The sequence below is a fragment of the Cyprinodon tularosa genome, unplaced genomic scaffold, assembly GCF_016077235.1.
Source record: "Cyprinodon tularosa strain WSP-4 unplaced genomic scaffold, ASM1607723v1 ctg76, whole genome shotgun sequence".
Taxonomy (NCBI): domain Eukaryota; kingdom Metazoa; phylum Chordata; class Actinopteri; order Cyprinodontiformes; family Cyprinodontidae; genus Cyprinodon; species Cyprinodon tularosa.
Window position 1 is genome coordinate 2,166,945 of NW_024039518.1, and position 113,631 is coordinate 2,280,575.

The following is a 113,631-nucleotide window of genomic DNA, read 5'->3' on the forward strand; positions in this document are numbered from 1 at the left end:
AGAGATGGATAGTTTGATTAGCCAGGCAGTCAGATGGTTTGTCGAGTGAGTTAATTCTGAAAATACCTTGAAGAGGTTCTGACAGATCCTTTGTGAGGGAGGGAACCGGTTGGGTCCAGAGACTGTAGATTCAGCAGAGAGCTCAGCAGCAGCAGCGTCTAGCTTCTGGCTTTTGAGTTTCAGACCTTTACTTGAGTTTATAGCTCTCCCTTGAGAGCCGTTGGTGAAGTCCAGACCGAAATCTTCAGGCAGGTTTACAGGCAAAGCTCATCCAGAGCTTCAGACTTCAGTCGGGTTTTCTGTGAGCAAGAAGACAGAGGCAGGTTGGAATCAAGTTTCTCTCTAGAGGCAACTAAGATTCTTAAGATTAAGAGAGGCTCAGGTTCACTAACCAAACTTGGTCAACACTGCGGCGTTGAAGGAAGGTCTGACTGCTGCTTATGAAGGAGGTCTCCTGATGGGCTGATGATCCTCAGGTGTGCTGAGGGCTCCAGCCCAGGAGACCCACAGCGCTCTCTGCTGGAGAAAGGTGGTAGATCTCCAGATCCCAAAAGTATCCCCCCCTCAACGACCGCCTCTTGGCGGTCCCGAGGACGTGGACGGGAGGGACTTCTCATAATCCTCGATGAGAGACGGATCGAGGATAAAAGAGCCAGGAACCCAGGTGCGGTCCTCCGGACCGTAGCCCTCCCAGTCGATGAGGTACTGCCAGCCGCGACCTCGCCGACGGGAGTCCACGATCTGGCGAACAGTGAAGGCCGGATGGCCATCAATGTCCAGGGCGGGTGGAGGGGAGTCGGAAGGTGGGCACAAAGAGCTGGTAATGACCGGTTTGACCTGTGAGACGTGGAAAGTTGGGTGGATGCGTAGGGACGGTGGCAGGTGCAGGCGGACAGCAGAGGGATTAATGATCTGGGCTATTTTGTACGGATTGATGAATCGTGGCGAGAGTTTTTTTGACATGGCCTTGAGTGGAATGTCACGTGTCGACAACCATACCTCTTGCCCAGGGGTATAGTCAGGAGCAGGGCGTCGTTTGGAGTCGGCGAATCTCTTAGAAGAGGCAGATGAACGGTTGAGGGTGGTGATGATGTCGTTCCAAATGCGATGACAGCGGCGGATGTGGTGGTGGACTGACCTAACTGTTATCTCTCTCTCGTCTGCGGGGAAAAGTGGAGGCTGATAACCTATGGAGACTTGAAAAGGAGATAAACCGGTTGAAGCTGATCTTTGTGAATTGTGTGCGTATTCGATCCATGTCAGAAACTGACTCCAGTCAGTCGGATTATTTGAGGTTAGGCAGCGGAGAGTGGACTCAAGCTGTTGATTCACCTCTCCGTCTGCCCATTTGTCTCTGGATGGTAACCAGAGGTGAGGGAGGACTTGCAATTGAGAGCAGAACAAAAGGCTTTCCAGACCTGTGAGATGAACTGGGGACCACGATCTGAGAGGATCTCTTGGGGTATGCCATGAAGACGGAAGACATGTTTCACAAGGAGTTGGGCGGTCTGGAATGCAGTGGGTAGTTTCCTGAGGGGAATCAAATGACAGGCCTTGGAGAAACGATCAACAATGTTTAGGATAGTGGACATACCTCTGGAAATTGGAAGACCGGTAACAAAATCGACAGCGATGTGGGACCATGGACGAGTTGGAACAGGTAGAGGACGCAACAGCTCAGAAGGTGGTTGGTGAGTGGTTTTGTTTCTGGCACAGATGGGACAAGCCAGCACGTACTCCTTCACGTCCTTGTAAAGGGACGGCCACCAAAAGCGTCTTGTAATGAGTGTGATTGTTCTGCTCACACCAGGATGGGCTGAGAACTTTGCTGCGTGCATCCAATGGATGAGGCGGGATCTAACAGAAGATGGAACATAGGTTTTGTTTGGAGGTCCGTTACCTGGGTCAGGTTCAGAGGCCAGGGCTAAGTTGATGAAATCAGTGATCTCCCAGGAAACGGCTCCAACCGTGCATGAGGCAGGGAGAACAGGCTCGGGTGTCTCAGGTTGATCAGAGGAGTGCAGACGAGAGAGAGAGTCAGGCTTGACGTTTTTGGAACCGGGTCTGTAAGAGATGATGAGATTGAAGCGAGAAAAGAACAGAGACCATCTAGAGTGACGTGAGTTGGATCTCTTTGCTGATTGGAGATAAGCCAGGTTTTTGTGGTCTGTCCAAACCAATACTGGATGCTCGGCGCCCTCGAGCCAATGTCTCCATTCTTCCAAGGCGAGTTTAATGGCAAGAAGTTCTCTGTCTCCGACATCATAATTTTGTTCTGCCGGAGATAGTCTGCGTGAAAAGAATGCACAGGGGTGAGTTTTCTGGTCGGAGTCTGATTGCTGCGATAATACAGCTCCTACACCGGAGTCAGATGCATCCACCTCTAAGACAAACTGCTTAGAGGGGTCGGGCTGGATCAGGATGGGTGCGCTGGAAAACAGAGTCACATGCTACGTTCAGACCGGACGCTGCAAAAGCAGCAAAATCGCGTCTGCTGCTTCATTTTTGCTGCTTGTACCAGTGAGTTCTGACGCGCGGCCGAAGCAGCTTTGCTGCTCTGGCTGCACGGTGCAAAAGTGGCTCTGACGCGCGTTGGGCGGAGCTTCACTATCCTTTCTCTGCCTTGCAGCTATATTTGCTGTGATCAGTGGGAATAAAGTAGTTTTATTATGTTTTTAAGTGAGAAAATACACCTGAAAACTTAATCAGTGCAGTCAGTTCATCCAGATTACAATCCTGTCTCCCAATGTTATTTCTGTCGGAGCCGCTCAGACCCCCACATACCGACGGTGTGCCGACAGAAAGAATCCCTTCAACAGTAGCCTCTGGACGGGTCGCCTCCTTGCGGTTTACCGCGGCGGCGGGTAGGTGTTTTTCATCTAAATAATCCGATCTGCAGGCACCAGAATAATAAAAGCCAACATATTCTGCCGGCAGATGTATATATTTTAAGTTAATTATGCGTTAATAAACTGTTTAAGAGGAGTAATCAGAGCGGTCTGTGTCATCAGCGCTGTGTCTCTCTCCCAGCCAGCTCCCAGATCAGCTTTTCTATGCCTTGTCCTTTCTGCTCTTGTCTCTATATTCGTAACTTGATTGATCATAAATTACTGGATGAGAGCAAACAGCAATGATCAATTTTTCTTCCATTTTCGCAAATTCCCGGGTTTTCTCCGTCTTTCCCTCCAGTCTGAAAACACAGCTACGTCATTTGGCGGAGCTTCTCTCTGATTGGTTGACGCGGCGCGTCGAGCAGCAAAAATTCAATTTTTCCATCTCGAGCAGCAGCGCGTTTGCGGCGCATCACGCGTGTCAGATGCCAAAACGCGCCCGACGCGCTGCTTCAGCTGCTCAGACGCGCTGCGCTTGCTGCTCGAAACGCGCCGCGGGACCTTTTGCTGCGCCTTGACGCGCGTCAACCATTGACTTTGCATGTAAACTCGCTGCTTCTGTCGCGCCAGCTGCCCCCGGTGTGAACGCAGCATTAAGTTAAAAGCAGTTTTGGCTTCAGGTGTCCATTGAAAAGTCTTCTTCACAGAAGTCAGGGCTGTGAGGGGTAGAGCTGTCTGACTATAATTTTTGATGAAGCGTCTGTAGAAATTTGCAAACCCCAGGAACCTTTGAAGCTGCTTACGGTTTTCAGTTGTCGGCCAGTCCAGAACTGCCTTTATTTTGTCTTCGGATGGATTCACCTGCCCGCCCTCGAGCACAAACCCTAGAAATGTGACAGATGGTTGGTGAAATTCACATTTTTCAGCCTTTACAAAGAGTTTGTTTTCCAGTAGTCTCTGAAGGACCAGACGAACATGTCTCTTGTGATCAGAGAGGTTCTTAGAGTAGATCAAAATATCATCAATGTATACGAAAACAAAAACATTCAAAAAGTCTGACTAGAGCTTGGAAACAGGCAGGAGCGTTAGTAAGACCAAAAGGCATGACCAAGTACTCAAATTGGCCTATGGGGGTCTTAAAAGCTGTTTTCCATTCATCTCCCTCCCTTATTCTAAGGAGATGATAGGCGTTTCTTAAATCGAGTTTGGTCAACACTGTCGCACCTTGTACAGGGTCAAAAGCTGATGCCAGTAGTGGTAGGGGATACTTATTTTTGACAGTTATCTGATTCAAACCTCTGTAGTCAATACAGGGTCGGAGGGAACCGTCCTTCTTTCCCACAATAAAGAAACCAGCACCGAGAGGAGATGAAGATGGACGAATAATTCCAGCAGCTAGAGACTCATTGATATAATTCTCCATTGTTTCACGTTCAGGTTTGGAGATGTTAAATAATCTGCTGCTGGGGAGGGGGCCTCCTGGTAATAAGTCAATGGCGCAGTCGTATGGTCTGTGAGGTGGAAGAGACATCGCACTGACCTTACTGAAGACTGGTGCCAGATCATGATGCTCGAAGGGAACAGAAGTAAGGTCAGGAGAGTCCATCTCCCCCCTACCTCTAAGGGACTGAATAGCAGGAGCCGCACAACGAAGACATGACACATGACAGGAAGTAGACCAAGACTCAATGTGGCGTTCAGCCCAGTTGATATGGGGGTTGTGACGTTCCAGCCACTCAAATCCAAGCACCAGGGGAGAGCATGCTGAGGGAAAAACAAAAAATGTTAGGGTCTCACGATGGTTTCCAGAGATAAGAAGCTCTAATGGTTGAGTCTGATGAGTGACTTGGTGTAGCTTTTCTCCATCAATAGCAGAAACTCTGAGAGGTTTTTTCAATGGAATAGTCTCAATTCTCAGCTGCTGAACCAGATCTGAATCAATGAGGTTTCTCTCACAACCAGAGTCGATGAAGGCTGACAATGTGAGAGTCTGGTTAGAAAAAAATAAAGTTGCAGGTAACAATAAATATGGAGATTTCTCAGTTCTTAGATGGCCCGTCAGACTCCTCACATCCTCTGATGGACCCTGGCTTTTGATTTAGCCGGGCATGAAGCAATGAAATGGCCAGTCTCACCACAGTACAGACACAGATTTCCCTTGAATCTTCGTTGTCTTTCTTCAGGCGACAGCCTTGTGTGTCCAATCTGCATGGGTTCGACCTCCGTTCCTTCTGAGGAAGAAAAATGAGAGGTTTGGACAGGAGCTGGAGGTGTTTGATTCTTAGTTCTTGGCCTGGTACTGGGCTCTGGGGATCCAGAAAAAACAGAAGCATTGTTAAATGCAGAAACAGCAACAGAAAAATTTAGGCTTCTTTGCCTAGAGTTGTTTCTAGTTTGGAGTCTATTATCCAATCTAATGGTTAACCGGATTAGATCCTCCAAACTAGCAGGTTCGTCGATTGTGGCGAGTTCGTCTTTGATGTTATCATTTAAAGCCTTAAAATAAGCACTCTTAAGTGCGCACTCATTCCAGCCTGAGGCTGTGGCTTTAACCCGGAAGTCAATGGAGAACTCTGCCACCGTCAAATTTCCCTGCTTTAAACTTAGCAAGGCTCGAGAGTCAATAGTTTTGTCTGAGTCTCGGTTGAAAACTTGAGAAAACTCAGTTAGAAATTCAGAAAAGGTACATGAAAAGCTGGACTCAGAAGAAAACCTTGCCTCCGCCCATTCAAGAGCTCGTCCAGAGGGTTGAGAGAGAATGAAGGAGATTTTCTTCCTATCATTAGGAAAACTGACGGGAGAGTGTTCAAAAAGCAAACGACACTGGAACAAAAATCCTTTACAATCTTTTTGGTTACCAGAAAATCTTTCAGGAGGACTCGGACGGAATTCCGGAAATGACGTGACTGTCTCTGACCTTTGAGGCGGAAGTGGCTCCGGAACAGGAAGTACAGCTGGCACGGCATTAGCATTTCTCATGTAACCAGCGTATTCCTGTAAAACCTGGTTCTGTTGTTCGATATGAGTGTTTAACTCATGGAGGGTGTGCGCATGTCCTTGGATTTGTGCAGCTTGCTCCTCAAGCCTCCTCCGGAGGTGATCTGCTGGGTTTTGTGTTTGGCTGCAGTGTTCTGTCATGATTGGCTTAAGACACTTAACCCACATGCAGAACACCACTGGAAGCAGAGTAAAAGTTTAACAGAGTTTATTGAAAGGTTCACAGAGAAATCATGAACTGGTTCTGGCACAGGTCCGGGACTGGAATCACTGATGTCTGCAGAGATGGATAGTTTGATTAGCCAGGCAGTCAGATGGTTTGTCGAGTGAGTTAATTCTAAATATACCTTGAAGAGGTCCAGACAGATCTTTGTGAGAGAGGGAACCGGTTGGGTCCAGAGACTGTAGATTCAGCAGAGAGCTCAGCAGCAGCAGCGTCTAGCTTCTGGCTTTTGAGTTTCAGACCTTTACTTGAGTTTATAGCTCTCCCTTGAGAGCCGTTGGTGAAGTCCAGACCGAAATCTTCAGGTTTGGCTTCCTAGGGCAGGCAGGCAGGTTTACAGGCAAAGCTCATCCAGAGCTTCAGACTTCAGTCGGGTTTTCTGTGAGCAAGAAGACAGAGGCAGGTTAGAATCAAGTTTCTCTCTAGAGGCAAATAAGATTCTTAAGATTAACAGAGGCTCAGGTTCACTAACCAAACTTGGTCAACACTGCGGCGTTGAAGGAAGGTCTGACTGCTGCTTATGAAGGAGGTCTCCTGATGGGCTGATGATCCTCAGGTGTGCTGAGGGCTCCAGCCCAGGAGACCCACAGCACTCTCTGCTGGAGAAAGGTGGTAGATCTCCAGATCCCAACAATTTTAGAAATACAAATTTCTGCAAAGGCTGCTACAAAAATCGGAATAACATTATATGTTTTGTAGAATGATAATGAGGCTTTTTGTCTAATTCCTAAGTTTAAAGTTGACCTGTAGTTAACTTACCAGTAATCAGGGCTTTGAACTGGAAGCGGCCTACTGGTTAGCGAGCAGAGCATTTGATTGTTGGAGGAACTGCATAAGCTGGTTGCTCAACAGTCAGACTGTTTCTGTCTGTGAGTGTGATAAAAATGGAAATGAGAAAATTTCCCCGCCAAGGAAAAATAAGCTCTAAACAGAGAGTATGCTTCTAAAGTAATAAATTCCAGATTTTCTATTTAATCATCAACTTTTCTAAACCACCAATACTTTCACATAAGTTGGAAAAATAACTGTATTTAAAGTTACAGCAGCTTAAAATTCAAAGTTTGGTAAACTTACAAGTAAACCTTAAATGAACTTAAGTTAAAATTGTAAACTTAAAAATGTACTGAAGTTTGTTAACTTAAAATTTTGAACTACGCTATCTAGAAATAAGTAGAATTTTTTTTTTTTGTTAAGTGTATTTACCCTTAATTTGAGTAGGTAAATAATATGATTTGCCAATGGAATGAGTATTATCACTCTTAAAATAAGATAATTAGTTAATATATAGTAATAAAATACAATTGTTTTTTTTCTTATTTTAAATGTAAAATGTCTTGTTTCATTGGCAAAGTTTCTTACCTCTTCAATTAAAGAAAAACGCCTTATTGTAGAAAAACAAATCTCTTATTTAGATTTTAAGTTTTTTCCATTGCAACTTTTTTTTTTTTTTTTTTTTTTTTTTTTTATAGTGTGAGGCGCTTCAAGGCCATCTGAGATACCTAATCCCTCCACCATGTCCTGGGCTTTTCTCCTTGCAATAGAAAATGACCGAGGGCTCATAGGTATATCGCCCGGAAGGAAATCTTCAATTCCCCCCCACTGCTTTAAACTCAGCTGTGGACCGCCTCAGCACATGTTGTCGGTCTTCACCAGAGCTCTTCTCCATCCTTTGACTTTGTAATGGGATCCTTGAGCCAATCAATTATCACTTTTACCTTTAGTCTAGTCCAATAATAAATAACAACCGGTCAATCCCCACATCCTGCACTCTGGGTCCTTGAGCAAGACCCTTAACCCCACACTGCTCCCTGGGTGCTGCACAATGGCAGCCCACTGCTCCCCAAGGGGATTAGTTAAATGCAGAGAGTTAATTTCTCCATTGTGAGATTAAAAAAATAAATAAATTACAAGGGAGTAGCAGCCTAGTGGTTAGGGCATATCCTGAGGTTCTGAGTTCCAGCCCCACTCCCACAGACTGCCACTCTGGGTCCCTGAGCAAGAGTCCACACTGCTCCCTGGGCGCCCTGTGATGGAAGCCCACTGCTCCCCAAGGGGATGGGTTAAATGCAGAGAGTTCATTTCATTCCTCTTTAACTTTGACCGTTTAATGACAGTAAAACACTGGAAAAACAAAACAAAAAAACAGGGCCATTGACATTAGTTATTCAACATGGAGCTTCTCAACATATAGTAGCAACGGTTGCCACAGCTGTTCAAATCTTCTTTCCGAGCCTTGAGCTATATATCTTAATTGTTTCACTTTAAGATAAGCCACTATGTCCATCACTCACTGAATCTTCCACCTTAGTAAAATAGTCTGTTGTGCAAGAAGTGTAGCAAAGGCCATCCCACAGTCCGGTGGAACCACACCTAATAAGGCTGTGACAGGGTTTGGTTGAATTGTTATTTTCCACTCTGCAGTGATTTTTTTCAAAAATCCCCTCCCAAAGACTTTCAGCCTTGGACAGCCCCAAAACATATGGCTGAGGGTACCAGGTCACATTTACGCCAAGGACAGTTTTCTGCATATTGACTTAGAAATGGGATTCCTGGATGGCTGTTGTCTCTTTCAGTAGAGTGATGCTTCCTGCAACAGACCAGAACGCACCCAGAAATGTTTTAAGGAGCAGAATATCTTTGAAGAGTTTAATCTGACCTTTACTATCCAGATATCAATCAAAACTTCAGTTTTGTGAAGATCTTTTTTTGTTTTGCTTCTGTGTTACATTGACATCAATGCAAAACATTTCACATCCTCCTATCTGAAGTGTTCCTCTATACCCATACTTATATCTGTCCTCTCCTGCTTTAACCAGGACAGGTCTCATAGAGACACCCAGATTTGACTCTGCCTAGACCTCTTCCAGCTCCTCTGGGGAAACTGTAAGAAAATAACTTAGTGTTAATATGGCAATAATTTAAAAACAAGGTAGTTGAGTTGCCAGGACTTATTCCTTCAAGTTGATTATTGTAAAAGGTGAAAGTTCAGCTAAATTTTGTATTTTTTTTTTTTGTATAATGCAGGAAAACCAACTATTGGAGTTAGACTTTGAGTTAGAGACTTAGTGTTATTTTAATAATCAGTTTTTGTCATGATTGGCTTAAGAGACTTAACCCACATGCAGAACACCACTGGAAGCAGAGTAAAAGTTTAACAGAGTTTATTGAAAGGTTCACAGAGAAATCATGAACTGGTTCTGGCACAGGTCCGGGACTGGAATCACTGATGTCTGCAGAGATGGATAGTTTGATTAGCCAGGCAGTCAGATGGTTTGTCGAGTGAGTTAATTCTAAATATACCTTGAAGAGGTTCTGACAGATCCTTTGTGAGGGAGGGAACCGGTTGGGTCCAGAGACTGTAGATTCAGCAGAGAGCTCAGCAGCAGCAGCGTCTAGCTTCTGGCTTTTGAGTTTCAGACCTTTACTTGAGTTTATAGCTCTCCCTTGAGAGCCGTTGGTGAAGTCCAGACCGAAATCTTCAGGTTTGGCTTCCTAGGGCAGGCAGGCAGGTTTACAGGCAAAACTCATCCAGAGCTTCAGACTTCAGTCGGGTTTTCTGTGAGCAAGAAGACAGAGGCAGGTTGGAATCAAGTTTCTCTCTAGAGGCAAATAAGATTCTTAAGATTAACAGAGGCTCAGGTTCGCTAACCAAACTTGGTCAACACTGCGGCGTTGAAGGAAGGTCTGACTGCTGCTTATGAAGGAGGTCTCCTGATGGGCTGATGATCCTCAGGTGTGCTGAGGGCTCCAGCCCAGGAGACCCACAGAGCTCTCTGCTGGAGAAAGGTGGTAGATCTCCAGATCCCAACAATTTTAGAAATACAAATTTCTGCAAAGGCTGCTACAAAAATCGGAATAGCATTATATGTTTTGTAGAATGACAATGAGGCTTTTTGTCTAATTCCTAAGTTTAAAGTTGACCTGTAGTTAACTTACCAGTAATCAGGGCTTTGAACTGGAAGCGGCCTACTGGTTAGCGAGCAGAGCATTTGATTGTTGGAGGAACTGCATAAGCTGGTTGCTCAGCAGTCAGACTGTTTCTGTCTGTGGGTGTGATAAAAATGGAAATGAGAAAATTTCCCCATTAAGGAAAAATAAGCTCTAAACAGAGAGTATGCTTCTAAAGTAATAAATTCCAGATTTTCTATTTAATCATCAACTTTTCTAAACCACCAATACTTTCACATAAGTTGGAAAAATAACTGTATTTAAAGTTACAGCAGCTTAAAATTCAAAGTTTGGTAAACTTACAAGTAAACCTTAAATGAACTTAAGTTAAAATTGTAAACTTAAAAATGTACTGAAGTTTGTTAACTTAAAATTTTGAACTACGCTATCTAGAAATAAGTAGAATTTTTTTTTTTTGTTAAGTGTATTTACCCTTAATTTGAGTAGGTAAATAATATGATTTGCCAATGGAATGAGTATTATCACTCTTAAAATAAGATAATTAGTTAATATGAAATAATAAAATACAATTGTTTTTTTGTCTTATTTTAAATGTAAAATGTCTTGTTTCATTGGCAAAGTTTCTCGCTTACCTCTTCAATTCAAGACAAAAAGCCTTATTATAGAAAAACAAATCTCTTATTTAGATTTTAAGTTATCGCATTGCAACTTTTTTTTTTTTTTTTTTTATAGTGTGAGGCGCTTCAAGGCCATCTGAGATACCTAATCCCTCCACCATGTCCTGGGCTTTTCTCCTTGCAATAGAAAATGGCCGAGGGCTCATAGGTATATCGACCGGAAGGAAATCTTCAATTCCCCCCCACTGCTTTAAACTCAGCTGTGGACCGCCTCAGCACATGTTGTCGGTCTTCACCAGAGCTCTTCTCCATCCTTGGACTTTGTAATGGGATCCTTGAGCCAATCAATTATCACTTTTACCTTAAGTCTAGTCCAATAATAAATAACTCCCGGTTCAATCCCCACATCCTGCACTCTGGGTCTTGAGCAAGACCCTTAACCCCACACTGCTCCCTGGGTGCTGCACAATGGCAGCCAACTGCTCCCCAAGGGGATGAGTTAAATGCAGAGAGTGAATTTCTCCATTGTGAGATTAAAGAAATAAATAAACTACAAGGGAGTAGCAGCCTAGTGGTTAGGGCGTATCCTGAGGTTCTGAGTTCCAGCCCCACTCCCACAGACTGCCACTCTGGGTCCCTGAGCAAGAGTCCACACTGCTCCCTGGGCGCCCTGTGATGGAAGCCCACTGCTCCCCAAGGGGATGGGTTAAATGCAGAGAGTTCATTTCATTCCTCTTTAACTTTGACCGTTTAATGACAGTAAAACACTGGAAAAACAAAACAAAAAAACAGGTCCATTGACATTAATTATTCAACATGGAGCTTCTCAACATATAGTAGGAATGGTTGCCACAGCTGTTTAAATCTTCTTTCCGAGCCTTGAGCTACATATCTTAGTTGTTTCACTTTAAGATAAGCCACTATGTCCATCACTCACTGAATCTTCCACCTTAGTAAACTAGTCTGTTGTGCAAGAAGTGTAGCAAAGGCCATCCAACAGTCCGGTGGAACCACACCTAATAAGGCTGTGACAGGGTTTGGTTGAATTGTTATTTTCCACTCTGCAGTGATTTTTTTCAAAAATCCCCTCCCAAAGACTTTCAGCCTTGGACAGCCCCAAAACATATGGCTGAGGGTACCAGGTCACATTTACGCCAAGGACAGTTTTCTGCATATTGACTTAGAAATGGGATTCCTTGATGGCTGTTTTCTCTTTCAGTAGAGTGATGCTTCCTGCAACAGACCAGAACGCACCCAGAAATGTTTTAAGGAGCAGAATATCTTTGAAGAGTTTAATCTGACCTTTACTATCCAGATATCAATCAAAACTTCAGTTTTGTGAAGATCTTTTTTTGTTGTGCTTCTGTGTTACATTGACATCAATGCAAAACATTTACCATCCTCCTATCTGAAGTGTTCCTCTATACCCATACTTATATCTGTCCTCTCCTGCTTTAACCAGGACAGGTCTCATAGAGACACCCAGATTTGACTCTGCCTAGACCTCCTCCAGCTCCTCTGGGGAAACTGTAAGAAAATAACTTAGTGTTAATAGATATATGGCAATAATTTAAAAACAAGGCAGTTGAGTTGCCAGGACTTCTTCCTTCAAGTTGATTATTGTAAAAGGTGAAAGTTCAGCTAAATTTTGTATTTTTTTTTTTTGTAGAATGCAGGAAAACCAACTATTGAAGTTGGACTTCGAGTTAGAGACTTAGTGTTATTTTAATAATCAATTTTAGAAATACAAATTTCTGCAAAGGCTGCTACAAAAATCGGAATAACATTATATGTTTTGTAGAATGATAATGAGGCTTTTTGTCTCATTCCTAAGTTTAAAGTTGACCTGTAGTTAACTTACCAGTAATCAGGGCTTTGAACTGGAAGCGGCCTACTGGTTAGCGAGCAGAGCATTTGATTGTTGGAGGAACTGCATAAGCTGGTTGCTCAGCAGTCAGACTGTTTCTGTCTGTGGGTGTGATAAAAATGGAAATGAGAAAATTTCCCCGCTAAGAAAAAATAAGCTCTAAACAGAGAGTATGCTTCTAAAGTAATAAATTCCATATTTTCTATTTAATCATTAACTTTTCTAAACCACCAATACTTTCACATAATTTGGAAAAGTAACTGTATTTAAAGTTACAGCAGCATAAAATTCAAAGTTTGGTAAACTTACAAGTAAACCTTAAATGAACTTAAGTTAAATTTGTAAACTTAAAAATGTACTGTACTTTGTTTACGTAAAATTTTGAACTACGCTATCTAGAAATAAGTAGAATTTTTTTTTTAATTAAGTGTATTTACCCTTAATTTGAGTAGGTAAATAATATGATTTGCCAATAGAATGAGTATTATCACTCTTAAAATAAGATAATTAGTTAATATGAAATAATAAAATACAATTGTTTTTTTTCTTATTTTAAATGTAAAATGTCTTGTTTCATTGGCAATGTTTCTTCCCTCTTCAATTCAAGACAAAAAGCCTTATTATAGAAAAACAAATCTCTTATTTAGATTTTAAGTTTTCCCATTGCAATTTTTTTTTTTTTTTTTTTTTTTTTTTATAGTGTGAGGCGCTTCAAGGCCATCTGAGATACCTAATCCCTCCACCATGTCCTGGGCTTTTCTCCTTGCAATAGAAAATGGCCGAGGGCTCATAGGTATATCGTCCGGAAGGAAATCTTCAATTCCCCCCCACTGCTTTAAACTCAGCTGTGGACCGCCTCAGCACATGTTGTCGGTATTCACCAGAGCTCTTGTCCATCCTTGGACTTTGTAATGGGATCCTTGAGCCAATCAATTATCACTTTTACCTTTAGTCTAGTCCACTAATAAATAACTCCTGGATTGTTGGACAATATCGTTCTAGGAGGATTTTTTGATCTTGCTATTTAATGATGTCACCATTTTAGTGCATGCCTGTAAATGAGCTGACCCTAAAAATGACTTATCCTAAGTAACGAATGGTGTCATGCTGCTTTACTATCAGTATGATCCTGGACCAGACATGTTTAAAAAGCTGGTTTTGTTTCCAAACCTTCTTATTGGTCAGTGGCTCATCATAGAAACACATTTTATGCCATTCCTTTGCAGTCCACTCCTGGCTTTTCCTCCAGAATGGGAGTCTTTATCTGATCATTTGAAGCATAGCTACTTTTTTAAGGTTTTAAACACCAAACTCCTTTGCTTGAAACTCCTATAGAAGATGGATCTTATGCTGGAATTCTTTGGGATGGCCTTATATAGCTTTTTTTTTTCTTTCTTTTTTTTTTTTACTGTGAAATTATTTCCCTCCTAATCTAATCTTAAGTGCAACAAACATGTCAGCAACGGTTAGCAAGAAAAGGAAAGATTACAAACACCAATTCCCTTTAAAGCACCATTTCTTCTCTTCTAAGGGACATCTAAGGTAACATTAAGATCACTGGAATGATGCTAGCAGGTTATTGTGCGGAAGGTTTGGAAACAGTTTTCAATTTTTGCATGATTTGTGTCTATATTTAGTAATACTCGAACCATGGCTGCTAACCATCATGGTTTCCTTTATGCCTTATGATGGACCGAACCAAGGCCAAGCCTACATGTAACTGAGATTATGACTTTTTTAGCTGCATAGTTGAGAAACCCCAGTGGAGACACCAAAGGCCTGCGCTTTTACTGCAGTTAAATGTGGCTGCACAAAACCTTATCTCAAAAGGAAGAAATAGAAATGCATGCCACACTTTTGAGATTAAGAAAAACATGAGTGCAACCCTTCATGTCGGGGTTTACCATGTAATTCCTATAGCATGCATTCTAACTGTGTGATGAGATGATAATTTCAAAGGGATACAAATAATGTTTGTAATTATATAACAAGCAATGTAAAAAGAAAATAGATGTTAAATCTGATCATCAAATGCCATCTACATTTGGTAGCAAGGACTCGCCTGTTAGGAATAGAGGATGATCTGCCTGTTGGTTTTCAACACAGAGACCTTTTACACATTCTGCAGCATTATGCCCGGAAATGTATCTTGGCCTTCTGGATCACTGACAAAACTCCCACTCTCAATCAGTGAAAACAAACAATGACTGGTATTGTTCCATTTGAGGCTTTTTCTATGGCATTAAAGGATAAACCCTTTGTGTTCTATTGGTCCTGGGACCCATTTCTTAACTACTTACACAGTAAATGTTGCAGTGTTAAAGTCACACTCAAGAGTACATTTAGTCCCACTCTGAATTTGCAATGTGCTCTCAAAGTGTTACTTTAACACTGCAACATTTACTGTGTAGCTGTTGTCTAGGTCAGGGGTCTTCAACGTTTTCCAGGCTAAGGACCCCAAAACTGATGGAGAGATGGAGCGGGGACCCCCTAATTTTATATATTTTATGAAATTGTGTTATATTAAACTGGTCCTATAGTCACTCTATTACATATGCAGTAATGTAACTAAGGTTATTTCTCCCTGGGATTATGAAAGTATTTCTGATTCTGATTCCTTGTTGATGGGACAGGTGTTGTGAATGAAACGGTGCCCAGCTTGAAAGAGCTCCTTTGTGTCGCAGAATGTGTGCATTGATGACTGAAAGACATCTTCTGCCTCCATTTATCTGTTTACTACTGTGTGTTGAATTCATGTTAATGTGGATTTGAAGATATTTCAATTAGTGGAAAAAATTGCAGGGGGAATATAAAAAAAAAAAAAAAGGTTTAGGTTACAGCTATCCTATACTTGTTTCACCTCTTTTCTCTGGTTCATTTGTCATTTATGTTGAAGACTATCTAAAAATATAAGTCATGTTTTTAGATATTTTATGCGTCAAATCTTAATATTCTTTCTCTGACTTTTTGAAGAATTAAAATAATCTAGAGTCTATGTTTCTGTTCTTACTAATAAACTTATTTTAACAACAATAACAAAACATTTTTTATATAATCTTATAATTTCAACTCTTTTGTCAGATATTTGACTTATTTTTACTCAGAAACGCAGATCTGCATTGATGACTGAAAGACATCTTCTGCCTTCATTTATCTGTTTACTACAATGTGTTGAATTCATGTTAATGTGGATTTAAAGACATCTCAATTAGTGGAAAATATTGCGGGGGGGAATATAAGTCCATCCATTCATCTATCCATCCATCTTCCTCCACTTATCCGGGGTCGGGTCGCGAGGGCAGCAGCCTAAGAAGGGAGACCCAGACCTCCCTCTCCCCTGCCACTTCTTCTAGCCCCTCAGGAGGAACCCCAAGGCGTTCCAAGGCCAGCCGAGAAACATAGTCTCTCAGGGTTCCTCCTGAGGGGCTAGAAGAAGTGGCTGGGGAGAGGGAAGTCTGGGAATATAAGTCTAATTAACCAAAACTTTGCGACCCCCATGCAGTACCTCTGCGGACCCCCTAGGGGTCACGGACCCCCTGTTGAAGACCTCTGAGCTAAACCATAAGTGATATTGAAAAAAATTCCTTCCATGTGAGTGCTACAAGGGTCTGAAGATGTAGTATACATAATTTTATGTTTGTACGTCAAATGGTTGACATGGGTCGTTTTGGATATTCATCTGTGATTTTTGGAAAGTCTCTCATTGGATTTCTATTGGGGGAGCGTGACTTATTCGCGGTCTGGGCCAAACTGTAGAAAAAATGTAAATCGACATCTAGCAGGATGAGGTCAGGGCTTATGGACCTGTCCTGGGAAAAAGATGCAGAGTTACACTCTGGTAAGCTATCAAGCTTGGGTATGTATTTTCTTTTCCTTGTTGCCACTGATTACTTGATTGTTTTTTTGTTGATGTTTGTTTTATTTTATTTATTCTTCTTTGTTTTGTGATTGTTGTTTATTATGCCAGGTTTGAATGTCTGTGTTTTTGTGCATTTTCAGGGCTTTGCTTTCTGTTGTCCCTGTTGTTTCTGCTTTGCAAAAAAAAAAACTTTAATAAAATGAGTTTTAAAAGAAAAGGAAAACAGACTTTTTTTTTACTGTTTAATTTAAGTAAAACCCAAGAAAGGCTAGATTTATGTAACACATAACAATTAGAAAACAAAAGTTACCATTTAACCAAAGTTCAAGGTGTCATTAAATCATTTTTTAAGCATCCATAAGCATATTTCCTTTGTATTTATACATAAACAAACTACAGTACAGACTTCCTGTAGTATACCTGTAGAAATGCAGTGGAGCTGTGTGTTTAAACAAACCTAGGCGTCAAACTGCCTGAATCTGAGACCCCTAGAGAGAGAGAGAGTGTTTGAGGAGCCAATGCCATAGTGACACCAACACATAAAGACAAGCAGCATTATCACTAATGAAATTCAAGCTTGCAGTCCTTTTTCTGAGCAAACAAAAGGCAGCAGTTGACAACAAAAGCCTTTGGCTGCTCATGTTAATATTCCTGTCTATGACAGCTTGTTACCTCAGCTTAGACACTGGAAGAAGGAATTGAACACGTTAAACAAAACTGCTGAAAACATGTATTTTTATTTTTGTTATCAATACAAAGGTTTATGGTAAAAACATAGTGCTTAATTAACCTTTCAATGCAGCAACATTAGAGACACCGCCCATAAGAAAATACCTGATTATAGTGATGATGATAAAGAACACTCAGAATAATTTTTTCTTCATCTTTATTAATAACTAATGAATTTATATTTATAATCATTCTAGTTTAAGTATAATTATAAAAAAAACGATCAATGCTCTATCTTCAGGGAGTGTTTGTGAGTAAGGTGACTCTTTGTTGAGGCATCAGACAGTGATGATCGCCTTGCCGATGTTTTCTCCCTGCAGCATCCCCATGAAAGCAGTTGGCATGTTTTCAAAGCCTTTGGTGACGTGCTCCCGACACTTCAGTTTCCCCTTTAAAGGCACAATGCACACATTAAACTCAGGCGGAAGGACATAATATTTGATCAGTGATAACCTGCACAACAAAAGGTTAAATACCTCTTTATACCACCCCATTAGTTTCTTGAGGCCTTGGGGATGGTCATTCTGCCATCTGCTCTGCATGAAGCCTTCTATCTTAACCTGCTTCCAGTTTATGGTGGTTAGAGGGTATGGACCTGGGGAAGATATATACAACATTATAAATCTGAAACAACCTCTTCTTAAAAGCTATTCTGCTTTTTTTGAATTTCAGCAGGACAAGTCTGCCCTCTAGTGTTCGAACACATGTACACATTTATAAGAGAATACATAGTGCAATACTGCTTTAACTTTGTCACATTTAATTGAATAGAAGAAAACTTTCACAAGTTTTGTTGGACACAAATCTAGTATCAAATTTTGAGGTACATGGAAATAGTTATGGTTTAAAAATATATAAGAACAAAAATAAACTTAAATTGCATCACTACTGTATCTGTACAGGTCTTTCCAGGGATAAATTATCCTAAAACTAATTTCGAATGATATTTTTCAGCTGATTTCATCAAGCTCAGTGAGACCTGATGGGGAATAACTGAAACACTTACCTTCTGCCCTTTAATTATAGCCAAATGTGGACAGTTAATATATAAACAGTTAATAGACACAGAAAATGCCCTGATATTCAACATCTTTGTTGAGGTGAATTTAGAATGAAACCTTGGAAAAATAAAAGCTGCATTTCTTAACAATTTTTTATTTTGTTTTGGTCAATGCTGTGTATTTTGCTGCACTTATTTACCAGACCGCTCTGACCAGCTTCCCTGCTTTTTGCTGAAGAAAAGTATTTCTTCAGCATGATCCTGCCACCACCATGCTTCACTGATGGGGTGGTGAGTTTACTGTGATGTGCAGTACTACTTCTCCCCCACACCTAGCATGTTGCATACAAGTTTTACAGGTATTGTGGGATGGATAGGTTTATCAGCACCTCATGGCAGTGTTCTATGAAAAAAGAAAAGAGTGTGGAAGAACAGACCTGTCTGGTATTCAGCATCATGATAGGTGGAGATGCCTCCGCACACAGCAACTCTACCAAACTCCTTCATCTGCTGTAGCGCAATAGTTGAAAATTGACCTCCGACCTAAAAAGACAAAATACATATATATATATATATATATATATATATATATATATATATATATATATATATATATATATATAACAAACAGGAGGAGTATGTAATGTAAGGACAAGCTTACATTTTCAAAGAAGCAGTCATATCCTTCAGGAGCCGCCTTCTTCAGAGCCTCCTCCAGGGAGGGAACTGTTTTGTAGTTGAAAGCTTCATCAAATCCCAGCTCCTTCAGGTAAGCTACCTTTGCGTCCGTCCCGGCTGAACCCACCACCTTACAGCCCTTGATCTTTGCAATCTGTCCCACCACGGTTCCCACAGCCCCGGCCGCAGCGTTCACCAGCAGGGTCTCACCTTTTTGCGCTTGCAAAACCGCTTCCACCCCGTACAGAGCTGTCAGTCTGCAAACAGGGAGGAAAGGAAAACATTTAGTCAAATTTGGACTAATTTCATAATTATGGAAGCTCTGTCTTAAACAACCTACGTAAATTAAAATTGAGATATATTGCTATTTTTTTTAAGCAGAATTACCTGTTACACAACATATCTGTTTTACAGTCTCTGTTACGACGCTGCTTTCAACAACTTAAGGTTATGAGCTTGATCTTGTACTCCTTGATCAAGCCCCCAAACTTAATAATTAGGTGCATTTAATATTCATTTGAGAAACCATTTCATATCTTATCAGAGCTAAACCCTTTGCTAAATTTAAGTATCAAACATGCAAAAATAAAACAGATCTGAACTTTTGCTCAAATGGTATCATTAAACAGTAAACAAAGAATTACCACCGTTTTGAGAACAGGCATTACTCAACCAACAGTAGGTGCTTTGATTTTTAGGTAGAAAAATATGATTTAGGTCAAGGACACATTTTTTGTGTCCTTTTTTGACACATAAAAATGGGTAGTCTTGTTATATCTTGATTTTCTTTTGGAGTAAATCTTTCGAAATCTATCAAACTGTCTTATTTACCTCTTTGTTTAAATGGTTTATTAAATTAATGCTGTCCAGAAAAGTATAATCCTGGCTACCAGAGACGAAAGCAGGGAATCTAAAACTTGTATTACCCTGGCATGCCGATGGCACCCACAGCCAGCGACATTGGCACATTTTTGGGCCAGTCAGCCATGAGGAGAGTCAGGTCCTTCCCATCACTGACAGCGTGACTTCTCCAACCACAACCACTCACAACGTGACTTCCAACAGGAAATGCTGAGTTTTTACTTTGGACCACCCTATGAAAAAAAACAAGCAATCATACTTTAACAGAAGCCATTTTTCTAGGAAGCTTCCATCTATTGTAACATAACTCAATGCACATTTTAAATATGACAATTTGACAGACTCTAAAATACTTGTTATCCAATCAATTGTACAAAGTTAATAAGCAGTAACCAGATCAATTAAAATCAACAATGTAATGTATTTTAGAAGTTTTTTGGTGTTAATCAATGTTGATCATAACTTAATACATAAATACTTTATCACGGCATCCTTGTGGTCACACTTGGCTTTTTCACAGGGAGGAACACACGTTTTAATATCACTGCTGTAACAAAGGAACCATAACAAACTGAGAAGTGAGGGATTTCCTTTGAGTCAATGACTCAATGCAATCAGTTGGTTTTCCTTAGATAGAAAAATTTGAATCAGTTTGACTGTATGATCTGGTCGAATTGCTCTCATACAGTTGTGATGACATGTGTTGTGAAATGGTGCTTTATAAATGAACTAAAATGAAATGAGCATTTCCAAAGTGGAAGAGAGCAACTACTAAGTGCTGATCTAATCAACGCCGGTATAAAAGGTCAATATTGTCTTATGACAGATGGATCAGATTGTCAGATATGCTCTTCAGAGTGAGTAGTTATTGTTTAACAGATTTAAGGCCGGGTAGAGATAAACTAAAAGGCAAATTATAAATACAACACTGTCAGACAGAGGTGTGGCCATCTTTTTAAATCTATTCATTGAAAGCTGAGAATATGTTATCCAGATCACTAGCACTTTTAAATCTAACTAGCAAACTTTGTATATATATGTATATATGTGAGTGTGTGTGTTTGTGTATAAAGTAAATTTAGATACTAAATGAAATGTCATAGAAATGTCTTCTTGAAATAAAAAATAATAATATTTTTGTTTAGGTCATTTTTGTTTAGGATGGATGAATACATCTCTATCTATTGGACTAACCCTGCAGCAAGGTTGTTTCCTTTCTATGAGGCAATCTTCTATTGCATAAATCTAGCTACTACACTAAACGGCTTGTAAACAAATGCTTCCACTAAGACTGGCTCCTTCTCAATCTGCTGATAAAACTTTCACTACGAGTGGAAAGTTTCAAACAGCCATTAAAGACGGGAATTACTGATAAAAATATTTTTAAGACAGAAATATTAATTTGCTAAACAGCAAATCACTTATTGTATGATAATAGTGGTCGTTTCCTGAGGTTAATAAAATATGTGTATACTAGATTGGAGGCTATATATGTTTTTTATTTTTTAATGGGAATCATGTATGAAATGTCCACTTCATCACGTGGTATAAATTTAAGATTCTTTTTTCTGTTTCTTATAAATGTTTCCTTACTTTGCCACTTGAGTACCGATCATTACATCCCCTTCCTTCATGTATAGTTTGCTGAAAGGCCTGATAAAAAAAATACAAATAATGCATGATCAGTAAAGGATTCAGAGATGATTTGGTAAAGACTGACCATGTTTTTCAAATTTGCATCCATGCTTTACACCTACCTCATGTATGGATCCACACTGAGGAAAACTGCTTCCAGAAGCACCTCTGTAAGAGAACCAATGTGGATCACACTTTTAAAACAATGCATACAGTTAGAAACAAACAGATGTGGCCTTTATGCAACCAAGACCAGAGAGAATGAGGGATCTATCCTTGCCTCCATCTTTAGGCTCTGGCAGCTCCTCCACCTTGAGCTTGAAGTCGCTGTCTTTTGGGAAGCCATCAAAGTGTTTGGCCAGAATCCATGACTTAGACTGAACCATGGTGACTGCTAGAGAGAAAGAGCCGCCAGATGATGAATAAAACAGGCAGGATCATCAATGCAGACATTTATGTCACCTGGTTAAAAATTAACAAGTCAATAAATCATTTGCAAACAACAGAAGAAAAACTGAGTAAAATGTATTTTTTAAAAATCATATAAAACATATTCTTTTATTTTACATTTTCTGAGTCAAAGCATTGATTTTGAATCACCTTTTGTAGGTCTATCTTAATGCAATAGCTTAAGTAAAAAAAAAAATACACGAGTAACAGGCTTCAAATATGTAGTTTTGTGTTTAAACGACTTACCAGAAGTATCAGTAGTAAAGAAGCTAAGCAGAGATTGACTGCTGTCACATCAGGAGTTGTATTTATTTATTTGGAGCAGTGGGCGGGACCTGCAAGCGTTCATTTTTTTCTCCTCAATTATGATTGGTTGAATAAGTTGGTCCGCCGCTTACGTGTGACGTAGGACGTTCCCAACGCATTTTGGAAAGTTGGCGCGGGGCGAAGCTAATCGGTCAAACCTTTTCCCGGATGAATTTAATTGGTTTTGAATCGAGCTGTAAGTATTGAGTTCCGCCATAAAACTTAAAAAAAGATTCAACTCCTCAATAATTTTTTAAGCTAGCAGTCAGACCGCTAACACTATACCGTAACCGTTATTCGTAGCTAGCAAGCTAGTTACGAATTTTCAGCAGAATATTTTCCTATAAAAGGTTTCATTTCAATTTTTATGTTGCTAGTTTATAATTTGAATTGTAGGATAAGATATGTACGTCTTGACACCTCTGCTAACGTCATGTGTACAGCAGGACTGGAGCGTTTTTGCGTTAAATGGACGATGATTCAGTATTCCTTCATTAAAAACATGTAGACCCATCGCTTTGATACAGATATGAGAACAAACAACGACATGTTAACTAGGCACCCATCTTCGTTAGTACGTTTCTTTGGCTTACATTAAAGTATTTGTTTAACAACTAAGTAGTGGCTTTATGACATGTTTTTCTCATAAAAGGGAGGGGGAGTGAAGGGGATTGTTAGCCAAGTGGTTAGATCCTGTTTTGATCCCCACATCCTCTACTATGGGTCCCTGAGCAAGACCCTTAACTCGACACTGCTCCCTGGACGCCCCACAGTGGCAGCCCACTGCTCACCAAGGAGATGGGTTAAATGCAGAGGTACATTTCTCCAGTATGACATCAATAAATTTCAATTATTATTGGATCAAATTGGCTTTTTTGACAAGAAAAAACATATAAATTTCGAATGACCCAATGTAATTTCTATTTATTAATATTTAATTTATTATAAACTGTGTTTATATTTTTTTGGTGGCTTGATTAAGCTCTAGTAGCCATTATTCTGCAGTGGAAAGAGTCTAAACATTTAGCATGCCATCTACTAATGATACATTAATCTGATATGAATAAATCAGAATAGGTCTGACTGGGATTGGCCAAAGTTTACACTAAAAGCTCAAAATAACCATTGATTAGTAACATCTGCATGGATATAGCAAGTACTTAATCTGAATTCACAATATCACATGTTTCTGACTATTTTTGTCATTATTCTTGTTATGCATTGTGCTGCTGGATGACCGAGCAGCACAGTGTAAGGTTAAACATGTTAGATGGTGCCCAGTTCGTGGAGGCTCTATGCCGTCTGGGTTATCCTGGCGCAGCTTCGCTTAAGGCTTCGGAGTTCGATTGGCTGTTTGACTGCGCCCCGGAGAACCTTCATTTCTTGCGCTTTGTCTGCCGCACCCTCAACCAAAGCAACGTTCTTACCACAGAGGAGGCCGCTGCTTTTCAGGAACTGCAGAAGTCCGGCAAGCCAATTCTGGATGAAACGTCCCTGGCGGAGGTTCTCAAAACTGTAGGGCCTTCGGATGGCAGCAGTTCTAATCTCTTCGGTCAACTTTCCTCATCCTTTGTGTTTGCGACAGAAGGGGATTTGACCATAACAGAGCTGGAGGAAGAACTCCAAGCGCTGCGTAAGGAGAAAGAGTTAAAGCAGCGGCGCTATAACAAACTGCAGGTAGCAGCCACGTCCCATGCAGATGTTGACCTGCAGCTCGGCACTGAGCTGGAGCGTTCTGCCTGCAGGCTTAAAGAAGCCATTGCATTGGTTGGAGGAGAGAATGCCGATACCAACTCTGTGTTACAAAGCCTAATGGATGAGGTCAGCAGGCTTGGATCTTACCTTCCTCAGTCAGAAGCTCAACAAAAACCAGATCAGTCAAAGCCATTTGTTTCCCAAAAACCCACAGTCCTGCTCTCTCAGCTGTCTTTGGATCCATACCTGCATCAAGAGGAGCTCAACACAAAAACACTTGCTGCCCTCACTCAGAAGCATTTCTTTCATGGCATTTCTGACATCACCATCGAGACCTCTTGCTCTGAGCGCCTCCAAGTCCTCGACCTCAGCTCCTATCAGGATGAAGAGGACACGGGTAGTGACTGTAAAGATGGAACGGTTGAGCACAGGAGGGCGGAAATGGCCCGACTTCAATGGTCGCACATCGTGGCTCAGCACCAACTGATGCAGGCTACGGCAGAAGAGAAGGCAGTCAAGGCCGGATTAGACTGGCTCTCAGAAAAGGCCCGGCAGACTAAGGTAGAACAAGTAAATCCATATGCTGTGACCAAATCCATACTTAAGCTTTGTTTATCTTGACCACCCCACTAAAACAAACTCTTGTATCTGTTATGTCGCCCGGATAGAGCATTTCCACCTCATCTTCACTGCCTGTACGCAAAGCTGTCACTAGGAAGGAGCTGCAAGCTGTCGAGGCTGAGCTGGAAGCTCTGCTTCATGGACCAGTACCTTCTGCTCTCAGAGAGTCGGCCAGGCTGCTTAATGTTCCTGTAGTCCGGGGAGACCTAGCCCTGCAGCTCACCAGACAAAACTACTACACCTCAAGGCAGGACCAGGTGAGTGGCTTTATAAATGTTCAACCCAAGGCCATTAGTGCAATAAATATACTGCTCTTATGTCAGTCTCTATAATTATAAAGAAACTGTAATTTCATATAATATAGTCAGAAGAACCGGAAAGGAGGAAGCTATTCCCACAGGAGGAATCATACACATTATTGACAATACATCAAGGATGTTTATCTTATTGTGTTTTAGCAGTGCATGCAGGTGGTTAAGAATTTTACCAGAAGAAGCGCTCTGAAGGGGAGCTTGTCTTTGTCCACCAAGTCATATTTTCCATCGCCATTTGTTGGATTGAAAAATATCGGTTGGAAATTTTTTACATATCGCTCAACCTGTGTTTTTTTTTTTTTTTTTGAGTAACTAGTGGCTCGTTTTTTCGACAGTATGCTGACAGGAAAGGGGGTATAAGGGAGGGGGGAGACATGCGGCAAAGGACCACAGGTTGGATTCGAACCCGGGTCGGCCGCGTCAAGGACTAAGGCCTCCGTACATGGATGGTGCTCACTAACCACTGCGCCACCTGCACTCCCATATCGCCCAACCTTAATTTATACTATCCTTTCTGCTTTGTGCCAAAATTATTTTCTGTTGGGTTTGAACAGGGCTTCATGGGATGCTGTGGAGAGATGACGCTTGTGCAATTTTTATGTTTTCAACTTATCATGGTGCTGCTTGTTAAAAACACCATAAAATGTTAGAATTGCACAAAGATGGGCTCTGATAACTATTTTTCTTTATGGAAGAAGCTAATTTAACTTTTTTATTTAGGGGTATAAGCATAAAGGGGACTGTGTTATGAATATATTTACAACTCTATAAATTCCTGTCGTAGCTCTCTTGAATAAAAAAACAACCTTTATTTTGTAGAAATGATACATTGGTTCTTTAATAAGTGTGACACTGGAAATGTACATTTAATAATCCTGCACCAATCTCAACACGTAGGTACGGGATTACTTACTTCGGCAGAAAGCGTCCTTCGACTTGCTCCTCCTGGCTCATGAGATGGAACTGAGAAGGTGGAAGTCCTGTCAGAGTCACCTGGTGGAAGTCGATAGGCGGCTTTCTGAGGAAAACAGAGCAGCATCACTGAGGATAGAGTCTCTGGGTCATCCAGACCTGGCTGTCAACCCGAGGCCTAACCCCATCATCAGCTCCAAGGATGCAGCGTTCAGCAGGTGAGAAGAGGGTTGTTAAAAGTCTGCAAATAATGCTGCTGAACTTGCCATGTTTACTGGTGTTTCAGTGTTTTTTTTTTTTTTTTTTTTTTTTTATGGGGCCAAAATGGTAGCTTTAAAATTTGCAAATGTGTGTGGAGAGTTGTGTGTCTGTATCTCGATTTGTGTGTGTGCAGTGGGATTTGAAAATGTGTAAATAAATCTGTAAATGTGTGAGGAGATTTGTGTGACTGTACAACAATCTGTAAATGTGTAAAACTACTTGTGTGTAATCCGTTTTGCAAATGTGTAAAAAATCCACAAATCTGTATTCAGATCTGCAAATGTGTACTGAGATTTGCAAATGTGTAAAAAATCCACAAATCTGTATTCAGATCTGCAAATGTGTACTGAGACTTGCAAATGTGTAGATCAATCTATAAGCACACACAGAGACACTTGTGTCTGAAGTATTTTCGCTTCAAGACCCAGAAATACAGACAAATCATTGGTTACAAGTCAAGCGGTTTTTCAGTTGGCTCTCTTTACACACGTGATTTTTGCTACTCTTCTGCCGCGTGAGATGCACGAATGCATAGAAGGATTTGTATGTGTATTTTCGCGATTTGTAACCCCTTGCGCAAGCTCGCAGGCTCACATGCTGCCCTGACCGCAGGCTTGCAGGCTCACAGACAGCCTCTCTCTGCTGCGACATTTCAGCACAACTTGCTTCACATACAGCCACATACCACCAGTTGGCGGTATTGTACAGTACGTGACGTTACTGGGGTCCTAGGGGTTGTACCTGCTAAGTTGAGAGCAATGGAATCCCGTCAGCTTTCTGTAAGTATATTTCTTTAATTTTTTCTATAGTTTGCATTAGTAAAACTGTTTCTTCTTCTTCTGCTTCTGTTTTATGGCGGTTGGCAAGCAACTTTATGATGTGCATTACCACCATCTACTTCAGTAGAGTGTGGATCGGGATGCTATGTATTTTCCCACTGAAAAATAAAAATAAATATTAACAATATTTACATAAATAAACTTATATCCTTTCTACCAATTTCGTTTTTTCAAGATTGTTTATCAAATTACAAAAATAATCATAAGTAGATTTTTTCCCCCAAAATATCTTGTATATTTAACTGTCATTTATTTTCTTGTAACCCTTCTCTCCATAGAATATTTATAACAAAACAACAAAACATGCTCCACCGTCTCCCCTTGATAACAAAAACCACAACCTCCTGTTCCCATTCTAAATAAGTTTCCATTTAACCCCGTGTTTCCGAAACTTAATCTAGATATAACCTCTTTTTTATTCCTTTCCGTTCTCCTCATTTCACCAATTTTCCTTTGAATACTATAAAGCCAACTTCCAGTTCTATGCTCTTCCCACAGCTTCTGCCATCTTTCCGTAACCTTTTGTTTAATATTAGATTAAATTTTTTCCTTACTGAATGGTATCAATATATCATCCTTGTCACGTCAACTCCCGCAGCGGAGGAAAAAAAAAAGGTAGAGGCTGTCTGTGAGCCTGTGAGCCTGCGGTCAGGGCAGCATGTGAGCCTGCGAGCCTGCGCAAGGGGTTACAAATCGCGAAAATACACATACAAATCCTTCTACGCATTTGTGCATCTCACGCGGCAGAAGAGTAGCAAAAATCACGTGTGTAAAGAGAGCCAACTGAAAAACCGCTTGACTTGTAACCAATGATTTGTCTGTATTTCTGGGTCTTGAAGCGAAAATACTTCAGACACAAGTGTCTCTGTGTGTGCTTATAGATTGATCTACACATTTGCAAATCTCAGTACACATTTTCAGATCTGAATACAGATTTGTGGATTTTTTACACATTTGCAAAACGGATTACACACAAGTAGTTTTACACATTTGCAGATTGTTGTACAGACACACAAATCTCCTCACACATTTACAGATTTATTTACACATTTTCAAATCCCACTGCACACACACAAATCGAGATACAGACACACAACTCTCCACACACATTTGCAAATATTAAAGCTACCATTTTGCCCCATATTTTTTTTTTTTTTTAATCAAAGTTAAATCCGACTTAGGGCAGACAATTGATGTAATTAATCTAATGTTGGGTGGATGTTAATCTTCAATGTCAAGGAACATGTTTTTTACTTGTTTTTTTTTTTTTTTTTTGCACTCACTGGCTAAATTGGACGGACCTTAAACAACATGGCTGTGCAAAAATAAGCCAGAAAGTATATTTTGTTTTACTTCCCAACTAGGATTATCCTGTTTTTACCAGGATCCTCAACAAATGTCAGCCCCTTCTACTAATAAAAGGTTTGGATCAGGGGTCTGCAACCTTCACAACCCAAAGAGCTGTTTTTTTTTTTTTGGTTTTTTTTTGCTCTTGTCCAGCTTACAAAAACCTGCCACAAATGTTGTGAGTTTCTGTATAAAAGAAATAACTTTTGAAAAATTTCTATGGAAGAAACTTATTTCTTTGTTTTGTTTAATAAAGGGAAACATTTTAGCAAAAAATGTATTATGTTCTATAGGATGTATATATTTATGGGAAGTAGTGGATATTGATCTCTAGGAAATATATGTCCACACCAATGGATTGTTTGGCTGATTATGAGAAAGCTGCAAACTGCACTCCCTGAAAAACATCAGTAGTACCTTTATAGGCTGGGCAGCTGGACTGAATTACACAAAGCTTAATTCAATCTCGTAAACAGTTGTTGACTCGAGCCAGATCTGGCCAGACCAATCACAATGCAGGAGGCATAACTTTATGATTCATGACTTTCGGCACCAGAATTGCCCATAATGCAGTCATGCATTTCTGCTAGGATAACGATAGGCTGGCATCCGCAACAGAGCAATGTTGAAATGAAAATTAAAGACGTAATGGGGAGCATGCCTCATATCCTCTGATATATATATTTTTTTTATTTAGGCAATCCGGCAGAAATCATTCACTGGTGTGTTTCTACAACATTTTGAAATGTTTCATGGACTACAAAAGTAAAAAAACAGATCGCTTTGCTTAGTGTTTTTGCTTCTCCATAGGTATGATTGAATTTAACTAGTCCTGCCTTTGAAATCCAACTGTAAAAGCCCCTTACGGACTGACTCGTCGAATCAGCCTGGCTGATCAGGCTAGTAACTTTAGAGTCATTGTCACATACAGATTCAGAGCAGTTATTCAGTTTAAATGGAAAAAGTGCTTAAAACCCTCAATATTTGTCAAAACATGAATAGGGGTTAGTATTGGCATGGGTGTTGCGACATGATACGTTTCACGATACAATATTTATCATGATATTGCATTATAGTTATATATATTGCTTTATTTTTCCCCAAGCTTTTAAAATTAGATGTATAGATAAAAAAAGGAAGTGCTGTATATGTTCATCAGAAGATATTGATCATTTAGTTATTTTAGTATCCATGTTATTTGGGGTTTGAGTCGGTCAATGTCTTCCACTGTGACTGTCTCAACTAGAGATGGTACTGCGCTGCACAGCAGAAGGGCTCCACTCGGCTATCTACCAGAGTGGCGATGCAGAGGTAGCCCTTTTCCCCTCAATGTTTTAGGTAAAAATGTTTTGTTTTTTTAAATTCGATATTAGGAAATGAAAAATCGATATTATATAAAAAAATCACATTAATATCACTAAATTGGTTGTTTTTTTTCCACACCCCTAAACATGAACTGGTTTGAAGTTATCAATAGCCACAGCTGAAGGCCCAAAGAGCCTGCACCAGGTTGCAGACCCCTGTTTTAGATGGAAACATAACCATCACTTAGCTTTCTGTATTCTTGGAGGCAGTTTGGTCTTATTACTCAGAATTTCTCCTGCTTTTGAAGTTCTATGCTGCTACAGCTGAAGTTTTTGCTTTTTACAGCTTGCCTTTAAACAAACAGTCCATCTCAGTCTGATATTCTTGTTTTTCTCAGGCTTCTGAAGATCCTTGACTATGATTCGGACCATGGTCGATCAGAGCCTTTCCGAACATATGAGGCTTTGGACCAAGCAGCTCGTAGCCTGAGGACCAACATCCAGCTAGCTCGCGACTCATTAGCCGGCGCCTGCCGTGAGCAGCGCTATGTGGCCGGCCGTCTGTATAGTGACTGTGAAGCGCTGCACAGGGCCACGTATACAGAGCTGCAGCAGTTGGTCTTAGGCCCCCAGGTATGTCCAACTGCCAGTGCCGACCAGGACCCTCTTTGCCCCAATGCACAGGTGGGTGTATTTCTTTTCACTCTCTTGGGCAGCCATACATCTACTCTGCTTTTAACGTGAGTGTTAAGTTTATAGGCATTGGTCACTCTGGGTGAGGGAAGCTGGAAGCGCACTTATTTGCACATTCATGCAGAGTCACAGAGTTGTAAAGTATCTTGAAGGGGTCTCTAAGAGGAAAAGTTTTACCTGAATGTACAACCTTTACAATCCAAAGAGCCATTTTCCTCACTATTTAACAAAAAATAATAACTTTTTAGATCAGAAAATGAATAAATTAATAACGTTTTGACAACAGATGACTCATGTTATTTTAGGTCAACTGCAACTTTTAGAGAGCTGTCATTTTAGTTTTAACTAAGCTTTTCAAAGCTTTGCTAAAGGTAAATGGATACCATTTTTTTTAACCTAATGACAAATTACTTTTGGTATCTTTCTGTTGCTGATTTTAGATACAATTTTTCCATTGTAAAAACTGCCAAAGTCTGCATTCTTATTATATATTTATTTACAAATGTTTTTTTTTATTAATTTTTTTTATTAGCTATAGCTAATAAAAAATATATAGCTATATTAGCTATGCCATTAGCTATTATATAGCTATATTAGCTATAGAGCCAGTCTATATTGTGTAAACCTTCTCCCTGCATATAAAGCCATTGTGCATTGCCAAATTTATCTCACAGTGGATTGTTTGGAGCGCATTAATTCTTAACTAGAATATTCCAAGTGATCAGAATGAGCATTTTTACATGCTAATGTATATTTAGATGGTGGGATAGTTTGAGGTGCTGCACCCGACACAGAGCACATTATTTTAAATGCTAAATGTCAGAGAGGGATGGAGACAGAGATGATAAAGAGAGCAAACAAGAAAATGGATCTTTATGTCACCATCATTTATCTGTTTTTTTTTTTTTTTTCATTTCATCTATCTGATCTGTCCATTAATGTATCTTCCAATGCGTCTGTCTGTTCATCCATCGTTCTCTACACATCAGTTCATTTCTCTGTTAGCTTCTTCCTAACTATTTCTAAGTTGCTCAGCTTGTCTAACTCGGATGTGATACAAATACATCTTGCCGGTTAATCCAATACATTTAGCAATAAAAAAAACTTATTGTTAACCTTTTTAAAAGAGATTCTGATTGGATTTTTTTTATTATCGGGAAATCACTTTATATCCCTCTATTAATGCGTTTGATTCATTTTTAAAGGCTTGCAGTGTTTTATTTCTGTTAAACATTTCACCAAATTGTCTAAATCATCGCCTGATTAATCAGATTATAAATTTGTAATTTTATTTAAAAAACAAGGAAATGCTTGTCTTTTGTCTAAATTCTATGTATTTAGTTCCAAGTTTACAAAAAATAATACATATTACAGCCTTAATGCTGATATTATGCTAATAGACATTAGTAGAAAGGAGTAGTTATAGCTTGTATAAGTAATATTAAATTGGACAGAGGGGGAATATTGCAGATCTAGATTAAAAATGATTTACATTTTTTCCTCTGAGGCACCAAGCTTTACTTTCTAGGTTTAGATAACAAGTAGCCTTGAAACTTGCACATTATATTGCTTAGTAATGATGAGTAATCAGTTTAGGTTTCACGTGTCTCTAAGCTGTAGCCAGGTTATTTTGTGCTAAGTCATGATGACCAGTTTACTCTCAGGTTATCCTCTGGATGAGTAGCAAACAGGAAGTCATTTGTTTTACATATTTGCATGTTGAAGCACTTTTTTTCACTACATTTTTATGAAGTCAGTTGTCTGAACGACTAGTGAAAAAACGGAATTAAACTGATTATATGGATCCTAATTCAGCTGAATGTGTACCTTCAGTTTGTTAGATGACTTCCCTCTCTTGACAGGAGCTGACGCTGAAACTTGCAGAAGCAGATTCTCAGTTGCAGAATCTCCAGCAAGTGATGCAAGAAATCCTGGGAGAAGTCAAAGCTAAGCGCTCTCAGCTAGAACGCAATCCCCTGCTCCGGCGGGAAAGGGAACTGTACATATTCTTCCACTTGGATGCACGGCTTCTGCAGAAAGTCGTGGAAGATCTGGAGAGCAGGATGACTAAGAAAGAGGAGCAGTGAAAACCACGAGGAGATCGTTCAGACATCTCAGCTCCTGTTCCTGCTCTGATAATGCGGACTGTTATTACCATCTTTTTTTCCCCTTTTACTATAGATGTTTCTGTATCGTTATAGGTTTGATCCACTCTTTGGTTCCTTTGTAAAAGTGATAATCAAATAGAAAACTGGTTGTGATTATTTGAATTACATAATGCATTTAAAATGAATTTCCTACTCTTTTATTCTAAAATATGATCTTTATCTGCTGAATAAAATTCTATTAACCGTACATGGTGTTCAGTTTTATTTGCAGATTTCTGATTAATTTAAAGTTTAATCCAAATCTGTGCAGCTCTTCAACCTCTTACTTGTCATTTTTAAATGCTAGAGTCAGAGGATGGAGATAAAGGAGCAGTCAGGCAGCAGGATGTACACGGCTCCGCTCTCTGAGGCGGCTCTTAGGGTCCTGGCTGCTCTACGGGCCCAGCATCAGGACCAGGGCAGTCTCAACCAACGCTTCAACACTCGCAGGCAAAGTCAGTCAGAGTAGAAGCTTTAGGAATACAAACCAATAACATTCATAGTTGAAGAATGACTCATTTGTAATTTTTTATGTATTTGGATTTTTCTTTTCCCCCAATGTTTTCTATTTGTTAGTGGAAAGCTGTAATTACAGCCGTGTAGAGCTGTGGACTGCAAGCAGCTGCAGTCAGATGGAGGCTAAAGACAGTTTCTCCTGTCGGTAAGTCAGAAGATCTCAGGTTTCTAGACAGTTATATGCAATTCTTTGCACCTATTTAGAAAAATGCAGGGTAATAATCTGCTAGCAGAAGCTCTATATAAAGGTGGCCTTTGGGTAACCTGGCATTACTCAGCAAATCAGAGCCTGAGTAATATGAGCTGTTAGATTACTCCTCATCAGTCATAAAGAACCGAGTTTGACCAAAGTTCAGCAATATCTGTTAACCTCGTTCAAACCATGCCCACTGTAAATGTCGTCTAGGTAATTGCAAAGTCATGGTCGCTGTAGATTTTACTCAATAGTCCGTCATAAAATAATGTGATTGTGAAGTGGAAGGAAAGTAATGCATGGATAGTAAAAGATAATTTAGTTTTACTAGAATTGGCTTTTTAAACGTATATTGGTATGTGTTACTGAAGTATGTTTAGTCGTAGAGACCAGTTATATATTTAGTGATTTGGAAGGGAAGACTCACATCATTCTGCCATTGTCACATTACACAGTAGCTGTGGTGGATTTTGTTAAAAGATCTGTATATGTCTTATCGGTAGGTTTGCACTTTGGCCACACACTTTCCATTGTCAGATAGTTGGGGGAACCATGCTCTGAGTCATGTTATTTGACATTTTGGAGCCTTACAAACATGTATGTATGCTGTGGTCAGAGCGCACAGTGATGGGCTCTACTGACTGGAATTTATTTAGAGACATCAAATCAAAGGCGGAATGGATAGGAAGATGGGTGGATTTGGGCCTCATCTCGTGTACAGTGTTATTTTTGCAGTGATAAATAGCTTAGTCAAAAAAACGCAGCTTTTATTAGTCATATGCTAAAGAAAGAGGATCCTCTCAGACAGGAGTGCCCTAGTTTAGTCCTTCAGAGCTACAATCCTTTATCTTTACAGGGAATCCTTCAACAAACCACTGAAGACACGTGGATATATATAGAGATTTATTAATTTTTTTTTATCTGTGTGGTATTCAGGTCTGGTAATAATTTGTCTGATTCATGTCTGTTGGAGAATGGCTGCATCTAAAACCTGGGAGAGCAGCTCTCATGGACTGGAATCTGCTCAGAATTGAACCACATCAAATGGAGGGAGTTAAATTTTGCATCTGATATGGATGCCTCCTTTTTTTCAACCCTGGCCTCACTAAAGGGAGACTTTTGTTTTTATAACATCTAAATGTAACCTTTTTCTTTCCTTTGCCAACATGCACAACTTTGAATTATTTAGGGGGGGGGTACACCCCGTTTTTATGTTTTAACGATAAAGATTTAACGGATCCATAATATTCTATATATCAAATTGGAAAGACTTTGAAATGCTGTAGTTATGCTGTAATTTGCATTTCCAAAAGTAGACAGCTGACGGAATGTCAACAAATTTGAGATAAAAAAAAAGCAATATATTTTGAAAGCTAAACATTTTGGAACCCCCGATTAACCAATTAAATCAGTTTCTAACATCTTAATGGAGGGTAATGTTTACATGGTTTAAACATGTTTTATACACATTAGTTTTAATTGTAGTTTTGATTTTTAATTCTGTTAAATTTTCATTCATCTTTGTATGTGTTTGCTACTTTGGTTAATGTTTTTTTATTTTTCAAAAAATGCTCAGTTTTAGTCTTTTTTTGTTTCAGTTATATTATGAGTCTTTTATGTATAGAAAGTCTAACATGCAAGACAAAAAAAAAATAAAATCTAGGTAGCAGCAAAAAAAAAAAAAAGCAGCAACTTAAGATTTAAGCTCATATTAATGTACTATGATAAAGACAAAGAGAACCTGAGCACACCCCCTCTGAATAGTCAGTTTATTTTAATTTGTTTTCTAAACTCTTATTACAGTTTCATTTAGTTTTAATTTTTTGTTTTTGTCAGTTAATGAAAATGTTTTTTTATTCTAGTTTTTCTTAGTTGTAACTGCAATTTCTTTCTTGAATTTAAGAGTTAAGTGAGACATTGCCAATGGAACATTTACATTTAAAATAAACTACTGCACTTATTTCAAGCGCATATTATCTAATTATTCTATTTTAAGAGTAAAACATCTAATTCCATTTGCAAATCAGCTTATTTACCTGCTCAAATTAAGGATAAATAAATTTGATTTAACACATTTTACTTATTTCTAGATTGTTTTTGTAGAGAAGTGGCAGTGAGAGCTGCGTAAACAGTTGTGATTGTTTTTGGCCAGTATTAATGCAAAGCCTCACTTTGCACCACTGGCACATGATTGACGTTTGTCCATTCTGGCTCTTCCAGCATCGGCTTTTACTGACAGAATAGAAAGGTACCCTATCCTATCATCACATATATCATCCAGGGGGCTGGAGATTTTTGGATGCCTGATGTTGTTGCCAGGTTTTCTGATCATGTGGAGGGGCGTCCTCACTCAGAAACTCTGAGAGTAATCAGGGTGTTTTATATTCCTAACAGGGTAACATATCCGCTAGGATACAGACACTTAATGCCTCATTATCTGAACTGATTAAATTTCATACGTTTTTGACAGAGATATATGACTCTTAAAGAACAGTACTTTAATAAATTAAATCATCTGATATCAGTTTAAGAATAAAAAGCAACTCTAACCTAACGATGCGAGTCTGTTTAAGCAGGCTGCCATTGTGTCTTAAATAAAAGTCAGATTTTTAATGCTGGTATAAGGTCTCATGACCTCAGATTTCTCCTCTTCCCCCACTTAAACATCTCCATTGATGTTAAGTGCAGGTGATTGCCCCTATGCTACGCTGGCAAGCTCTGAGTGGCAGCTGTTCACGTGTGCACGTATGTTTGTATGCACATTCGGCAAGCCTGGCTATGAGAGATGGTGTGTGACGTTTTACCATAGTCTGTCTGGAAAAAAAAAACTTTTTGTCAAAAAACTATTTCTTCACTTCTTTTTAGTTCAAATAATGAAAGGTTATATTATGTAGCATTGCAATATAGTAAATATTACAGCTTCTAAACTTCTTCCTTATTGCTATGATTCAAGGTCCCAAGTGTTGTTTTCCATCTCTGATCATCACTCTACCGATGAGACACTGAGTCATCAGAATGCTGCAGACAGTCAGGCCTCCTCCTCCTGCAGGAATCCCCCCCTCCAACAGAAGCCCCCTCAGACCCTCCCAGATCCTCCTCCTTACTTGTTCTCTCAGGAGACTGAAGAATCCCTCTGCCAGCAATACTCATCTCCCTATTTTCCCCATCCACCAAACAGTCTTCCTGCTCATCAAACTGCACGTTGCAGCAGGTAAGATGCAAAGCACTGAACTGTAAAACTGATTTTAAATGAAAGTGTTAATTGTTGTTTTCCTCTTAAAGTTCCACAGGAATATTAAAGCCAGCGTTTAAGCTCAGTGAATTCACAGATCATAGCGGCCCTGATGAATTATCTGCCTTTACCTCAGAGCAGTCTCATTCTTTAGCGTGTCATCCGCCATTACCCTGCTCTGATAAACCTAAAAAGACAGTAAACCTATCAGGTCCACACAATGAAGATGAAGCTACCTGGGATATTGGTTCCAGTGAAGCAGAGTGTCATGAACCTCCAGGCAGTGGAGCAAAGTGGAGACATTGTGTGTCTAATCCCTCAGAAGAGGGACTTCAGCCCTTAAAGCTGAACACAACCGGAACCAGAGGAGGACACCTGCCTTCCATGTTCCAGACAGCAGAGAGGGAACCCTCAGGGGGACCAATAGTTCAGTCAGAAGACACCAAAGTCATCCTGGAGTACAACTGCACCAGCAGCCTGACCAGATGTGGCTTGATGGCTACAGCAATGGAAAGAAAAACAGATACAGATGTTGAAGAATACAATGAAACTGATGAGATGCCAAAACAGCAGAATTCTGACTCTGGAGATGCTGATTTACACAGATCAAACTCAGTTACACAAAAGATAGAAGAAATCAGACTTTTATCTAATTCTGCTGGTGAGTTTTTTTTTATATTATTCACTTTAAAATACAATATTGTAATTATTCCCTGCATTGTATATTTTAGATTCAGCATGAACTCCCTTTATTACTGATTTATAAAAACTAACTTGTGCATACCACCAGAGGGTGCTACAATCCTTTAACTAAAAGCTTTAATGAGTGAAAGGTTAATCACACAGTACATTGCTGTGGAAATTAAGTTCACAGCTGAATATTTTTGGCTCTATGAATTTAAAATTATGATGCAGAAACCAGAAAAATGTAAAAGCTCTATCCCAGTCTATTGGAAAAGTTCAGACTTGGATTAGCAGAGGGCTCAGTGTATTCTGTAGTCTCTGATTCCATTAGTGTTTTCTAATCCTGGATAGACACTGTATGTAGTAGCAGAATTTCTATACTACGTCTCTGTCCATTTAAAGATCCAGCTGTCGACTTGGGATGGTCATTTATCGTAATATCATCTTGGTATGTTTCTAGTCAAGAATTAGATGAATCTAATTCTAATTAGTCTAAATGATAAAATTGGAAACAAATAAATTCATTTTTTGGAATTTTTTTTTTTTACAAATTTTTTTCCTTTAATTTTTTTTTCCATTGGGGCTTTGATAAATTTGAAGAAATTATTAAATGTTTACTGCTAAAAAAGATACTTCTTAATGTAACTGGTCTCCTGAAGAAGCCGTATTTTCTTAGGTACATTCTTCAAGAGTATTATTTGTGATTGTGGGGCTGTAATCACTATAGTAAGCACTCAGAGCATTAAGGTATCTCACTGTTATCACAATATTCTCACCCAATATAGTGATAAGATTTAAGCCCTACTGTCCATCTATATATTTTTTTCTTTTCTCCATCTGATCTTTTACCTGACCATCCATATCTGATGTTAATAAAATGATCTATCAATAAAAGTGATTTTGGATTTATTGGTACTATTTTTTAACTGGCTTCAAGTAAAAGATGTAACATGGGAAATCTGTAGTACCCCTTGGAAAAGTAAACGTGTTTACTTTGGTCCGTTAAACATATCACTTTTCAAATTAAACATTTTCAAAATAAGTCTTATCCAGAGAATAACTGAATTATACTACAAACACATTGTTGTTTTTTTTGCCCTTCGTTTAAAACTAAGCCAGGAAATAGTGATTTAGTATATAAAGGAGCACTATTTAACTTTTTCCTACTCATCCTGGGGTTTAAACTAGCGATGCACCGATCCAATACCTGGATTGGATATCGGTTCCGATATTGACTAATCGGCTGAATCAGATATCGGTGATTTGATAACTATATAGGAGATCTAATCCAGGGCATTTTACATGAAACTGTTATATGTTGCTTTTTGCTGCTTATTTGTCAAAATGAGTATAAGGTGAATGTAATTCTCTGTTAATTTGTTCCCATTTTCTAACAATGTTTATGTCAAGGCTAAGGCCTTGACTCACATGGCAAGTTGTATGGTTCATTCAGCAGTTGAATCGGATCGGTATCGGAATTGACCAATATGCTCAGCCCAGGTATCTATATATGTGTGCATCTCTATTTTAAAGCAACCATTCAGTTATATCCCACACTTGCATGGGGCAAACATGCAAACTCCATGCAGAAAGAGGCCTGGATTCTAACCCCTTTTTCTTGAAAATAACATGAATTCTAACAGCGCTTCAGTGCTGCCATAGCGTCATAATGTAACTACTTGTTAGGGAAGCTGAGACACGTCAAATCAAACAGTAGTGGCACTCGCCTATCTTTTTAATTCTGCTGAGTGGCAGTGATGCCATGTCATAGTGTCACGTTTCAGCTGAATGAAGGAGTTAGTCTGAAATGTGCAAAGACGGTGCTGAATCAACTGACCCGCATGCATTCCTCCTCAGCAGCATTGACTTCTAGGAGAAGGGTCATGTAATCTTGGCAGACCTCGCTGTGCCGCACCGTGCTGATGCATGCTGATGCCTTTATGGCCTTGTGCATGCCTACTCGGAAACATGCTTACAGGACAGAATAGATTTATTGATTCAGGATGGAGAAGAAGAGTGATGATCAGATTTGAAAAATAAAATGCTGCCACCTGCCTTTTTCTAGGGGCCTCGAATGGAGAACGATGTACCGTGCCAACGCTTACCCCTGGGTACGGGCTGCCTAGGTCAGGGTTCAGACCTCCTTATCGCCCTGGCAACCAGCAACATATTCTGCAGGTTAGTCTTTATGGAACAAAGAGGCTTAAGATGATGCAATAAAAGATATTTGTGAGTTGAGCTGCTAAATTTGTAGAAAGGAAAATGTTCTATCTGTAAAGGACTTGCAGAGTTTATTTGAAGCTTTTTCTCTATTTTCATACAGACTTATTAAACCACTGCCTCTTAATCCCTCCTTCTGGAGACACCGGTTACTATTATTGCAGGCTTCCAAAGAGTCCTAAAATTTCGATGGCTGCTTTTTAGCAGGGGATTAGGTCTCCATGTCTTCACACACTGACTAATTAATCTGTCTTGCATGAAATTGGGAAGTTTGGGGAAGTTTTCCAGCACGCAGACAACTGATGGCTCATTACTTAGCTGTAAAGTTCACAGTAAGTTCTTGCAGAGTCATCCTGATTTTTGTTGTAAGAGCTGCAAAGTAATAAAAAGGGGTTTATGGATCTGCAGATGAATAACCAGATCAAAGATCCTCATGGAAAAGATGGAGCAGAGAAGATTACAGAAAGAGGCGCAGGGCTATGCTGTATTGCTACAATCAGCAGCAGATGTCCTCTCTCACCCTTCTCATTCAGCCTCTCACAGTTTCCTTTGCCTGGCGCTCGGCTACGGGCCACGGCCTGCCTCGCTTTTCTATCTATATCCTGTAGCACAGCACCCGGGGGAGGTTCATGACTTTGTCAGCAGGAAAACGGGTTGTGTTTACAGGGAAATGAAGAAGATTCTCCTCAGGGAGCTGATTCACAGGAATGCCTATCCAGTGAACGCCTCGCTGACAGACACACAGAGTTCTGCGCCTGCATAAAGTCGCCAATTATTATTTATCTAAAATCATCACAATAAATGTATCTTCACATCTCTTGCCTGTGCCCTAAACTCAGCTTAAAGATTGATTGTTTGTGATAATAAGTTGATTAAGTCATATTTTCTAATTTTATTTATATATATATATATATATATATATATATATATATATGATGCTTTTATTTAAATCTCTGTTCACTATTTCAATGATTAGCATAAAGTTAAATAATTGAAATAACCAAAAAAGTAAAAGCTAGGGTTGTCAAAAGTATCGATACTCAAAAAAGTATCGATACTGAAATGTTGTATCCGGATACAATACTCATTTTCAAAAGTATCGAGTACCAGTCGCACCTAAACAGTCATTCATCTAAAGTGCAGAATAGAGGAAAATGCACTTTCTGAACACTGTGTGATTGAATAATTCTGTGCACTTTTCAGTTTCAGACTTTTTTTGTAACAGGTGCAGCTGCTGAGAATTATTTTTGTTTCTTAACCGGTTTGGCTAGTGTCATTGTTATGTGTGCAAAGCATAGCCAAGTAAGGAAAACTTAATTTTAATTTTGTAAGTTTTTTATCAAGCTTGCTAAATACTGTGCACAGCAAACAACCTCAAAATGTTGTTCTTATTGTTTATTGTATTTATTTATTTATTGTATTTTAATTATTAATCAAAATATTTCGGTTGAAATTTTATCCTTATGGTATCGAAAATGGTATCGAGTATCGAATATTTTCCTTAGTATCGGTATCGAGTTGAAAAGTTTAGTATCGTGACAACCCTAGTAAAAGCATAATATTATTTCTATGGAAAAAAAATGGAGGGAACAGATGGGGTGATGTTCAGTGTGTGTGACCCTGTCCCTGCTTCAGGCAGACTTCTCAGACAAACTGCATCTTCTCTGTCTGTCCTCTTGTCTGGGAAACAGTGCTGAGGGCTGAATCCCTCTTCATCCTCTCTAGTTTCCTTTTTTGGTCTTTTTACAGCGAATCCACCTGCTGTTTTTGTTTGTTTTTTGTTTAACTTCCACATTGTGCTAAAAGAAAAGTTTAGTTTCTAGCAAATGAATTCACACTGTAAACTATTTCATAATTTGCTATGTTACAACTACAAACTGCATTGTGTTTTTGTAAAATTTGATGGGATAGATAAACAGGAAGTAGTGGATAAGTGAAACTTAATAAACGTGGTTTTGACTTAGTGAAAATGAGATTTGTGCTTGTATCCACCACCTCTGAGCCACGTCTCATTGCAAATAAAGCTAACAGTTTTATTTTTTTAGAGCATGTTTCAAGCTTTGCACAACTAGATGCACGATGCAGCCACCAATATATTGACTAAAGTGATGATGTGGCCAGAGGCGGACGTATTGTTAGCTTTTAGCTTTAAGCACCAAAATGGTAAGAACACCTTTCTTTATTTGTCCTACAATTCTCTTATTGGGAGTCGACCATAAACGGCAGATTTCTGTGAAACATATAGATAAATGGTTTTCCTCAATACATCTACTTTACAATTCTGCACATTCTTGACTCCTTGTATCATTTCAGTAACATCTTAATCCTATATATGCCTGCTTTATTTTACCACAGTAATGGAAGGTTAAATACATATGCACAGCTTTTACATATTTATACGTAGCAAAAAACTGGGGAACCATAAATTATTTTCCTTTTGCTTCTGATTGTGGGCGAAACTTCATAAAATGAGAAAAAGTTGACAGTTTTTTTTTTTATATTGTCTTGTATATGAATGTGAAAACGTTCTATTTAAGTCACCATTTGTGGATACTTCTGTACATTATATAAGATCTTCTCGATAGCAGCGGCCTATTTTAAGTCATATTTAGATGTTTTAAACAGATCATTTAATTTTATTTTGAAATATGCATGTATATTTTTATTGTTTACTTTCTTTTTTCAGACCAGCACAAATTCAGGCCTGGTACTCATTCCACAAGGCGGATGGAAATTTCCCTTACAGCAGGAGTTGACCATAACAGAAGCTGTTAATGAAGACCTATATACAAGAAAAATAGCCTCTGAGCTGAATTTGCACCGTCCTCCCCTCACATTATCCTCTCCTCTGAAGAGGAGGTGGGATTTATTTCAACATGTACATCCGTCACTCAAGCAGAACAAAACAAGTCGCCATCCAAAGTGGGAGCCGCCTCAAGTGACGGTGATGGAAGAAGGAGTGCGTGCTTTGAAGAAAGTCAGACTTCAACCGTCCATTTCTGGAGGTCCATTATCCTCAGAACAGCAGCAACAAAGTCAGATTAAAATCGCTCCCTGCGAGAAGAACCCTGTGTTTAAAACCCACCCAGAATTTCTTGTTCTGAAGGAAACTCAGCCTGTCAGTCAAAGCAAAGTGAAAAAATCCACCCACGAAATGGAAAGGAAGGCACCTGAGCAAAAAACCTTCGACAAACTATGCAAACATCAGTTGGCCAAAATGAGGTTCAATCCAGCAAAAGATGTTTCAAAAGGTTTTCATGAGGTCATTACCACGACTGAGCTACAAATTCATCCCAGAAGCAGCCTACCACCTGCAGCCCGGCCATCCGATGCCAGGATAAAGGACTCTGGGACGCTGAATCAGGAGGAGAGAGAGCAGATGCTAGAGGAGGTGTCCCGTGCTGAGGTGGTGGTGCTAACACTGATGTTTCAGGATGGAACAACTCAGTTGGATCCTGAACAGGTGAGTGGACCCCAGTGGTAAGCAGACTGAAGACAACAAACTGGTTAAAGCTGTAGAGGGAACAAGCCAGGTCACTGGTGATGAACATTGCCATTAACTAGTGTTGGGAATGGATGGATCAATCCATCAGAACCAGTTGTAACCTTTCAATTCTCCTGGAATCACTCAATTATTTATTATTAATTCCTAGTTTCAAAGCCCAGTCTGCTAATAGGGAATAGAAGCTGCTCAATATCAGAAATAAAGAATCACAGGCATGTGAGCACAACCACCTGTTTGTGTTGCAGCATTCAAAATTGTATCTTAAATTTAATTAAGGAAATAAAATAAGGTCGACCACGTGCAACAGTTGTGATGATACTTGTTTCCTAGACGTTTTGGATAGAATGTAAAGCCCTTTAACATAGAGCTGCCGTAGATCATTCCTGAAGCTCATTAGTTCATAGGTTTGATATTTAGACACTGGATGAAATTATTTGATCATTTATAGTAATGTTTACACAAAGCTAGATGTTATAGGGATACAATTTCATTTACAGGTGCTGGTCATAAAATTAGAATATCATGAAAAAGTAGATTGATTTCAGTAATTCCATTTAAAAAGTGAAACTTGTATATTATATTCATACATTACATACAAACTCATATATTTCAGATGTTTATTTTGTTTAATTTTGATGATTACAAATGACAACAAATGAAAATCCCAAATTCATCATATCAGAAAATTAGAATATTACTGAAGACCAATAAAAACAAAGGATTTATAGAAATGTTGGCCAACTGAAAAGTATGAACATGAAAAGTATGAGCATGTACAGCACTCAGTATTTAGTTGGGCCTCCTTTGGCCTGTATTACTGCAGCAATGCGGCGTGGCATGGAATCGATCAGTCTGTGGCACTGCTCAGGTGTTATGATAGCCCAGGTTGCTCTAATAGTGGCTTTTAGCTCTTCTGAATTGTTGGGTCTGGTGTATTGCATCTTCTTCACAATACCCCATAGATTTTCTATGGGGTTAAGGTCAGGAGAGTTTGCTGGCCAATTAAGAACAGGGATACCATGGTCCTTCAACCAGGTACTGGTAGCTTTGGCACTGTGTGCAGGTGCCAAGTCCTGTTGGAAAATGAAATCTGCATCTCCAAAAAGTTGGTCAGCTGCAGGAAGCATGAAGTGCTCTAAAACTTCCTGGTATGTGGCTGCGTTGACCCTGGACCTCAGAAAACACAATGGACCAACACCACCAGATGACATGGCACCCCAAACCATCACTGACTGTGGAAACTTTACACTGGACTTCAAGCAACGTGGATGAAGTGCCTCTCTTCTTTTCCTCCAGACTCTGGGACCTTGATTTCCAAAGGAAATGCAAAATTTACTTTCATCAGAGAACATGACTTTGGACCACTCACCAGCAGTCCAGTCCTGTTTCTCTTTAGCCCAGGCAAGACGCTTCTGACGCTGTCTGTGGTTCAAGAGTGGCTTGACACAAGGAATGCGACAGCAGAAACCCATGTCTTTCATACGTCTGTGTGTGGTGGTTCTTGAAGCACTCACTCCAGCTGCAGTCCACTCTTTGTGAATCTCCCCCACATTTTTGAATGGGTTTTGTTTCACAATCCTCTCCAGGGTGCGGTTATCTCTCTTGCTTGTACACTTTTTTCGACCACATCTTTTCCTTCCCTTCGCCTCTCTATTAATGTGCTTGGACACTGAGCTCTGTGAACAGCCAGCCTCTTTAGCGATGACCTTTTGTGTCTTGCCCTCCTTGTGCAAGGTGTCGATGGTCGTCTTTTGGACAACTGTCAAGTCAGCAGTCTTCCCCATGATTGTGTAGCCTATAGAACTAGACTGAAAGACCATTTAAAGGCTTTTGCAGGTGGTTTGAGTTAATTAGCTGATTAGAGTGTGGCACCAGGGGCCATCAATTTTGAACCTTTTCACAATATTCTAATTTTCTGATATGATGAATTTGAGATTTTCATTTGTTGTCATTTGTAATCATCAAAATTAAACAAAATAAACATCTGAAATATATGAGTTTGTATGTAATGTATGAATATAATATACAAGTTTCACTTTTTAAATGGAATTACTGAAATCAATCTACTTTTTCATGATATTCTAATTTTATGACCAGCACCTGTAAAGTTCAGACTATTTCATCCAGACAGAACTCAGTCAGCTAATGTAAGCTTTTATGATTCTTCTTAAAAGAATGAATTAAATAATCAATAGCAACCAAATTAAAACAAGGAATTTTCCATCCATTTTCTGTCACGCTAATTATTTTTGCACCGATGCCATTCCTTGGCCCAGATACCCGATACCTGGCTTTGCAGTATTGGCCGATACAGATACCATCTGTTTGAAATTGATGGGTGTGTGTATATATGAAGAACCACATACTTGGATGTAAAATAATTGCCATCATGGCTTTGTCAAGCTCCTCGTAAAGCAGGAAAAAGACTAATACAAAGTGAATCCAGTAGAACTTTTTATTGGCTACCTGGTATGGGTAATAATAGTTGAATAAGTTTTTGGCTTTCAAAATGGTATTGGTGCCCTATTTGTCGGTATTCGACGCTACCACCATATTTGGTGCTGGATCGGGGTCCTGTCTGATACTGTTATCGGTATCAGCGCAACACTTATGCTTATCCCAAGCGGGGTTGCGAGGGGTGCTGGTGCCTATCTCCAGCTGTCTACGGGCGAGAGGCGGGACACACCGTGGACAGGTTGCCAGTACATCGCAGAGCAACACAGAGACACACAGGACAAACAACCATTCACTGACACCTAAAGAGAATATAGAGAGGCCAATTAACCTAACAGTCATGTTGTTGGGAGAAAGATGAGTAGCCGGAGGGAACCCACGCATGCTCAGGGAGAACATGAAAACTCCATGAGGAAAGACCCCGGGCCGGGTATGGAATCCAGAATCTTCTTGATGCAAGGCAGCAGTGCTACCCACTGTGCCACTGAGCAGCCCAACAATGAATCAGAACAGTTTAAATTCATTGTCATGGCCAACCCTAAACGTCCAGAAAGCTTTAGTTTGTTGTTTGATTTTGGTCATTTGATATTTTCTAAAGCAAGGCAAAAAAAAATTTATAGCACCATTCAGTACAAACACAATTCAATTTGCTTCACATGAATTAAACAGTATATTAGAAGGAAAATAAAAGCACAATTAAAAACAGGTAGTAAAGCAAATAATAGCAAATACAGAGTGGGCATGTTTGTTGTCACTTTCCTTTTCTGTGTCGCATTCTTATATTCAGAATGGTGATGGGGACGTTTGGATTTCTGGCATTTTGCGCCTCTAAACTTGAATTCCCTCACTCTGAACCTGTCTGAAGCACTCAACTCTGACAACGTTTCTGCAACTGCTGTCTTGTTTACATCCTTTTTCCCCCGTGCTCAGCTTAAATGACCGCTAATGTGAAATATGAGGAAGTTCTGTTAATACATCACCTTCCCAGGATTCATTTGGTTGAAAGTGAGAAGAATTCACACTTTATTTCATTTATTTATGAAATGGATACATCCACAAGACTGCACAAAAACCTACCTATTTTCCCTCAAAATGTTCAGAAGCAGTCTGAAGCATTCTAAGTCACCTCATCTTTTTAAAGATACACAGTGTGAAGTCCTTAGTCTGTTTCTAACAATGCACACCTTAACCAACCTTCTGATATCATCACAAGTATCCTGGAGCCAGAGGGAGAATGTTATCATTCTCGGCCTGCAGCTGCGAACAACAGTAGCTGACTATGCAGTTACTTTCAAGGCCAACGCTTCCCCTCAGATTGGTAACAAACTTGGTGCAGTCTTAAAGTTCATAGTTCTTCAAACAATGGAACATCTGAAATCTTAATATAATGCATTGTAACACACAGTCATGATAGCAGATTTGTGAACCATCAGCTTACACTTTTTCAAAAATGTCTATCAGCCAAAAACCGAAGATGCACTGTTCGGCCATTTTCTGTGGCCAAATTTTCGGTGCATCCCAGGAGAAAATGATGGTGCATCCTCATATTGATCAGTTCAAAGCATCAAGCCAATGCTCTGTTGGTTTCAGAGTCATGTGATGAAATTATGATGTAAAGCTGTTTGTCGTCGGCATACCTATAGTAGCTGATAGTGTTTGATATAATCTGAGCTACCGGTAAATAAGCATGTCTTACTCTGATGATTTGTCATTGTATTTTATTTTAAATCCTTTGAAACAAGGTTTCTCAAACTGTTTTTTCTTTTTCTGATGGCGGACACAGAAGGTGGCTCCAGTAGTGTGTGGCCTCCTTGTTTTGATGAAGACTGATCTTCGCTGCACCACACCTTGTTGTTCTCTTGGTTTGAATGACAGCTTGGTCTACTTTAAACTAGAGCGCAACCCTCCATGGGCACAGCAGAGGATTCAGCTCGCTCAGCAGCTCTTTACCAGGTCTGACTGTTCATATGGAGAAATATTGGTACAATAAAGAGTTTGACAGTAAAACCTAGAGACTTTTACAGATGTAGAATTCCTAACATGTGTGTTTCTGATTATATACCACAGGGCTATGCTTCTACGGGTATTGTCAAGGTCTGGACTTGTGATTTGTTATAAAGCCAAGGATTTCCTTCGAACAGTTTTGCTGTTTTACAAACATGATCTCAGCTGGAAGGAAGGTAGGACTCTTCAGATGATGAATTTTCCGTCACCAATAGCCTGGGTCTGTTGTTGGCTTCAGATTTCATCAAAGATAAACTAAACTAATGAGCGACAGGTTGTCATTATTGAGAGGTTTGAGCCACAGTTGAAGCTGTGATTACCTGAACTAATTGTACAATTCATTTTAATGAATAAAGGAATTAAAATACAAAAGTGTTGAAGTTGCTGAAGATATGTGTTTTGTTTTTCCAGTCAGTTACTCCTATTAAAGCTAGTTTTTAAATTCTAAGTTTGTTTCTTTGTACAGTTCTGTTCTTTTAATTTATTTTTCACTTACCTCTTTTCTAATTATAATCACTTTTAAATGACTGTTTTTAAGAGACGTTCACAAGTTAAAATATGATTTTATGATTTTATGATCAATCTCTGGTTCTAGACCAGTTGTAGTAAATTATTAGTACCAGTCTCTTTACATATTGGGTTCCTCTGTCAGATGATGCTCTTATGTTTTTGAGGTTTTTACTGTTTGCAGTGGCAGGCTGTCAGATCCAGGATCCACAGGTTTCTGGTTGGTTGCTGGATCCTTCTGATCCCTCCTCCTGCTTCAATGATCTGCTACTTAGACACTGCAAAAACCCTTGTGCAACATCCCCGGGGTCTGACAAGGTTAGCAAAATGCAGTTCATTAAATATGGCATTGCTCCAATTTTCCAGAAATGTCAAAGACTTCTTGTTTTTGAATCTATTTGGAATATCTTTCAAGCACAGCATGTAATATAAATGAGCGCTTTAAAGGTATATGGAATTATGTTGACTTTTTTTTTTACTATTTGCTTTTTTCTGAATTAGTTGCAGTATATAATAGAGTTTCTGCAGTGAATCTGGAGATAGATGTGTCTCAACATGCAATGCTCCCATCAGGCTGGGGAGTTTCATTTCTAGAAATCAATATTCACTTGGGTTCAAAATACTTTTATTCTGGAAGGAGAATGAAACACTTCAATTGATGTATCTCTGTGAATAAAATGCCTGAATTTCAATGAACAATCTTGTCAAACATTTAAGACATTGTTGTATACATTGAGGTTGTTTCGTTTGTGTTTAGTTTTGGTTTAATTATCCTAAAGCTTATTTGATTTAGAGGATATTTAAGCTGGTAATTACAGCCATAATGACTTTTTCATCAGAATGATAAACAAACTAATCAGGGTTAAACTCACTTAAAGACGGATAGAATGAATGCATGTGTTGCTTTTGAATTGAGTCTTTGTGGTTATTTAATTAACATGGGCAAAATGAAGTCAAGTTGCTGAATTCATCAATGTTTGTAGAACTAGAGCAGACTGTACCAGAAAAAAAACATGAGAGATTTTTTGTAGGATTCTAACCAGGACTAATAAGTCACATTTTAAACCTTTCTGCAAAAAAAGTTGTTGAACCTCTGGTTAGCAATTCTTATTGGTAATTTTATTTCATTTCACATTTATTTGTAGAGGTTATAGAGGTTGGTATTGTTGTTTACAAGAGACACAGGTTTTGATAAAAACAAAAAAAAATTGCACAGCAACAAAACAAGCAATTAAACATTTTGATCCTGTTTAAATAAGCTAATAAACTGAGTCAAACCTTTTCATTGCTTCTTGTGCTGGAAACAAATTAGACACACTGGTTTTAGGTTTTGAATAGAAATGTGTTGTATGAAGCTCTTGTCTCACTTTTCTTTCTAAGTCGAAGGTAGTAAGACATTTTTCAAAGAATTATGTTTTTCAGTAGGAAAAAAACAACATGATTTCACTTCTTAAAGAAGTGTTTGTTTGTTTTTATCAAAACTGGTCTCTCTCGTTAAGCAGGTTACCAATGAGATAACCTCTACAAATAAGTGTGAAATGAAATAAAAATGACAAATTTCACTTCTTAAAGAAGTGAAATCACCCATCCATCCATCCATCTCCAACTCTTTCATAGCAACACATTCCCATAGAGCTGGTTCTTTATTTCCTATGAAGGGAGCCAACCACCTTTAACCAAGATTTCCGTCCTGATCCATATTTCTTGACCATAGATGTAGTAAAGCAGATTGGGTTTCATCTGCAGTGTGTGAGTGTCATCATCCCTTAAGAAGACACCAAGATAAAGTCCCCGACTTTGGACAGAGAGGAAGTAGTTGACTCCTTCAGCCCTCTGACATCTTTCATCCTACCTAACATATTTCATCTAAGGAGCCCCAGAACAAAGACCCAGATGAAAAAGATGGATACATCAGAATTACAAATAACCTTATGCTGTAGCGCAAAAGCTTAATGTTTATAAATTAACTGTGCAGATTAGAATATCTTTTAGCTCCTTGGTCAATTTTAAACAAGTGTTGCTTTGTTAAGAATAATGACTGGTGATCCTTGAAACAGCGACTTTTAAAACCTCTATATACCTTCATACTGACATTTAGACCATATCTACTTCGTCATAAAAAAATAATCTAATATAGAGAACTAGACAAACTTAGAATGTTTCTTTTCTCTGCTCCCTCATTCACCTGCCTGCTATCTTTTGTTTAGGTTTCTCAAATCATCTCAAGTCTCTGTTGGCTTTTTGAGCTTAATCTAACATTATGCTCTAAACTTCAGGTTGGTTGGAAACACTCGTAATTAACTAAATGTGATAAAACACAAAAATAACTTGCCTGTTGACATTTTCAGAGCCAAGGCTTGTGGGAACTTTACTCAGAAATGGAGGTGAAAATGATCACCATTCTTGGAGGTAAACAGCTTTTTTCAGTAAAATGACATTTAGGACATTTCTTATAAAATTCTATTAGATCTGTTAGATATATTTAAGATTAAAAATAAATCCCAACCTTGTTATCTTATTGTTTTAACCTTACTATCTAACTACTGTCAGCATCTACAACAACCAATTGTGAAAACTCTTATGAGTTACAGCATTACGAAACATTTTAAATTGTATTGAATAACTCTTATTCTTTCTTCTTATTATTATTATTCATTATTTTTAACTTCCTTTCCAGAAAAAAATAAGAACACAATGATAGAATACTGACTCTTTCAACTTTCAAAAGTTAGAAAACATGTGTTGCATTTCAGTCATGGAAAGCCATTCCATCTGTGTGGACAAAGGAGCACTTAAGAGAACGTCAGACCTACTTGGGGTAAGGTCGCATTGCTTAGCAGCTTTTATATGGTTGGATACATGTTGAGGAAACTCACTTCCTACTGCCAACGTGTTTAAGGATGTTTTAGATGTATCCCACAACAGCAGTGCAGTAGATTAAGTTGCACAAATGCAGGCTAGCTAAAATACACTCCTTTAATCATTTAGCTCATGCATTGAAGAAAACAACAACAACAACTGTAGCATCTTATTATTGTGGGTGCAAAGGCACCGTATTGGATTGGGAATCTTTAATCTCTTAGAAAATTCATTTGTTTTTAAATTCAGAGGGTTAAGATGGGATTATAAATTAATTGACTGATTAGCTGTAACAGATCATTCTATAGGTAGTGGGCTAAATGATGCAACCAACCATTTAAAGTCAGGTGACTACTTCCTGATGTTCATGAAGAGAATGCCAAGAATGTGCAAAGCAGTATGCAAAACAAAGAGGCTGTTTTAAAGTTATTTCAAATTTTTAATTTGCTAATTAACGCTTTATGGTTTGCTTTAAAGCTTTGATGTCCTCGCACTACGTACCTATTTATCAGGAACTAGAAGAGTAAATCTTTAATGCTAACAAGAATTTGATTTCTTATTTTTATATATATTTTTTTGGCTTTGAGCTGGTGGCTATTTCCTTTTCAAGGTGTTTTTGTGGAGATTTTTGCTCCATCATTCTTCCTGGGTGAAATGTTGCCTACAGGAGCCCAGGGTGGGGCATTTTTTATGCTTCAAAGGAAGGTTTAGCAGTGAGACTCTTTTGTGGTTGAGGAGGGGATGAAAGAGATTTGTCTTTTTTTCCCCCTCCATTTGATACGGACATCTTCTGGGATTACATTGAGATAAAAAAGATGTATTGAGACTATATGCCAGAGTTATCACTTAGTCACAGAGAGTATGATTTATGTTGTAGGCATTGATCCCTGCTGTTTTATTTCAGGCACAGAATCAAACATATGCTCTTAAACATCTGTTGGAAACACCAGCAGGGGAGTTGTTGTGGAGACAGTCTTGGTATCTTGTCTGGTGTTACTATAAATAGACTACATAGTCAGATTTTTTATTTTTTTTTAAGAGGCTAGCTGCATGACAGAACTTCACACTCCGGAGGAGACGCTGATGCTCACAGTTGTGTGTACTTTTTTCTTTTTGCAATATTCAGTAACAGTGAATGCCTCGAGGTGTGTCCCCACTCTGTCGTTTTGGGTTTCAGACAGGTGAACCTGTCAGGTTCTCCTGCCTGAACATTAAGTCTCTGTTCTGTTAGACTGTGTCTCACAAGCATGCTCACATGGTGCTTTGTTTTTCTAGACAGCATCACATAACTCAGCAAGACAGAACTCACTAAAATAACACGTCATTGTTTGTCTAGGCTGTTTAGATCACATTAAAAAAATCCTTTTAATATTAAGCTAATCATGATCAAAAAGAAAGAAGAAAAAAAACGCAGGAACAAACTGCACCCATTCAGGGAGTTGGCACACAGATGTCCTCCAAGTCTGCACCAACTAAAGGGCTAGCATGTAATATAAATGAGGCAGTCTGGAACCTGCTGCAGGGGACGAGGAAAACTGGAAGAAAAGTCCAGTTTGGAGAAATCTGGTGGATGTATTCCAGCTAGCCTATTTTTGCCCTTTTGCTGTCTGTCTCTTCGTGTTTGCTTCCCCTATTGCCACCTTCAGGGTTCCTACAGTCGACTAATATTAGTTTATAATCAAAATTTTGTATTGTCCATTAATTAAAACTGAAGGAAAAACAATATATTTATTTTATTAGATTTTCTTCAGTGTATAATTTTCTCAAAGATCCATTCGTCCATCCATCCACATTATGATTTTCCCTGTGTCTTATGTTTCCTCCCTTTGTCGTTTTCTCTAGCATCCTCCAACCTCTCTGTTTGTATCTTACTTCTTCAAATAGGATTTTAAATATGTGCAGAAACCATCACTCATTCTCCTATTTCTGTTCTTTTTTGTTAAGATAAATTCTCACTCATTTTTTTTATATTCTGTTACAACACAGACAGTTCATCTTTGCCTTCGACACTCACTGATCTGATGACTTTTCTTTGTTGTCTAGTTTTCCATGTCATCATTTCCTTTTTTTAGTCTCTTTTTTTGCCTTCAAAGAGCTTAAAGAGCTCCCATCTGTTACCGCCACTCAAATAAAGGAGGAATACTATTTAAACAAAATTTTATATACACTATATTGCCAAAAGTATTTGCTCACCCATCCAAATTATTGGAATCAGGTGTTCCAATCACTTCCATGGCCACAGGTGTATAAATTCAAGCACCTAGGCATGCAGACTGTTTTTACAAACATTTGTGAAAGAATGGGTCGCTCTCAGGAGCTCAGTGAATTCCAGCGTGGAACTGTGATAGGATGCCACCTGTGCAACAAATCCAGTCGTGAAATTTCCTCGCTCCTAAATATTCCACAGTCAACTGTCAGCTGTATTATAAGAAAATGGAAGTGTTTGGGAACGACAGCAACTCAGCCACGAAGTGGTAGGCCACGTAAACTGACGGAGCGGGGTCAGCGGATGCTGACGCGCATAGTGCGAAGAGGTCGCCAACTTTCTGCAGAGTCAATCACTACAGACCTCCAAACTTCATGTGGCCTTCAGATTAGCTCAAGAACAGTGCGCAGAGAGCTTCATGGAATGGGTTTCCATGGTCGAGCAGCTGCATCCAAGCCATACATCACCAAGTGCAATGCAAAGCGTCGGATGCGGTGGTGTAAAGCACGCCGCCACTGGACTCTAGAGCAGTGGAGACGCGTTCTCTGGAGTGACGAATCGCGCTTCTCCATCTGGCAATCTGATGGACGGGTCTGGGTTTGGCGGTTGCCAGGAGAACGGTACTTGTCTGACTGCATTGTGCCAAGTGTAAAGTTTGGTGGAGGGGGGATTATGGTGTGGGGTTGTTTTTCAGGAGCTGGGCTTGGCCCCTTAGTTCCAGTGAAAGGAACTCTGAATGCTTCAGCATACCAAGACATTTTGGACAATTCCATGCTCCCAACTTTGTGGGAACAGTTTGGAGCTGGCCCCTTCCTCTTCCAACATGACTGTGCACCAGTGCACAAAGCAAGGTCCATAAAGACATGGATGACAGAGTCTGGTGTGGATGAACTTGACTGGCCTGCACAGAGTCCTGACCTCAACCCGATAGAACACCTTTGGGATGAATTAGAGCGGAGACTGAGAGCCAGGCCTTCTCGTCCAACATCAGTGTGCGACCTCACAAATGCGCTTCTGGAAGAATGGTCAAAAATTCCCATAAACACACTCCTAAACCTTGTGGACAGCCTTCCCAGAAGAGTTGAAGCTGTTCTAGCTGCAAAGGGTGGACCGACGTCATATTGAACCCTATGGATTAGGAACGGGATGTCACTTAAGCTCAGTCAAGGCAGGTGAGCAAATACTTTTGGCAATATAGTGTATATATATATATATATATATTTTTTTTTTATTTTTTTTTTCATATCATATGAAAATGAATTCATTCAACATTTTTTTTACATTCATTCCTGCCTGCTATGATTAGACGTCCTCATAGATTTATCTCCATGATGTTTTTTTTTCTTTTACAATATCGTTTCATTTCATATTTCATATCTCATACCCTGACCTTCATTCCCTATCATACCCATTTCTGGCTCCATCATGTTGCATTTATTACAGGTACATATGCATCATCTTGGATTTTCTGTGAAAGTTTCTGTAGTTTTGTTTTTAGTTGCTATCCATCTGCAGTATAAGCAAGAGTTTTGAAATCTTCATGCAGTATTTGTTGTTGCTTTACTTTGTGTACTTTGTTGGATTGAAGTGTGTAGTAGTATGACCAGCTTCTTTCTTTTTGATTCTGACGAAACAAAAGGTCAAAATAAGTCAACTTACATATGAAATAACCTCTAAAGCTTCACTGTTGGGGCCTATCCTCTGGCCAAGTCAAAATAGGGTTCTCACTCTTTGTATGACTTTGAAATGCCTTTGGCATTTTTAATGAGTCCCTGTGTATAGAAAAGTGTATGGCAACTTTTAAATGACTTGTCAGGGAGTGTTGAAACTTCGCTTTTAGGAATATGAATAGTTAAAACTAAAAAGATAGAAATCTGGGTTATCCTCATCTATTTCTTTTAGATAACCAGCAGTGTGCTTTTATGACATAACAGTATTCATGTCATTATGCCTACTATAGACTTAACAGGCAAATTATTATGAAGTTTCCTACAGTAAACTTGTGTGTATTTATGTTGCACAGATTTATAACAAATACATTCTAATGGCACTCTGACTAATGAAAACAACACATTTCTAGTTATTTCACAGAGTCGTTGACTTTGCAGCCCTTGGCATGAGCCTGCATGTAGAGACAAGAAGACACAACACATTTAACACACATTTAACTTCAATTAAATTTATATAGTGCCAATTCACAACACATGTCGTCTCAAGGCATTCAAAGTTTTCTATCTAAGGAAAACAAGTTGATGGCATCGACTCCTTGATTGCAGCAGCACAGCTGATATTTCTCTCCAGGATGGCGTCACAGACAAACAGGAACGGACGAGGCAAAGCTACTCCGAGGAAATACAGAGAGAGCATAATATCAGAGATTGAACTAACAGATTCTGCAGATTGCGAGAATAGAGACAGAATGAAGCATAATGATGAAAAAGGGTCCCTATGTCCTCCAGAAGTCTAAGCCTATAGCAGCATAACTATAGAGATAGCTCAGGATAACCTGAGCCCCTCTAACTATAAGCTTTATCAAAAAGGAAAGTTTTAAGCCTAGCCTTAAAAGTAGACAGGGTGTCTGCCTCACGGATTAAAACTGGTAGTTGGTTCCACAGGAGAGGAGCCTGATAACTAAAAGATCTGCCTCCTATTCTACTTTTAGAAATTCTAGAAACCACTAGTAAACCTGCAGATTGAGTTCTCTGTTAGGAACATAAGAAACAATCATGTCTCTGATATAAGATGGAGCTTGGCCATTTAAGGCTTTATATGTGAGAAGGAGGATTTTAAATACTATTCTGGATTTAACAGGAAGCCAATGAAGAGAAGCCAGGATAGGAGAGATGTGATCTCTCTTTTTAATTTTTATCAGAACTCTGGCTGCAGCATTTTGGATCAGCTGAAGGCTTTTAAGTACAGTTTGTGGACTTCCTGATAGTAAAGAATTACAATAGTCCAGCCTTGAAGTAACAAATGCATGGACTAGTTTCTCAGCATCACCCCTGGACAGGAGATTTCTAATTTTTGCAATATACCTCAAATGAAAGAAGGAAATTCTAGAAACCTCTTTGATATGGGATTTAAATGACAGGTCCTGATCAAAAACATCACCAAGATTTTTTACTTTATTATCTGAAATCGGTTTAATCCCATCCAAATGAAGTGACTGACTTAAGAGACAAATACACTGGGCTTAGTGTAGAAAAATATGGAGAAACAAAATAATGATGCCAGTAATTACTAAGAATGTTTACAATAGAGCACATGTGGTCAATCAGTGTGTCCAATATAAAGCATGTGATAGTTTGATTCAGTCCCAGTAAGGGGTAACAGAGTTTTGATGCAGTAATTTGCTGCAGCTAGATTACATGGGTGTTTTGTGCTTTGTTTTTACTAGAGGTGATTATCTTTCATGCAGACTAAAATGAAACAGCTGGAGCAGGAGGCCCACAAAGCAGCTGGGCAAATCTTCTTGGTTACCAGCAATGCTCAGCTACGAACAGTAAGTTAAAAATGGGCTTTAATTTGCAGGAGGATAACATTTGCTCCTGTATTCATTGGTGTAAGATTGTTTTATACATATGCTTAAAAAATCCTCATGAATTTTCTCTCTGCCATATGTTATACGTGTTTTTATTAGTAATGTTTATTTCTATTTGGAGAGAGTCTCAGTATCTAATGTTTGAAGGTGCTGTTTGAGAAGCTGTGTTTACATGAGCGTTGCAGAAACAAGAAGCTCCCCAAGACAATCAACAAACAACAGCAGTCAACATCGGAGGCTGCGGTACAGGAAACGCACACACAGCTCTGTCAGTTTCAACCTCAAGTCATCAATTATACATGAAACACAGCATATGCTGATTTATAAACACGCATATTCATACGCATAAACTCTGAAGGAGCAAAGATGTGTAATATTCAAACATCTTTTAAATATGTACATATCAAACAGAAATCGAAGATATAAAGTGAAAAGGGACAAGAAATAAAACTGAAAAAGTTCAGGGATTTAAACTTAAAAGTTAATTACTTTTAATATTGTTGTTTTAGTTGCTGCAGCTTCAGGACCTTCATCCTCTTCCAAAGATCATTCTGGAGTACAGACAGGTCAGCTATTACATTACAGTTCAAAGTAGTTTGGATTCTTTTAAATTAAATTTAAGCTCAAAGTAACATTTGAATTTTAAGAGGATCCACCTGACCGTTTTTCTTATTTATCATGTAGCTTAATTTAAGTTAGTGCAGAACATTTTTAGTAGCACAGATTTGGTCTTGTAAAGAAATTTTTATTTCCCGCAGGTTCACAAAATCAAGTCAACGTTTGTTGATGGGATTCTGTCATGCATGAAGAGCAAGGTGAGGCAGCCTCTGGTTTCATGTTACAAAACCATTTAGAAAATACAGAACTGTAAAAAGACATAACCACTTTATCTCTTTAAAAACATTTAAAGAGACATTAACAACATTTTATTTAAAAACATGTCTTTAACTGTTTGGACGTTTAAAACCATTTGTTTTACACACCCCAGACTTAATTCCTTGCTTTTGAAAGAAAACGTTTTTATTATTGTAATAAAGTGGTAAGTTATAGTATATTATAGTTATTAGTATATTTATAGTTGTTCTAAATTACTCCATTGAAGGATTCAAATAAAAAAATACTTTATTGATCCCAAAGTAGATTTAAATTTTGCTGTTTTTATTTATTTATTTTTTTTGTTTTTCATTGAGTAGTTGTGGGTATTGATACAGTAGCTGTAGACAGGAAGGGTACTGTTTGTACTGGTCTGTCTTGCGCCGGATCTGGAGAAGTCTCTGACTTAAAATACTTTGTTGTTTAAAAATCTTCTAAAGAGGAAGCTCACCGTTGTTCATGATCTTCAGTTTATAAAGAATTCTCCGTGAAGCAATCTACAGAGGTTCCAGAGGAGTTCCTAGAACAGAGCAGGCCTTCTTTAATAGCGTGTTGAGCTTTTTTAAGTAATTTGCTCTGATGCTTCAACCCCAGCAGATGATAGGGGAAGAGATCACACTCTCCACAACAGACTTATATAAGATATGTAGCATCTTGTTGCAAACACGGAAGGATCTAAGCTTCCCTAGGAAGTACACTCTGCTCTGCCCCTTCTTGTAGTCTGTTTCACAGTTACGTCTCCAGTCAAGTCTGTTGTCCAGGTGAACATCAAGAGTCACCACAAGTCGTGTTAAATGCACTGGAGAAATCAAAGAACACGATCCTCACAGTGCTGTTTGCCTTGTCTAATTGACAGTGAGTTTGTTGAAGCAGGTGTATAATGGCATTATCAACTCCAACTCCATGGCAATGTTCATTTTTTTTAGGTGAATTAAAAGACATTTCTCTACGACCTTAAGGGTGTGGGATGTCAGGGCAACAGGTCTATAGTCACAGAGGACTGTTGGCTGAGTCTTCTTTGGCACTGGAACAAGGCAGAGGTCTTTCACTTCATTGGAACTGTCTCTAGGGTCAGACTAAGATTGAACAAGTGCTGTTGAATCCCACAGAGCTGCTCTATGCAGACCTTCAGGTCTCTGGGGATGACACCATCAGGACCTGGTGACTTATTACATTTCAGTCAGATGAAAGGCAGAGGGAGCAGCACCATCTTCTGATTTGCCTGACAACAAACTCATGGAAGGAGAGTCAATGGCAGAGGAGGGCATGACGTTCATGTGACTGTGGGCAGGAGATAAATACGTGAACCTTGTTCCTGAACTGAATCTGTTGAAGAATGTATTCAGTTCATCAGCTCAGTCCAGATTGCCACCATTCTAATCATCCTTCTGCTTGAAGCCGGTGATCTACTTCATCCCTGACCACACATCTTTCATATTGTTCTGCTGGAGCTTGTTTTCCAGCCTTTTGCCGTATGCCTCCTTGCTTACTTTATCTTAACCTTAAGTTGCATTTGTAGACTTATTAATTCTCTGTCCCCTTTCTTAAAGGCTTGTGTTTTGTTGTCAAGCAGTTGCTTCAGTTCACTTGTGATCCAAGGCTTATTATTTGGAAAGCATTTCCCTGTTCTGGTAGGGATGGTGTTATCTACACCTCATTTGAATTTTCCTGTCTCTGTCTGCTTGTATGGTCAGAAACCCTGGCAGAAAGACGTTGGAGTCCAAGATATGATCCTGCAGCCACATTTCAGTAAAACACATAATGCTTTATTGCCAATATTCTGGCTGGGTTCTTGTTAGAGCTTGGAGTTTTATAAATTCTTTCCTAAAGATCTCACATTGCCCATGATGATTAATGCAAGAGATGGCTTTAATTTCTTGTTCCTTTCTTGTCTCCTTGCTTGTGCTCTGAATCCCTGGCTTCTCCTTTTCAAATCAGCTGGTACTTATGGAAGTATTTGATGTATTATTTCAGCATTAGAGATGTTAAAGAGTTGCTCCAGTGTGTAAAATAATCAACTTTCTGTGGTTACGCATCATAAAAAGTATCCAAAAGGGAACAAATATTAGTAAAGATCCTTTTGGTGTCACAGTTTTCAAGACCATAACCAAAAAACTACAGAAAAAAGAAGCTCCAATCCGCAAATGGAGAAACTAAAGTTCCAGAAAAATAAGAGTATCTCAGTCACGCTAGCAGAACTACTCCAACGGGCAGCCACCTTAAGCAGTGCAATTCAGTATCAATTCAGAAAGATACAACTAAACCATAAACTCAGTAAAGTAAGAGCAACATGTTAACCCATGAAGATATCACAAAAACAGTTAAAACAAACATAACACAACATTGAATTATAATATTATAAAAAAATAAGATATAATAGCCTGTTGGTGTCTAAACTTCTAGACAAAAAGCCTTTAGACTTGAAGTGCCTCTTTTATGGATGAATAAATTCCAGCATAATTTAGGAGCAACAACTAAGAAATTGAGTTAGCTTTACGTTTCTGTTTGGACCAAGAACCTAATGAAAGCAATTTGTCGTTTCATCTTAATGTTTATGTTAAGGCGAAATGTGTTAAAAGAATTGTAAAATAGGCTACTTTCAGAAAGAAGTTTAAAATCCTATAATCAATTCTTTAATGAAATGGAGTGAGGTCAACACAGGTACAGTCATTAAAAAAGTTTGGGCAACCCTGTTAATTTTAGATCCTGTTGTTTTGCAAAAGGAGAATCTACTAAATATTGTCTCTTTTTTGCTGAGGTGCCCATATTTTTGCACCTGCCAAATTGTGTTTTAATAAGTACTGCACGTTTTCTGTTAGTCCAATATACCCTAAATTCAATACTGAAATATTACTGTCCATCAGTTATTAGATATATCAAATTGAAACAGCTGTTGCAAACACCCAAATATTTGGAAATAAAAATAATTAAGAGTAATAGGGGTGCCCAAACTTTTTCATATGGCTGTATATATGCCCCTATTTTCCAGTTCTTCTGAGCAGACAAGTAGCAGTACATGCAGCCATTACATTTGAAAGACAATAACCTATACGTATTGAAATAAAAACATTAAGTTATTTATGGAAACAAAGTTTTAATTCAACTAAAAGTTAAAACTGAAACAAACTAAACTTCACAACCTATTTAATTTCAATAAATGTAAATAAGGCTGTAAGAATACAAATACCCACTGGAAAACACCCATGCTATAAAATGAGAGTCTTAATAATGCCATAACTATGGTTTGCATATCAAATACAATGACTTACTTTTTGTTATAAATTAGCTAAACAGTATTAAAGTTTGTCAATGCATTATAATCATAAAGGCCCAGGAGAACTGTCTTTTTTTTTTTATCTTAATGCACAATTACTTTTGCGTAATATTGCCAAATAGTGAAAAGCATGAAAAGCAATATTTTATTCTTAAAAGTAGACCAATAAGACACATATATAATGGAAAAGAATCAGGCACTAGGGCAGAGCTCTGAGGAACTCCAAACATAAGTTTTGCAACTGCTAAAAAAACACACTATTAGTTATATTAGACAAACTTGATTAGATCAGCTTATTAAATAATCAGTGTTCCTGATGAAAACAGTTTTCTGTTTTGTATGGTGCCAAAGCAGCACCTACTGTATGTCTAAAACGACCAGCATCAATGATTTCATGGAGTCCTCAGTTAATCTAAAATAATAGCAGTTTAAGCATGACTTAATCCTTTATACAAAAGCCCTTTATAAAAAATAAGTTAGAAAAATTGAGGAATATCCTGTAATACATCACATTTAAGGTTAGTTTGGACAGATCCTAAATAACGATTTTGTTTCAAATAAAAGAATATGAATAAATGATATCTAAAACCAACTTAAATAAACCTGATTAGTGACAATTTGTCAGCCGCGGATGTTCCTCATAGTTTGGCTCTTCTGTAACAGCAAAATAATGAAAAGCCATGTCTGAGATAGTTTTCTGAAGCTGTCACTCTCTTTCTGCCAGCTTTGTATTGATTTGTTAGTGAAGTTCTTGGTCTGACTGTCTCTTCACATGGGCCTCAATCAGACCTCCCATATGGAAGCAGCAGCTTTTGTTTGTCAAATGTGTTGTCGGCTCTTCAAAGTCTGTCTGCTTGGCTGATGGTGAAAGTGATTCGTTTGGTCGTCTATTAGCCAGTCCAGACTCCAATCCCAAACATAAAAAAAGGAATATTACATCCTATTAATTTACAGCAGTGGCTAATCTAAACTGGAATAAATTAAAGGGAAGCTTCAAACAAGCCAAACTACTGAAATATACCAAAATGTGTGGAACTAGTCTGATGATTAACTAGATAAACCATTATCAATTATTAACAATTATTATTTTGTCACTGTTAAATGTTAGTTGCATCAGTTAACATCACACTTAATTATTATCTTTCTATATGTTTCTTCTTTATTTAATTGGATTCAGAATTAACAGATGGTTCAAAGTGGGCATGGTATGGCTTATGGCTGTTAACAAGTGTTATTAATAATAATCCACAAACCGATGGTGGCTTCATGTAAAACAACTGTTCTTATGTATTTAAATAGAGATGAATCGGCTAAAGAGACCTTACAGATCACATGTCCTGTTCAAATACCTTGAATATGTGATGACTTTTTGATTTTGTAGGTGACATTTTATCTTCCTTTGATTTTTTTTTTCTGGATTTGAAAACCACCAGAACTACATTTCTTCTACATGGTGCCAGACGAGTGCTGTGACTGGGAGAATCTCGGCCAAACATCCCGTAAGTTTAACCAACATGGCATTTCTTTGCATTCCCTTCTGTCTGCTTGTCTGAATAGAGCTGTCCATGGTGCTGAAACTTGGTCAGCTCTAGATTACGTTTCCTCTTGCAGTCTAACCTTCTTCTACGACATGAGAAAGTTGTCAGTATTTATGACCATTTATAAACATACTTTCTTTTGTGAGCATGTTAAAGTATGTAAATAGTTCAATCGATAACTTTAAACATCTTAACAGACAATTGTGATATCCCCACTGTATGCAATAACTAATTTCTAAAAGTTATGTTTATGATACATGGTGTATTAGACAGCATTGGAATAATAAGTATCTCTCTGTGTGTTCAGAAAGGGAAAAATTCATGTTGCATTAAAATAATTTTTAAGGATTGGTATTGGTACACTGCTAAGAAAAATAAATCATTGTCATTCCTTGGGGAAAAAACACAGATATGCACATATTTTAACGAAACTTCAGTCTTAAATTTTTTTGAAAACATTGTCAGCATTGGTGACTTTCCTTTTACCTTACCTACTCTCTCCACCCTCCTGGAATAAACTAGAAACTTCCATACAAAGCCCTCCAGAGATATCAGTAATTCATAAAAAGATGTGTAGAAAGCCTGAAAATAAATCCCCTTCTTTGTGTGGCAGAACCATAGCACAGAAAAATTATGCATTGAATACTTTAAGTTAAACTTTTCCTGTTCTATTTTAACTTCAGCAGGCTCTCTGGGAACTTCTAATTACCTAAACGAAACATGTTTTTCCCTTTCACTATTAAATGCATTTCTACAAGGTAATTAAAACATCTTTGCCATTCTACATTTCAAACCACTCTTATGGATTGTTTCTGCACAAAAACCCTAGCACTAATATTAAAAAATAAAGGGTTTATATCCCTTTCAAATGACCCTTTAAACATACTTAGATTAACTAACACACACAAAAACATTAGGGAAAAAATAACCCAATTTTAAATAGAACTTTGAAAAAGCTTCATACGGCCTAGAAAATGGTTAGCGAAAGTCCAGCCTCTTAAATGCAACAAAGAAAGAGAAGTAGACGTTCGATTTTTTTTTTTTTGCGCGATTACTAAACATCAACAGACTCGCTCACATTTGCTACTTCTTTTCTTCTTCTACTATAAAGCCCTACCACTCCTACCTGGTATGTGTCAATCGATTTGCTCATTTTTAACTTCCCCCAGCTGTCAGGATCCATGAACTGCTTCACTCTCTATTGTACTGATCATCTGAATAAAACACTCATCAATCCCTGTGAAGCCACCAGACTTTTCTTATCTCGCTTCGTGATATGTGAGTGATATAAGGTATGCATTGAATTGATTGTGCTGCTGCCAAATGATTGATGTGATTGTTGGTCAGCACAGTTCTGATTCCACCGCTCAGACACAGGTATGGGAATTGATTGATCAACACATTAAGGTGGTTTGCTTCAGTGCTTGTTTGCAGTCATTTATGTGCAGCTTTATTGATATGATCTAACCAGTTTGATCGTGGGTGGGCTTAGAGCACTTAAAAAAGAACAACATTGAAGCATTTATCAGTTTGTCTTATGATCTTATGATGGATACATTTAACAGTCAAATAAAAAAGTCAGTAAAAGAAGAATTAAGAACAAAAGAAAGAAAAAGGAAAGCCAGCTCTGTGATTAGATGCCCTCTGGACTCAGTGCAGGGGGTGGGGACCAAAGGGGCCCTAACTAAAATAACATCTCTGCTGGATAATGTCTCCCACCCGATGCATAAAGCTGTTGCCGAACTGGAAAGCTCCTTCAGTGACAAACTGCTGCACCCTGAATGTACCAAATCTGCACATCTCTGGTGTTGCTGCTATTTTCAAATATCCAATACTGTAAAAATGTCCACAGCTGTTGATATTTATGGGTTTTATATTTTATGTTCTTTGACAATCATACAAGTTTTGTATCACAGATGAAGTACTCTTTTTATATAAGTTTGTATCGAAGCAGGAACATGTTTTTTTACACTGTGTCCATGAGCTTTGGGGAACAGATACTGGGCATAATGAGCTCTGGGGAGGGTCAGTAGCTCTGGGGATGTAACACAGATGAAGCAGTGATTGGTACCAGGTACTGGGCATGATGTAACTTGTTTTTGTATCTGATCATTATGTAATTTTGTTTTTGGTTTCGGCTGTCCATGAGCCCTGGGTGGTTTCGGGGCATGCCGGTTCCATATTTTGGTTTCTGTAATCATGCGCTCCAGGCGTAAGAGGGAGCGGTCACTTTTCCTGATTGTGTGAAAGATTTTACTTTGAAGTGTGGCATAAATGGCGGGGGCTTGTTGACACCGGCGGGGTATGCTAGGGTTGCGTACGGACGCCTAGCTGCACGGGTTGCTGCCCTGCCAGGATCAACCGGCCCTCCGATCCTTGTGTCACAGTAGGGGGACAATATAAATTGTATTGAGACAATAAAATTTGTATTCAGCACCGTGCCTTGATTGATCTGCTTGCTTTGCTGTTTTCTGTGGCGGAATAAAAACGACAAATTTTAATTCTAGCAGAAACAGTTTGTGTGTTCATCTTTATCGCCGACTCATCCCGATCCTGCCTAAATTTCATAATACAGCTGTATAGTGGTAATTTATTATTTCCAGATTCACAGTATTTATATTGTAAAAACACTGTATAGTACAGTATTTTAGTTGTTTATTTTATTAACTATGTCACTTATTATGTTTTTTTATACACTTTTTAAGCCCCACAATTTGTGACCACTTTTGCTATAATCTTGTGCTGCTGTAACACCACAATTTTCCAATTGTGGGACAATAAAGGCATTTTCTATTCTATTCTATTCTAAAATGAGCACATAGCAGCTGATGACACTAATGGTCTTAAACCTCATGGGAGAGTTATGTATTGTGAAAATGTCTCATAATCACCCAAATAAGGTGTTAGAAGTCAGAAAAACTGATCTCTGACAGCAGTAGCTTGTAGACATTAAAGCATAGCTCATTATGGGATGTTCTGTCTCCATGTCATGCTCAGCATTGCAGTGCATGCACAGTAAAATATTCAATTTAAAATAACTAAAATTCTTGCAACACTTAGGTACATGTATTTTCTGCTTCGGTTATAACCAGCATTCGTACTCTGATGCTCTTGACTTTGCACCATTATTCCCATTTCTCCTAGCTAGCATATCACCAGTGTAGCCTACTTTATTCCTGGACTATAATGTGAATAAAAGCGCCTAAAAGTTTCACTTTCCTACACATAGCTCTTACAGTACAGCAGGTATTCCATTTTAGCCAGGGACAGAAGTGTTTATTAAACTGGAGTCAGGAAGTCTTAGTTTGATTGGATGAGGAGGATAATTAAATAAATTGTGTTTTGGGATGCTAAAGGCAAGCCTTATCTTTCAAATCACAATAAACATGTCTGCAGTAAGATATACATCTATTTTACCTTCATTAAATTAAGCAGATAATTGTTGTGAAGAGCTACATAGTAGTGAATAAACATGCAGCTGCTTTTATGCATAGTTCAATTAGACACTCAGAAATGAAAAACACTTCATTTGGAGATTTCAACAAGAAAAGATATTGAAATGAGGAGTGTTGAAGAGGGATCGGACTTTGAAGTATCATGAGTACAGCTGAGGTAATGCCAGTCTTTAGTAACAATGGGATGCTGGAATAAAAGCAGGGATAAAAGTATCACCATGAGAAATCAGTTGTGTTGGAGAGAGAAGTAGGTCTATGCGGTGCTAGCTCGTTTTTTGATCTATGAAAAGGCAAAATGGCATTAAATGTCTGTGATCCCCACTGGTGATATCTGTTGTTGATACTCCTTTTTTGTTTCCTTTACATGTTTTTCTCTGCCTGCTGTTATTTTTTATTTTTTCAATTATTTCTCAGTTAAAATCTTTCTTTATTTTCTACTAGCTGTATGATCTGTTTAGGTTTCCTGTCCTGCTCTTTCCTCTGCATAGCCATTCTTTAAAGCCAAATGAAGAACACTTGACTCCTGATAACTCAATAACCTGCTCATTTTCTGTCACAAACTTAACAATGTTTTCCTTCCTTAGGCTGTGAAGTCAGATTCCACTGTGTTTCACTTCTGTTCTCCTTTTTTCACTTTCCTCTGACAGTTTTTCACATTTCTGTCACCCACACAAGTGTTAGATTCACTGTTTGGTTTATGGAGATGATGAATTAATGTTCTGTTTCCTTTCTGTATGTCATAGCATAGTTGGTGCTGTAGTATAAAGAAAGGAGATCTGTGACTTTTTCTTTTTTCCCCATTTATTTTACGCTACACTCAGAAACAAATATTTCTGTAAGTTTTTAGGGTTCTAGTAATTTTTTATCTTACTTTAAAATATTCCAAATTAATGGAAAATGTTTTGTCCAGCAATATTCTGCTGCCAAAGCTGTTAGCTGAAGCAAGCCATTGTGAGAAAACATTTTATACACTTACAGTATTTGACCTAATTTTGTATTCGCACACTGTTTATTATATCCTGGCATTGATTTGCTCATGTATAATCCTGGATCAGTTTAATAGTTATCCACTGTGTAATACGGCATGTACCTTATTCATTTACATCAGTATTTTCAGGAGTAGGCATGCACTGACATGAACATTTGGGCCGTTTTGATATTGATAATGCTCTTATGACAGATAACTTATATTTAGCTGGATATACTGTGTATAATTTTCTATTTGGCAACAGATAAAAATAACTTTCAAGGTGCTTTCATTGCTTCCCTACTTTAAATAAACACACAAGCATGTGCTGCATCTTTACAAGAGTAACATGACCAAACAAACACCACATGATCAACCTCCTCCCCCTTCTGAAACACAAACAGCGATAAGATGGAAACAACAGCACTTGTTAATATCGACTGGTATTCAATTCAGTTTAGCTATATAGCACCAATTCACAACACATGTCATCTCAAGGCACTTTACAGATCTCCAGCTCATACAGTCAAATTGATTCAAAGTTTTCTATCTAAGGAAAACCAGTTGATTGCATCGATAGACTCAAAGGCAATCCCTCACACTAAGCATGCTTGCAGAGACAGTGGAGAGGAAAAACTCCCTTTTAACAGGAAGAAACCTGCAGTAGAACCAGGCTCAGTGTGAGCGGCCATCTGCTGAGGTTGACTGGGGTTCAAGGAGAAAGAAGGAAACATACCAATAGAATATACATATATATTGATATTAATATATATATATATATATTGGTATCAATACAGATATATTGATACCAATACAATACCCCCCCCCCAGCTTAGATATTCCTATTCAGCGCTGCCCAAAAACTTTCTATAAAGTGGAGATGTTTCTCTTGGACAATGTAACTTTTTGCTTTGTTTGTGTTTAATTAATTGGCTTTAAGTTAAGGTTATTTATTCGTTTGTGAGACCTATTTTTGCACAAATATAGCTATAACTTTTTACCTGCTGTCTTGGGATTTTGCTTCTGTATTTCCACATAATATTGTTGCTTTGTGTTGCCATGTAGTTAATTTAGTGCACCAACCCTTCTTCCAGCAACCCTAACACTTTGGAGGGTATTTTCATGCATGTAAGTCAGACAAGCATCATCATCTAGGCTTTTACACATTTCAAACCAATATCATGTTCATCTGTTATGTCTGTTTACTTATAGAACAGATGAACCAAAGATGAACCAGAACTTTAACTCCATAAGTCTGGGTTATCGTTGGTTAACGTTACACAAGGAAGAAGCATGTTTGAGGTTTTGTCCTGTATGGATGTGGCCCTGTAAAATAAATGTTGTTGATAAATCCATCTAAAGCTTGCAAAGCAATGACCACATCATCTGGGCTTTCTCGGTTAGCTTTTTAAGACATCTAAACTCCAGTAATCTAAACTTAACTCGTAAAAAAATCGTAAATGTAAATGGGTAAAGTCAAAAGATTTAAAAAATGACTTATTCTGGCATTTTAAAAAGAGATATTACTGACATTGAAAAAAATAAGTATTTTAATCTCAGACGAGATGTTGAGTAAACTTAAATCGTGGGTGTCTTTTATATACCATATGTAAATCATTCCAATTAAATTATCTGTGTTTGTTTGGATATATATTTGTTTAACTTAGATCTGAGCATTCAGAGGGGGTTTTAGGCCCACTTTTGACAATGCTCACTTCATGCTGTGTACTTCTATACATATCAACAAGGATTTTTTTCCTTTCTAATCATCCTTAGATGCCTTTTTTTTCCTACCCCATTTCTATAACACCACACACACACACACACACACCCCCACACACAAACACACACACACACACACACACACACACACACACACACACACACACACACACACACACACACACACACACATTGTGAAATTTAATTTATACCCTGGCCAGTTTTAGGGTTCAGTATCTTACAGAAGCACATTTTCTCAACCTTCCTTTTAATGAACCACCCGTTTTAACTACACCACCAGAAGTCCTTCTGTAGGCTTAGAAGATAGAGTTAAGTCGCTGCAGTGTGAATGGGAGATAATTTAGTGCCAGTGTAAAGTGTGTCGTATTTTTATGTGTGCAATACTGCTGGATGTTAAAGTGGTGCTGTGCAGATTACATTACCCAACACCAAAATCCCCATCTACCTACCAGAACACTTTGCTTCAGAGGATCCATCTTAACCTTACTGTGGACCAGATATGTATCAGACTTTTAAGCCTGGCGATTTAGGAACAAACTTGCGTGTAAACAATTTTAGATGTATCCATGCACCAATCGTAAGACTTTGAGTCACGGTTGGAAAGTTTTCCTTCGTTTAAAGTATATAAAGGTGTGGCTTTAATATGTTAGTTTTAATATTTAAAGAGCAGTTTTGAGTTTTGTGTCACTTTACTGCTGGATAAACCTCCATGTAAAGCTAGATGATGCTGGCCTTAGTAAAATGTGCTAAAAGGGTTTACTAAACTTTTAACTTTTATATCACAACCAATTACTTTTTAATTTGGATGTTGCCGAAAAGAGGTGCACAGTTTTGATTGATATTATAGATTTACTGTTGATTGTTTAATAAGCAGAGATGTCCTTAAAAACCCTAGCTTTCTCAATTAGGTCTTTCTGTAACACGCAGAGCTATTTTTGTTTTACAATATGCTTAATTTAACACAAAAATGCCCATATTTTTAATAACAATTTATTGTCCCACACATAATAATTACTGCCTAAATAAACAAGAAAAAGAATAAAATCAAGGACTTTAAAAACTATCATTCAAATACAGGGTATGTCATTCTGACACACCGTCAGATTTCACTTGCCACTTTGTGTCAATATAGTTGACAGTGATATTGGTCTTTGTTTTCTTTCAAAGCTTTTTCAAAGCAATCCAATAAGCAAAATGTCATTCTGTTAGCTGGTCTCCTAAGGGAAGGATTATGGTTTCTTTCAGAGCATTATTAAAACTTGTCTCTCCAAAGTGGGGTGGTCACAACAGAGTCCTGCACGGGTCAGATTTTTCAAAACTGTATCCGCACGCACCCGTAGAGTCCAGAACCGAGATTATTGGTTCCGATCCTGATCCAGGATTATACATGATATTATTGGTTCCGTCCCGATAGCGGAACCAATAAAAGCGTTGTTGCTGCCGGGACATTTGGGAGATGCGCCATTTACATTTTGTCTGGAAAATGAGAGCAAGTGTAAATGTAATGAAAATTGGCTCCAGCCAAGAGTTTTCTCCATGGCTAAAACCAGAACCAGGGAACATACATGAGGTACAGTGTATTTTGTGCAAGAAGTCATTCAAGCTCAGAACGATGGGAATTAAGGCAGTGTAGTCGCACATGCGAACCACAAAACAAAAAGCATCAAAATCGAGTTACCGAGAAACAGGCGGTATTTCTCAGTTTTGTTCCACCCTTGTCTCTGCAACGCCTCCACTTATCACCAAATCAAACATACTAAGAAAACGATACAAAGAAAAATAGCTGCAAAAAAGACTTAGCACTGGTTATGTTGTGGCTTTAAAACTGATTTGTTTTGTTCCCTGTTAAAAAAAAGTTTGTGAATTCAGTTGAATAATTGTTAAAATATATCTGTCATTTGTGTGTTTTTAGCTTTCTTCTTGTATGGGAAGCTTTTCAAAATTTGAAACATTAGTGCAGTGGTTTATGTTATAATAAACCTTTGGGTTAAGTTGTCGCAAGCAGGTTTTTCTTGTGTTTCTTGTGAATTTGGTCTTAAATTTTTATTTCAAGTGGCATTAAAAAGTCTTAAAAAGTCTTGAATTTAACTTGCCTTATGCTGTAGGAACCCTGTTGTATATAGTCTTTAATTAATGCTACTTTTCAGAGAATTGGTACTTTTGCTTACCCCACCATGAACTGTATTGAATCATAAAAGTCCTCACATCTTTGGCACTAAGTGGTATTACGTCCTATCTATCAAGTAAGACAGGCTTTGCATAAAAGTCTCTACATCTCTATCATCACAACCTTGCTTTCTGTCATTTTTGGTTGAGAAGTTGATGCTACATTAGTTCCGGCTTAAACATTTATACCTCGTAGTCTATAAACTGCAGGAACTTGTTCCCTCTGTGACAAAGATGCAATAAAACCCACAGAAGTGCTTTATATTTCCTAGCATGATGGGAAACATAGATGACACCAAATTAATGGCACCTTTCATAAATAAAGAATAATATGTTTTACAAAAACATTTTTTTTTATTTTTTAGATTTGATCTTAATTTAATTGTAAATCCTTTTTGCACGTGCTAGCTTACAACTAGACACACATATCTTGCTGACCAACACACACACATTGTATTTCTATGTTTAAGTATAGTGTTGACGATACAACTCAAAGGGAACTATCCCTTATACTACAGATGAACTGTAAGCCCAGCCCCCAACTGTTTTGTGCAAAAGTTTTACATTTCACTTGATTTAATTCTGCAATAAATCTTCTTGCCAAATCTAGCTCATCACAACTCAATTTGTTTCTTCTTTGTCCACGGATATGCTTCAGGTCTCTCTTCTCCTCTTCGTTTTTCTCTTTTAAGGCTGTTTAGCTGCGTCTTCAGTAAATAGAATGTGTATGCAATAGCATATTAACCTATTTAAAAAAATAATATTTTGCCTACAAACAATGCCAAAAAATATAAATAATGGCAAACTAGATCTGTATTAGAATCTTTAGCAAAATCCACATTGAGCAGAGACTAAATAAACACTTAGGGATTCAGCTGTGTCTCTCATTAAGGCTAATTTGCACTCATTTGCACAAAGAGAATAATCTCATCTCTGTTTTCTTTATTTGCCTTCTACCTGCAGATGATTCAGATTTCCCCAAACTGTCATGAATATTCCAGCCAGAGCTGATTCAGACACACTATTCTTCACATCTGCTGTGCAAACGGATGCTTCAATCTCATGCATCATTAGTGGGGCTTTTTGGGGAAGCCAGTCTCTGCGTCATTATCAAACCATTGCGAGCTATTATTAGGGAATAGGATGAAGTGGAGTATGCAAAAACTCTGTTGTTAAAAATCTGTGATAAGGCACTGATTACTGTCAGGGGTCGGAAGGCAGCACACAAAACACCAAACACGTGTGCATGATTAATAGGCTAATTCATCGTCAACACACTCGAGAGACAGGAACGTATGTCATTGTGTTCGACAGCAATGGCTCAGAAACCTCTCTAAACTTTGAGTGCATCTCTCCGAGAGGCTAATGAAGTGCTGTTTATGGCATTTCTATGGAACGAGCATAGTGCTTTCAACAGGTGGGGATGTAAGAGCTGTACAACTGAGACACATTGATGTAATGGAGGGAGAAGGAGTGCATCACATGCATAACTAATGGGTGTTCTAGCGTCACAGTGTTTCATACATGCTATAATAAAGCAAAACTGAGTAGGCATTCTTTTCCTGACAGGGGACCTGAACTTTCCCCTTAGCCAATAGCACAGTTACTAGTCTTATTCAAAAATGCAATATAGTTGGAGAGAGGGATGTTCAACCATTCATCCTTCACAGTGAGTTTAGACTGCCTAAAATCATGACATCTGTAGACTTCTGGGCCTGCTTTCTTGCATGATTTAGGCGTTTCTCTGCTCCAACGTGACTTATTCAAATGGCTTAATTGGGACCATAATATCACTGCGTAGCTATGTTAATGACCCAATCTTCTCACCTAAGTCTTTTTTAACCAGGTAAACATGCAGGAATTTTAAAACCAGTTTCTTTCAATCAGTCGGGAAGAGCTACTTTCCTTCAACTTCTAAGTGCATTCCCTCTCCAACACACCGAAATCAAATGGCTTGATTCCTTTATCAGTAGAGCATTCAGCTTTGCAGAGATCTGGTAATAGCCATTTATGTGTTTTGCATATGGGATACATCTAAACAGCACAGCAGCTAGAGAGGAATGGGCTTAAGATCATCCAGGGTCTGAGATCCTTAAATTTTTCCATTCATTTTTTTTTTAAATAATCATTTTTTTACTCAGTTAATGATAAAGAAGGTTGATTTGGTGTCTGGTGAGCTGAAAGATGGTTATATTTTCACTTTATTGCTTTATGACCCAGTGATTAACCTTTTCTACATCCTACATTGGGGATGGCTGCTTTTTAACATCCTTTCTTTCAGACAAATCCACCCATGTTGTTGTTTATTGAAAGCTCAATCTTACTTTCATTTCTATAAAACGCACAGTTCAAGTCAAACCCCTGGTAGCATATATACATTTGGCCGGACAGACAGATGCTTTTCTCCAGCAATTGTTTGTACAAGCAACCAGTTGGCTCGTAAATGATACTAGATAGTTGTTCTAGGCTCTCTCTGTAGTTTTCTAAAAGTAGAACTTTGGATATGTTTTGAAAATCCTGTTAAATTTGCCCTTGTAAAGCCTAGACCAGAGGTATTTAATGTAGTGAGTGGTCGACATACTGTGACCCAAATCCTAAGCAATTCAGACAAAATAGTAATACTAACACAAAAACTACTGCTACTACTAGGTTTACATTAAAACCTAAAATATGGAGTTATTCTTGATTAGTTTTGTATCATCTTTTCAGGCAAAAATCTATTTAAGTCTCTCTGGGCTTAACAGGTTCATACCTTTTTTGTCAGCAGTTCTAAATTTAGATTTACGGGTCCTTGCAGCATTTCTTCATCTATCTAGGCATCTTAGACCGAACAACAGTAAAGACCCCTGGCCTAGACAACGAAAATGTTTGTCTTGTGTCATAAAAAGCATAAAGAATGGATAAGAACAATTATTTGGTCACATTTATCTGAAGTAGGTTATCAGAAGTACCAGTAGTTTTTCCACTTCAGTGAAAAAACTAGTCACTGCTCATGCCTAAAACCAGACTAAAAACCTAAGGGCCTTGGCATATTCGATCGGCAGACTCCTTTTAGGTTTTTAAATCCTCTCTAAAAGAACACTTCTTCTCCCTGGCTGTTAATCAAGTCTAAGTGAACATTTGGCAAAATTTTATTTTATTTTAAAATGTATATTAATTGAAACATTTATCCTATTAGATTTTATCTCCATTCAATTTTTCTTTTTGCATTGTGTTTATGTATTTTAGCTTTCAGCTTTTATCTTATGCTCGGAAACTGTGATTCCTGTACAACACTTTGGTCAACCCCGGTTGTTTTAAATGTGCTTTATAAATAGAGTTGAGTTAAGTTGAGTGCTTGGAGATCTCAGTCATTTCCTTATGTGGTACTTTTTTCCAATCTAGATAAAAGTGCTTAGTTTAAAGGTGAGAAGAGTGTGAGAATACGCTGCTACACATGACGCATTTCTCTTAGGCCTTTTATACCTCTTGTCTCATTAAACGTGCCCACGTCTCTATTCAGTCCCATCAGTGTGAACGTGTCTGTGGCCCTGGATGTCTCCACCTTGACTGGACTGAAGTATCCATAAATATGTCTAAGAGTGGGCTTTTCCATAGTTTGCAGCTGAGCAGGCTAATCTTTTTATTTTATTTTAGAATGGACTCTTCCTTTTGTCTCTCTAAAGCTGTAATTCCTAATGTCCTCTAGTCTACATTTGTATTATCAGAGTCTCTTTCTGTTGACTTTTCAAACGAAGAAATTAATCCAAACTTAGGAGCTGATGTGTTGGTGAAGTGAATATCTGAACTGAGTACCTAGCAGGTAATTTACTCTGGTCTCCATCTTGGGTTTAGTGTGAGTGTATTGGTATTGATTTATGCTCATGTCACAGTGCAGCACAAGTGGAAAACTTATTTCCTACATATTGAATCACTTGTCACGTTACAGGACTAAAAATCCATACAACCAAAGATCACGCAACCTTAATTACATTCCACTTAAAGAACACAGAACATGCAGGTGTGTGTGTTTATTTTGGTGCTTTAAAGCAGTATACAGGTGCTGGTCATAAAATTAGAATATCATGAAAAAGTAGATTGATTTCAGTAATTCCATTTAAAAAGTGAAACTTGTATATTATATTCATACATTACATACAAACTCATATATTTCAGATGTTTATTTTGTTTAATTTTGATGATTACAAATGACAACAAATGAAAATCTCAAATTCATCATATCAGAAAATTAGAATATTACTGAAGACCAATAAAAACAAAGGATTTATAGAAATGTTGGCCAACTGAAAAGTATGAACATGAAAAGTATGAGCATGTACAGCACTCAGTATTTAGTTGGGCCTCCTTTGGCCTGTATTACTGCAGCAATGCGGCGTGGCATGGAGTCGATCAGTCTGTGGCACTGCTCAGGTGTTATGATAGCCCAGGTTGCTCTAATAGTGGCTTTTAGCTCTTCTGAATTGTTGGGTCTGGTGTATTGCATCTTCTTCTTCACAATACCCCATAGATTTTCTATGGGGTTAAGGTCAGGAGAGTTTGCTGGCCAATTAAGAACAGGGATACCATGGTCCTTCAACCAGGTACTGGTAGCTTTGGCACTGTGTGCAGGTGCCAAGTCCTGTTGGAAAATGAAATCTGCATCTCCAAAAAGTTGGTCAGCTGCAGGAAGCATGAAGTGCTCTAAAACTTCCTGGTATGTGGCTGCGTTGACCCTGGACCTCAGAAAACACAATGGACCAACACCAGCAGATGACATGGCACCCCAAACCATCACTGACTGTGGAAACTTTACACTGGACTTCAAGCAACGTGGATGAAGTGCCTCTCTTCTTTTCCTCCAGACTCTGGGACCTTGATTTCCAAAGGAAATGCAAAATTTACTTTCATCAGAGAACATGACTTTGGACCACTCACCAGCAGTCCAGTCCTGTTTCTCTTTAGCCCAGGCAAGACGCTTCTGACGCTGTCTGTGGTTCAAGAGTGGCTTGACACAAGGAATGCGACAGCAGAAACCCATGTCTTTCATACGTCTGTGTGTGGTGGTTCTTGAAGCACTCACTCCAGCTGCAGTCCACTCTTTGTGAATCTCCCCCACATTTTTGAATGGGTTTTGTTTCACAATCCTCTCCAGGGTGCGGTTATCTCTCTTGCTTGTACACTTTTTTCGACCACATCTTTTCCTTCCCTTCGCCTCTCTATTAATGTGCTTGGACACTGAGCTCTGTGAACAGCCAGCCTCTTTAGCGATGACCTTTTGTGTCTTGCCCTCCTTGTGCAAGGTGTCGATGGTCGTCTTTTGGACAACTGTCAAGTCAGCAGTCTTCCCCATGATTGTGTAGCCTATAGAACTAGACTGAAAGACCATTTAAAGGCTTTTGCAGGTGGTTTGAGTTAATTAGCTGATTAGAGTGTGGCACCAGGGGCCATCAATTTTGAACCTTTTCACAATATTCTAATTTTCTGATATGATGAATTTGAGATTTTCATTTGTTGTCATTTGTAATCATCAAAATTAAACAAAATAAACATCTGAAATATATGAGTTTGTATGTAATTTATGAATATAATATACAAGTTTCACTTTTTAAATGGAATTACTGAAATCAATCTACTTTTTCATGATATTCTAATTTTATGACCAGCACCTGTACAGTATGAAGCCCTGTCTTTCCACACCCTACCTCTGCATTGTTTATCTTGGCCCACACTTTTTCTACCTCTTCTTATAAATAATTTAATTGGTGTTGGAAGTGAGGACATATTTCTACCTCTACATCTCATACATGTTCAAGCCCTTTGCTCCAACCACACAATCCAACTGAAGAGGTGTGGATTCACTCGATGATTGGAAACCTAGTTTTGCTTTTACCCATGTAGTCTCCATGCCTTTAAGGTTTTATTTCTGTTTTTTTTTTATTGGTTAGTCCACCTGCACATGTGCCCACAGGTCGAGGTGTCCTTTGAATTTATTAAAACCTTTTATTTCTCTATTCTCCATCTGTTTGTTATAAGGATGGAATGAAATAAAATGAAAGACAATTTCGATAGACATGCAAATTTCTTTTTTTTTTTTCTGCAGTTCATCAAACTGGGGTTATTTTTTGAAGAGTATTTGTTGTGGAAAACTTTATTATTTTAGTTTAGGCCAAAAATTTGTAATTTTTTATTTTTCTTCAAGTGTTTTTCTACATTATATCCCCCTAGTTTTCATACTAACCTCCATTTCGACCAGCCAATTTAGCTTGAATGTATAAATCATTTGTAGTGTTTTCCCGCTTTAGAATCGAGAAAGTATTTTTTAAATGAATTGATGTACCTACGTTTCTGAATTTAAAGAAGGTGATAAGCTTCTCTAGAGGAAAAATCCCAGATTTAGTAAATTGAAATAGTTTTCCTTATGCTAAATGCTTTTAAACCGGATCGTATTCTATTAAAACTGCCATGTGTTGCCAAAACACAGAACTGCACCACTCTTCCGCTCTATCTCGTAGCTCGCGCTGTTGAGCCGAGTATCCACAAAATACGTTTCGGATGTAATGCTTTGTTTGTTTGATAGGTTGGATTTATTCAATATAGACGCTCTCGACGTCAGTTCCGCTGAATGGTGCTTAAATTTTCCACCCAAAGTACATTTAGAGAGAATATGCTACAGGCTTATAGATGCGTCAGTGCTGAACTTTTGAAGCGTCAGTTTGCTCATCAAACTTAAAAAATGTCTTTCGAAGATTTTAAAGCAAGTTTCGAGCTTTTATTATCACTATTCATAGTAAGAAATAACAACAAAAAAGCTTAGACTGAAGTTTGTTATGGAGAACAAAAAGAAACCAGAACATATATCCATACCTGTATGTATGCTCTTTAATTTTAACGTCATATTGCAAACAAGTCACAGCAATAAGTGCAGTTAAGCACTGTTCTCTTATAAAAGTGCAGAAGTGAAAGGTTTGGACAGCTCCACATAGGAGTTAAATTAGTAACGCTGGAACTTATAAACTGAGCTTATTTTCAACCAATCCCATTGATACAAGGGGAACCATTACATTTTCTGCATGTAAAGCCAGAATAGTATCAACAGTGGAGAGTAATTTGTCTAAATAAAGCTGTTAAAGAGCAGAAAAGGTGCTGACATGGGCTTCCAGAACAAGAGTTACCTCTGTCTTTTTGTCATCCAACTAGAACTTTCAAGCCCTCCCGAGGCAGCCACTTCAAATCAGCAGGAAACAGTACATCCAAGGTAAGGTGCTTTCATTCCTATTCACACAAAAACATTTCTACAACCAGTTTAGAGAATAAGGCGGTGATAAATGTAGAGGAGTGAGGTAGAGATCTCCTGAGGCGTGGAGAAACTGATGAGCAGGGAGCCAGTAAAGAGGGTTTATGAGGATAATAAAAGTCTACAGCCGCAGTCTACAGGGTCCCCTGCTAAAGATTCTCAAATGTGTCTCATACTTGTCTGTATCCCTACGCCGCAGTCTTTGATTTACACATCAGAAGTTTTACAACTATTAAGCTTTATCTGTTATCATCTAAAATCGTTGGCTTGGGTTATTCAATGACTCTCTCAAAAGTATATAAGAAAGCTCATTATAGTTATGATGCTAAATGATTATGCTTAATGTATAATCTTTTTTGTTGATTCCAAAATATCAACATAATATCTAATACATGTTACTACCTAATAATGACATGGGATGCCAGGAAATGGTACAGACAAACCTTGATTTGTGGTATCTGAAAGAGATCTTAAACATTATTATTAACATGGAATAAATGCAGCAATAAATAGATGTCTTTACTTTTGTCCAGATTTTTCTGTCATAACCAGGAGGGCTTATCAGCCTTTTAACTTTTGTTGGTATTGCCGATATTATTGAACCTCAGTGGAGTGTTTGACACTATTGATCATTTGATTTTATAAGAACATCTGGAAAACTGTAAGGCATCTTCGATACAGCACTTGACTATTTGAAATATTACTTGAAGGATAGGGACTTTTAGGTGTCCGAACGGGACATTAAAATGGAAACCAGAAAATCACATGCGGGGTTCCTCAAGGCTCCATTGTGAGGCGACAGGGATTCAACATCTACTGTACATGCTAACTTTACATCAAATTATAGCATACAAACAGATCAATTACTATAGCTGTGCAGATGGCAAACAGATTTAAATCACAATGTCACCAGGTGACTATGAACCCATCTGATTGTTGGCTAGATGCTTAGAACAGATAAGTACATGGAAGAGCAATAATCTTCTCAAACTGAATAAAACTGAGGTAATAATCGCTGAACCAAAGCTGAGTTAGCTCATAGCTTCTGCTACTACAGCTAGAAATCACTGATTACAGCCCTGATGGACTCAGACCTGAACCTTCAGAGGCACATAAAGGCAGTTACTAAGTCAGCCTTTTATCACCTGAAGAACGTTTCCAGTATTAAAGGACCAATGTCCAAGCGGAATAAAAAAAAAAGTCATTCATGCATTTATCTTTAGTAGAATTGATTACTGCAATAGTGTAATCAATCAGTGAAAAATGTTTGCCTAAAAATTCCATCAGACAGCTGCAGCTGATCCAAAACTCTGCTGCTCATGTTCTCACTAGAACTAAGAAAGTAGAGCACATCAGCCCAGTTCTGAATTCCTTCCACTGGCTCCCTGTAACTCAGAGAATATATTAGTCCATAAATCACTGAATAGATCAGCACCTCAATACATAACAGATTTGTTGTCAGTTTATCAACCTCCCAGACCATTCAGGACTATTAGTTCAAGCCTACTCTGTACCCCCAGCACTAGAACAAAACATGGAGAAGTAGCATTTAGTTCCTGTGCTCCATTAATCTGGAACAAACTCCCAGAAGATGGGAAAAGTGCTGAAAGCCTGAGTTCTTTAGAGTCAAAGTTAAAAACCCATTTGTTTAGAGCCGCCTTTGACTGTTGAAGTTAAACTGTTATTAGTTTACGGGTTGTTATCCAACTGTTTTATTTGTTTTACTACCTGCTTTTATCATGTTTTTATCTGTATTTGCTTTGATTTTCCTTCTATTTTATTGTTTAACTAGTGTAAAGCACTTCAATTGTCTTCGTACTGAATTGTACTATATAGATAAAATAGCCTTGCTTTATTTACTGAAGTACCTGAAAGGATGCTGATTTAGTTTGTAATTTCCCAGAACTCAACTGAACCGTTATGAGTATTACGTCTCATGGCTGTACTTGCATTTTTACTGCCTGGTCCTGCAAAAGTACTTTGAACTTAAGGTCACAAATTGCCTGGAAACACTTGAAACTGCATATACTCATCTATATGCAGGTAGGATGTGCAAGTTTGAACTGATCAAAGTTGTCATTAATGGCTGGCTCGGGGTTACTGGCCTTAGAATATAAAATCCCTCTTATATTTAGATGAGTGTACAGGCTGCAGAAAAACCAAACTCTTTTGCAGCCATCATCAAGGTTGTCTTAAATAAAGAAATAAATCATTGTGAAATAAATGTCCACTCGAACAAAAAATACATAAATGTTTAATGTGGCAAGGAAACTTTGTAAAAAGAGAATTTATGTAATATTCTCAGTTAATTATAATGAAATATGTTTTATAATAATGTAAAAAAAGATTAAATAATGTTAATGATTTTTTTTTGTTCTACCACTGAACTGATTAGCTATATAATCTTCTCCTACGGTATTTATTATTACTCTGCATACTTTTCTGACTGTTTCTACTGATTAATTTGATAAAATTATTGAGAGTTACAGTTACTAATCATAATATATTTTTTGTAGATTTGCAAATGTATAAATTCTGAATGTCCTGAGCAGCAACAATTGATTGATAAAGACATTTTTTATGTGAAAGTTATGTCTAAACTGGGGTTGGTAACTTGCCTCAGAAAACATTACAGCTAAGATTTATTTGATCTTGTCTAAAGACAACATTTCAGATGCTTTGCACACGATTAAGAGAGTGCATTTTTTTTGCCCAGCCGTGAGTTTTCTTTGAAAATAATAGAAACCCGCTATTCTTTAAAAGTGAAATGTTGCTTCACTTCCCTGGAGACAAATGAGCTCTCCTTTCTTAAGCTTGGCTTATGCTTAACATAAACACAAATTCATTTGTACTCCATGCATACACCACAATAAATAGGGCAATAGGAAATACAGCTGTTATCTACTTCTTCAAAGCCTCTCTTTGTCATCAAAGAGTTACATAGTTTAGATGGATCAAGCTTTATAAAATGCCACTTGTCACCTTAGCTCTAGAAGCCACTTTGTGATTCAGTATAGGGCTGCAACTAACGATTGTTTTGCAAATCGATTAATCTGTCTATTAATTTTGGGATTAATCTAGGGTTGCAACTAACGATTATTTAAAAAATCGATGAATCGGCCGATTATTTTTTCAATTAATTGATGAATCGGACAAAAAATATTTTTTATATTAACCTCTTTATTCCAAAATAAACATTTTAGACAGAACAAACAAGCACACAAGTACAGGTTGCTCATTAACTGTCCTGGTGCAATATGAAAAATAAATGTTTGTGTTAAAATTATGCAAACTTACATGAGAAATGTAGCTGTACATCTACAAAATATAGGCTACTTTGTTTCATAAAGCGCAAAAAAAGGCATTTTTGTTTTTAAAAGCCCCTAAGGGGTTCAAACAATAGGTCCCCCCATTTCAACAAATGAGGGTTTTTTTTAGACTAGAAGAGTTCTGCCTTTTAAGACAGGAAAGTATAGCAGTTAAAGGTGGAACTTGAGAAAATACTGAACCATAGAGATAAAAATAGCCCTGTGATTCAAATTATAAATTGTATTTGGAATAAAAATGAGAGAACTAGGGGTGCTAAAAAACACATCCTCCAAAGACAGATATTTACATGGGAATGTGGCATATAATTAATTGACATATTACTGATCTCGCTGGATTTTATTCTGCTTTACTTCCATAAATTGCAGCATCTTCTTTACTTTATCTTTGCCGGAAGATTTAAACTTTAAAAGCCTTACCCTCATAATTTGCAAGTAAATTTATTTAAAAAGGCTATTTTAATTATTGTGATCAATTTGCGGCGTCAATCCCGGCGCATGCGCGCTTCATTTGCAGTCTGGACGCTGAGGGTAAACATCCTGTGGCTATGACAGCAGCGCTGAGAGGGACTCCTGTGGGAGGATGGGGTTGGGATGGGGGAGGCGCCTCACGGCAGCAGCTGCCGCTGGAGGACAAGATTAGGAACGATACATGCTTTCACGTAAGAGTCTCCAAAAGCCGCCAGTGAAAAGTCGGCAGATTTGTCGCTAGTCACTTTTTTGAAAAATAGTCGCTGGAGGGGTCTGAAAAGTTGCTAAATATAGCGACAAAGTCGCTGAGTTGGCAACACTGTGCACCTGCGGCGCTGGCTCGCTCTGCCATAATTTTTTTTCGTCCCCCGTTTCAGTTAGGTGGCAGTGATGAAGACGGCGGCGGATGACGCATTAATTGCGCGACACAACTAATCGAAGATGAAATTCGTTGCCAACGCTTTTAAAAGTCGATTTTTATAAATTTTATCGATTCGTTGTTGCAGCCCTTCCTGCGGCGCTGGCTCGCTCTGCCGTATTTTTTTTTCTTCCCCCGTTTCAGTCAGGTGGCAGTGATGACGACGGCGGCGGATGACGCATTAATCGTGCGACACAACTAATCGATGATTAAATTCATTGCCAACGCTTTTAAAAGTCGATTTTTATCGATTCGTTGTTGCAGCCCTAGATTAATCGATTAATAATCAGATAGCCAAAGATAACTTAAAGAAGACTTTTTCACGAAATGAACCCAGGTGAAACTAAAACTTGAGAAGTTTTGGATAGAGCATATCAACATTCTTTTTCTAATCTTAAATGCAAAATATATATTTTTTACAATTCTGACAAAATTACTGCTCTAAATGGGTTGCTTTGTCAGCTAAAGGTATGATTTATAGTCTCTATACTCCAGTTAACGATTATTCGATTACTAAATTAGTTAATTATTTCAGTAATCGATTATTTACGATTGTTTCAGCCCTAGTTCAGTATTTTCTTTGAAACTCATCAGCATGATGAGTTTCACAAAAGACACCATGACAAAGTAAACTTTTATTGTGACAGGGACTCAAATGTTTATATGATAGATGACTCGGTCCATCTATTGCTTTAGCTGACTTTAAATAATAAAACACCCACTGTGGTTTTTAACCTGGTTGTCATACATTATGCAGCGCATGTAGGCATTGTTTTCCTACTGATTGCAGTCTTACTGGGAATGTTTCACATCTTACCAAGCAGCCATGTTCAATTTTCTTCCTTTATACACATCAACATTGACTGGGATGCTTTTAATTCCTTCCCCTCTAACAAACTTTGAAATCATACTGTTGTCAGAGAAAACACCTACCTTTGTGGTATACACAAACAGAAACGCAAACAAATCTATCCATTTTAACCAAAAATACATTGTCTATCTCTGGCAATACAGTAGGGGAAGTTGGTAAATTCATTCTCCAAGAGTTGCTACTCCTTACCTTAATATAACAGAATCATTTATATAATTTATGCCTTTTGTCCTAATCTGATCAGACTGTCTAAGAAGAGTAATTAATAATTCATGACTTCCTTCCTGAGGTATAAATATTGCATGATACGGTCGTTCACCTCTTTCAGCCACTCGTTCAAATTAGAAATACAAGAGAATATGGCCTTTTGGCTAGGCAGAGGTGTTTTGATATTGGAGGTGTAAGAAAAAATTGTTTCTGTCAAATTTCTCAATATTTTACTTGACGATATCACTACTGATTCAAATAACAACTTAAATGTAAAGAATACAAAGATGGATTACATTGTTTTACTTTTATATACCTCTTAAACCCGTAGCCGATAGTTGGCAGCACCCCAACCTAGAGCCTATTATTCAGGTGCTTTGTTCCAACTGCATTAGAACTACAACAAGATCTCAAGGTTTTACAAATCCATGCTATGATAAAATGGCAACATATTGTTTGTGGGGTTTTTTTGTGTGTTTTTTTTAGATGTATCGGGATAAATTGTATCATGATACGTATCATATCGCCTAGTTCTTGCCAATTCACATCCCTAGTCAATATACAGTGAAGTTTAAAACAACTCAGCAAAGGTTTCAAGAGTGAGATTATGCCAAGTTGAAGAAACATTACATACAGTGTTTCTCTGAGCTTAAAGGAATAGTACACCCAAAACATGATTAGCCTTCATTTTCTACTCACCCCCATGCTGAACAACACTCTGGAGTACTTTTTTGATATCTCAAATGCATCTGGAGATCTGGGAGGCTTCTTGCTGTCTGCTGACATTCAAATAATGGAGGTCTATGGTGACCGAGACAGAAAGGTCCATAAAAGTCCACAAAAAACGTGTCAATATTCCTCCATACTGCTCGTCCAATGTATTCCAAGTGTCCTGAGTGGGTAGCATCCAGAATTTACTCGAAACGAAGTCATTTAGAATGTTTTTTGAGCATAAACAGTAGTTAAACAGGAGCAGGTAAAGGATAAACTAATTACAGAAACTCTCACTGTCAACATATATATAATGTAGTTAAAAGGTTGAATGAATTATTATGATGAAATAAAGGTCAAATATTCAAAAGATGACAGTCCCCCCTCCTTCATAAAGAAATGTTAACAGAGACTGAAAGAGAGAAGCCTGTATTGCACCAAAACATACTAACAGGATTCTGATTATTTGTCGGAGTATGGCAGGGTTTAACTCTTTATTGTAGAATTTGCAATACTGTCCATTTTTCTGAAATTATAGGGCCTCAGCAACTTACTCTTTTATTGGTACCCTATAGACTAAAAGCTTTATTTGTGCCTTAAACACCTACTTGTAGGTACATAAAGTAAACTAAATTGCTGCTGATGCTGTTTCCTGCATTATGCCACCCCGTGTAACAAGGTGGCTGGTGCTGGAGAGAAGATGCTGCTTGTGTGTTGTATAAGTAAGCCTAGACTTTAGGGAAAACAGTGGAGTCCAAATCTTTCTGGGCAGGTTACTGTTTACCTGGACAGGCTGCTCAAGTAGAGTCTATGTGTGGGAAAAGATGACGCGTTTGTTATTTCTTACATAAAGTATCTTAGACATGACTGTAAGTAAGTGTGGAGTGTACTTCAAAGACTTGTAATATTTGAGCAAAATATTCTTTTGATGATGTACACTATGATGGTCTAATCAGTAAGTATTAAAACAAAATCTGCTTGACAGATGAGCTGCTTGATATTAAGATCAATTTTATATTGTTTATCTAAAACCTGATGTCAATTTAAGGCTGTCCCGCCACCAAACAATTAGAGAAAAATAAAAAGAGAAGAACAAAAATTGGCCAGTGAACGAAGCAACAGAATATGTCCATCCATCTGCTGCCATGACCTGCAGATGGAGGACACTGACTTTGCTGCTCTGGTCGTGTTGTCGCTCTAAGACTTACATCATCACCTCTGCTCCCTGCTGACTCTCACTCACAGGGCTCAGTGTCATCAAATCCTCCTCCATCGCTGCTATCAGCCCTTCTTTCTTTAACAGCCGTCTCACTGGGTCTTAGTGGCAGAGCTTTAGACGGTAATTCCAGCAGTTTGTAAAGCCCCAGTTACGTACATGTCTACAGATGTGAGCATGTGTGAATGTGGTAATGATTTTGGTGTCAGCTTGTCTGTAGTGGTGCATGCTGCTTTAGTGGGTTTATCATCATGCTGATGCTGTGGGGATGGTTTCTAATCACTTCTGCTGTACTAGAGTCAGCATTTGATCACTGCACAATTTTGTCCCCTAAATGGGACGTAGCAGCTTTACAAACATTTCCATTATTCAATCAAATAAATTTTAATTTTATTTTGTCTTTCCCTTTTTTTATCCCGTCCTTCCTGTTGTGTTTTGAAGACTGGGGCACACATTCCCCTAACCAAGTGCTTCTCAAAGTGGGGGCTTACCCCTTAGGGGGGCTCAGAGTAATTCTTTTTTTGTTGTTGTTGTTTTTAATAATGTACAGTAAAATAAACAGCAAAGCTCCAAATAATTGAACTTTAAAATAGGTAGGCTTGTGATTTAAAGAGGATTGTAGTTTATTTTATTGCATTATAGTTTTCTGCAGTTTTTGTGTCCTTGTTTAACTGTCAAAAAGATTGGTCAGAGGGGGTGCAAAAACTTTCTTTGAATCATAAGTGGGGACGACTAAGAAAGGTTTGGTAACCACAGCCTTTATCATTGAACAGGGCTTTCAGTTTGCAATATATACTTTGCTCTGTCATGATGCAAACTGTAGGTATGTGATGGTTAAATTACTTCTGAATCTCTTTGGCCATTAAACTCTCAATAGCAGGTGTTTTTTTTTTGCTAGCTGTGCAATAAATTATGATAGGTTGTTGTAAGACTTTATTACATTTAGATAGCATTCACTCTGCCATGAGTTATGATGATATTATTTTCACAGGAAAGCAAGAGGAGGTTGTGGCTGTCCATCCTCGGGACTTGTTTATTCCTCAGGACGGCTGGACGTTTCTTTCTGCAGGTAGGATTTTATGTTGCTGTCAAGCCAGACATGTACACAAACTCCATTTTCTATCAACAAGGTGCGTTTCAATTTAGCTATCTGCTGTTTGTGGATAGAGTTCCTCCACCTCTTTAAAAAGCACTAAAGGTAGGTCTAATCATCCTCTTGTCATTCGTAAATACCTGTATAAATGCAGCTTTTCTGTTAATGATAAAACATGAAGGGGAAAAAAGGACTGAGGTAGAATTGCATATACCTGCAGATATGTTGCAGTAATCTGTATAGCAGATCAAACCTCAAACCGATGAAAAAAATGGGTTAAAATATGAATGACAGAGCTACCTTTATTTTTATTCCAAAAGTTAAAAAACAAACCACTGGTCTGTGTTTTCCAAGTTTGAAGATGTTTTGCTTCCCATCCAGGAAGCTTTCTCTAGCTTTACTTTTAGTTGTAAACGTTTTTCTGTTTTTTTATTGGCACATATTTTCAAGAAATTATGTTTTTAAACTATTAAAATTCAGTTCAAAGAGTGTCTCCAGAATTGATTCTCTGCTCCACTGATTCCTCACATTCCCCATGTTTCTACCTACAGAACAACAGTGAAGGTTTTGTGTAAATGAACAATTATATTTCTGTATGGGTGCATTTACGGTATACATGAAAGTGAGTGTCAGTTTAAAGCCAATGTTGATGAAATGCGGGATTTGTTTATCTGTAGCTCTGCTGGGTTGTGAGATCTTATTTCTATTTAGGAGTGACTGACGAAGAGGGTTCCTATTCACTGTTATACCTTCTGAAGACACTAAGTTAGACATTCAAGAACTCATTAAAAAAATATAGTAATTAAGCACTTTGAAAATACCTAAAATATGTTGAAAACATTAAATGCTCCCAGTTGGTTCTGGTAAGTAAAGAATTTTTCTTTCATGCAGTTTTCACTGGAGCATCATGAAAGTATTCACATTTGCGCTAAAAAGAATGGGGGGTAGTCATTGTTCAGCAAAGCAGTTAGACCAGGAGCCCTGAGTTCATACTGTATGGGATTATGTAGAAAATGTCTTCATTTATAGGTGCCTATTCCTAGAAGAAGGTGGAGAGTTGAGGCGTTGTAGGCTGAAAATCTATTAAATCTGTTGAAAAAAGCAGAAAATGTGTCAAGAAAAGGTTCCGAGTATGAATGGGTTAGTTAAATACATTTATAAAGAAGATTGTGACACAAATTATAGCAATATTTGGGAGAGGTGTCAAAGTTGGGTTCTTTGGAGGGGTGGCTTACGTTCCCACAATTGGAGAAGTCCTTCACTAGAGCAGTAACAGTAAAAGGGTATTTCTAATATGAAGATCTGTAATTTATTGGATACTCCAGCCACTTAGAATGGGTGGGTGTAAAAGGTGTTTCCTGTAGAAGAAGTTTACAGGGGATTTATTGAAGTAAGAACTGTTAGTAAAGGCTAAGGGATCACATTCTCTTCAAAAATAAAACTTCAAGCCCCTGCGCATTGTATTTGGGGGGGGGAAAAGGATAAATCGGTTGTTTATTTTAAGACTGTCAACTGAGCTGGGCAATAAAACAGGTTGTACTTTAGGCTCCGTGTAACACCACTTAGCTCTCTAGAGATCCAGTGGGCTCAGTGAAACACGTCATGACCTTAGCAATGTTCCTGTCTTCTTGTGCGTCAGTCCAATTCCACGGCCATTTCCAAAAGTAATGACTCATAACAGGGATTGAAACACACAAATCCTAATGGCTCTGCCTGTTTCCCTTAGCTTTTTTTATTCTGTATAAAGGGTCACTGTTTGCTAAAATCTTCTCTATAATTTGAATTCAAGTCAAGGATATCTTTATGCACTATTTTTAGCCAAGTAATTAAAAAAAGGCTGGGCATGATAGCTAGTCAGCTGAAATCTGGACAGATGTAAGGTATGTGAAGCTTTCAAAACTTGGATCTAAATAAAAAAAATACATATATTTTCCAGTCTTTACATTCAATAGTCATCTATAAATTGGCTATTAAACATGTCCAGTGCCTGGCAAACATCCTCATAACCTTTGTTAATTTTCACCTTCCTACATTACATTCTAAGTAGTGCATAGTTAAGTTAAAGAAGAAGCATACATGGTTTTCTGGTATTTTAAATTTTAAAAATTGAAATCTGAAAAGTGAGATTTACATTATTAGAAATCAAGGGAAACCTTAAGCAACCTTAAGAAAAAGTCTATACTCCTTCGATCCTCTGCAGGACGTCTGTTGAAATTCGTCATTCCTCATCCTAACGAGGGGTATCCCTTTCCGATATTAATATTAGATATTGGTCCAATATAAGCCAAAAAGCTAATATCGGATTTTAACAGCTGTCATCTAAAATATCCAGTATTTTTATGCTGATATAAACACGTTGCTTTTATTAAAAGTTTCTGTAACTCATTGGTTCATTTTAGAAGGGTCAATTATTTTCATTCTTTATTTTTTACTTTTGTTCCCTGGTTTAGTGATGATACTTGATTAGACTTTTTCTAACATTTTACTATATAAAATAAGTATTACAATTTGGTGCTACTATCGCATTAGGTTTAATATCGGTATCGGCCAATTCTCAAACCTACAATATCGGTATCGTACAGGAAACAAAACAGTGTATTGTGACATTCCTAACCCTAGCACAGACCCTGGCCAGCTGCTGCCTCTTAATAGCATTGGTGCTCCCTGCCCCGCTAGATACAAGACAAATTGCGCAGAAACAACCACCATCCAGACGCAACTCCTAGTCTTGTTGGTGGTAATCTCCAAGCTGGTTCAGATTCCTGAGGAACAGATGGACCCAAATACATTGATGCCGACGTCGTCGTTCAGTTTTGCAGAATAAAACGAGTTCCATGACTCTGGGTGTCTGATATATTCCCTGTTAATGTAATACAATCTCAAGCTCCTCCTCTTTAATGACGCGGTCCGCGTTTAGCAGTGTGAACCCTTTCCTGGAGTATTCACAGAAATCTTTGCGGGCAGCTCTTTTGGTGTGATTCGGAAAAGAAGTTAAACTTCATGGGAGGAGCTGCAGGAATCCAGAGCTCTGTAGAGAGAATCTATCCACAGGAAAACTATTGGCTCAATGTGCAATTGTGGAATAACTGAAGGAGCAAGAAAGCTGAAAGACAGTAGAAGCAATCACATTTTTTAAAAGCTATGTAGAGGAAATGAGAAACATCTGCAAATGTTTTTAAAGGTGCGAACAGTTTTCAAAGGACTGTTGGCCTTGTCCAGATTTAGAGTCACCCCAAAAGCCCTCCTGTCCGGACACGGCCTCTGCTTGAAAAAGGATAATTTCAGTCTTTGTTTCTCTGCTGTGTAGCACTAAAGAGAGCATGTTGGGACACTGTCTGCCTGGAAAGGTTTGTCTGCTGCTGGGTGTCTGCTGGACCTGACAGAGTGGCACACTTATGTAACCAGACAGATAAAACAGGGTTAGCTGGAGGAAATGCAGGATAGGAGTGACGATACCACTTCAGCACATGTCAAGTTGGGACAGAAGTTTAATCTCATTTCAGAAGCCAGATTCATGTCCACACATTCAAAGAAACATAGTGGCAGGGATTTAGAGAAGATAAATCAGCAGGAAATAAGCTGTTCTGTCCGAACTACATTTCAAATTTGATTTCCTTCACAACACAGATGGTCAGACACATTAAGAAAAGCCCATTCTGCAAAATGATGTCATCTTGCTAATTGTTACACATTTAAAAAGCATCCTGTGTTTTTTTTTTTTGGTGTACTTTTTAATTCTCTAAACAGATATTTTCTGTACCCTTGTGGCATGTGGGAGAGTCTGAGAGAACAAAAAACAGAAGCGTAGCCAAAATGAGAACAAAGGCATTGTGTATCCTTTGTGGATTCCCTCTAGAGCTCTGGACAGGTTTGGTTTAGTTCCCTAGTGGAGCTGAGAAGGAACACATGCAATGAGCCTGAGCAGCTTTATACAGAGAGAAAGTTAACCAATAACATCCTGGCGGTTATGATACAGGCATCCAATTAAAGAAAAAAGATATTCATCATAAACATAACTACCACCTCTGGAAATAATGCCACTCTTTAGTCTTGTGTAATTATTTTTTAAGACACTGCTTTTTTCTGTGCAGTTTTTTTTTTTTTTTTTTACATTGGGCCCTTGATTTTACGTTATTACATCATGTTCTACTCACCCATATGAGTTTTTTTGTCGATTGGAGCTGTTCCGAAGTTATTCCGTTAGGTTATATCCAAGTAACGTCTTCCTATGGGCAACGACTTAAAGGCACAAACTGTTCATAATTTATCATTTATGGTACGCCGGCATTCATAACATGTAGGCGAATCACTGTCTCCCAGACATCCACGGTTATATTTTTTATATTTATATATTTTAAAACAAAGCTGAGTGTGTATGACGTCATCTCAAAATGTAGGACATTATCTGAAAAGTAACTCGTTTTTAAGCATTTCTCACCTGTTGCAAGCAAATTATGTTATTTTATTTTTCTTTAAAAGGGTAAAGGGATTTTTTTTGAATAAAAACTATACATTTTTACCTCAAATGCATCCAATTCTTTGCATTAATGTGCAGTTGGGATCCAGCTACTCCATCTTGGAAACCAATTCTGTAAAGCTTACTTTGTACTCTTTTTGATCAAATTTGAAGGTACATCCATGGTTAATTGTGGAGGTTTGTAGGTAGTGATTCCGTAAAGCCTCCTTCCCACTTAAATTAACATAAGTTGATTTAACACGTTTTTCAAAAATGGTTGACCTGCTAACAATCTGCATTTGACTCCCTTACCAGTGGTTAAAACAAAAAAAGTATCTGACACCCCACTGGTTAGCTGTGTGACCTCTGTCCCCCCCGCTGCTGTATTTCTGGTGATGCCATCACGCTGGTTTAGCGTTGATGATTTCACCAGTGCATCATATATAAGGAAAGTAAACAATGGAGAGCAACATGGAAGGGAGCCAGGGTGTAGTAAGTGCTCTTTATTGTTTTGTTCTTTTGTCCCTCCAAATCTGTCTCACTAGTGCTGTTCCATGTTTATTAAATATAAGCAGGGATGTTTTGCCTTATTAAATCAGACCTGTAACCTCTGCTGATCTCTGTTTTGGAAAAGACTGAGTTGCCTCCATTATTTAGCATCTTAGCATGTCAGACCTGCTGCAGAAAAGCTGTGTTTCTTTTCTCTAGTGTCTCAAAGTTTCCTGTAAACTCAGAGAGCAATGTTGAAAGGTTGTAGAAAGGTTTGTTTTTGCAGTAATCTCCTCATAAATTAGCCACCAGGTCCACTTAGCATTTGATCGATCTGCAGATTCTGGTCCTTGGCTTGTGGCCTTTCATTATGGTGTCTCCTCAATCTGAGACTCCCTCCGGGAGGGATTCACAGAGAACAGAAGTGTCTGTGAGTTGTTCCCCCAAGCACAGTGGGGAGCAGGGTCACACGCCCCTGTAGAAGTATATCTAGGATTTACAGCATTTTGGAGATTGCTGATGCACAGCAAACTGCATCTTCCTCAATCAATGATCAAACACTAATTTTGGACATTGGTCTCCAGTGTCCAAAATTAATATCAAGGTTTTTGGCTCAACACATTTCATTGCATATAGTTTTTATGTACAGTCTTCTCCATCGAACTTTTCTACCTTTTGTTTATTCTTTATATTTTTATTCTGAAAATGTTTTAAAGAAATATCCTGTCAGCATTTATTCATTCGAGGGAGTCCAACTTTCCTTGGTTTTGCGACTGAGAAAGTACAGAGGTCTTCAAGCATTTCTGAATTTAGTAACGAATATTCCTGCTGTTTGGGGTTTAAGAACATGGTTACAGATGGTTGAAAGAATAAATGGTTTGATGGTTTATAAAATAATTTAACAACTTGGATGTGTTCAGTGTTGTCATTTAGGAATTCAAAAAGTCCTACAGTTTTAAACTGTGGTCCATACAGCCTAGGATTAATAACAAATAAGATCCAGGTGTCGTATTTTAGAAATTCAAGCAGAATACAGAAGCTGTGTTTGAATAGCTCATAACTTGTATTCAATTTCCCCCTTATGACCTTTTCATTCCTTCTTTTTTTCTTAGACTAAAACATGTTGCTTTTCTGTATTTACCTTTTAAACTGTCTGATTTATAGACGTTACCTTTCGAAGAACTCTTGCATCCATATGTAAGGGTTTCTTTGCTCTATGCTGATAAATTAGTTCCTACTAAAAGCCTTTGTACGTCAGTCACATCCCACAAGAGACATTTTATACAGTCAATAAGCATGTTGAGCTCTTAAGCTTTTATCTTTAAGCTTTGAACTTTGCTATGCTGCAGTGCATCACCAACGGCTGTTCAAGAGGATGTGAATAATGGCGTTAAGATATGAGTAATGGTTGATAGTCAAATGTTATAAGATTAGATGTTTAGAGCAGCACATGCATCACAGTTTAAGTCAAGACAAACTTAAAAAAATAACTTTGACTTTGCAGTAAATTGTGCTTTAAATGCTAAACTTTAAAGTATATGTACAGTTAAAGAAGGAGCCTTAAGTTTTAACTACTTCTTAAATATCTTCCTATGATTTTTGTGTGTTTTAAAATCTGTTTTCAAAAACAAATAAAATGAAACCACAAGAAAGTATTTAGTTATATATGAAATATGTTGAATTTTTAATTATAATAGTCACTCATTATAGGCATTTACAAGAAGTCAGTTATTTTGATCTGGATCCATACACTGACAGTCTCAGTTATAATCAGGCTATCTAAAGATCACATATTCACATGTGAATCATGTATCCTTCACCCTGTATCTTACTGCACATGAATCGCTTTTCACTTTTTCTTTATCCCCATTTTTGGACATCCGCACATCCAAGTCAGCAGTATGTTTCTGAACTGCTAGGCTCGCTGGGGGGAAGTGCTCTGGAGCTCATCAAATATTAATAAGATGATATCTTTAGATACTTGCTCGTTTATGTCAGCACAGGCAAAGCCAGTTGTATCTTTTTTCTTATGTTTCACCTCACTATCATCTTTCTTCGCATCTCATCTTTTCTCCTTCTTACAAAATATTTAGCACAATTTCTGTATTAGTCCCATTTTCAAGCAGTCTGGTATTCATAAATGTTCTTCTTGCTCATCTTATCCCCTCAATGTATCTACTTATCATCAGTGTCCTCCGTCTAAAATAAGATGCTTCATCCCAAGTTATTATCTCCCAATTTTCTGCACGTTAACTGGATATTGATTTAATGATTAAACAATTCCTCATGGATGAGATATCTTTATCCAGGTAGTAAGAAAACATGTATGTTTAACTTTATTCTATTATATAAGATACAAATATATTTCTGCTTTCCCTTGTTTCTGTTCAGTTAGCATCCTTTTAGTTTTGCATGTTTTTAAAATTGCACTGTTTTCCTCCATATTTGTAATTTGCAGAACTAATTAATCATTCTCCAAGTGAACCTATGTAACAAATGTCTTCATTTAATGATAAAGCTGTAGTATAAATAAATGCATCTTTCATTAGAGTAGACTTTAATCAGTGATTATAAATAGAAAATTTGCAAGTTGAAGATTTTTGATTCAAATTAATTAATTAACTACAGCTTTAGGGTAGAACATTATGACCATGTTAACTGTAAGGACAAGTCAACGTTGGGGGAAGTTATTTGGTGAAATTGCATGCAAATGCATCCCAGCTGTTCGTTGGAGTGTTAGGTTGTTAGTAGTGTCCGATCATCATTTTGAACACCCAGTCCGAATCGAAGGAGGGATGTTTCTCAGATAATGTGCACACAGAATTAAACCTCTTTAAGTATTAGCAGAATTTATTTCAGTCATCATCCTCTCATTGATATAAGCATATATTGCAGAGGATCATCTACCTTTCAAGCCAGCCCGACCACTGCGATGATAAAGTGACCCTGACCTTAGGTTTTCTCATCTATGTATCTCTCAGTTAGACCTTTTAGGACTGTTATCTAAGTCTCCCAGAGTCTAACAGTTGCACAGAATCGATACTACTCTCAAATAAGTTAATAGAAAATGGTGGATGAAGTTTCACTGAAGCAGACCTGTAAGCTTTCACATAAAACACAGGACATGAGCAGACCTATACAGTAAGCAGTAACACAAAATAATGAAGAAATTAACCTTCAACAGTGTAATATTCTGTCTGATGAGAACAGACAGAACTTAAGAAAAAAAAATATCTGTTGATGCTTGGAAGGAATAATAAAGTCTGCTTTAATGAAAACCACCAATCTTATTCTTGTTGAATAGGCTAAGACCATTTTTCCAATAACAGCAGTTATTTTGGCTTAAGCATTAGCGCTGTTGCTTAACTAGCTTAGGCTGAACTAAAACTTCCATTCTTGCTAAATGCAGATGTTCAATGAAAGCCTCTTGGAGTTTGATCCTGTAAATCAGCTGCCTGAAATCAGTATTGTACCCACAACAAATAAATTTTTATAGCAGTCTCTCTTTACAGAAATATATACGTTTTATTGCAGCAGGGAGATGAATGGAAGTCGAGATTTGGACTCCAGTGGAAGTTCCAGATTTAGCTGCTAAGACATGCTAATTAGACTAAATTCATGCTAATATAGCCTACGGAGCAATCAAAGTGCTTTTACCCTGTAAGTTTTCACCAGCAGCAACAATCACAGGTTCTTGGTACAGTTTTTATGTATGAGAAAGGTTTAAAGAGTTTTGAAGTTTAAATTGGTTTCTAATTTTATTTAATTTTGACCTCTGATTTTCAATTCTATTACAGTTTTAATTCATTTTTTAGTATTTTATTATTTAGTTTTTATTTTCCGTTTTTGTCTGTATTGTAATAAAAGTTGCATATGGGCGGCAAGACCAAAAAGTTATGAAAAATCCTAGGTAAGAACAGACCACTGCAGCAACACAAATGACCTGACGTACCTGCCACCTACTGGTGTAATGTGGTCCATGAAAAAAAATGCGAAAACAGTAACCGGAAGTTAGACCTCGTAATAATGCATTGTGATAAAGACATAAAGGAAAACTGACCACATTCTTTCTTGAAATTCAGTTAGTCTTAATTTGTTTTGTAAACTCTTATTAAAGTTTCAGTTAGTTTTAGTTTTTTGCAAGGTCTGTTTTTGTTTTCAATTCAGTTAATGTAAATGTTTTTTAATTCTAACTTTCGTCATTTTGTTAGTTTTAGTAAATGAAAATGGTTATGAATATATATAAAGCTCTGTTTATTAGCCTGTAAATGGAGGGCTGAAATCAACAGTAAATAGGTTCATAACAATGTGTGCAGTGTTAGATTGTCCTCAGACATAAGTCGAAAAATGTTCAGAATGCTGGAATTTTGATCACGACTCATTTGAGGGGTTATATAAAGGCTTGGCTTCTTCGTGGAGAACAAATAAATGAGTGATGACTTAACGTTTTTGCTCACTACTGCCCATCCTTAAGGTAATAAATATTAAAGCAGTCATTGAAATATTTTTGTTTCTGACAGACTTTTGCCAAGTGGAGCTCCGCTTGCTGGCTCACTTCTCCTCCGACCCTGAGCTTCTCCACATTTTTACCAAACCGCAGTCTGACGCCTTCACCATGCTGGCCTCTCAGTGGTAGGTCTATATGACTCTAGTGCACCTTTATTTCCCAGCCAAGGAAACTGTTACCACTCTGCTAGGCCTCTCTCTCAGTCTTCTTCTCTCAGACTCACGATCTCCTTCACTTCATACAGTAATATCAACCACACCAACGGACTCAGTTTCCATGCCCCAGGGGGGTCCTGTGATGGTAGCCTTGGTGATCACCTAGGATTGCTGTGTTTTCCTCCTTTTCTCTTACGTGTGTGGTTTGTATTTGCTCACTAGTTTCATTATTTCTGATCCTGCATATAAGTTGTGTGTTAAAATAACCAGTTAAGCAGATTAACACATTAACAGCTCTTTTCAGACTTCACACCGTCACTGCACTGATCTCTTTTCACCTTTAAGACTTTCAACTGGTGTCACTTGAGCTAGACTTGGGATTACTGGGATTACCTCCTCTCTCAATAGAGTCCGTTTCACCTGATCCTCCCCTTCCTTTTGTTTGTTTTTACTTTCACCGCACAAGATCAACAAAAAACACTTTTTTTTAAAGGTTCTTGCTTCCTCATCCTTCAGTTGTCAAAAAAATTGTAATAAACAACCTTTTGTTACCAAGCTTTTCTCTGTTTCCAAGTGTATTTGGAAAAGAAAAATCTACCACCATTCTAAAAAAGTTTGCCATTTATTCCTTGGTTTACCTTCCTCGGGAAATGTCTAAAATAAATAAGAAATTGAAGAAAAGCTCAACCTTACTCTCATCTGACTAAATGCAGTTTTGTTAATGTCCCAATAGGTTTATTTATCTCAGAGATATTGACATTTGTTTGGTAGGTCAGAAAAAACTTTTGCCAAATCTTGCAAACAAGTAGCTTGCATGTAGACAACATCTATTGGTTGCCCTTTTTTGATTCCCTTCTCTAACATTGATCCTTGAAATACTTTTATTGGTGCTTTAACCAATTCCCTCAGCTTTGTTTACATTAGCTTACGTTGTTTTAGACTCTGTTTCTCTGACTATAAATACGGGCGGGTTAACTCTTTCCTTTACTTACATCCTGTTTAAAAGCATTTTCTCATGCCATTCCTATTTTAAAGAGGAGCTAGCTTTTTCATCTTTATTCTATCCTGAAAAAGGTAATAGATAAGTAAATAAAATACCTAAAACTTAGATCAGCTTCAAAGGTTCTGATAAAAATATCGGTTAGTCTTATTTTTTTAGGAAGTGCAATGAAACTATGTATTTCAGACTTTTTAAACGTGTGGAGAGTGTTGGTTCCCTCAGCCATAATCTGCTGAAAAAAAGGCAGTTTAAACCGATTTTAGTTCTTTATTCCCTATTGAAATATTGATATCATTGCCCAATAAGAAATGTGTATATTACCTGTTAATCCTGTGCACTAGGGGTATATGCTCATCTTTAGGATATTTAGGCTGCATGTTGACCACTTTATAACAGAGAAACATGTAAAGATACCATATTTTTTGTTTTATTCCTGTTTTTACCAGCCGTGGGTTGTTTAGGATCTTCAGACACACCAGTCATGTTGTGTCTGCTTGTGTGTGTGTGAGGCTGTCTGTCAGCACTGAACAGCGACAGCAGCTTCTCTTAAGCCCCTCCAGAAATGCCACTTTGCAGACGTGTCATCCCACCCTGTCTGAGCCTCAGTACTACGAGTCACATCCCATAACCGTCACTCCCTGTCCATCTCTCCCTCCTGCTTTTTACTTCCAGTAGTCCATTATGTTCCATTTTAACTTCACAGCTTTGCATTTGATTTTGCTTTTGTGGTAATGCCTGATATGTCTGCTCATAACTTTCAATACACTTGGCTTACATTAAAGAATTTGGTAAAGCCTAGATGATGATGTCATGGCTTTGTAATCTTGGACCGGGTTAGTTACAACACTGGAGTTATTAGACACACTCCTGTGGATGTATTAATAAGGCAGAATCTCAGACGCACTGCTTCCTTGGGTGAGAATGTTAACAAAAATGTAAAGAAATCAGCAAAAGTGTCATGAGTTGAACTGGCCATCAGCACGACTGGGTTACCCTTGGGTTCAATTTCCAGATGTGCTTCATTTGCCTGTTATTCTCAAGTATAAACACCAAAGAAATGTCCATGGGCTGAAAAGCCACTCAGCAAGGAGGAAGACACTGTTAAAGTGCTCAAAGGATTAAAATCAGAGACACATCAAAGTAAACTCTCTAGTCATAAGAATGAGTGATGCATTGAAGGCAAAAAACACGAGAAAGCATGCCAATTATAAAGTACGGGGGTTGGGTTGTCTGAAGATAGTCTCACATCATTAAATATTTGCAGTGATATGGAAGCAACATCTCAAGACATCAGCCTGGAAGTTGCATTTTGGGCAGAATTAAAAATCCCAATGAAACAGAATCAAAAGCATATTACTAAATTAGTTGCAAAGTAATAGTTGGGAGGATGTTGGCCTAGTGATTAGAGCAGTGCGCATGTGCTCTGAGAAGGTTGCAAGTACCTGGTTCGATCCCCACAGCCTCCACTCTCGGTCCCTGAGCAAGACCCTTTACCCCACACCCAGGCGCCGCGCAATGGCAGCCCTCTGCTCTGCAAAGGAAATGGGCTAAAATCTGAGGTAAATTTCTCCAATGTGACATCAATAAAGTTCAGTTATTCAATTATTATTAATTTAAAGATAACAAAGTCTATATTTAGGGGTGGCCATCAGTCCAAATCTTGCTCCTATAAAATAAGCTTAGGTAGAGCTGAAAAGGTTTGTGTAAGTAGGATGGCTGACAAACTGCCTCAGTTACTCTAGTCCTGTAAGAAGGAAATTACCAAAGCTATATCAAAAACTTGTAAGATGTTTTTGAAAGATTATTCAAAATGTTTGACCCACGTCATGCAGATTAAAATGCTTTTCCTTCCCATGCCAAGGAAATACATCTAACTTTTTGGATTTAAAACAAATATCTTACTACTTTGACATTTAATGAATTCAAACAATTTTTGAAATCCTGACAGAAAGAAAAAACAACAACCTGCCTTTGCAATGTTAATATCTCACTACCACATCACTCAGTTCTTTTAAAATGGTTGACATTTTATTTAATCTTTTTAAATGTGAATATTTTTTTTTGTCACCCAGGAAAGGGAAGAGTGTGGATGAGGTGACCCCGGAAGATCGAGAACATGCCAAGCGGGTTGTCTATTCAGTGGTTTATGGAGCAGGTCAGTATTTACCGCCACTGACTCCCACTAAATTAGGAGTAAACAGGGATCCCATTTTATTATAAATAGATAAGAAAATTAGTTACTTGATGAGAAGATTAGAATGACAGTTAAATGTAGACAGAAATATGTTTTTTAGTTCCTATAAGTGTTTTAGCCTTCTAAAAGAGCTGTTAGCAGAGAATTTGGTATGAGGTTGACGATTAAAGATTTTTTCGCTCAGTTTTGAAAATATCCACCTTCTCCTCTTAAATAAATAAAATGCACATGCACAACCCTGTACCCGCTACCGAGAGGGAACGCCTATTACAAGTGTGTGAGAGCGTGCATGAGCCCATTTCTACTCGTGTACACTCTGTTTAAAAGTTGCTGTTTGCATCACTTGTGCAATACTTTCCAAAAGAAGATTTGCAGTTTTTCCACTATGTCAGACTCACCACGGATAAGTGAAAATGGGGACGAGCATATAGGACGGCCTTACGTAAACATATCACCAGAATGATTGACAATTAGGAGGACCACTTATTTAGATAATCCACCTGGAAAAAGAGCATCCTCCACTATACCTTTAATTGAAAAATAATTTTTCTTTCACCTACTGTCAAAGACTCTTTCTCTTATCCATTGTCTCTGATTTTTTTTATGATAAGTGCTCTATAAATAAAGTTTGGCTGTTGACTTGAAGCACATGCTGTACATTTTGTCACCATGATTTTGTCACCATAAAAACATGGGACATTTCCGAAAAGCCAAGATGGGAAAAAAAATCTTTGAAAGGGCTTTAAAAAACAAAAAAACCTTAAGAACTATTGATCCTGACCACTTTAAGAGATTACAAAATATTGACATTTAGAGGTAAGGTATTAAGATTTAAATAGAATAGAGTTAGTTTAACCGTCTGTGTTAGGTAACTGTTTTAATAATTTCTGGGTATTGGCTGCTATGCACCATATCTAGTGTTAATGTTTACTTTAAAAGCCATTTTGACCTATAAAAAACCCAGCTGTTTATATTTGTCTTTAGTTCTGAAAAAAATGCAATTTGTTCCAACTCCTTCTCACTAATATGATGGCTGGAATAAAATGGTAGAAATCTCTATACATTAATTTTTACATTAAAACTGCATATTACCGAGTTACATTTGATCCTTACATGATGTGACCACTTAGAAAACAAATTAACAAAGAAAAGGTGAAAATAAAAAAGTTCAATTATGATATGTTCACAATATTCAACATATAGCAATGTATTTATAAAATTTAAAAAGTTTTTAAAATAAAATATAGAGTGCAAAATGTAGCATTTGGACCTTTTATGAATTGAAAAGAAATACTGAAAAGAAAAAGTGTATTTAAGGTTAACTACTAATGACATAATTAAATGCAGAGCAGCACTTTTATAAATTTAGGTTGAAATTTTCAATATTTTTAAGAGAGATTATTTTATTTTCATGAAAACCAAACATGTAGAGGGAAATTTAGAGTTAAAGGTCTCTGAAAGAAATATTTTGGGTGAATGTGGAAGAGTAAAGAGACACAGAGAGGGGGAGGATTCGAAGAGATCCTGATCAGCATAGACAGACCACTCTTTATAGAGGGATGCGTTGCTATGGTTACTAAATACCAAGGAACGCTCTCTATGAAGACAATCAGGCCAGGGAGGAGGGGCGAAACAGCAGCAGCGCTGTGCCCTCGTACACAGACGTATGTACACAAATAGGTCAGAAACGCGGGGCAAAACAAAGATGGTGGGCAACACAGTGGTGTCCTGGAGGTTAGACATAAGTTAACTAGATATTCAGGCTTTACTTTATTCGATAGGTCTCAGTTTATTTACATTATTTTAATTAGGTATTTTATTTGCTCTTCCTTTGTAGAAATTACCTACAAGAGCAAATCTGTAAGGTGTTTTTGTTATCAAAGTATAGGATTTGAGAGTATAAGGGCCTAAAAGCATGCAGAAAGTAAGGAGGAGAGAAATTATAAACTATTGCAGTGCCAGAGAAAGCATCACAGAGGGTATCGGTAATAAAGGTTAAAGTTCACTCCAGAGCTGACCTCATTCAGCAGGAATGTGGGGCCCTGCATACACACACCAGCACACAGAACACAACAGGTCCAAATAAAGGACCTCTACAAGCACCTTGTCACATTTTAATTAGCACTGTGACTTCATATTCAGTTAATATTACAATGATTTCAAAAATGCATCCACAAATCTGATCAGATATCTTCAGCCTTTTTTCTCTTTCTATTTCCAGACAGTTCCAGAAAGTTCACATTTATTTACTTTAATACCAAATAATGACTTCGCATCTTTTTGGGAACAGTTGTGTGGGGATTTGTCTTTCATTTTAGAAGTCGTTCGTATCCACTTAAGTTGAGTCATACTAAATAATTCAGTATATGTTTTCATTATATTCCCCACATGACACATTTATCTCAGTTAACTATTAACGATCAACAATGTTAATTAAGGATCTATTAAAAAAAGAATCTTTAGCTAGAACCACTTTTTTTAGAAGAGGTAAAGCAAAAACTTTACCAAAGGGACTTAGAGTTCTTAACTTATTATAAAACACAAGTCTGTTGGTTTACAAACACAATAGAGACCAGTCTGCAAAGAAATACATAATTAAAATAAAAATAAAAAGTGGGAGTAGTTTTACATTTGTGTATTTCTATTATGGTTTAAATATAATTTGAGGATTTTGGAGTGTTTCCTCCATATTACAGTTAATCCCAGATCATGTTTTTCGCTGTAGGTCGTGAACGTTTGTCAGGGATATTAGGGGTGAGCTCTGAGCAGGCTCGTCATTTCCAGGACAGTTTCCTCCGGACCTACGGGGACGTCCAGGCCTTCATCCAGAGAACCATCCAGCAGAGCCACAAACAAGGCATGTGTTACCACCCATATAAAGCAGTGCTAATAGTTTGCCTATCTGAAATCCACAATTCATGTAACTGAGTTTTGCTTTAATGTATTCATGTAAAAAATAGGTTTTATAGAAGTATATGGAGATTATGAAAAAGACGAGACATAAAGAGCACATTTTAAAAGGTTGCAAGAAGAGAGTCTAGCCTTATTATAGGCCATAGAGCTTTGTGTGGTAGCGCCCTCATACCAGCTGTTTAGCACGGTGGTGGAAGGTTCATGATTTGGCCATTGGCTCAACTATGACAACCTCTCTGTATATCAAAGCTGTTAATGTTCAAACGGAAGCCATCTATCTGACAGATAGCAGAGACTGAACTGAATAATGATCTCAAACAGCATCATAAAGAAGGAATAAACTAATAAAGAATAGGTAATTTAAAGCTGGAATGTAGCTAGCTTTAACTGGCCTAACAGAGCTGTACAGCAATAGGAAAACATCTGCTTTAAAATGTTGCCTCTACAGCTGAATCAATGGTCATCTAAGCCGCTGAATCACAGGGCTTACCCAGTTATTCCCATGTTTGTGCTCACTCTGAATTTCTTACACCATCATGTCTGTGTAAGTGTTTGGCTAAAGAGTTAGGAGGATGTGCTTGCATTGGCAGGAATGAGACAAACTGCCTCTGGTCAATACTTGAAGGGTGGTTCACGAAGCACGGGTTGGACCGGAGAGGTTTGATGGTTCCGACGGGACACTTTATTTATATATTCAGACTGAACTGCCAGCACAGCACACCTCAGACTTGCACATGCTCACACAAAATAGTGTAAAGTCTGCACTTTAAACTCTCACTGAGCACAACACAGAGCGGAAAGGAAGAGTAACGATGTCACAAAGCTCCACATTTGAGCCGGTAAATTCATTCTAGACAATCTGACTTAAAAAGATAAGCCTGCAGTCAAACAGTTCCACCTCTCTTATTTGTTGTTGATGCTCTGTGCGGCTTGTATTGCCCACATAAAAGAGTATGAAGTTCAGATATTAATTATTCATTCTTATGATGTCTTGGTAGGTTTTTTCTGCATGGCACGCTGCCATCCTGGCATTCATTAAAAAACAATCTTATTTTGTGTCTAGTATTTTTTCTTCATACTTCTTGCAGCTCCTGCAATTTCTGCAAACACTCTTCTCTAGTCGCACACAAAGCCAGGCCGCATCACCCAAAGCAGCGTCACACCCCAATCCTCGCTCTGCACGTCCCCTTTCTCTGCAGGCAGCTCCTTGATCGATGATATGTAATAAAATGCTGTGCACAGATCAGAGACCTCCTCCTTTTCAGGGGTAGAACGATATGAGCTGAACTAGCGGTCAGTTGATGTCTCTACAGTCAGGAAATATCCGTTGGGTTTATTTACACCACTTGCTGCTCCTGATTCTGCCGCTTGCTTTTTTTCACTTTCTTATTATCTCCCTGGTTGCTGATTTTTTTAAGCTGTCCCAGCATTATCCCACCCTGGGAGTGAAGGTTTAACAGTCCTTGGTTGGCAGGGGACTTGAAGCTTGACATCAAATAGTCTGACTGGGAAGAATATGTGCCCTTGTTTCAAGTTTATAGTTTGTACCTGATGAGCAGTAATTTGTCCTGAAGAGTGGTTGATGGCAGTGTAAGCAGGGATGAGGGGATGGTTGCAGCCTCTGCTGCTGTCATATGTACAAAATATATTTTAAGACATTGTGAATGTGAGCAAGTCTCTCAATGTGGCTAAATAAGTTGAGAGGGAAGGGAACAAGCAAGGCAGTTAGCTCGACACATAAGAAAAAAATCAAAATAGTTTATTGATTTTTTTTTCATTCAGCTGAGTTGTTCTTTTTTTCTCTTGTGTGTGTTGTGTTTTGAATCCTGTTTCATTTGTTTTCCTTGATGTTAAAATGTTCTGCAGCCAACTCTGTGGGCAAGACAGCTGTTGCTCTTTAGATGATGCAAATTTCTTAAAAGCTGTTTAGATAAATGCCAGAGCATCTCTTTTCAGAATGTCAAACATAATTTTCAAACGAAAGATTTTATCTTTCTTATCTTTCTTTCTTTAAAGTCCAAAGGCTTACATTTTTAAACCTTTGTTGTTCGACACACATAGTGTCTGGAGACATCTAAAGGGTTTAAATGGTCAAATATTTACCTTATTTATACACACTTACATAAATAGTAAGATTATATTTATTATAATAGACTGAAACAAACAAGGGGACATTTCTAATCTTTGTTTATTCATTTTGTTTATGTATTCGTCGCAATGAATAGACAAATATTAGAGATACACAAATCTGAAAAGCTGGGCCATTATTCAATATTAATATTGGTGTTTTGGCTGAAAATTGATATTTACCCACATATTTGTATAGTATCACTTACTGGTGTCAATGCCAATATAGCTAACAAATACTGAACTAAGTAATATTTGCACTTTATTATAATATAGTAGTTGTATATGGTTTGATTAAAACATTGCAATGACATTGCAGTGACATGTCTATCTGCTGCTTTGGCAATAAAACATCTCAGTTATAGTTTTGACATGATATCATCAGAATATTTTGATTCCTTCCTTAAACAATAATGCTGTAAAACAAACATGGCTGGCACTGGAGCTGGAAATTATTTGATTATTTCAATGAAGCAATTCCTTGCAGCTATCTACATTTTCAAATACCCAGAATTTTTATCGAGGAGTAGTAACAATCTTTCATTCTAACTTACTGATTAGTCAAAAGTGGGTTAATAATTACAATTCTTTTGACCATCTAACCCTTAGTTTTCCCCATTCCAATTGTAAAGCAAATAAAACTTTTTTTAACTGTGTATCATCCATCTGGTATTCTCACTTTTTAGATCAGCTTTCAGAGTCCCTATCTGAATTAGTGTTAAGCAGTGTTGGGCACGTTACTTTGAAAAAGTAATTAGTTATAGTTAATAGTTACTTCTCCCAAAAGTAACTGAGTTACTCCACAATAAAAGTAACTAGTTACCAGTAACAGTAACTATTGCGTTACTTTTGCGTTTCTCGCCTCAATAACCCTCACCACCCAGCCCCCACCTTCTCGCCGTGTGTTTCAAAAGCCAGCTGAATAGAGTGGACGACAAAGACAAGGACCTGCAGAGAGTTATGCATTTATTGCAAATCAACGTAAATGACATCAGGGGTAAATACCGTTCCCCCCTTCTTAACATGGGGGGAACGGTATCTGATGCGGTGTAAATATCATCAGGCTGCATTACCTCTACTCATGGGTGTGAAGTTTTTTAACAGGGCTTTCAGATCTGGTGAGTATATGAAATTAATAACTGGGGATGTCTAATTCTGAAATCCTGTGTGTTTGGGTTGTTATAGATTCTGCAACATCCATCCGTCCATCCATTCATGCTCTCCATAGTTCCCCTGTGGCGCGAACACAGGGTGGCTCTTACGCGCCTTTAGCGAGCATGCACATTTCCTGTAGCATGCCCTGTGAATAGTGCCGCCTGCGGTGTGCGGAGATGCAGGGGAAACCGTATCTCCACACAGGGAAGGGAAACTCAGCTCAATGTAACATTGGTATTTCCATCTGGAAAACGCTGTTTTGTTGCTGGAGTCCTCCTCACTTTCCATCTCTCTGTGTGTGCTGTACGTTAACACCCACCAGCGGAAACACCCACCTACCCAACTGACAGACGGAAGCTCACTATACATCAACCAATCTCATCCCCCTCTCTCATGACAAGGCGCGCATGAATCCTATCAAGAAAAAAAGGTTAATTGTGTGACCTGAGTAACGTGCAGTAACAGGGTGTCGGCAATGGTAACTCTGTTATAGCTACAGTCAAAGTAATTAGTTATATTACTCGTTCCTTAAAAAGGTAACGGCGTAGCTAACGTTACTAACTGGTATTAAGTACTGACAAAGGCATCATAGAGAGGAAATTTAACATCCATGCTGACATTAAAGGTGATAGCTTAAATGCATCCTTCCATGCTATCTTAGACTCCATTGGCTTTGTTCAAAATACGAGTAGTCTTACACATTCTCATCTTCATACTTTGGACCTTGTGCTGACATATGGCATTGAATGTGAAGGAATAACAACACATGTCATCTCAGGGCACATCTCAGAGCCAATTCAACCTGTTCATGCAGTCAAATTGATTCAAAGTTTTGTAAGGAGAACCAGCTGATTGCATCAACTCATTAAGTTTTCGCTGCAGGCTTGTTCAGGAGGAGCATGTCTTTTTAGTCAATGATTGAATGCAGTCAACTGGTTTTCCTAACCAATCTCACAGTATTGTCTCTGTAAAATGCCTTGAGTTGACATATATTGTGAATTTGTGCTATATAATTAACTGAATTGAATATCTTACTGACTTAAACCGAGAAATGTTTCGTGATATATGTTTTGGCCCTATTGTGCAGCCTTAACTTGCCCCCTAAGCCTTACTACCTAAAGTCTTACCTATATAGTAAACTAGTTTTTGTATTGACATTAAAGGATGTCATACATATTTGTTAAAGTCTTTCAAAAACTTAAGGAAGTTGGCAAAATAAATTGTTTCTTTTGTTAAAATACGGCCATCATTAAAAATCTAATTTCCTAAACTTGAGTGGGAATTCATCTCAAAAAACCAACTCAAAGTGTTTCAGAAATCAAAGTTTCCATTCAGCTTTCATAAAATTCCTTCTTGGGAAAAGTGAGAAGTGTGAAAGTATTGTTTTTATTAGAAGCGAAGAAAAATATAGAATTAAAAAACAGATCCAACTGTGGATTGTTTTAGTTTTCAGCACCTATCCTCTTGTTTAAACCATAAATCAATGTAAAAACAACCATTGGGGGAAAAAAACAACACATTTTTTTTTTTTTTTTTTGTCCATGCAAAACAACAGTAGGGTTTTGAAAAACATTCCAATAGGACTCAGGTCATACCTGTCTTATGACAGAAACGCTGTCTGTGATATTCTGTAACTACAACTCACTAGACGTCATCATTACTGAGCCCCAAAACAAATGATCACATTCCTTGTAAATGGTCACACGCATGTTTCAGAAGTCAACTCACAAAGAGCAGCCGATTTGGGTGTGCTGCTATCTGTTTTCCACCCCATTTCTAATACAATAGTTGATGTTATTGTGCATAATTGTGTGTGTAGGTCATTCAGGTTTCATGTCCTGGGTGGCTTAGCTCCGAGTAAGGGCTACTGGAGGGATTTAGGTGTAAAGCCTGATCCATTGTCCAGTTTGGTGGAATGTACTAGTCAACCATATGTGCAGGCATGTGTTGTTTTTGCATACTTGCATATAATAATGTGTGCTTCTGTCCACGTGTTATTCATAAGAACTTTTTGCCAACATCCAAATCGCTATGTGCAGCATTAAACTAATACTACACATCTACCTTAACACCACATACTAACTGAGACACATAATGGTGGCAGCATTATGCTATGGGATTCAAGAAAAAATTGTATACAGTAAAGAAAAAAACATTTTCAGGTTATGTTTAACAGATGCGTTAAAAGTGTTTCTGTCTTCCAGCTGCTGATTTGGCAACCTAACAGTTTGGTTGTTGTTTTAACTTCTACCAAATAAAGTGCAGACTTGGAGAGACCTTCATACATGGAACTTGATATCTACTGTATTGTAGCTCTTCTCCATATGCATGTTTCCTACAGTATTTTGCATTTCTTGTTGGTATATGTTTAGCAGTAATCAGGGCTGAAAAAAAAAAATTATAGGAACAAAGAGCAATTAGAGGCAACAGAAGATTGAGACTGAAGTAGAGGTTCATCTTCCCACAGATATACTCTTAAAATGCAGCCAAAGCTACAACAACATTATTCAGATCTAAGTTTTTTTAGCTGTTGGAATGGCTTGATCAAAGTTCAGATTAAAGAATCTGTGGCAAGTGCTGAATTTTAAAGAAAGTTCTTCGTCTGATGTAAGAGAGCTGGTATTATTAACAACTTTTAGCTTCTGCATCTACAGACATACTTTAAAAGATTGTAGCTACAATCATAGCATAGGGGATTTAGGTTAGCATGCTGAATGATTATGCATTTAGTACATTTCATACTATTTTTTTATGTTTGAAATACAATTTTTTCCCAGTGCTGTACTACTCTTGTAACATACATAAAATACACTGGATGGTGTGGCTGTGATGTTGCAAATGCACAGAAATCAATGGGTGTAAATGGTTTCATAAAGCAATATGTATATGGTTTATCATGGAAACTGTCACAAAACATATACATTGGGTGCTTTTTGTCTTGTTTTTTGTTATTCTAGGCTATGTGGTGTCTTTAATGGGCCGAAGACGTAACCTCCCCAACATCAACTCCCCAGACTGGGGGGTCCGCATGCAGGCTGAAAGACAGGCTGTCAACTTTGTGGTTCAGGGTACGACCTCTGAAACTTAACCACTTGTCAGAACCGGTTCTACGCTGTTCAGTTCGACCCTGAGATGCAGGGGTCCTAATCGATCTGGAAATATCTTGAATTTGGTGAAAATATAATTTTTAAATCGAGTAATGTTTACACGAGAATTTAGTTGAAAAATATTTGTTGCTTAAAAGTCTAGAATTTTATTTATCCATCTAGGCATCTATTCATTCATCTGCCATCCATCTATTTAAACATCCATCCATCCATCCATCCATCCATCCAAAAATCTAATAATTAATCAATCATTCAACTTCCATATATTCATCTATCCACCATTCATCCACTCCTCTATTATCCATCCATCCCATGATCTATTCCTTTATCTCTCATCCATGTAGTCATCCATCTATCATTCATCCATTCATTAATCCATCCAAACAGCTATTCATCCAGGCATTAATCCATCCATTCATCTATCCACCAGTCACTCTATCATCTGCCCATCCAAAAATCTGTTAATTCCCCTGTCATCCACATATTCATTCATCCATCTTCTATTTATTTATCCATCCATAATTTTTCCATCCATCCAACAGCTTTCCATCTCTCCATTAGTATTGTCATCCATCCATCTATCCAAACATGTCATCCACCCAATTATCCATCCACCCATCCTTTACTTTAATCATCCACCCATCCATCTTTTTATTAAACTATCCATCCATCCAGCAATCATCAATTTATCCATACACCCATCCATCCACCCACTCCTCCAATCGTCTATCCATCCCTATATCATTCATCCATCATTAATCTATTCATCCATCCACCCATTCATCAATGCACCCATCCATCCAAAATTCAAATTATTAATCTATCATCCATCTATTCATCCATTCATCCTAACACCTATTCATTAATCAACCATCCATCTATTTATCTATCCAAACAGCTATTCATCCATCCACCATCTTATCTTTTCATCCACCCATTCATCCATCTATCTACCATCCATCTATATATCCACCCATTTATCCATTCACCCACCCATTCGTCCATCAACCCACCATCTATCTATCCACAATCCAGTCATCCATTCCATCAATTTTCCATCTATTCATCCATCCATCTATCCATCCACCATCCATCCGTCCATTCCATCCACCCTCCATCCATTCCATCTCTAAGGTCATGTGAAAATTGTGAAATTGTGAAAATTAAACTGGGCCTAAATGACATTGTCACTGTGGTAATGTGTTCATGATTTCCATTTCCAGGTTCAGCAGCTGATCTCTGTAAAATGGCTATGATCTCAATCTTTAACCAGGTCTCCTCCTCCAGCTTGCTCTCTGCCAGGTACCAACAATAAAAACACCTTTGCAGTGCTGAATCCTCTCTTGGTGTAAAAAGACCCAACAGTGATCCAGTATGCATTGGATCTCCAGGTGCTCTCTTGTTGTATCACTGGAGACCATCTGACTGAGTCTTGCACACCAGAACACAGAGACAACACTCCCAGGTTTCTCATCCAAATACATTGGTTGAGACTGAGTGCTGCTGCCAAACATTCAGCTAGAGTAAACACACTCCAAGCAGGAGCCAAATTCATCAGTCAGATCATGTGTTAGCAGAGCAATGTGCAAAACAAACAAACTCTGATTCCTTAAAAAAATAAATAAATAAGGCACTACTTTACTTGGTCAGTCGCTGTTTTTCAGGAGAACTGTGCCTTATGCATTTCTACGTGTCTCTGTTACTGCAGGCTTTTAGCACAGCTTCATGATGAGCTTCTTTATGAAGTGGAAAACTCTCAGGTGGAGGAGTTTGCAGGTAAATAAGTTTCATCTTAACAAAAAAAGAACAATAGAAAGAAAAAAAAAAGATCAAATGTATTTAAACCTCGTCGTAAGAGCTTTTTATGATAGCACATACAAAAAAACAACTTGGACACACTCGTATTTGTTATTATGTGCAGCTTTGGTGAAAAGCACCATGGAGTCTCTTCATGACATCCACCATCTAGGAGTTCATCTAAAAGTGAGTTGAGTGGATAACAAAATACATGTTTAAATTTTTTTTTTTTTTTTTAGGGAAAATTTTATATTTGTTTAGGCTCAACGAACTTGATGATTTCAGTGCAAAAGATGTCATACCTTCTTGCAGTTGGAATGCTGATGCATTTAAGCTGCACTCCAACTACAGTTTGTTCTGGTGCGAGCCGACAGAACTGAAAAAGACTCCCGGATAGTTGTCAAAACGTTCAGAAAAAAGCATATCTGAAGTGCAGTTGCCTTCCAATTTAAGCCTGTTTTATGATTGCCATGACCTGGATGATTGAGAATCTGCACAGGCAAAGAGGTGCATTGTTGAGTAGTGAAGTGAAATAAGTCACCTAATTAGTTATAAGAGTTTGTGTGTTTCATTAAATCTCTGCTTAAAATACGTTCATTCTGTAAAGATCTGAAAAAAGCTTTTTGTATTTTTTGCAAAACCTGCGTCTCCTAATGGGAGGAATATTTTTGTTACTTGTAATTGTCATGTTTGATGTTGTTCTGCGATGCATGAGTGTGGAAAGTGAACAAAGAACCTCTGACTACTGTGCATGACAGGCAATGACATTATTCCTCCACTGTGTGTTTCCCAGGTGCCCCTGAAGGTGGCAGTCTCCATTGGCAAGTCCTGGGGATCCATGTCAGAGCTTCACACTCCACCATCTGTCTCCCAAACTCCATCTTCCTCCTCCCCCTCTCCCGCTCCACCATGATTATTTAACTAACCATTTCTGTTTCTTATGCTCATAGTTTTCCTCTGGAGCCTTTTTTTCTTCCCTCATACCCATCTTTTTTAACACCTCTATTTATCCCTTTTTCTCTCCTCCTTAACTGGTCCAGCATCCACGTCCCTATGGAAACCATGCAGCTGCAGCTTGTGGTCCTTGCTTCCCTCTATCTGTTTCTGGGGGCAACCGCTGACTGGATTGGACCAGTTCTGTTTCTCTCTCTCTCTTTATCCTGTAAAAAAAAAAAAAAAAAGAGATCCCTTGTCCACCTCCTCCTCCTCTTCTGCACACACAGACACACACATGCATCTTGTTAGGACTAAAAATGATTCCTTTGCCTCGCTACCAAGGTGAAGTTTCATGTTTGACAAAGGGCTTGTTACTAATCGGTTCCTAAAATTAGTTGTTAGTTAATCTTCTAGATTCAAAACCTCTTTTGTCTGAAACGTGGATATATACTTATGCTGAATTAAAACTGTTTTCCATTTAAAATGCTGAATCCATTTAAACACAACGTCCAAAATTAATTTCCTATGCTTTTTGAAAAACCTGTTTTTTAAAGGCTATTCGGGCATATTGGTGCATGAGACAACTGAGCTCTGCTCTGAACAATGTTAACATGATTTAAAGCAGCTGATCTAATTTTTCACTCATCTTTGAGCATCCATTTCTCTTCCTTTATCCACTCTCTTGGCTCAATCCCACTCACCCTTTCTACCCTGTGCCTGCATTACTCCTTTTCACTCTCACACATTCCACAAATGCTCACGCATTCGTCTGCTCCCTGGCACACTGATCGAATTTCTTTTTGTTTGACAGCCACTGCAAGAGTCCCTTTTATATCCTCCTATTTTCTCCCATCTCCTCAATTAGCCTTGAAAATGAATTTGCCATAACCAGTCATCTCCATGCTTTTTAAAAGCAGTCATTTACCCTTTTAATGGTTTCATTGGTCCCTTAGTTTTCTAAAGTAGAAAATGTGCTCTAAATTTACTGACATGAGAAAAACTTTTCTCACAGGTCCTTCGTGGCAGGAGCAGAGGACAGTGTTATGGAAATCTACCCCTCTATTCTTTCATTGTTTGGAGGTTTAAGTGTGCAAGCCCCCCACCCTGCCTCTATTCAAAGGGAGGCGTGAGACTGGTATGTGCCAGTAGGCACTTGTGGAACTTGTTTTTTTTTTAGTTGGATGGAGGGAAAATAAACACGAATGAAGCTGTTTTTTGTTGTGAATTAAAAGTTCTTTGAGTTTTTTTCACCCTTATTTGATGAAATAGAGTAAAATGGTAACCCCTATATCTTCATTTAAACCCTTCCACTCTGGTTCTGACTTTATTTGTGAGGTCATTGAACCTTCACCACAGTCCTGAGTCTTTCACCATCTTACAGGTTCTCTGTCTGTACTGTCACATCCAGCTCCCTCCAACTTCCCATTACCTTCTCTTCCTTTGCTGAAGTAGAGAATCCCCCAAAGCATGATGCTGCCCCCACCGTTCCTCATTGTTGGGGTTTTGTGATGACTGATGAACACCAGATAATAGCGTTCTGTGTGCAGTTTTGGTTGATAAAGCATTGCTATGTGAAGCAATCAAAGTCTGGAATGCAGTTTTTCAACCGTGGAACTCCTCTACAGCTATAGCTGTTTGTTACCTAATGTTCTCTGAGGTAACATTTTATGCATTTGATTTGAGGACCACTAGCCAGATATTTTACTTGATTTTTAAATATTTAGGAGTATTGCAGTAAAGGGAGCCATATAAATATGCATTTTAACATTGTGCTTAAAATGTTATATTTAAAATAGCATTTTAAAACCCTGTTCTGCTGTTTACAATATGATGTTTGTTGCTGTAGTGTTTAAAAATGTGGAAAAGTAGAATTATCTGTGCAAGAAAATGTCTGTTTTCTATCTGCACGCTCTCTAAACGGTCTTAAAAAGTCTGCTAATCTTTATATTTTTCTAATATTCTAAGTCCTGATAACTAAATAAATGAATTTATGTATATCTAATGTAAATGATTAAAACATTAACAATCTATTATCTTTTGTTTGACTGCAGCACAGTTAAAATTTACTTGATCAGATTATTTCATTATTACGTCACTGATAGAGAACTTTACAGAAAAGCTGCTTTAAAAAACTGTGTGAAGATCAAACTTCTTTATTATTGGGAGATAAAGATATAAAATTAGCTGAGTTAATATTTGCACTTTTTTATCCTTAATGCTAAAATGTGTGTCAGCATCCATTGTTAAGAAAATATACATCTAAAAGACTAACTGTTCAACAAGAACAGCTGTTTTTACTGCCGAAAATACCCTTTTAGTGATACAGAAGATTTTTGACAAATCCCTTTAGAAAATATGTTTCTGTAATTAAGTATTTTTTCAATTTCTGCCCAGACTTTGGATCCCTAATAAAGAGCAACAAATAATGTCGTTTTATATTTTTGTCAAGGTAATAGAGCTTTAGCAACATCTTAAAAGAGGAACGCAGGAGAGAACTTTGATGTAAAATAAACAAGAATCAAACCTATTAACAATTTCATTTATTTATGGTATTTAAGATTAAATCTTATGTCATGTTTCATTAATCACCAAATTTTAGATGCCAGGCGGCCATATTGGATTCAAAGGACTGTAATTAGTGAGAAACATTCGACTTCTGTGGACCTTTTGGTCAACTTTCCTAACTTAAATTTTGAAAAACTTTGAGCCTCTGATTAAAAATTAAGTGTGCAATTAAATGGCATACTTCAATTAATTAAGCCATAAGAATGGTGATTTCTTTTTTGTTTCGTTTTTACAACACAACCCTGATAAAGTTGAAAACGTTTATACAGAGCTGTAACTTATTACATAAAGTTTAGGAACAATCAGTATGATTTAATACGTTTATATTTATCTTATAGAAAAATGGTTTTGTTATTCTTCTTAAAATAACAAAGAAGTCACAACTCTGGCTTCTGAAATAAGGAAAAAAGAACAATTGACATGTTTTAAGCATGTAAAAGCTCAATGCATTGTCTTTAATCAATACAGCTTATATACACCCATGTTTTCAGTCATCTTTCAGTCAATCTTTACAACTATACAATGTTCCAAATGTCAGTATAAAAGAAATGGGGGTAAAGTTAGCATAATAGCTTTTCTGGTGTCATAATACAGCATTCTGTCAAAGGGAAG

At 38.0% G+C, this 113,631-nt stretch overlaps 3 protein-coding genes across 5 annotated transcripts; 2 read left to right on the top strand and 1 right to left on the bottom strand.

Annotated features, from left to right (window-relative positions):
• Positions 1-17,021: 17,021 nt before the first annotated feature.
• LOC119773380 (prostaglandin reductase 1-like) lies at positions 17,022-21,974 on the bottom strand. 2 transcript variants are annotated; one of them, XM_038270368.1, is made up of 9 exons: positions 21,903-21,974; positions 21,487-21,600; positions 21,329-21,374; positions 21,165-21,224; positions 19,637-19,804; positions 18,694-18,967; positions 18,470-18,575; positions 17,509-17,627; positions 17,022-17,421 (listed from the first exon to the last, which is right to left on the bottom strand). In XM_038270368.1, exons 2-9 carry the CDS (start codon positions 21,590-21,592, stop codon positions 17,311-17,313), a joined length of 990 nt encoding a protein of 329 aa, XP_038126296.1. In that variant the 5' UTR covers positions 21,593-21,600; positions 21,903-21,974; the 3' UTR covers positions 17,022-17,310. The 2 variants fall into 2 exon arrangements, with proteins under 2 accessions (XP_038126296.1, XP_038126297.1); XM_038270369.1 differs by having other exon boundaries at positions 21,487-21,597; positions 21,903-21,949.
• Positions 21,975-22,066: 92 nt separating this feature from the next.
• haus3 (HAUS augmin-like complex, subunit 3) lies at positions 22,067-32,303 on the top strand. 2 transcript variants are annotated; one of them, XM_038270354.1, is made up of 6 exons: positions 22,067-22,158; positions 23,208-24,218; positions 24,326-24,535; positions 25,490-25,722; positions 29,654-29,939; positions 31,811-32,303. In XM_038270354.1, the coding sequence occupies exons 2-6, from the start codon at positions 23,226-23,228 to the stop codon at positions 32,033-32,035; spliced, it is 1,947 nt and encodes a 648-aa protein (XP_038126282.1). In that variant the 5' UTR covers positions 22,067-22,158; positions 23,208-23,225; the 3' UTR covers positions 32,036-32,303. The 2 variants fall into 2 exon arrangements, with proteins under 2 accessions (XP_038126282.1, XP_038126281.1); XM_038270353.1 differs by lacking the exon at positions 22,067-22,158 and having other exon boundaries at positions 23,189-24,218.
• Positions 32,304-32,409: 106 nt separating this feature from the next.
• poln (polymerase (DNA directed) nu) lies at positions 32,410-110,699 on the top strand. Its single transcript, XM_038270315.1, has 27 exons — positions 32,410-32,550; positions 32,672-32,756; positions 35,758-36,015; positions 36,087-36,697; positions 38,786-38,898; positions 41,627-42,403; positions 46,683-46,852; positions 46,967-47,079; positions 47,595-47,728; positions 49,618-49,686; positions 49,759-49,819; positions 50,164-50,228; positions 55,894-55,977; positions 56,164-56,259; positions 56,526-56,582; positions 56,775-56,831; positions 61,597-61,662; positions 77,209-77,266; positions 85,517-85,594; positions 95,084-95,195; positions 98,298-98,380; positions 101,145-101,276; positions 107,572-107,682; positions 108,945-109,023; positions 109,430-109,497; positions 109,643-109,704; positions 110,312-110,699. The coding sequence occupies exons 1-27, from the start codon at positions 32,412-32,414 to the stop codon at positions 110,429-110,431; spliced, it is 3,858 nt and encodes a 1,285-aa protein (XP_038126243.1). The 5' UTR covers positions 32,410-32,411; the 3' UTR covers positions 110,432-110,699.
• Positions 110,700-113,631: the final 2,932 nt, after the last annotated feature.

Coding starts and splice junctions, on each gene's coding strand:
- LOC119773380 (XM_038270368.1), bottom strand. CDS start 21,592: ATGGTTCAGTCTAAGTCATGGATTCTGGCCAAACACTTTGATGGCTTC. Junction 18,576..18,693: donor ATGACTGCTTCTTTGAAAAT/GTAAGCTTGTCC, acceptor TTGTCTTTTTAG/GTCGGAGGTCAATTTTCAAC. Junction 17,628..18,469: donor TGATGCTGAATACCAGACAG/GTCTGTTCTTCC, acceptor TATCTTCCCCAG/GTCCATACCCTCTAACCACC.
- haus3 (XM_038270353.1), top strand. CDS start 23,196: ATGACCGAGCAGCACAGTGTAAGGTTAAACATGTTAGATGGTGCCCAG. Junction 24,219..24,325: donor AAAAGGCCCGGCAGACTAAG/GTAGAACAAGTA, acceptor TCGCCCGGATAG/AGCATTTCCACCTCATCTTC. Junction 24,536..25,489: donor ACACCTCAAGGCAGGACCAG/GTGAGTGGCTTT, acceptor CTCAACACGTAG/GTACGGGATTACTTACTTCG.
- poln (XM_038270315.1), top strand. CDS start 32,412: ATGGAGATAAAGGAGCAGTCAGGCAGCAGGATGTACACGGCTCCGCTC. Junction 32,757..35,757: donor AAAGACAGTTTCTCCTGTCG/GTAAGTCAGAAG, acceptor CTATGATTCAAG/GTCCCAAGTGTTGTTTTCCA. Junction 101,277..107,571: donor CCAGCAGAGCCACAAACAAG/GCATGTGTTACC, acceptor TTGTTATTCTAG/GCTATGTGGTGTCTTTAATG.